The sequence below is a fragment of the Pholis gunnellus genome (assembly GCF_910591455.1).
Source record: "Pholis gunnellus genome assembly, chromosome: 14".
NCBI lineage: Eukaryota > Metazoa > Chordata > Actinopteri > Perciformes > Pholidae > Pholis > Pholis gunnellus.
The window spans coordinates 6,014,824-6,159,002 of NC_136541.1; the positions used below are offsets into that span (position 1 = coordinate 6,014,824).

General features: G+C 40.1%; 11 protein-coding genes across 11 annotated transcripts in view; 5 read left to right on the top strand and 6 right to left on the bottom strand.

Annotated features, from left to right (window-relative positions):
• Nucleotides 1-13,561: 13,561 nt before the first annotated feature.
• snap47 (synaptosome associated protein 47) lies at nt 13,562-19,643 on the bottom strand. Its single transcript, XM_079172591.1, has 5 exons — nt 19,605-19,643; nt 18,741-19,258; nt 18,069-18,577; nt 17,640-17,755; nt 13,562-15,389 (listed from the first exon to the last, which is right to left on the bottom strand). The coding sequence occupies exons 2-5, from the start codon at nt 19,235-19,237 to the stop codon at nt 15,243-15,245; spliced, it is 1,269 nt and encodes a 422-aa protein (XP_079028717.1). The 5' UTR covers nt 19,238-19,258; nt 19,605-19,643; the 3' UTR covers nt 13,562-15,242.
• Nucleotides 19,644-19,910: 267 nt separating this feature from the next.
• Nucleotides 19,911-22,127, top strand: jmjd4 (jumonji domain containing 4). Its single transcript, XM_079173334.1, has 6 exons — nt 19,911-20,399; nt 20,516-20,681; nt 20,773-20,898; nt 21,023-21,290; nt 21,424-21,570; nt 21,671-22,127. Exons 1-6 carry the CDS (start codon nt 20,147-20,149, stop codon nt 22,004-22,006), a joined length of 1,296 nt encoding a protein of 431 aa, XP_079029460.1. The 5' UTR covers nt 19,911-20,146; the 3' UTR covers nt 22,007-22,127.
• Nucleotides 22,128-22,239: 112 nt separating this feature from the next.
• iba57 (iron-sulfur cluster assembly factor IBA57) lies at nt 22,240-24,916 on the bottom strand. The gene is made up of 3 exons (XM_079172776.1): nt 24,470-24,916; nt 23,076-23,425; nt 22,240-22,925 (listed from the first exon to the last, which is right to left on the bottom strand). The coding sequence occupies exons 1-3, from the start codon at nt 24,808-24,810 to the stop codon at nt 22,534-22,536; spliced, it is 1,083 nt and encodes a 360-aa protein (XP_079028902.1). The 5' UTR covers nt 24,811-24,916; the 3' UTR covers nt 22,240-22,533.
• Nucleotides 24,917-27,810: 2,894 nt separating this feature from the next.
• Nucleotides 27,811-29,067, bottom strand: gjc2 (gap junction protein gamma 2; the record flags this gene model as incomplete). The annotated part of the gene is made up of 1 exon (XM_079172592.1): nt 27,811-29,067. One exon carries the CDS (start codon nt 29,065-29,067, stop codon nt 27,811-27,813), a length of 1,257 nt encoding a protein of 418 aa, XP_079028718.1.
• Nucleotides 29,068-41,744: 12,677 nt separating this feature from the next.
• Nucleotides 41,745-44,031, bottom strand: LOC306705814 (7-alpha-hydroxycholest-4-en-3-one 12-alpha-hydroxylase-like). The gene has a single exon (XM_079172672.1). It carries the CDS (start codon nt 44,010-44,012, stop codon nt 42,489-42,491), a length of 1,524 nt encoding a protein of 507 aa, XP_079028798.1. The 5' UTR covers nt 44,013-44,031; the 3' UTR covers nt 41,745-42,488.
• Nucleotides 44,032-48,504: 4,473 nt separating this feature from the next.
• Nucleotides 48,505-50,709, top strand: higd1a (HIG1 hypoxia inducible domain family, member 1A). The gene is made up of 4 exons (XM_079173366.1): nt 48,505-48,627; nt 49,077-49,151; nt 49,243-49,377; nt 49,631-50,709. The coding sequence occupies exons 1-4, from the start codon at nt 48,534-48,536 to the stop codon at nt 49,702-49,704; spliced, it is 378 nt and encodes a 125-aa protein (XP_079029492.1). The 5' UTR covers nt 48,505-48,533; the 3' UTR covers nt 49,705-50,709.
• Nucleotides 50,710-52,801: 2,092 nt separating this feature from the next.
• ccdc13 (coiled-coil domain containing 13) lies at nt 52,802-57,153 on the top strand (the record flags this gene model as incomplete). The annotated part of the gene is made up of 13 exons (XM_079172938.1): nt 52,802-52,983; nt 53,167-53,321; nt 53,406-53,548; nt 53,682-53,765; nt 53,861-53,977; nt 54,062-54,166; nt 54,324-54,494; nt 54,576-54,752; nt 54,932-55,135; nt 55,227-55,411; nt 55,687-55,749; nt 55,859-55,990; nt 57,042-57,153. 13 exons carry the CDS (start codon nt 52,802-52,804, stop codon nt 57,151-57,153), a joined length of 1,830 nt encoding a protein of 609 aa, XP_079029064.1.
• An 8,748-nt stretch (nt 57,154-65,901) lies between these two features.
• tmie (transmembrane inner ear) lies at nt 65,902-75,471 on the top strand (the record flags this gene model as incomplete). Its single annotated transcript, XM_079172785.1, has 4 exons — nt 65,902-66,012; nt 68,411-68,528; nt 69,321-69,470; nt 75,127-75,471. The coding sequence occupies 4 exons, from the start codon at nt 65,902-65,904 to the stop codon at nt 75,420-75,422; spliced, it is 675 nt and encodes a 224-aa protein (XP_079028911.1). The 3' UTR covers nt 75,423-75,471.
• A 2,667-nt stretch (nt 75,472-78,138) lies between these two features.
• On the bottom strand, nt 78,139-116,294 carry pth1r (parathyroid hormone 1 receptor; the record flags this gene model as incomplete). The annotated part of the gene is made up of 13 exons (XM_079173681.1): nt 78,139-78,501; nt 78,589-78,630; nt 78,928-79,069; nt 79,461-79,555; nt 79,708-79,774; nt 80,674-80,734; nt 81,145-81,298; nt 83,269-83,455; nt 85,256-85,350; nt 89,722-89,843; nt 90,087-90,197; nt 96,138-96,240; nt 116,226-116,294. The coding sequence occupies 13 exons, from the start codon at nt 116,292-116,294 to the stop codon at nt 78,139-78,141; spliced, it is 1,611 nt and encodes a 536-aa protein (XP_079029807.1).
• A 13,336-nt stretch (nt 116,295-129,630) lies between these two features.
• myl13 (myosin, light chain 13) lies at nt 129,631-132,511 on the top strand. The gene is made up of 5 exons (XM_079173052.1): nt 129,631-129,814; nt 131,168-131,195; nt 131,529-131,678; nt 131,864-132,037; nt 132,139-132,511. Exons 1-5 carry the CDS (start codon nt 129,707-129,709, stop codon nt 132,243-132,245), a joined length of 567 nt encoding a protein of 188 aa, XP_079029178.1. The 5' UTR covers nt 129,631-129,706; the 3' UTR covers nt 132,246-132,511.
• A 7,905-nt stretch (nt 132,512-140,416) lies between these two features.
• Nucleotides 140,417-144,179, bottom strand: part of LOC306706392 (corticotropin-releasing factor receptor 2) — a gene marked incomplete at its 3' end in the record, with an annotated part of 25,504 nt that continues 21,741 nt past the window's right edge. The window contains exons 8-12 of the mRNA XM_079173461.1: nt 144,039-144,111; nt 143,454-143,539; nt 142,486-142,621; nt 141,909-141,950; nt 140,417-140,557 (exon numbers count right to left, since the gene is read on the bottom strand). Of these exons, the coding sequence (XP_079029587.1) occupies nt 140,417-140,557; nt 141,909-141,950; nt 142,486-142,621; nt 143,454-143,539; nt 144,039-144,111 (478 nt within the window). The remainder of the gene's footprint in view (nt 140,558-141,908; nt 141,951-142,485; nt 142,622-143,453; nt 143,540-144,038; nt 144,112-144,179) is intronic.

Consider the following 144,179-nt stretch of genomic DNA (forward strand, 5'->3'; position numbering starts at 1 on the left):
GTAATAGACCTGCAAAAGTGAACCATGTCACCAGACTTTTCAACTGACTGACTGTAAATCTACAACTCTTTAATAAAAGGAGAATTATAGTAATTCACAAAGAACAATTAAAACAGATTAAACATAATTGCCAGGTATGTCTGCACCATAACACAGGCATCTCAGTTACACAGTGTGCTGATCGGTCACCATAGCAGCAGATGTTTTTGTGTTAACCACTGGCAACTTACAGTTTACGGCACACTTAAATCAAGGGTTTCGTTGCAAAGTGCAGTTTTGCTCTTATTACCATCTCATTTTAAAAGCGGGGTGTTGTTGACTAACCTTTCATTTTGTCTCATGGAAGGAAATATCATTTATAATTATGCAACATTATCCATGCCACGTTTTTATGAGAGACCCCTTCGAGGTGGGTGGGGATCAAAGATATTTGAGTCAACTACGCAAAAAGAAATAAATGATGTAGCTGTAACTGCTGGGAATGCATCACCCCTCAGGCAGTGCAGTCCGAGTACAGGATGATGTTCTTAATCGTTCCCCACGAACGGGAAGTCAATTTGGGTGCAGCGAATATGAAACAGTCCTGACCTTAAACACGGCCTTGTTGCAGGGATGCTACTGCGTGGCAACAGAACCGGAAGATACAGTAGCACCACCTTGTGTTGTGGCACAGTCAAAGGTTAAAAGGTCTCCCTCTTTTAATCTTCATCAAACTTAACACTTAACAGGGAAACTACACTTCAGTATAGTCGCTCGACGAGAACATTAAAGATTAAAAATACAGAATAAAGACTGGAAATATTTCACATAATCTCACGCTCACTTATTAGCATAAGGCAACTTTTCCTCTTGAGAATTTCACACACAGCCAATGACGAAGCTGGGCGGTATGAGGGCATCCCCTTGGCCTTTATGTCTTACGCACGGAGAGGAGTAGAATGGCTTGTGTTGGCTATTCCTCTAGCCAAACGCAGCCAGACGCTGAGTTGTTCTGGCATAATTAGAACCTGCTGCAGATGTCTGAGGTATTACCTCACTGCAAAGAACACGGCTTCCCCAGCTAACAGCCCCAGCTGGCTGGATCTGGACTCTGTTCCACTACTGATCAATGGGGAGCTCCCTGCACTTACAGCCACCAGTGGTGCTGTATATTGACCGAATCGAATGGGAGGAGGGGTGCTAGGGGTAGGGTTTCATCTTCCATCAAGCTGAGCCAGTTTTCCTCGTCTGCTGCATCTACAAACGCCTCACACTGATGGTCATCCACAAGAAGCAGTTTCCTCAACTCAGATATGAACATTATTCAGTGGGGGAACTGGGCGTCCCTATGATGGACATTTCTCTGCTATATCAATGTTGAAAATGTGCTCATGTAGACACCAAGGGAGCCAGTAAAGTGAGTCCCTGCCCCGTAGTTTGAGAAAAGAAAACTGTATTTTTCCACTGCCATTCAGTACAAACTCAGAATTCATTAATGAAGGAATTATTACAGCAGTTATATCATATAGGCCTTGCGCTGTCATTGCACAGGCCCTATAATGTCTATGCGCACTTCCCCAGTGGCAAAGTAAAAGCAGAGCCTCAAAGTATAAGCATATGAGGGACAGCCTGGGGATCAAGGCCGTCTCCAAGGCCTCCTAACTGCCTGAATCTAAACTTAAGGTCATTCCTCTGCACTGCTCGACCAATTACCCACGCACGCAGCTCTGCGGAGTCTCAGCCAGACGCTTTGGCTGAATTGTTCCAGGACATCCTCCTGTGGGTTTACATTGGAAATATGGGCTGCCATCAACTGACATTTTTTCATCAGCGAACCAACACACAGAGGACGCCGAGGTTGATTCTGTACATGCCAGTTGCATCGCGTCTATCGCATTGTGGCGAGAACTGTTTGTTCTGTCCTTTCTAGTCACCAAAGGGACATTCAGTAACACATCGCGTCTAAAACGCACGCTTTAATCATTTCCGTATCTCAAAGGAAATGTGTAATTATTCCCTGATATTTTCTCAGGGATGTGACTGCTTTTAGATTTTTCGAGACATAGTGTCATTGACATCAGGCACATATTTGTAGATGCCGTTTGGTGGGGTGAGTCATGTCATGACTCGTCTGTATGTGTGTTCCACAACCTCTGGTCCCTGCAGGGAATCTCATTACAAGGAAAATGGTGGTGATTGTTTTTTTGTGATGGGAGAAGGAATCTCGATATGTCAAAGCACAGACGAGCACCGTGTCGGAAGGTTTGTGGAGTGGAATTAACATAAGTGACCAGACATAACCAAAAAGACTGCTCTGTTAGTGGTGACGTCAATCGTGCTCAGCTATCAAAGGTGTGTTTCGGATTTTTCAAATCAAACCTTTAATCGGCAAGATAAACAGTAACTGACCTACACTGTCATCGTTTATATGTGAAACAAAACTTCCAATAGATCCTGAAAACATCTCAAAGCTATAATCAATGTTGTTACATTAATTAAAAATGGATCAATTGACTGTCTTGAATGTAAAAGGTGTCACTCTGGGAGACAAACCCACACAGATTACTCATCCCTTCAGAACTCTCTGTTTTAGCATCATTTTAAATTGATGTGAAATGTACCTGTTGGCTGGTGGCAGTCTGTGCATGTACTATGGTACTGTGTGTGCGTGCATGTGGACTTGCGACAGTCTGTGTATGTAATGTATGTATGCACTGTGTTATTTTGTATTTTTTTAACAGCAGACACTGTATGTTTCTAAGACAAATTTCCTTTCGGTACAATAAAGTATCTTATCCTATCCTATCTTTAGCTCATTGTTTTAATGTTTTTAAATGCACTGTTTTGGTTTCACAGCCCCTAAATGTAAACTAATGAGAGCGCTGAGAGTGAAACAAGATAGTTTTTTTGTGTTTACAGCTTGTTTTGCTGCACTTAATTGGACAAAATAAATTAATAAGTTCAGGTTTAAACAGCACTTATTATGTTAAAGATCATGGGCATGAATTATTAATTTCTAAATAGATTTTGTTATAACATCCACTTTCTAGCTCAGGAACCCCTTGTTGTTTTCTTTAGGGTACTAACATTTTCAGTTAAATATCTGACAACTATTTTGTATAAAAATAAGTACATACTATATGTACGGTATGTGTAAGGCCAAATTCACTGCAGCACAAAAAATAGTTAATTTCAGCCTCTTTTATTTTAAAAATGAACAGACTCTGTTCCTATTGAAAGCCCCCAGACAGAGCGTGTCCGTTTTGATTTATGGAGAGGAAATAGTTGCGTTCTCCTTGCGGGTGGGCCTGTAAAACCCATGCCCCCCCCCCCCTTACTCTGGTGTGGCGGCCTTGTGTAAGCTGCAGCGTAAGCCCAAATCACAAGAGGTCACCATCTCCAACAGTCAGTTGCAAGTCTTAAATTACGACTTGGTCACTTTAGAGAAATATTCCCATATGTAGCTTCAGTTTGAGGGGTGAAGCGGAGAGAAGATACTTGATCACTCCAAACACTCTACGGAGGACAGATCGCTCCTTAAGAGCGCAGAATGGAGTGAATCCCTCGATCGCTGAGAAGGAAAGAGACGTTGGCTCTGATTCAAGCAGGAACATCTATTCAAAAAGTCAATCTGATGCGCAGCATTTACTTGATAATGATGTGCAAGACAATGACACTTGTTATGAGGGAGTGATGTGTGAACTGACATATTAGCGTAATAATAAAACCAGACATGGTGTCATAGTTGAACAGTCATTTACTGCTTCTCTGGTTCTCAAAACCTTTTTAATGGACTGTAAAAAGGCAGAATTTGTCCCATGAATTCACATAATCGATGTCGGTTATAACCTCCCCAAAGACCTCAAGGAGAATGCGTCAAGAGCAGATGTGCACACATAAAAATCACAACAAAATCACAGAATATGACGTTGCAAAATAGAGAGATTGAATAACTTTATTTGACACCTGGAAAGAACAATGGTAATAGCCCTGCGCAGTGGGCATATGAAACTAAAACAATCGGCCAACAGGGGTTAATAGGGGTCTATAGCCATGAAGAGAAATATTATCACAAAGCCGTCCAAAACGGTTCAGATGTCGTGCAAGTAAGTCGTTTTCTTGAGGATCGTCAGGTCCAATTTACTGCTTACGCAAAACTGTGACGTCTATGTTGGCCCGCTCGTCGGGGACACATGATGTAATTACGATTAGGTGGTTGGTTTTGGTATCAGCTCGCTGTGATGTTCTCATGTCGTCATTGAGTAATGTGTGTCCGTGCTCCGAGGATTGTAGACCCCGATGGCCATAGCGGCTTCACTTAACTGACCTAACAAACACAAAATGTACTTTTCCGTCATGCAGCTCTCAGAGGTCCGTCATATGTCTCCGGAAAACAAATTGCGAGCACCGAACTAATAAATCCTAGCTCGAATACATCTCGAAATGTTAGACCGCTATGAATCAAGTTAAGGAACTTGACAACAATGGGTGTTAGCTAAGTTAGTGACCCACCAAAACTCTGCTGTTTCACTCAAGAATGAATAAAGCACTGAACATGAAATGCAGTTCATCTTCTGCTATGTGATGTGAACAAACTGGACTTTAAAACAGATTGTAACTTTTTTTTGGCATAATTATGATCATACTAGGATTATATACGAATATATTATTATATACTATTATACCGTTCAATGTGTTGAGTGGTCAAACTTAATACAATTGACTTACATTGAAACCACCTTGACATAATGTAAGTTCACACCCAGATGTACACTTTGAACAGATGTGTATCATCAAAGAGTTGACTAGATACCTTTATTGACATAGATAGTGATGCAGTAAGCAGGCATTGTGTTTGCTGGCTGTCCTTTACAATAATGCAGTTGCATTGCAAAAGTAATATGCTCATATCAGAGTGACCATAAGTCACTTAGCAGCTAGTACACCACGTTAACTATGTGTCAGCCAGCTGTTTTATTAAAAGCGACACTCTCATCATATGTGTTCCTGTTTGCAAATGTGAGCAATATTTAATGATCTACCCCTCTAATTTGGAGATTGAAGCTCACCACTAATGACAGAACACCACGGTAACTTATGGATCTCCCTGGAGTCTTGAAAACCACAGAGGAGAGGAGAGCGGGGAGTGACGCACTTTGTCATATATATAGACACGGTGAGTCCACCTCTCTCTCACCAGAATGGAAGGAATGTCTTGATATATCCACCCCACACATACATAAACTCGTACACACACACACATGCAGAAACGTATAGCCCCAACACTACAACCTGCAATTCACGTGCAGCCATGTGCAGCCATGTGGAAATAATGCTTATCAAATGTAATTACAGTCACAATACAGTCATTACGTACAAACAGCATGTGTACATAGTTTGATCTTGTCACTCCCTGCAAACATAAAGCAGCTTCAGCTTTGCAGAGAAAGAAATAGTGACAATAATATCATTTCTCCTTTCCATATCGCCAACAAGAAACTCGACAAAAAAGAACAAAGACATCGACTCAAAAGGCACATCTGAAAAAACTGAAAATACTGCAGTGATTCTCATCATTTGAGCAGAGCTGGACAAGATTGTCAAGATCCAAAGCTGTGACGGCTTCAAGCTTAAGGTCAACTGACATTTATTCTGGGAAATGTTCGATGAACAGAGTCTCCAAAGGCTGGCAGCAGCAGCAGCAGCAGGAAACATAGTGCAAACATGATGATTTCCTCCACAAAGCCATCCTGAAGGGACACAATTGGACCAGCAGCAGCAGCAGCAAATAGTCCACCTAATGGTGAAGGGAAGCTGCATTAAGTCAAGTATATCATGTGAGTGTAGCAGTGCAAATCACACAGCCTTCACTCCATTAACGCTATGACATAATACAGGATGTGTCAAAAAAGTTGAAGTGTGCTGCAAAAAACAATGACATAATATATGTTAATACTCAATTCTGACAGGGAATGGTTTAATCATGTACATGGCATCACCATTAACTACCAGTGTAATAACATCAATATGATCTTTTACATTTACTAAGATCGGAAGTGTCTGGAATATAAGAGTTGGGTACCAACGTTTCTTTATGCTTGTTTTTGCCATGATTTCCCGGTAAGCGAATAGTTGAATGGTTTGTAAATGGTCATGATGAGTGGCTGACCTCATTGCTCTATGATTGATTGATTGCGCTATGGAGTGCAACACTGGAAAGAATTGCAACCACTGTGTGACTGTATTGTTCCGATAATCTTACACATCAGATCCAGTCTGGAATTGTTTTGTGGATAAAGTCGGGCTCCTTCTCACAAGAAAAAAAAAAAACGCAAATATTCAATGTTTCTGACTCTCAAAACATTGGTCTACCACAGGTGCAAGTTTTCCATACCAATTAGCTAGTGCTCCACCCACAAATTTTCCATCAAAATAAACTGGGAACATATAAAAAATGCACATCAAAATGGGAGTGATTGTCTTTGATATTCAAAGCTTTAATTGGAACCAGGCAGCAGAATTACTGAGCCCTGTTTTGACGGCTCCATGGTTTCCATCAGTAAAAGGGGATTCCTGAGTGATATCCTGAGGAACACGATTTCCTTTTAGAGGCAAATCAAACAGGGTAACACGTCATTGTTTTGCACTGGCTTCATGGTCAATTGGCATTACTGTTTTTTTCTGTACCTGTAATGGACACTGGGTCAAAGGTTCACACTCCTTCTGTCTGCCACTCACACACTTTGCACACAAGTTCAGTAAGCACCTCACATATGGCAGGGCTGGGTAAACATCTGGTAATCTTTGTTTCAGCTTCTCAATCGCTCACCAGGCTATGGTCTCTCTGTGTGTACTCAATCTTCTCCAATTACATAGTTGCTGGCTGCTCCCCTGAGGTTACGTGGACAAACCATTTGGGATTGCGGAGAGAGTTTCCACAAAATAGGTGTTGTCCAAAAATTCCTTGCAGTTATGGAAATAAACCCACAAAAAGAGAAAGTGATATAGCGACGAGTGGAGAGCATGAGTTTATGGGCATGCCTTTGGGATAATTTTTCCTTTTGTTTTTAAATGTTTATCGCCAAAGTCGGCAATGAAGTGAAAGAATTTAAGTGGCAGAAATCTTTCAACAGACAGTCAAGTAAAAACAGACAAAGATTTGAGGGCGCATTGGTTTTTAGTTGCGCTGAAGAAGAGAGGCTACGTATGAATTGCTGGACAAAGAGCATTACAGGACTTTTCTTATCTATAATTTGTAAATTAAACCCACTCTTAGACCAAAGATGGTTACAATTACTTTTTCTGTTGAGGTTGTATTGACTTCAAAAGTCACAGCCCATGGTATTAGGCTGGCGGCTTCCTTTTGGAAGTTCTTCAAAGAGCATGTCACAATAATTCCAACGGTCCACACCCTCATTAAAGGCAATCTATCCTGGCATGGCTTTACCTACTCTGTCAAACATGCTCTCTGCCGTGTGATATACCCATGGCTGTCCATTCATACATTTGCATCCATAAACTGGTGCATCTGGACGCTGATTTCGCGGGTCACACTGTCAAGGCTGTTCGTACCATGCTGGCAGGGAGCCAGACGAGGCTGCTGGCCCAGGCTCCTTTTCCCAAGTTCCACCCAGACGCTGCGTGCGCCGTCATCCTGCTGAAATGTAAACCCCAGATTCAGCTGTGTTTGTTATGGTTGCGCCGGCCCTCGGTGAACACACAACGCTGTCACAACGTAGCTATAACAGCGGGGCAATATTTCAGCAACAATCTATTTGGTCAGCTGCAATTACATCACTAGGTGGTCAAACACATTAGTTTACTGGAATGATAATTAGGATTATTTCACAGGCAGTCTAAGCAAGGGTGCTAGACGCTGCTCTTATTTCCTAACACACCTCGACATTCAATGCAGAAATTAAAGTCAAGTGCTTTTAAGTGTGTTTTTACAGTGCCTGAACTTGACCCCACTGGACTGTGTTCACAGGAGCACCGTCATTACTGTTTTTTTGCTGGGGATGCTCCATTTCACAGCAGGGCCTGCTATACCCCCGTTGTCTCTTTTAATCATCCAGCTTCAGTATAAACAATAGTTTAGACTGAAGACCAGTGTTGCCCTTGAGATCACTGGCCTGTTGCACTAATGGCTATTTACTTTCAAGGGAAAATAAGTAACCAAGAAAGTCTATTTTTATCCTGAAATGACCCCAGTGTCAACCCCACGGAGGTGAGGGGGGGACACATCCTTAACTTTAATCAAATCGCCGGCAACTGCAGGCTGAACGCTAGTGCAACAACCTTTGCATGATACATTTTGTTCCTGTCCTCATGCCAGCTCATATGACCCAAGAGTCCCTGCAAAATAGCAGATTCCAAGAGGATTTAATGTAAAAATATGAAGTCTGTCTGCGAATAGCTGGGGGTCTATGCAGTGCGGCATCAGTCGGGTGGGTAATTTATTGTGGGAGCTAAGTGTTTCCATTTGCAGTAAGAGCCACTAAAAACAGACTCACTGAAGGTTTCTGGGGGGCCCGCTTGTAAAAGTACTGATGCAGCGTGAGCTGGCTCATTGCCTGACAACCTGTTTGGGGAGCTGTATAGATGAAGTTTTAATGAATACATAATCCAGTCATTACAAAATAGGACTCCTCACACGTGCCAGAGATGCAACTCTGGACTGTTGTCTTTTTATTCACCTTATGCAGAGAGGTGGGATGCATTTTTTAAAAAGAGAAATAAGAAAATAAACAAGACCTGCAAAGAAATGTCTGTTGTTGGTTACTGTTACTGTGCATATGCAAAGATTAAAATGCAGAGCAGCCATTCATTTGAACAACTTAAAAAATAAATAAAAAATAAAAAATATGACCCTGAATGCAATGAATTGGAGGGAATAAAGAAATGTATGCATATACATAGAGACGTTTGTAAGTTTGAAAACCCCTGTTTCATACCTAACCCTACCATAATACTGTCCTCACACAAAGTGCAAAAGTCATAACTCTCTACATTTTTGTAGTTGATGAATTGAAACTCACCATCAGCAACTCACTGCTGCCCTCTACTGAACCCAATAATAATTATATTAGAATAATATTTATGTCATATTTTATCCCCTCATGACTAACAGAATAGTTAAGTTTGACAAGTTACCGCTGTGTGTTGGTGGGTGGAGTGATGGGGGTTCATTAAGTTGTTACCAACAGTACAATGTTAGTATGGTTGGAATACGTATTTCTGCTGAACCGTGCCGTTCACATACCACTTAAAGTAGTGACACTGAGCAAAGTAGCAAGCAATACAGTGTGTTTAGGCTGGAACGGTAAAGTACTTCAGCAAAGTTCAGGTAGGTTGAAGTGTGGGATTTCACCTGGAGTTGATTTGAGACTGATACTACTGTATAAAACCACAGTCGAGTTTGTTTTGGCTGCCTAGCTGTTAACTCTGTCGCACAGGAATGAGAAAAGTTTGTGAAACAAAAGCCAGAAAATCGAAGTGCGCCTCAAAGACCAAGGAAAACATAACAATAAGTGCAAGAGTACATGATATCATCGTGCAGCTCAGCATCTGGGAAAGTACCATATCATCAGCCATGCATAGCACATTTGTGGTTTGACTAAACCAAAGAAAGATCCGAATCCAAACAATGTATGCGCAAAGAATGTATATTCATGAGAAATAAAGTCAAATGTACATCCATAGGGGGATATCTGTCTCTGACCAAAACAGAAGAGAAAAAGTGATCACGCTGAACAAGAAGACGATGTTGAGCGTCATATCACTTTCTGTTGCAGACTACATGTACACCCCCTGGTTGGACACCTTCCTTCCAGGAACATTTTCTTCCAGTTCTAACATTAACCAACAGGCCTTATTTCCTGAAACCAGAAACTCCCTCAAGCAAAAGGAAACCCAGCAACACCTGCAGTAGTGAGAGGCCAGCCAGGACGAGAGTCAAAAATCAGGCTTCCAGACTGAGACGTAGTCTGATAGCACACTGGACTTGGAATTTCTCTAATATCTTGTTAACATATTGCAGGTCTGCTCAACATCAACGATCACTCGTGAATTTATAAGTGTAATCCATGATAAATTGCTAAAACACCCGATCTAATTGAAAGCTCACTATTACTTATTTATTTCAACATTGCCACATAAAACAAGAAACAGCTGAAGTGAAGGGCTTTCATTTTACAAATACGTTGCAAAGAGATATTGAAAAACATATTCCTGTAAATGACGACTTCACTATTGCCGTCACACGGCTCCATATTTTGGAGCAGTGGAACCCACATGTGCCCTCGTCGCCCACAAACTCTGGCTGCATTTTTCGCCAGCAAGAGTTGATTGATTGGCCATCAATGGAGACATGCTCCTCGAGTGAATGCTCTCGCCGCAGAACTATCGAGTAAACAGTCTTGGAAGTCAAGGCCAGCAAAATCCCTTGTGTCTCCATACCATCCGTTAGGAAGGCAAAGCCGGATCTCATGTATCTGTGGTCAGACACGACCGCCACCACTTCCTCGTATTGCAAGGCTGCTTCAAAACCACGCCAGAAAGTGCTCTATTTCCTTAACCTTATTTAAGGGTTGGAATTCACGTAACCATGTGGTGTGCTTCTGGAGTTTGGGACTTCCAGAATCTCACTGTTTATCACTCAAATCGACAAAAATAAACAGTCCTCGTTGAAAACATTTTCCACCGTGCTGGAAGAACTTCTCATAATGTCATAACTAGGCATCCCTTTAGTGCAACCATGTGCTTGAGCTTTCAGTCTCACATCTTTCACGGCCGGCTTTGTTTAATAGAAGTGATAAGTTCATGCTAACTGGGACCAGACTGTTGAGTGAGGCTGTCGGTCTTCTTTCAAACCCCTTTGTGTAAGGCGTCTTTCTGATTCATAATTGAGTGCTCAACCACTTGCCAAATCAAATCTGGTCCACTGTTGACATGAAGTAGTACCCCCCCCCCCTTAGCAGAAAGCGCTCCAGCAGGGGTGGTCAGCTGATGCCAACAATCTTGGTGCCAACAGGATGTTATAATAGTAGTAGAGTGTATAAAAAGTGGCTGAAACAGTAATTAACATCCGTTTCTAGTTTGTATGTTTTGATATTCTCTGTTACAATCTGTCACATGGGAGCGACTATGAGGGGCGTTGCCTGTTTATTTTTTTGTGAAAGAATAAAGCCTGGAATTCAGAAGACTCATTTCTTCCAACAAAACTAAACCTAATTTGCTTTTCAGTTTATAAATGATGTTGATTCTTTGGCTTTAATGGTCGTTTTGTGCCAGGGTTCTATACTCAAGTGTTCTGCTGATTTCAATCAATTGGTTGAAACAAAAACCTTCAGCGCGCCCTTAAAAATATTTCCAAGGCACTCTCAAATCTCAAACTGGTGTTATAAAGGTGATACAACTTATATTACCTTGTTTGCAAGATCTAAATGCTCAGCTAGTTTGATCCACATGCTTCTCACGATCCATTCAGACCTCTTCCCTTTTCACATTTTATGTTGTAGCCTTATGCTAAAATAGGTTGAATTATTTCCCCTCATCATCTGCACAATATCCCATAATGACAAAGCAAAAACAGGATTTTAGAATGTATTAATAAGAAAAATAGCATTACATACATTCACAATTTAGATCCTTAACTTGGTACTTGTTGAAGCACCTTTGGCAGCGATTACAGCCTTAAGTCCTCTGGGGTCTGACACAACAAGCTTTGCACACATGGATGTGGGGATGTTCTGCAGATCATTTCAAGCTCTGTCAGGTTGGATCTCTCTTCAGAGATGTGTGATTGGGTTCAAATACAGGCTGTGGCTGGGCCACTGAAGGACATTCACAGAGTCACTTTGGCTGTGTGCTTTGCATTGTCCTGTTGGAAGGTGAACCTTCAACTCAGTCTGAGGTTTTCCTTAAGGATATCTCTGAACTTCGCTCCGTTTAACTTTCCTTCAACTTTGACTAGTCCCAATCCTGAGAGCGCTTTCTTACGAACTCCAAGAAGGCTTTCATGTGTCTTTCACTGAGTAGAGGCTTCCTTCTGAAAACTCTCTGGAGGGATTTCTGGAGCTCTTATCAAGGCCCGTGTCCCGTTATTGCTCAGTTTGGCCAGTCAGCCGGCTTGAGTGCTGATTGTTTCGAACGTCTTTGATTTAAGAATTATGGAGGCCACTGTGATTTCGGGAACTTTAAATGTAACAGAATATTTTTCAGCCTTTCCCAGATCTGTGCCACGACACAGTCCTGTCTCTGAGCTCAGCAGCCAGGTCCTTGGACCTCATGGCTTAGTTTTTGGTCCGATATGATTCATCCTCTGTGAGACCTTATAAAGACAGGTGTGTGCCTTTCCAAATCACCTCCCGTCAATTGAAGTTACCACAGGTGGACTCCAATCAAGGTGTAGAAACGTCTCAAAGGTGATCAGGATAAATGGGAGGCACCTGAGCTAAATGTCAAGCGTCACAGCAAAGGGTTTGAACACTTGTGTCAATTTAATATTTCTGTTTTTGCTTTCTGATGAATTGGAAAACCCTGTTTTTGCTTTGACATCATGTTGTATTGATTGTAGATTGATGAGGGGAAAAATGAATTTAAACGATTTTAGCATAAGGTTGCAACATAACAAAAGGAGATTTATAAAATGATATTGAATTGGCCTGCATTAGATCTTCAAGAATGGAGTTCCACAGTTAGCAAAGGTCCGGTCACCTTTATTGACCAGTCGTAATTTTGGAACTGTTAATAAGGCCCTGCCTGCAGCGGTCAGGCTCATAGGGAATCAGCAGAACGCAGATATAGAAAGGCTTAAAAAAACTTAAAATCTTAAAATCAACTCTAAAACACACAAGTAAGCAGTGAAGAGCAGCAAGGATTGGTGTGAGGTGGTCACTTCTCTTTGTACAAGTTAAAGGTCTGGCAGCAGCGTTCTGTATTAATTGCAGTCTTTGAATGTTTCGCCTGCTGATACCACAATAAAGAGCATTGCAGTAGTCAAGTCTGGAAGAGATAAAAGCGTGAATGACTTTCTCTAAGTCTGCAAGGGAAAAGAATGGCCTGATTTTGCTTAGCTGTCTCAATCGAGCAAAGCAGGACTGTACAACGTTGGTCACCTGAAAAAAATGTCTTCAAGATTTCTCGGAGACGCGCGGTGAGTAATTGATATAAGTGTGCCTTTAACGTTATAGTTGTTAGCTCAGTTATTTTGCCAAACGGGACTGTGCTGCCCACCGGCTGCTACGTTTTTAAGTGTTAAGGTAGCGTACGTAGATTACATGGATTCATCAAAGCGTTGCTGCTAAAACCAGCTGCAGCTAAAAATGCAGACGAAAGCGCTGCGTGAACCAAAACAATGAGCTCAAAGACGCTAAAACCCAGACCTGAGGGGAACCGTAGTCAAGCGATAAATGTGGGTTAACTTGCGACGACTGACACAAACTCATAAAAATATTGGCCTGATACACATAATCTGATCAATTGTTAACATAAAACAAATGAAATCAAACAAACCAACAATGATTTACTTATAATCTGAGAGTACTTTATTATTATGCTATTACAGACTTTCAATGGTGACGATTCATAAAAAGGAATTCATTCCAATACTTACAATGCCAGTTGTGTTGCTTGATCTATTAATTAGTTTGCAGTGAGAAAAATGCAGGTGTACTTTTGCCCTTATATTTAAAGCTAATCGTTTAGTTTTATCCGGTGTTGGGATAAGCTTAGCAAAGAGCACTTATACAGAGTCGATAGAGTAGTGGAACCTTTATCTTAAAAACATGGTACAGACATTTCAAGTTTAACTTCCAGCTAAGTTAACAGTGATAACGGGCCAATAAAATCACAGATTTACATGACATGTGTCTGTCAAGAGTTAGAATAGTATCAATCTTTAGCAAGACATATACAATAGATGTGGACCTTAATATGGAGCATTTTGTGTATAATATTTTTCTGTTTCTGTTCTGTTTTCCCAGAACTTAGTTGCACATTTACAGTCTTCTGCTATATATTGGTAATGATGGGACATTTTCACTTGATGCAATACAAGGCAGCATTATTGAGACATGCAACATTAAGCCACAGGGAAACTGTGTCCAGAGAGGACAAGTGACACCTACTGTAGGACCTGAGAAGGACATCAGCACAGTAACGGTTCTTAAAAGAAAGAATGCCAGTACGTTATCAGAAACACAGATACTTCTGTGAAACCACTGGAACACTTTATCTGCCAGTCTATTACTTGCAAATCAAGTTATTGGGAAATCTGTTAACCCAACTTACATCAAGAAAATCAAATCAGGGTAATCCTCCAGTCTTGCCATGGATCCACATGCAGTTTGTTATAAACTAATTTGTGCAGAGAGAATAAATGGGCTAGTTGTTTTCAAATGTCCATTTTGGACCCGGGGAAAGTGTAAACTGCTGTGTGTCTCTTCTGATACACACGGAGTGCAATGAGGATTCAAGCCATTCCCCCCCCAAATCCCACTCCGGTGACTCAACAACTCAGTCGGTGTCACTAGTGCGCCGATGAGGATGTGATCACTTGCTTCCCACCACGAACATGGCCTTTGGGATTCACGAGGCTAAGCCAAGCCATAAGCACCACTACCAGGCACTGAACCTAGGGCTGGGTGGGCCATCAGGGGACCCATTTTGATTATTTACCTATTGTTCATTTATTCAAAGCACACCTTTCTTGCCACGGAATCTGAGCCAAGTATGTTATTTCCATATGGCAACTCCAAAAAGTAAGAGAATTGAAAAAAAACAGTGTTTTTAAAATGAGTTGTGCAGCCAATAGCATCTAAGCCAAATGCAATGTGCTAACAACGCTAGCACAGCGGCCAAGTGCTTCAGGATGCATATTCAGAGGGCAGAGACTCTACCTTTCATAAAGATGGCTCGTTTATCACAGTCATACGTGTTTGAATTGCTTCAAATAAATGCATGAAATAAAAAATAGACACATTTATATTTTCACTAAGCGCAAAGTCTTCATTATCTGCAAATGTCAGGGATATTGGTAAACGTCTTTAGTATTCAGTACAATTTGCTGCACTTCCCAGAAATCACTGATACGATACTTGAACCCATGTGATTATAAGGAACAGAAATCCTATGAAGTATTTTTGATATGCAGGTCCATGCTGCTGTTGTACCGATCCTGTGACGGCAATGAGGAAGCTTACAGTGCAGTTCTCAAGGGGGGGGGGACATGTTGACCGCATGTGTCTGCTGGACTGTCAGAGCTACAGCAGTCTCTTCATGCGGCAGGTGTGCTTCTCTATGTGCATGGTGGCTCTGTCAGTGGAGCTGGTCAGGTCGTCCAGAACATCATCCTGCCGTTCCAGCTCGGTCTCTGCCTCCAGGGCAAGGTTCTTCAGCTGCATCAGCATCTGCACAAACACACACACACACACACACACGATCAAACAATGTACACGCTCGTGGAGACGCACGCAGTCCTTGTTTGAATTACACACTAGCCCCCAGTGAACGTGGACAACTGAGGAGCAAGACAAATAAAAGAAGATTAAATACTGAAACCTACAGAAAAAGCAGTTGCGGGGTGGAACATGTGGACCACATGTGAAGACGTGTAAAGACGGGGTCAGTCGGTTTGAAGGTGAGTGTGTTAGTGAAACAGAGAAAGAGGAGCAGGTGAGAATGAAAGACAACGGCCTGCTGCTGAATGTCTGCAGATGAGGGAACTTTACAATTTAACACAAACCGGGATGCAATAACATCTACTCACGTGGCAGATATGATATTGCTCCACATTATGCAGTATATGACGCTTGGGAAGATATTCAGAGAGAAATCTTAGCTTATCTCCCGGGACCACTGAAATCATACAATACTGTTTGTTTTCAGCGCTCAGTGGTTTTAAGGAATACTGCGACGACATCTCCACGGTCCAACAACTGTGTATGTTATGGTTGATGGAACAACTTAAATACAAGGTGATGTGCCAAGCAAAATCTAATAAACACTCCCCCCAACCCCCACCGCCATGGTTTCTAAACTAATATTATGCTATGCTACACATGCTCTCACACACCCACCGACATTATGTCAGTTTTCACCGGCCGGACGTTGGAACTGAGCACAGAAACAGTTCCAGACAGCAGTTTGGAAAACAGATAGTGTGTCAACACGCACCGAGGTACAACTGTATTTGCTCACTCAGGTCTGCGACTTTACTATGTCAGCTGGGAGAACATGACTGAAACACACATTGCAGTTAATATTTACAGTTTTAGTGTGTCATAGAAAAACACAGAAAATGAGTATTTTTAGCTGCTGCTTATACAAGGGTTCGAGGGCTTTAGTCATGTAGAAAGCCCTCAAATTAAACATTTAGGCTAGGACGGACAGAAAAACACATGAGCTAAAATGCTCGTCTTGTGCAGGACTGTGAAATTGCAGGACCGTGTGAATTATCAGAAGAAATACAGCACATGAAACCTACGAGTGAGTAAACCAGTTTGCGCTGTTAGCAAATTAGTCATTTCCATCCTCAAAGAATAACACTGGTATAAAATGTCGGGACAAAGGGGAATGTTTGCTAAAGCACTTACTGCAGGATATCAAACTGAGTGACCCTCTGTAGATTCTAATCTCGGCATGAATTACATTAAGAGTAGGGTGTGTACAGAAGCAGAGCATTAAGTCCAAATTGGCAGCCTTTGAAGTTTGAACCATTGTCAGCTGTAGACAAGACGCCATTTATGAACACAATAGACGAGCCAACCTGGCCCAATGCTGTCACCGCTGAGATAAATGTGTTTGAAAAAAAGATTATAAGACAATAAGTAACTGAATATTAGGTGTAAAGTCTTAACAAATGCCTCGTTGGAGATAAGATGTATGCGGTGGGTCTACATAATAATGCATCATGAAATAGGACTGTTAAGTAATTAAACCGCAATGAAAACACTGCAACAAAGCTGGGTCATAAAAGGCTGCAAGCAAATGCCTCACACTTGTCAACCCCAATAGTCTGTATGTACCGTACCTTGTTTATGTGTTGTGTTGTATGTATGGTACGTAAAAGTACATCGGAGAATATGTCAATGTCCTCATTCATAAGATGGTTTTGTCACTTCTGTGTTGGAAGCGTTTACATTATTTTACATATCTAGTAGGCTTTGATGTCATCTCGGCACCAGGTTGTAGAGCCTGTCTGTATGTGATGCGTATCTAAACATGATGTAACAAAAGATAAAGTAGTTTACTGAAAAGGTTTTACAATTAATGAAATGATATTCTCAGAATAGAAGCTGGAATAAAAATTGCCTTCATCATAGGCCTGGATTTGCGTCACTGTGAAGGTCTCGCCACCACAGACCATGTGTGTAACATTTCTCAGCGTTGCGACGCTCTGAATGGAAAGACGTCGTAAAGTCTGACCAAATGACTGAACAGGTTTCTTTCCTTCTCTTAAAACCAGGATGGACTTCGGTTTGTGGCCCCACTAAATAACATTTTAATCATACAGGATGAAAAATAAAAAATCACTCTGGTGAATTGTGGGCTGGAATGGAACTTTCAAAATATGTGTCACTAAAACCATAGGGTTGTTTACTATAATAAATATAATTATACAAATCTAAATGCAAGTCACATATTCACACAGGTCTCACCTGTTTGAGTTCCTGGGCCTCGGCCTGACTGACAGACGGCTGGAGGGCGTGCACCTGCAACTGGGACAGCTCTCCGGCTGGGACCTCCAGTGTCTCTTGGCACTTTTGCAGCAAACCTGACTCCATGGGTGGAGATGGTGCAAAAAAGAAAAAGAGTGCATATGTTGTTTATGAGGAAACCAGACAGTAAACTCAAAGTAACCGAGGCAATAAGGATGAAGTGACTCATCAAAACAAAATATCTGTCAGGGAGAGACACCCGTAACCGTGTCCAAAAAGCATGTGGATGAAATGTTTTTACATGTGGCTGCACACCTATAAATATACAGAGGTGGAAACATAGACCTTTACTGCCACTTGGTGGTCAATTTCATACGAGACATGGCAACAGTGAGGGAGTGCTTGATATGTATATTATCCATGCCTCACCTTGGTTCCAGTTTGGCCCCTCTGTGTCACATGGAGATGAAACCGGAGTTGCTTTGAAAGCACAGTATTCACTGGTGAGCTCCACTTTCTTTTTGTACTGCATCTCCAACACGGACATCGCCTCTGGCATCTTGGCAGACAGGAACCTGTAGCATATATCCGGCTTCCCGATAAACCGCTGTCTGACCGTGATCTCATACGGACTGTGCACCCTGATCTCATCGACCTCATTCCGTTCAAAGCGGTGAAGGAGTTGGCAGTTTGTGTCTCGCACCTCCAGCGAGGAGACCAGCACCAACAAGCATCCGGGTTTTAAGTCAGAGTTCCCGCCTTTGTTCACTACAGCCGGGATGCTTGCGATCACCTTATTTCTACCGGACCCTTTGCCGGTCGCGGAGGCTGCCGCGGCCGCAGCTCTTGAAGCGTCCTCGGCCTTGGCGTCCTGGTGAGCCTTCCAGGGGAGTTTACCAAAAGGCCACCAGGCGGGAGACTCCAGCTCCAACAGAAGTCTGCAACGGAGAAAGGAAGAAATCATGGCCGTATGACTTCACTATTATGTTGGGCCTGTTTTTGTAATGGAACTACTTAGTTATAGCAGTCAACAGCATTAGAATAAAATATGAACAAGATTTCCAAATTAATAAATAATCAGGAAAACATTCAGATAATTACTTGTCAGCCACGCCCAGATCAGAGTCAATCTTCTCCAGCCCCTGCATCACATTGTCAAACTGCTCTCCTTGGTGGCTGAGGACCATGCCGGTGTCCTCCAGTCTTCTCTGGGACTCTGCCACCAGGCTGATCAGCTCTCTGCCTTTAGAGGGTTGACCTTCGGCCCCCCGGGCCTCCGAGGTGGGCGACAGAAGGCGTTCCCTCCAGAAGTGCTCCAACACATTATAAACCACCACCCTGTTGGGCTTAAGGGAACCAAACCAGTGCTTCACGTTGCCCTCTTCAAGCACTGTGAGCGTGCTGAAGATGAAACTGGACGACTCCATCTTGATCTCCATGATCCTGGAGAGGCGGAAGCTGGCCAGGCTCTCCTTACTCTGGTTAGAGACGAAGTGCACCATGGTCCGGGTGAGGGACAGCATGCCATTTTCCCACCGCTTCTCACTGTTGATGTAATAGGAGCCAGACCAGCTGTGGATAGGAACGCCCCGACTCATTTTGGAGATACACTGAATCACCTAGAAGGACAAATAAGCATCAGTATCAGGCAATATATTATCTCCTATACAAGCTCACACACTGTTGCTGTTAAACACACAATGAGGACATTGTACTGAGTGATCTCTGTGTCCTAACAATAAATATACTTTCTTCAGAATGTAATGAGTGATCCAGGCAGCAGATGAGCTCAGCTGAGGCGTTCAGACTGCCAGCTTCAGTTTTGGAAGAGCGACCTTTTCTATCCAAAACGACCGCATTACGCATGCGTCAGTACAACGTTATAAACCCTCTTCGCGTGTATCACTTCTTCTCGGATGCAATTATATCCGCCCCACACCACTATTGATCGAAAACAACATTTACCTGGCTGGGCTGAGCATGACGTTACCCATCGGTATCGCTGATGTTTATTACGGAAGTGACGTCACGCAGGAGCACGTCTGTATTTACTGTCCGACTTGAAAATTATTATTGTCGGAGAAAAGGCTATTGCGGCGTAATTGCCGTTAGCTAGGGCGGCGGTTTTTGATTTAGCAAAAAAAAAAAAATACCTACAGTGTTCGTATTAAATACATTGAAACGGCAATATAGGAAGTAGTGACAATAAATAAACACCAACGGTATATTATATGTCCGTCGGTCAGGAACCATAACCTGCTATATCTCCTTCGGGATGGAGTCATATGCAGCGACCTGTTGTCAAAATAGAAATATAAAACACGTATTAGCATAATGTATGATTTCTAGCCTAATCTAGCCTGCGTTTGACAGCGTTAGTAAAAAGCCGTTTGCTATGTAACGTCAAACTAATCGACCTGCTAGCTTATTATTACCGTTTCTTGCTGTCCAAGCGGTGACAGCTAGCTTGGCTTGCTAACAGGCTAGCCGAGGTCTTGTTTACCATTATGGACAGGGAGGCGTACCGTAACTGCTGCAGCCTGGTCAAAATGCCAAGGCAGTCGTACGAACAGTTCTGGTCTTCACATTTTGTAGATTACATCGACAAGGAGTTGAGCTATTCTAAGTTTTTCAAGAAATACTTGCTTCCCAATCACCCGTGTATGTTTTCAAGAAGGTTTACGGAGGGCTGGAAGTGTAGAAAACAATGGGTGTCCGAGGTGGGGAAGCCCAATTTCCAACAACTGCTGCAAGAGTTCGGTAAATAGGTCTATTACTACTACGTTAACCAACTACCATGCGTCATAATGCAGCGATAGTCATTACTGGTGTCGTGTAATGCTACTGTAAGATAATGTGTTTGTTCTTCATCACAGATGAGACTCCTGTTCCTGTTGCAAACTGCAACGCAAAGGAGTACAATGCAAACCCTAAACAAGTAATGCCTTTCAAAGAATTTATACAATACTGGAAGGAATACATCCAGAATGGCCACTCGTCACCTAAAGGATGTCTTTATCTTAAAGACTGGCACATCTCAAGGTACTAATTCATATGGATTTAAGTAAACTTTGTTTCATACAGCACAGTGTGCATTATTACCCATGATGCATTTAATATTCTGGTTCTACAGGGACTTTCCAGAGCATAATGTTTACACCACACCAGTCTTCTTTTCTTCTGACTGGCTTAATGAATACTGGGATACACTTGAAGTGGATGACTACCGATTTGTCTACATGGGACCCAAGGGCTCATGGTATGAAACATTTAACATCATTTTTGCAAACATTTAGAATATAGCTTTTTTTTATTGTCAGGTTTTGTGAGGCCACACATATATACGGGACATCTATCAATCAGATGCGCTTTCTCGTCTCCAGGACCCCGTTCCACGCCGATGTGTTCCGCTCCTACAGCTGGTCTGCAAACATCTGTGGCAGGAAGAAATGGCTCCTGTATCCTCCAGGTCAGGAGGAGTTTTTACGCGACACTCACGGCAACCTCCCTTATGATGTAACGTCGGCCGAGCTTCGAGACAGAGGTCTATTTCCACACTCTGAAGAAGCCTGTCAACCTCTCGAAATTATTCAAGAGGCCGGCGAGATCATCTTCGTGCCCAGCGGCTGGCACCATCAAGTTTATAATCTGGTAAGAACTGCAAAGGCAACTAAATCCAAGCAGTTGAGTTAGTTTAAATACCTACCTAATGACATATCATACATTAAGGCCCGTTATCTAATTGTGACATGGGGATTCTCTCTCTTTGATGTTCTCGTGACAGGAAGACACCATCTCTATTAATCATAACTGGTTGAATGGCTGCAACGTAGACATCATGTGGCAGTTCCTTCAGAGCGAGCTCTCGTCTGTTCAAAAGGAGATAGACGAGTGGAGAAACACGATGGACTCGTGGCATCAGCACTGCCAGGTACTTCAGAGACAAGCCTGCATGCCTTCTATAGAAACACGCTGCTGCCGTGAATGTTTGCAATGTCACACTTAAAGTCATTGTTCGTTTTACTTTACAGGTTATTATGAAGGCCTGCTCCGGTATCAACTATGCAGAATTTGCATCGTTCCTGAAAATCATTGCCGACAACCGAATGGCTTTCCTGAATGCTCGTTCCTCTGGGGATCCCTGTGATTACCCTAGGCATCTCTCGGAGGCCCTCACCACACTTGGACCTTACCATGCTGCCTTTGACCTACAAAGAGTGGCTTATGTTATTGAATGCCTACTCTGCAATGAAGACTTCAAGCGGCTTGATCATTCAACTTTGACTTTGCAGCCAGAAACCATGTTGCAGCAAATTCGGGACACCATACAGTCCACAAGGGGGCAGCATCTCCTTTATCAGGAATAAGGTGTTCAGCTGTGTCTCCACAATGCTACCCATCGTCTGGAAATGGCTTGAATGAAAAGTGCCAATTTGTACAGTGCGAATAAGAGGATAAAGGCGATACCACACCTTTACTTTGAGATCAACGGCAATCTCAAATGTTTATTATGAATGTTTGGAATTTGTTTTGCACTGAAATATGGATAAATTAAAAAAAAAAAATACACATTGAGTTTTTGTATTGCTTTTTTGCATGTTTATTCAACAACCACCAATGCCATACCACTGTTGGTATATCCTGTATAGTGCTGAAAATAGATCTGTTAAATAATATAATTATATGGTAAATAATACATTCCAGTTTGGGAAAAATCACCTCAAAGAGTAGATTTTATATCAAACAAAACAAAAATCCTCACACAAATGGATTGGTGCCACACAGCTGTGAAGCAATGACAGCGTAACATACTGTACTTCAGGGTTCTGTCTGTAAGAAGTCTGTCAGATGGGATGCGTGTCACATTTGAGGGAACTACAAAACATCCTTCTCTTCAGTTAATAATCACGTCTTTAGGCCACCAGTCTGGCACAGAAGCCTCGAGTGTCACTGTGGTGTCATCGGAAGATTTGAGTGTCAACGCTTCGTTGGCATGAGCCAAGCGGATTAGGCTCAGGCCCAGCTCTCCGACCCCTGCTCGGTGCTTCCCAGCTGGCTTGCCTGACTGCGTTTGCAGCGCAGCTCCTTCCTCGAGGTCTTGGACCGGGGCTGACAAGCGTACTGGCATCAGGCGTTTCCGAACCACCCCAGTGTGATGAGTCCTGGCTGTGAGCTCCTGGCCAATGTAACAGCCCTTGCTGAAGCTGATACCCTCCATGTAGACAAGATTTGACTCTAGCGGTAGTGCCAGCCCAGGGGGAAGGTCTCTTACTCCCTCAGGAAGCCCTAGACAACAATGACAGTAAAGGATATAAACAAAACATGTCAAAAAAAGTGTCAAAAGCACATACAAATACAAGTGCGTACAAATCCTTACTTCATGTCCTGTTTTTCTTTTTCTCTCTAACAAACTCTACATATTCTGACTGGTCTTACCTATTGTGTAGCGATGTCTGTGATACTCTTCTGTGTCACCTTTCTGACATGACGCAATGACATCCGAGGGGTCAACTCGACTGTCCAACACCAATCTCCAGCCCATCTCCCGAGTTCGAGGATCGGTGTCCCATACCAGGGCTTTGTCTGGGGAGGAGAGCTCAGGTGTACTGGCCTCTTGACCTGCGTTGTGTTGCTTGGAAAGCACCGCCCAAACAGAGAGCTCTGGACAGGGGCTCATGTTGACCTTTCTGCGGATCTTGTACATCTTCAAATGTCTCAAGATTGAGTCCTTAATTGTGCTGTCACACTCCAGGAAAACACCCTGTCCTGCATCTGCTTCTTTCAGACTGAAAGGAAATACAGTCAATTTAGTGCCTCGTGAAACAGAACATCCACCATAAAAACTATACAATCAGGTAATTCAGTGTTACAGCAGACATTTATGGGGAAAACTTGTATTTCCTCAATCTGCTGATTAATGAGTTAAGGACTCTGTTTATTACCCAGAGAGATCTTTGTGTAGCACCTAAAGAAGTGGCAAAAAGTCTCTTGTTTTATAAAGTTCAGCAGCTGGTTAGAAATCTTAGTGTAACAAAAAAGAACAAGTGGAAAGATAAACTGAATAAAGTTAATCTGTAGCTGGATGAGAGGTCTATCTTTCCAGGCAGAGTTCACATATTTCACAACAATCACATACTAGTATCTATTGAGTTGCTACTGTACACTAGTGTCAGCTGAGACAGTCGACCAAATTTCACCGTCAGCTAAAATTCATACATGCGTCTTTCAAATGGTAAAGTAGCATTTTTTGACAGGCCGGGTTACAATAGTTCATGCTCCGTGTGTTGCCAACTATTCATCAAAATATAAGCTTATCGTACCCTTTTGTGTCTTATGACATAACGCATGAACTATCTCGATGTGATTACTTGTCATCACCAGTTATCCTGCAAATAAGAAAAGATAGATCGCCCTTACATGCCAGCGAAGTTTATTCACAAATTGCTGCACTAGCAATGTAAAACATGTGTTAAAGTCTTAATGAAATAGCATCTATACATCATCTCACTTCCTGTATTTAATGAAGGCCATTTCATATTGAAAAGTGTCTTTTTTCCCCCAGGTCCATATTGGGCAACTAAGTGTTTTTAAATTCCACTGATATCAAATTGGCAGTGACCCTATATTTGGTTCATTTAACCTTAAACACAGCACTCCGTGCCTAACGTTAGCTAATGTTTGAGCCACACTGAACACACACCACTGACTCACCAGCCCTGTTGTCTGCTACTGGGCTACCAACACGAGCGACTGCATTTTGAGATAAGTAACGTTAGCCCCACCCTGGTGTCAACTGAAAACACTAAACGGTATAATGTAGAATACTCTACCTGTACAACATGATGTCATATAGTGTTCTTCCTTGTACATTTAGCATGTGCGAGTACATAGCTGTGAGTCCAGGCTCCTCCAGCAGCCCCATGTCATTGGTTATGATCCCCTGAAGGAACGAGCTCGTGTCTTGTCCCTGGATTTTAAGTAAAGTCCTGTGAGGTAGGTGATAGCACACACACTGAACTGGGACATCTCTTCGGGCAGTGTCCTGGCTGTACCTTCTAACAAGGACACCTGCTGGCGCTGGAACACCGGAGAGAAACGATACGCACAAATATCGACCCGTGTGTTTTGTGGCGGACGTGAACGCTCCCCTGGCGAAACACAAACTCCCCATTGTTGTACGCCGCGGTAAGAGTTACTTGTCAAATTTAAATGGCTACTCCGCCTGTTAACAGCAGTGGACGGCTACATAACACAGGACATGGCGGTTGACTCCGGCAGCAAGGGCTCCATTTTGAAATCCCACAATGCATTGCTCCATAATAACATGACCTCGGATGTGTGTGACGTTTTGCTCAATGCTCGCGTGGTATATGGACAGTACGTTACTTGTTAGGAAACGTTTGTTAAATCACTATAGATGTACAGTTACACTAAACTCCTGTCGCTTTTGTTGAGTATGACATGCAACAAAAACATCCGGAGAAATTTTAGATTTGCCTGAGATTTAGGCCTGCTTGTTAAAATCTACACGTTGAAACAAATACAAATAGCCAATGCCAAATAAGACCAAAATATTCGCAGTTATATAATGTTCATGAGGAAATGTTCAGTTTAGTCTTGTTATAACAAGATATGCACACGATAAGTTGTAATGTCAATATGTCATTCACATGTTAACTAGACAGATTTAGTGCATCTATATCTGCAATGTTCTGGTAAAACTTCAAGTTCATCGCAGACACTTTTGTTCAACACAGCACATGGTGTTGTGTTAAGTATGCATATACCAATGTGATTTTTGAAATGCATTGGATTATACAGATGAAATAAACAGTGTTACCTCTCAGAGGTAGCATGATTTCTTATTGATTAACTTGACTTACCGCATGTCCACTTCATGGATTCAAGTACATTCAGCAGTTATTTTTACTGAGCATTATATTCAGGAAGTTTAAGTCAGCAGCGACACAATTTATAACTATTGTATTGCTATATAACATACCGTGACATTGAAAAAGTTACAGGCCATGTCTAAACTGAAATATTCAATCACCTATGCAATGGCTATATTAGTGTTAGGAATGAAATGTACTTGAATGCACAGCAGGCAGCCTATGTAGTTTAATGTGGCTCCCACCAAGGCTCTATAAACATTCACTGCTCAGTTAAACTTCTTAACAGATGGGAAATACAAAAAAACTGAGCACACATCTGAAGTTACCGAATAAAATGTGTAAGTCATTAGCAGGTAAATGATTTAAAACATGCAATCCTGTCTCTAACAAAAGTGATGTAAAATAGAGAATAAATGAAGTGAAGTGAAAGTGCACCAAATGGTTTCTTTCAGGATACAAATGCTTTGTAAAAGAAACCTACATTTGTAAGAAGATGTCGACTTTAGATACAGAACATTCCTAGGGCGCCGGTAACTCTCAGAATACAGTGATAATTTGTAAATGTGGAGATAATTCAGTCATGTTTAGGGTGGAGTTTTTCAGATTGTATACAATGAGCTACTGCAATGTAGGTTAGGTTTCTTTGTTTGGTCCACACCTGGTGCTACTTATCCAATATTTAATGGGTGTTTGTCTCCAGAAGTCAATCTTAACGCATACACCCTAAGTCTTGTTTTAATTATTGGCCTGTTTTATTTTTAAAATATTTTCTCATTGCTGCTGCTGATTCTGGAAAAGAGCTACTTTTCCTTTTTTATGGTATTTTCCCATACGTAAAGGCAATAAAATGCTGTGTGATTTCGTAGGTGGTAAAAAATGATATGCCCCTCCTGCACCAACGCTTTGCTACATCACCAAGTACGATTCTTCTCATTAAAGTTTACTGCCCCACACATTTCAAAATTATTCTTAAAACAAGTGCATATACTTTAAATTTGCTGTGGTCAGTAAAAGAAGAATCTCAACATCTCATTCCAAGCATGAAATAACTTTTTACAACTTCAATGATAAAAACTTTTCCCTTTGCAGTTTCAAAGACTCACCATTGCTATTAGTGTGGTGAAGCAGAGAGGCAGATGTGTATTATATAGCAAGAACTCAGAGGTTTCAAATGACTTTATTCCTTCATGGATGAAATACGAGAACAGTCTTTAAAAGTTTTAGGCACTTTGAAGTATGACAACAGTGAAGGCAGGATTAAATATTATTCAGAAACCAATTTTAGAAACATACAAATTGAAATGGTCATCTTCAAGACCTAACATGTCTAAACATAAGATAAATATAGAGCTAATTGAATAGCTAAGGATGGGTTTCTACTGTAGGCTATATGGATACTTTATGTTCCAAGTTCTAAAGCATGCATCATGGGCTTCCGTTTGTGGAAAATCAGTATTTAGTTTAGAAAAAAACTCGGATTTTCTATTCACTTACCTCTTCCCCTTGAAACGTGACACTGCAAGGCTTTGGAAAATATAGAATAGATAAAGGCTTTGCACGCAATGACTCAAGATCATCACACCGAGTAGATGTCCACCAGAAGAGCCATCCCTGTTTCATTATCTTTATCAAAATATTTCACATTTCATCTGCTTCCAGAAACACTCCTCCATACTACATCCAAAAATACATCCCAACATGTTAAACATGCATCGTTCCAACAATAATCCTCATTCTTCAGAAGTGAGTCATTGTGCATTTATACAGTGTTTTTCACTGCGTTTTTCATTTTTGGATTGAGGGTACAATCACACTTACAAAGTTAGAATTAATCCAGTTCAGCGGCAGTCAAGGGTAGATCAGATAAATAGCTCGAAGCAGTCTGTTTATACTTTGACATTTTAGCTGGAATTAGAGATGTTGAACTAAGTAAGCATATGTTAACCATGTCCAAAAGCTATGGGAAGCACAAAATGACACACTACAGTAACGATAGTAAGACGATTTGTGATACTGGATTTGATAAGTTCCACATGTGTGTTTTCTTTTAAATTCCCCAAAACTGTGTACTGCACTCCTTCAGTGGGTGATTGAAATTCTCATTTGTTATTGTCCTAAGTCGCATCTCTCTCACACACGCAGACACACATACACACACACACACACACACACACACACACACACACACACACACACACACATCCTCCAGCTGTGTCACAGTGCAGTCCTGGAGTCCTAAAAGTTTGAACTGTTAATTTACTGAATTAGAATAATCTCTAGATCCAGACAGAGGTCTTTCCATTTTTTACAATGGTAGCAGCCTTTTCTGTGGCTGATTTCGGCCTCGCTCCTTGTTTCTCTTGGACCATATTCACTCGATTTTGTTCTGCCATAGTGCCCCCAGATACAGGACTACTGGTTCTGGACGTTTGCTGGTTGGTTTTGGTTTGATATGTTTGAAAGGCCATATCGAGCTGTTCCTGGGCCACCCGTAGGTGCCGGTGTAGACTTGCCAAATCAGACGGGATGTTCTCATCTGGGCTGGTGCACTGCTGCTCCTGGGCCACGTTGGCCATGTTCTGCTCGTGGGTGATGAGGCTGTTGGGGATCCTGCTAGGTTTGTCTGTCTTCATCACAAGGTTGTAACCCGGAGGAGAGGCTGGGATGTTTCGAGAAAACGGGTAGCCGTAGGACGTCCGCACGCCCCGGTTCCTCTTCGTGCGGAGTGTGTCCCGAAAAGTGCCAATTCCCAAGTGAAGCATCTCGCACACATTTAGCACTAGACAAAGGCAGCTCACCACATACATGATGAGGAGGAAGATTGTTTTCTCTGTGGGCCTGGAGATGAAACAGTCCACTCTGTGTGGACAGGGGACTCTGTTGCATACATATGACGGACTAACTCGAAACCCATAGAGGAGATACTGTCCTACAAGGAAAGCGATTTCAAAAATAGCTCGCGACATGAGCTGTAGAACATAGATTCTCATCAGGCCTTCTTGCAATATTCTTCGGCGGCCATCGTGTTTTGGTGGGTCTTTGCCAGTGCTGGTCACTGGTTCGGGCTTGGCCTCCAGCACCTCCAGCGTATCCTCATAGATCATGGGCTCAGCATCGTCATCTTCATCCTCTTCTAGGACATCTTCCAGGTGGTGGCTTTCTCTCCATCTGGAGTGAGGAGGAGGCTTTTTGCGGAGCCTGTGGTGCTTCCTGCGCTCCACCTCTGTAGTTCGGGCTATCTTGTGGATGGCGTAACCCATGTACATGATAGAGGGAGTGGAGATCATGATGATCTGGAAGACCCAGAAGCGGACGTGCGAGAGAGGGGCAAACGCATCGTAGCAGACGTTGTCACACCCGGGCTGCTTGGTGTTGCAGGTGAACTTGGTCTGCTCGTCCGAGTAGATGGACTCACCTCCAACCGCTGTGAGCACAATGCGGAAGATGATGAGCACGGTCAGCCACACTTTCCCCACAAAGGTGGAGTGGTTGTGGATCTCTTCCAGGAGACGAGTGAGAAAGCTCCAGCTCATGTTGCTCCAACAAGCTTGTCAACTAGAATCTGTAAAGAGAGAATAAAGAATGGATTTAGTAGGGACCCATTGAAGAATGTGGTTGAGCTGAGAAAGCAATGAGTTGCAGTTGCATTCAATGTTTGAATAAATGATCATGTTGCACGAGGAATCACAGATAATATTACGTTGTTGTATTATATTGTAACGTTACAGTTGTACTCCTTATATAAAATGCCTGTGCTGTTTATGTCCAACCAAAGGAAATCCAGACTATAGGGCTCCAACTAACAGTTATTTTGTCGTCTATAAAAATGTCCCAGAGCCAACGGGACATTTTAAAATATCTTACTATATTTTACTACCAATCCCAAACCCCAAAGATATTCAATTTATTTATTATTCTTTTATCAAAAAAGTATTAAATGAGAAGTAGTTCAAAATAGTTGTAGATTTATTTTCTGTCACTCTAATCTACCATCCATTTCCAGTGTGGACCTACAGTATAACTTGGAAATGTGGACTTTGCAAATTTGTCAAACTGTAGACGGAGACTTCCTGACGTAGAGGAGACATTCGTTTTTTACTGATTCTGCAGCCAAACACAAGACAATGGCTTGTGTTGATTCATGTCAGTGAGTGGGGTGATGTCATTCAGTCAACCTATCTAAACACACATCCCGTCGTAATTCTAATATCCCCTTCTAACAGATTGAAATAGTTTATGAAAAGGTTAAGATGGCAAAGGAGAAAAACACAAACATCAGCCATGCAAAAACCCACCAGCAACAACAACCACTTTGATTATAGCTTTGACCAAAGAACACGCTGCTGAAGACACAGAACGAAACTGACAGCTCTGAATTTAAGAAAAGCTCATTCTGGTACAAGAGTGTGCTCCACTCAGAGAGCCACTTCAGAAACATACTGTACCCGGCATGGCAACACATATCATGCCAAGGGACACACACACACACACACACACACACACACACACACACACACACACACACACACAGCCTAACAGATGATATGAAACCTCACAGTGTCATACTCTGACTCTGTGAGGTGATTGAGGCCGCGACGAGGAGACAGCGTAGCGCTTCTGTCCCTTCATTCATGGAGCTGCACTGTTCATGTTGATTTCATGACTGCGGCACTGTGTTCCCTGGCGTGGGATGTGCCATCTCCCCTGCCATCTGAGTGAACAGGAGAGGCTTGTTGCTCTGCCACGAGGCCTCCCCTCCAGATCCAGCACTGCTGACGCTGGGGAGAGGTACAGCCACATGGAGACAGATGGCACCTATAGTGGGCGACTCATGTCTGCCCCAGGATGGCATGACAGGAGGGGCCGCGACACTGAGGATTCATAAGTTTAAACAAATCTGTTGTGTGTAGCGTCAACATCACATCCTAACGTTGAAGTGATGCTGAGATATCTGCCTGCTGTTGATGTGTTTTACAGCTTGTTGTGTTGATTTTTTGCTGCCTTGTCTGTGTTTAATTGTTTGTGCTGTTGCCATTTTAACCAGGTCTCCTCTGAAAATACATTTCTAACCTAAGTGGAACTGGCCTGTTTAATAAATAAAGATTCGATTTTTACTGAAGATAACACAGAAATGTAAATTCAACTAAGACCATGTTTGGGTTCATGGATTTTTGCTTAATTTGTGTCAGTTAACATGTCATACAAAGCAACTCACTCCAAGTCGTAGTCATTTTTCATTTATAATAATTTTAAAATAGGTTAAAACATACTTTTTTTAGGCAATACATGTTTCAGAAATACAGCGTATCGAATATTACCGTATTAGCTACAGAGGTATTGTAGTTACAGAAAATATAAACATTTTATGATAATTAAATTCCACAATTTAGAACCACTTTTTAAATATAAATGTGTAATAAGGGCTAATACATTAGTGAGTTTAAACAGATGCAAGCCCAATATATTTAACATTATTAAGCATCCATCATATTGTATTGAGTTGAGTGAATAGCTTTTTGCAACATTGGTTCAATTGATTTAGAAGAATATACATTTTTGATAAACTACTACACTGGCGTGAAATGATCTTTCAGCAGAATGAATTCAGACACCGGAACCCACAAACAGTCCACAGTTTCACTGTAACAAAATGGGCATTTACAATAAAATGACTCATTGAACAGAAGCTATCATATAGTTTCTTTAAGGAAAATAACTGAAACAACCCACCTTGAAAAGTTGCACATGCATTTCCCATCCTGAAGGTCTCCTGTGCCTTCTCTAGATATCCCCTGCACAGTCCTGGCCTTTTCCGTCTTATTGATAACTTCCAGAATGGCAAAAACAAAAATACAAAAAAACAATGATGGAACTTTTCAGACCAGACTTTCTATTTATTCCGTTTCCCCACTCTGTGAAGAAGTGAGGTCTTGCCGCTGTGAATGCCTCACATTCTGGCTTGTGTCTGGTTTCTATTACACCAGCCTTCTGCTCAAGAAGGAAGTATAAAAAACAGAGAGAGGCAGAAAAAAATCCTCCTCTGGCGAATGACCCTCATCCAAGGGTTCAGACTTGAGGATATCGCACTGCAGATTGAAAAGAACACCCAGCTGAGGGAGCGTGTTAATCGCAGCACAGTCAACCTCCCCCCCAACGCTCATGTGCAATGTTTGTAACACAGATGATGAAGGTCTCTCCCTCTCTCTCTCTTTCTGTCTCTTACTTTTTCTGTCCCTCTCTCTCTCTCTCTCTCTCTCTCTCTCTCTCTCTTTACATCTCCATCAATGTATCTCAGCTTCTTGCGGGATGATGTCCACATGCCCTCCAACCATTTACGCAGCAACAGCAGTGGCTCACTCAGAGAAAGAAGGTCACGTATAGAGTCGTGGCACACTTCACACACATTTGTAAAAATGCTAAAAGGTAATTCATCCACACCTCTTACTCTCTTTCTCTCTTGTCTCACACCGACACACACATATCAACCATAGCAAATGCACATAAGCAACCTCTATATTATGTGTCAATTATAACAGTTTACAGTGGGTGTCCCTTATGAGGAAACAACTCTTGGGAGACTAAGACAAGGAGTTTTAGGACAGTGTCACCGAGACATAAGCCACCTTGCCTCAGTGCAGATCCGCTAGAATGTAACCAGCAGGTACGCTCAGTCATATCAAGTGTCATAATATTTAGATCCTCCGTCCAGGCAGATGGCCAGATAACGGAGCAGTGGACAGGCCGCACTCTACACTCCTGCTACACGTCTTTTCCGACTCGATGTTTATACTTTCAAGCTTTCACCACGGCCTGCGGAGCGCAGTAGCATCGCCACACGTTGTTACTTGAGGCGTGAGATGGATTTTTTTCACACGGTGGCAAGAGCGGCTGCATGCAGGACAGAAGTCTCTCTCGCGTCTCACGCACACTCCTTACATTCTTTTTCTCAGTCGGAAATAACATGACAAAGTACAGATGAGGAGGTGATTCATGCAGGATTAAAGTCGGAAAGGAATTTCTCCATCTCTTTACTGTATGTGCCAGAACCTTGCTGCGACGTTTGGGAAGGGATCTAAAGTCAACTTCTTTTAATAAAGGCAGATAAACGGGTTAGTGTCTGGCTTGCATTAATGAAATGTGTCTGGTCATTGTCACAGTGACCATATTATTATAATGTTGCTTTCATAAGGCCCTCAATAAACCTTAATTATGACCTGTATGCAGCTATAAAGCCAAGAGTAACGCTCAACATCAGTAAGGCCGCCATTAATCAGATCACGCTTTCAACTCGGTTCCTAAGAAAAATTCTTGATTTCCTGTTTCTCAAAACATTGTGGGGATGTTAAGACAGTTATTAGTTGCAGATCAAAGACAACTGCAGTGAGACATTTAGTGAATGAGGTAGTACAAGCACATTAAGAGTCTTTGCATTTTAAATCTCATTCTGTCTGAGTAGTTTGTGGTGGAAAGAAAGCTCGGAGCGCCAGCCATCTGGGCCTGCAGGAGCCCTCCTCCCGAGGCCTCGCCTTCAGGGCCCCCCTCTCCGACTGACTGAGGAGATGTGGCGTAGCGAGCACCCCTGGTGCAGCACTGAAGATAAGAAGACAGGGGATGCTGCTAGAGCATTTGGGATTTTGGACATGTGCTATCCCTAAGGGACGGATACGCACGTGTTTTTAAGTTGCAGTGCATTCCTCTGCATCCAAAATCTTCCCGTCGTCCAAAAGACACAGATGGTCCATAAGAAGGTTGTTACGTGAACATTCAACTAAAAGTCAATTAGAGTTTATGTTCCTCAACAGTTGGTAGAACTTGGGTTTACAATACTGATACAATATAGGTCAGAAATGATGTATACATTTAAAATGTGTTTTTATTGACAGACTTGTATTTTATACAGTTAAGTTAAAGTTATATTTGATGATATATCTAAAATGTATATATTTTTTTAATTTTGATAACTCTCACTTCTAAAAATGTGACATGGCCTATAAATAACTCTTATTCTCTGTCGTTGTTGTTTCTTCTCTGTATGTACAAAAGAAACCAACATATTTGTACTTCTTACTTTATTAAAATCTATTGTTGTCCTTTGAAATCCAGGCAGTTCATTTCCCTGTTCTTTGATTAGAGCAGAATTTATGTGATAATTGAAAATACTGTAATTTTGACAAAAAGGGAATTATAAAACAATAGATTTTTAACAATGAATTAGTCTTTGAAACTGCATGAAAACATTTGAATTGCACACAGTTACTTCCAACAAAAACAAAATGTGTGTGCACAAATGCATACAGTCAAACCAATGACTGTCTAGTTTTGAATGTGTCGTCCCTTTTGTCCTCTGACAATTCAGGCTATTCTAGCTTTGGGAAACTGTAGTTCATGTTGATAAATATTGATTGGACTGCCCAGAGCTGGGAAAATATCAAAGTATTCCCCTGTTAGACATCGTTTGACATTGCTCTTGTCACAAGGTCTGGCATCATGTGACAGCCAAATGCGAATGTTTAATATTCATTAGGTTGTGGTTATAATTAGTGTTACATGTAAAATAGAGCAGATCTTTTTTTCAGTTGTGGTAGCATCTGTGAGATGTGAACAACCTTCTTTTAAAACAATCTAACATGACGGCTAACAATAAAACTTTATTTAAAGACAAAAATGATGAGAAAATAATCAGCAAAATAGCTGGTTGCTGTATTGAATCACATCATAAATTCATTGCATTTCTTAATTTCTTCATTTGAATTTTCACGGCATGATTTTGTTATTCCCCAGACAGTTTCACCTTTAAGAGGTCACTGGGAGCTGGGAGGGTTTGCAGCGTTGCCGAGTGTTGAAGTGATGCAACATGGAGGAGTGAACATCTCGACAACTCTCCTTGGCCGCCACCAATGTCATCGCAAGAGTTTTCTCCGCATGTATTTCCTGAATAAAGTTGATGCGAGCAGACTGGGGGCTGTGGAGGTCTGTGTTTATGTAACAGATCAAGCTCCACCATGTGACTTGGATGCCCCCCCCTCCCCTCAGAGAAAAGAGTGACACAAGACACCAGAGCAAAGAAACATGCAACTTGGTGCTTGGACTCCTCCTCTCCTCTTCTCCCCCATCTCTCCTACAACTATCATTAAACTGCTCTTACCAGGCTGTGGGGGGCTATCCCATAGGCAGCCTGAGAGTGGTGGCAGTCCCATCTCATTTGTTCATTTTTCTCCCAGTTTCTCAGCCGAGCCTATCCTACCCCCGGGGTGAGTGCGTCCCGTGCCAGTTTTACTAAGGCTGGACTCCACTGAAGCGACTGAGATGAAAAGCCTTGAGGTGGATGCCAACAACTTCCCTCAGCCAGGGCTCTGCGTCTCCCACATGAGCAAAGCAACTTGTGTCGAAAAACATTAGCCACAACACTACTGTACAATTATACAAACAAACAACTTGTTTGGTTAATATTTCTGATTGTGTAAAGGGAATAAAAACAAGTGTCAGATATACAGTCAGTAAAATGACAGGTGACCTCATCTCCCTTCTATACTACACATCTGGAAAACTATTTAAAGCGCTGGAGAAAATGATGATGTATAGCAATATTTGAATACAGAAGGCTAAAAAGTTGATTATGTTCCATTGGAATTGGCCTGTTTCCGGTCCCAGAAGAAGGTTCCATTCATTTTACTGCCCTGACATAGTCCAATCCTTCTGGTAGTAAAGATTTACCAGAAAGAGACCTGACATCAAGAGCTAAAATAAATCACGCCTCATTCATGTTCATATTGTAGGAAGTAATAAAGCGCTGCATCAGTGTTGCCTCACCCTTTAGACATTTCTGTAATCATTTACAATCTGATAAGAGTTTTTCCCAGTTTTGTGTAAACTGTGTGCCAGTTCCTTTCTTTCACAGAAAAGTAAGCACACCAGTGGCCACAGTACATGATCGACTTTGGGCTCCATGATACCATATCACATTTGGTTATCTTGCTGGCAAGCTATCAACTCATTGAAAACAAGTGATTTGATGGAGCAAATGTCTGAATGAAAATACTCTAGTGATAGTAGTGTTGACAAAAAATACTGTATGTGTACATGTTCCACTGATATTAAAGTAGGTCATGAGCAGAGCACACTAATTAAGACTGAAGATAATGTGTATAATTGACAAGGCTCAACACAATACAACTGAACACTCAAGTGAATCATTCAAATGTATTCAGTTCACAAGTGTATTACCTAATTGTTTTATTCCCCGTTAGTATTTTTAAACTCACTTGCTGATGAAGGTTTCCATCAGGGCAGTGAAATTCAACACACAACTACCCATCCAAACAAACAAAATAACAACGCTTTGCTTGTAGAGCTGGAGGGCGTTAATCTTTGACATTATCTTGTCTTAACTGGCCATGTCATGGGCTGATCTGGGGCAAGCCCAAAGGAGCAGCAGACCTAGTCAGGGTCATTTGGACTACCAGAGATATGCTTACTGCAACTCCTTCCTTCCAGATGCCTTCGTGCCGTTGCCCTTCTCCAATTCAGTGAACTCCTGGTAGCAACGCTGCAGGATTCCACTGATAACGGCAATATACGCTCTCTCTTGCGTACACTTAGGCAAAAAAAAAAAGCTCAGATCAAAACTAGTGAATATGTGACTTTTAAAGCTCAGCTATTAAGCCAGTGATAAGAAAAGGCAATCTGTGGATCAAAAGGCACTGTCTCACAGGTAGTACCAGATAGGGAGACATATTCACCTTCAAGGTTAATGATCATGTGTGCAGGGAATACTTTTCTGCATTCACTAAATAGAAAATGAATACCTGCATATAGATACATGTTTGGTTTGAAAGCCTTCATTTAACTTATCTACTTTTCTCTACTTTTGTCAGTGGATGCTTTTATCCACTAGATGGCAATCATGTGTTCAACTACAGCAAAGAGTCTTGGAGAATACTCAGAAACATTTTGGAGAAGTGTTCGACTTTCTAAGTCACTCCCTCATGTCAATGACCTGCACACCCTGTTTTCACTGATCAGCCGTGGATAACGATGTTGGGAGCACTGACCCGGTTGACACTTAGTAACATTAGGTGGAAAACAAACCTGTGTAAGATCCTCATGACAAACATCACAGATGATTCCTTTACACAGACATTAAGGTTGAGTTACAGGCATTTATTAATGCATCAAATCATGATAACGGAGGAGTGTAAAAATACCAACATCTGCAGCAGTTCACATGGAGGATACATCAAAACAGGAAGGGTTGTTTTATGAGGTCTCATTGTTTCAAGCTTTGGTGACTGCTTTCCTGTTAAACTGCACCTCTTAATCACTGGAATGTCTGAAGAACTGTTAGGAATACTCTGGCAATATAAAGGAATACAAAACAACACTACTGGGATAGATATGTAAAAACATCATGGTTTGTCTTACACTGGAGTTTTTCTTTTTTTGATTTGAAAGCCTAGCTTATATATATATATATATATATATAGTCATTGAGCCTAAGTAGACAGCACCATTGGTATATTTTTCTTTACAAAGCCATGGGTAGTACTCATTTCATATCTGTGTCATCTCCTATCACTCAGCAACAGCTGTATGTATTTTGGCTACACTAGTTGGCAGCTCTTTCAGGATTTAATCATAACTTAGAACATAGTATTCCTGTTTTGCATCTTGCTCATGGAACAGATCAATAATTTAGTCTCCCTGGGAAGAGTTCAACACTCTGATAGAAACTCTCCAACTGAAAAGAGGATTTGCTATGGCTAAACTGGACTTTGTAATATTCATCTGTTTTCCGTTGTCTATTTACAACATGGTCTATTTTTAATTGTCCCTTGTCTGTTTTTGACTTGCTTTGTTTTATCGTTTTGTAACCTTGTACTGGTATGCTATCTTAACCAGGTCTACCTTAGAAAATTAGATGTTGATGTCAAGGGACTTCCTGGTTAAATCAAGTTTTAAAACAAAAAACAATTTGAGCCTGTTGCTCAGATAATTTGTCAATGACAGAAGAAGTCACTAGGATTTTCAAGGAAAATATGAACACCTTACAATACAAAACACTGACACTGTGTGAGACAACAATACAGTGTGAGACAATGGCACTAAAATTCAACCTTTCAGCATGGTGTTAAGCCCCACTTGCGGTGTCTTTAACCACTCTATATTAAGATGGAATAGAGATTTCTCAGCTGATGTTGAGGCAAAAAAGGAACAAGCAAACCTACTCATTTTCTGTCACTTCGAGTTGCACAAACTTCTAGTTCTCCGGTTGAATTCAAATGGCTGGTAAAAAACATCTGTATACTATGAATAGCAAAATCCACAGCACCACAATAATAAAAATAAATAAATAATGAAGGCTGTGCCTACCTGTCCATGCGGATAAAGCAGGAGCTTATTCTATGCTTCATGGTAGGTCATCTTGGGCAGGCATCCAGAGGCATCGTTTCACAGCTCAGGCTCAGAAGCAGGATGAGAGAGACAATGGGTCATTTTTCTTCAAAACCCCTCACCACCAAGTACAGGCAGGACACTCAGGAGACCAGCATCCTGCCAAAGGCTCCATTGTTCCCCAGCCTGTCCGCCTCCATTGCCATGACCACTGACTGTTTATTTATTTAATTCAGGATGACTCCTACTAAAACCCCCATTCATTCACCCAGAAATGAAAAGTGATGTATAGCTCTGGACCTTGAAAACCTTGCTTTTCCCAATATAGCTTTTTCTGAGTGCATAAGTGTATGTGTATGTCTGCATAACATGTGAGATTACTGCCCAAGTTATCACCAATTAACCACATTATTTCCAACATATTTTTGTAGGGATTTAGTCAACCGTCAGTGCATTTCTGGGTTTTATACATTACCCACTTAAAATAAAGTGGGTAATGGATGACTGGAGTAAATGTTATTTATTATGTGAATACTACAATGAATTACGTGTCCATAACTTTTAGGTTTTTGTTTTTACACGGAGAGGCCCAGGGTGCCGCTTTGCAGATGTCTGCCACTGTCATCCCACCGAGGAGGGCCATGGATGAGGCTTGTATGATGGAGTCACAGAGCCAGTGAGAGAAACACTGTTTCGACATATCCATATTCTACGAGTGCCCTCTGTATTGAACGATCAGCTACTTTGTCCGCCTAATTTTTGCCGTGCGTACAACATTCTGAGACAAAACGTGCCGTTGATGAGACACTTCCTCTGCCTCATGGTGAGGCTGAGGGAAGAACAGCTGAAGAGAATTGATTCACGGCGAAAGGAGTTTGTTAAGACTTTCGGTGTAAATTGGGGATTTGGCAGCAAAGTTGCTGCACTTCGGTCCTCTCTAATAGAAGGGCGGCAGGACGGCGACATTTTAACTTTAGATGGAGAAAAATCTTTATCTACCAACATTTGAAGGTTGATACGAGAGGCCTGGAACATGACGCAGTCTGACATTCATAGGAAAATGCACGAAATTCAACAAAATAACTTTTTGCAAGATATCATACAAACCACTGTCTTGGGCACACCCATAGCTACACGTCTACTTCTAACATGTAATAAATAAATACAAGATCAGTGAGGCCTCTACATGTAGCTATCTTATCAGCATGGCAGCATCATTGGCTCTGATCATGGCTGCTGACATATCGGTAAACTGTGGTGGAACAAATCCCATACCAGCATAGCGTGAGTCTTTTAATGCTGAAAGAAAGAATACCGAAAACCAGAGGTTGTCTTTTAAATATTTATTCTCTGCGCCGAGAAGGTTCAATCATCACAACAGAATGCGTACAGTCTCAGTGAAATAAACAACAATGAAAAACAAACAGTCAGCAACCAAAGAAAGCGTACGGACAGCCTTGGCGCTGGAACATTGTCATACAACATAGTTTCAGTTATCTCTGCTCGCTGCCAAGAACAAATTCTTCTTTTGCACAACAACAACAAAGAATCATCTGGGCATGTACGCTAACACACTGAAGTTCAACTGAGTTCAGAGCAAACTAAGTAGGAATATATACTAAGCAAACACATTGTACCATTACAAAACCCACTTGAGGGACCGTGTGTTATATATGTACACGTAATGGTATTTCTGCCTCTATGTAAAAATGTAACACATTTTCCTTTCAAAATACATTATGCAATATATCCCAGTAATATACTGTATGTATATTATTTATTTATCTATTTAAGTATTATTACTTTGACGTATACGTTCAGTTCAACAGTTATCCAGTTTGTCCATTCAACAATATAATAATATAGCAATATAATAATACAGTCCAAACTGAGAGGCCACACCAGTGAGTTCTCTGGGCAACGACCAATAAATCCCAGTGTTACCCAATTGTTTGTTGAACATGCTACAAATCATTAAACTGGTCCAAAACATGTTTTGCCATCACATAAACAAGTCAAAAGTACAACAAAAGACGAATGGCATGTGTTTATGTAAACAAAGGTGAAACCTGAAAGTTGCTTTTAATATTTTGTCCCACTATTACTGCAAATGGAGGTATGCAAATATATGACACACATTTTAAAATAACGTACTCTAATACAAATCCACAACAACATAAGTGTTCAAAAGTGACAATAGGGCTTAAAAAACACCTCTCTGACCCCAGTCTCATGTTACACATTGTACATTTGGCAAAGGCAGTAATTATTGTAGGATTACTGCAGGCTGTAGTTACTGCAGGCTTATCACAACTTTATGGGATTTCCTGGCCACTAATTGTGTGATTCAAGAATCAGTGTTTGAGCCTGATATTGGACAGCTGTTACACGAAGCAAAGGTTGTTTTTCTAAAGTCTAAAGTTTCCTCTATGTTGAATCAGGTACTGGGGATGATGCAGAAGTCCTGCATGTGGCATGCATTAGTACCAGATGTGGAGAAGCCTTTGTTTCTCTGTGTGTGAGCCACACACACAGCAATAAACGGCAGTGAATGTTTTTTCAACATTTTTGGCATTTTTTAATTTAAGTGCATAGCGAAAGCCCTTTTAAAGCATGTACCTCTTTCAAACAATAGAGGAACATGTCGTGCAAGCTCTTCCTAATATAACAAGTGTAAATGTGAGTGTGAGAATATGGCCTCAGCGGCCGATCTAAAACAATAAATAAAGAGAGGAGGTAATTCCATATTGAATATGTTGAAGAAAAGATTCTTTCAGGTCCAAGTCTGAAGCTGGTTTTATTCACTGCTCAGTGGAGACAGAAGTTCACAACAAAGCTGTAGAATTGTCTCTGACCAGAGTGAGTTCTGGCCATGTTCATGTACAGGCTTACAGGAAATACCAGTGAAACAAAAGGTGTGGGTTGAGCTAAGCTTCTCGGGAAGGACAAGGGACCTTGACACTATCTGCACCCAACATGTGTATTCATTGTCAGTTCAGGGGGTGTGTTTGGTCTGTAGTAGTGGATTTGCATGGGTTCAATACAGGACTGTTTGACAAAGCAAAATGGGATTGATACATTGAGGTGTGACCTCTGGCCTGGGCTCTTTTCACACTACACCAAGAGTAATCACTCACAGAGGTTTGTTAATTAAAAATAGTTTCTCTCTGCACAGATTGTACCGTTACAGACAGAACTGTTAGGAACACTCTGGCAATATAAAGGAATGCAAAACAAAACTACTGGGACAGATATGTAAAAACATCATGGTTTGTCTTACATCAACTATGTTTGTTACATTACTTACATTTTTTTTAAAAAGTCAACGTTTACATTTGTTTTCACTTCCCCAACTTCCTCACTCAGACTTCTGAGGACTATGATTAGGAGGGAAAATCAGTTTTCCTCAAAATGTATTTCACAATGCGCTTTTGTTGTATGGGAGGGAACACAATAGTTTAGGAGACCATGGTTGCTGTCACAGATAACTACCAATTTGTACACAACCACATTTCTGCAATCCAATACAGCTCCACAAACAGTCCTAATATCTGACAATAAGGTTGGTGAGATGGCGCAGAAGTACAGCATATAGCATGCCAAAATGAATTTACTCCATGAAGTAGTGATCTCCACTATGACCCACCAACTCGAGTGTTTCTTTGTGTTCCCCCTTCCCTGTGTCTCTCCCCCCCTTCTCTGTTTTGTTGTAATAATGCAATTTAATTGTAAAACAATGTTATTAATAAACCCTTAAATAGACCATGTGTGTACTGGGTTTATCCAGTCAAGGAAAATGTACTTTGTTTCTACTCCAGACTCATTTGCCAAAAAAAAAAGTTTTATTTCAGCTTAACAACAATCTAAAAAACAAACAAGCATTAATCCACAATCACATTAACAAACATAGTCCTAAACCAAACCATGACCTTCTAGTGAAACCAGTCCAGTGACATTCCATGCATGCACATCCCAACAAAACAGATTGCTTACTTGAAATAAGGATACCCAACTACCATCATGATGACCATCTAACAGAAGTACATGTACAGTATTAACAAAGTAATGGCATCTCTGCTGTTTGACATTTTTAAGTTCTCACCCCTCCGGGCATACACATGCGTACACATATCTGAATTTTATTTGACTGTAATCACATTTGTATGGTCTTGCTTGAATGAATTACTAGATTTTGATAATTAACAGTGTTTCATTGGACATACAGCATAACAGAAAATTATATCATACTGGAAAACAGCTGTGCAAAGAAGCAGTCATATTCACAATATTATAACAATATACGGTATTAGTTTATACAAAGATAACTGGATTGTTCTTGATTAGATTGAACTGCTCTCTGATTTACAAGCAGAATGGAGAGATATATATATATATTCATACTAAACTGTTCAACGTATAGAAAAGAATAGTGCATTTGTACTGTGTAAGAGGGAATTGATTGTACTTCTTATTTAGAATCATTGACACTTTACTGTGGAAGCTCATGATTTCTATCTGTCTACTAAAAGCTTACAGAGAAGAGAAATCACAACGATTGATTGGTTTAATATCTGAGTCTGTATCGGAACTGAATGTCTCTCTGGGGTTGCATCGATCCAAAGCCCCATCGACTGAAGTCAATTTCAGGTATCGTGTCATCGGGATTCTTCAGCTCAAACTCAAAATAAACCAGCATGAGGAAAACAAACTGTTTCAGCTCATTGGTGGCAAAGAAACGCCCAGGGCACATGGAGACCCCAGCACCCCAGGGCATGTTGTAGTACTTCACCTTCTTCCCAGCTTTGTAAAAATCGGTTTTCTTGCTCCCGTCTGGATTGAGAAAGCGGTCATATTTGAATGACTGTGGATCAGGGTGGATCTCTGGGTCAATGTGGACGGCACTGTAAGGAAAGGCTGCCATTCTGTCACCCTTGCGTATGAAGTATTCACGCCCGTCAGCCATCTTGAGCGTCAAATCCTGAAGCACCGCTCTGGTGAGGAGAGGTGCAGCAGTGAGGCGGAGGGTCTCTTCTACAGCACTGTCCAGGATCGGCGTTTTCATCAGCATTTCACGGGTCAGGTCGACTAAAGGGCCACCGCGTTGGACTTCTTGTCCGAACTCCTTTAGAAGCTTATCGACCTCCCCCTTCACTGCTTTCATGGCCTCTGGGTGTTTCATGAGGAAGAGGAGCAGCCAGAATGAAGAAGGCCCCGTGTTGCCCTGAGAGGCCCAAAGAAGCACAAACATGTACTTGTTGATCATCGACTCCTCCATTCCCATCTCCTCTTTGGCCTGCTGGATATCCCAAACCCAGCGACTGATGTTGTCTTTGTTCTTCATCTTCTGCACTGACAGTCTGTTCCAGAAGAATTCCATTAGCCTCTCTGCTTCCAACCGTTTCTTTGGTAGCAGGACCCCATAAGCCAGGTTGGGAAAGAGTTGATCATATTTACGAAACTCGTAAAATAATGCTTCTGATTCAGCTCTGTCTTTCTCCTCACTTGCTTCTGACTTGTGTGGCTCATTGCCATACAGAGATAAGTAGCCGGCCCTAAAAACAATATTGTAGCTGTACATGAACAGTCCATCCTCAATCCACGTGCTTTGGTCCGCAGCGGTGCCGATGTTGTGCAACATGAGGTTCTGCAAATTACTCATCATTGCTTGTGTCATCACCTCCAGGCCATCCCCCTTGAGGTGCTTGTTGCTGGACATGTGGATAATAGCGTGGTCGTCCTCAACAGCTACATAACCAAACACTTTGCGCACTAAATGCATAGCGAACTTGCTGAAGTCCAGTTTTTCTCGACTCTCCTTAACAAGTGATCCAAACGACAGCGGGTCCTGAAGGAACGTAATGTAAAACCCTCCCAGCTGTATTGTGAACACATCGCCGTGCTTTTGCTTCATCCTCTCTAAGAACTTCAGTGTGTTCCTGCGAAACTCTAAGACATGACCCAGCCAAGGAATGAGCCCCTTATCCAAAGGGGGTTCTCCCGGTCGCCGCTGTCGAAACACCCCGAGAAGGTACAGTCCTCCAATCAGAGCAGCAAGAAAGCCAAGAAGGATCGGCAGCAGCAGCCCCATGTCTGAATTCTCTGACACCACACAGTGCTTTGGAGTCAAGGTTCACGTCCAGTACGGCATTTAAACAGTCTTTTGCTCCTCCCTTTGCATGTGGGCTTGGTTTCAGGCTTCCAGGAACTGATTACTCAATGCTTTTCTATCCCTGCAGAAAAGAGTGAGATGGTTTAAGAGAAGGGAAGAAACACGAGAAAACACTTTCGCTGAGTAACATCAGTCAACCAAGCGCATGGTTTTCTGCATAAACTAAATCATAGGTGTTTTACAAACAGACTACGTTATAATATATCTTGTTTTGCCTATTTTTTAGCAAAAGGTGTTGAATTAAAAAAGAAAGGTAATGTTGCAGTACACTAGACAAGAGGAATAAGCAATACAGCTTGTTTATTAGTCACAAATCTCTAAATATAGTTCTGCTCAGTCAAAACAAATACAAAATAAAAAAACTTGGCTGAGTGAAGTGAAGTCAAATGAACTGCTAATTTGAGGTCAGTTTGTTCTTTAATATAAATATATATATATAAATATATATATATATATATATATATTAGATGTCAGAGGTACTGCCTACAATCTGTGAAGGGGCCAGCATCTATTGTTTTGTCACATGTTTCTAAAATTATGAAATAATGTCACAAATTATTGGAAAGGCATACATCCAAGTTCTAGATTAAAATGGACAGTGTATAGGATTTGATGGCATCTAGCAGTGTGGTTGCAGATTGCTACCATCTGCATACCCCCCTGCGGTAATGTGAGCCGCACATTGGTTTGTCCGCTCTGGGCTACTGTAGAAGCATGGCGGTATATGAAGGGTTAATTCCAAGCTGAAGGAAACAGCCATTCTTAGTCTCAGGTGATTATACACTAATGACAACATATTTAAAAATATTATGTTCATTTCTGCTAATAGATCCCCGAAATGCTACACACTCTCCCTTTAAGAAATAGTTTAATTTCTCATACATATATTTGGATTTAGTAATATCAAATGGATCACAGCCAATTCATTGCAAGTATAACCCTGACCTTGACCACAGTTCATTGAGTTCATTAAATGTGGCAATCCCTTTTTTATCATAGCAGCTGGATACAACTTACAGATTGTGTTCATTCAGTCAAGGACAACATATTTCAATGCCATCTCATGAGGTCTTTAGACTCTGGCTTCATAAAATGTGATCAGACGGAAACGTTACTGAACTGTAATTACAGGGCTTTAAGTTATCAAAATGAATGACATCAATGATACTGATCAAATCTGACCTTTGCCTTCCAGTGACTCGCCATTGACGGATCACAAATTTCTGAGTGATTGTAAAACGGAAGCTACTAAAGATAGCACCTGCCCCGTCCGATATAGGGTTTACATAAAGGGGAACGGATTATCCACCATCATGAGGACCTTTGTTATAGAAATACATGTAAAGTATAAACGAGATAACTGCGTCATTTCTTTATTCTGCTCGTCTCCACATTACTGAAATAAAGCAATACTTACAGTACCAAATCCACCACTTTTTGAAAAGTAGAAAAATAAGCAAAACGATAACTTCACAAATTGTATTGAAACATAAATGAGTCTGAGTTGTCTGATATCCAAAGTCTGTTATGTGTTGCTCCTAGATTGTAGTGGACATGTAGCACCACCTGCTGGAATGTATATTGGAAAACATGTTGGATATAATGGGAAGAAAAAAAAAAGCTGCAACAACAGGGTGTTTGAGTCCAGACTGTGTAAAACCTACAACCTACTTTTATTCATAGAGGTATATTTAATTACTGCTTTATAATGTTGGGCGGAGGAGAGTGTAAGTTATATTGAAAGTAAAAGTATCCCTTTGTGTCGGCTGCACTGTTTGAACTAAATCATCCTTACTCAGAAATGTAATAAGATATTTCTTGTTCTACCAAATTTGATAGAACGGATCAAGTGCCGACACAGGACAGAACCGATCATAGTCATCTGTTATGTTATAGCCAAATTAATTTAAGTTCCCCTGTTTTAAAGCAACATTATGTACTTATATCATTGGTAAAGGTGGAAAAATGATTGGGTTGTTAAGTGGAGCAAAATCTCACCTTGGGCCACAAAAGGATTAGAGGTGAGAGCAAAGGTCCAACTATCTGAGATAGAACTCCCTGACTGTGTTCAGACTTGGAGTTTTAACCCACTCAGGTGTAATGATCACTTTGATCATTTTGATCATTCCAACCGTTTCTTTAAAGTTGAAAGACTCTTTCTAAATGTCTCACTGGTTGTGTTGCACAACTAGAGGTTACATTATAACATGCAATGGACATACTAAAACTATTTTTAAAAGTCTATGGATGAAAAGCTTTAATAAAAAGGACCTGAAAAGGTCTGAAACTATGACAAATCTCTAATTTATTTCATATATTTTAGGCCTTATAGCTTTTTATTTGTGGCGGTTGTAGGTTGCTTATAATGACTGGAAACCTTTATTCATCATAACATGGCTGCATAACGGCCCCTCGCAGAGATAACCTGATGAATATGCTGTAGCACTGAGACTGCCACCAAATACACCAGTTTCTAATAAAGGTCAGTAATATGAGCATAAACTTAGAAGCAGAGACGGGCATATGCAAGTATGAATATATGTGAATAAGTAAATATTTGCCTACTTAAGTGTAAAGATAATTGAGTGATTCATTCTGATACCCTCTTTTATTTTGCAGTCTACTTTGACACTTACAGTGAATTGAAAACTGAGCACTCTTACCTCACTGCTGGTTACCTAATTCACTACTGGGTGGAGATGTTTTCTTTATTTACAACATGACTGAGGCAATTTCCTTTGGAACACTTTTTTTAATTTCAGTGTCATTTACACAAGGCAAAGTGAAAAGTGTAGTTGATCATTTTTTTTAAATGCTACTTCAAGTCAGCAAAGACATATGAAACATAAGTTGGATCAGCTGAAAATACAGTATGAGATAGGACACTACAACAAAAGGGAAATAAATGTAAAATGTGTTTATTCAATTACGTTCTTAAAAGGTTGTCTGGAAGATAAGTGATGGTGATTTTCAGAAATCCCTCCTGCACATCAGTGCCTGGGACATGATCAGTGGGGCCTGATAGCCCATAACTGAATAAAGGAAATGCCACAGGCTCATTAGGACTTCAAAGCTGTTTTTGATTTCCATTCTCAAGAGGGAACACAATGCAGACACAGTCAAAATACATGGCAAGTTGCTATAATTAAAATGCTCGAGGTTTATTCTGCTGCTTTAGCTTTACAAAATTGAGATGGCCACATTGGTTTCAGTTGGCCCTGTCACCCCAGACCTGTGTGTAATTACTAGTAGGCCTAGCATCAATTTGTGCATTATGTATTATTACATAGCCAAGCAAATACTAATATGTCAATACAATTTCAAGTATTTGGTGGTTTATTGAACTATTTCCGGACAAAATTAGTTGTAATAAGTTGTGGGATTCAAGAAAGACACTCTTCGTCATTAAATAACATTCCGGCAGGATACTCCAAATGCTGAAGTTTAAATCATATACTGTTTAGTTTTTTGTAAACATACATACAGACAGACTGATGCTACCATAAGTCATACCGTCAGTGGATAATATTTCTTTGATTGTAGAAAAGTAACAACATTATTACTTTCATTTTGTTATATTTCAATACTAATAAAACATTGGTTACTAACAAGACTAGATGCCAGATGTTTTACTTAAACGTCATTTAAAAGGTTCATTTACTTAAAAACGTGGCGATCAACACAAATTATTAGAAGTAGACTAAGTGATCATCTTGTGTTACAGTGTACTGAACAGAATGCAGCACGTTGCTGATACGTGCAGCTACAAACGTATTGATGAGCACTCATGACTGTCACGTCATCCCAGAGATCAACACGTGAAGCAAGAGGACTCACTTCCACCTATCCCCACCTTCATTTAAATACCAGTAAGGCAGGGAATAGCATAAGGAGAGATCATACAAAAGCGTAAACAACGTGGTATGTTTGACACTGGCCATTGAAGAGATGTTTGTCTCTCTAGCTTCTCTGACAGTAAATTAAATCTGATATTTATACCTAGAATTGCAATAGGATGAGCTTGGCAGTGTGAGAGGCTTTTTTCGTTTCATTACGAAACAGACTACACGCCTATCGGAGCGGGAGTTACATCTCATTCGTTTTACTATCTTTGATTTTGTGAGGGGGATTGTACAACAAATGCTGCGTTCATGTCACATCGGATTTATGACAACAACGACCATGTTATGCTGCCAGAGCCAATATTATGTTATGTGATGTAAAGAAAAACTGTAATACTACGAAATCTTAGACAGAATAGTTCCTTAGAAGTTCAAGAGAGAAGGATATTTACAATTTGACAACATTTACAAGGCCGAGTATTAATTTTACTATTTTCTCCGGCGACCTGAACACAATGCACTCGCGATAACTCTAACGTTGACGTCAGACCTGCGCAGTTACATAACGAAGCCGGCTCCCTACTTCCTCCCAACTTACATGCGACAAGAGGCTCTAAAAAGACTCCCCAAAAAACCTCTCTGGGTAACTTCTCTGTTGGCGATTCAACCGGCGACACACTCCTTAAAAACAAGTACGTATTCCAGCCTACTGTGGAGGTTTAATCTGATGTTAAAGCTGTAGTCCTCGCCCACGCTTGTTGTATAATATTTGTGTGTTATTTAGCCTAATTTGATCAAGATTACACAAACAGTAACTTTAGTAACTTGCTCATTGCTCAATGGTTTATGTGCATTACAATGAGCAGAATACGTAGAGTTGTTTAAGCCTAAAATATGACGCGTCTCCCCGCTGCCCTTCATGGGTAACCTCTGAGCAGCTCATGTGGTATTTAAATCTAAATAATGAACAGTATTGTATTTTGTAGTCTAACATGTATTCACAACTGTTATTTAAATGTACAGCCAGGATTTCACAATGCTCTAATAATGTAATGAATAAGTCAGCATGCTGTGCTTTGGGAATACCATGGAAGTGACACCAGTACCTTGCCTAACTTTTCCTTTTCTTTTTCCTATTTAGTCAAGATGTCTTCCTATGAGGAGAATGATTCCAAGTTGATGCGAAAAGTAAAGGAGAATCCATTCGTCCCATTGGGTGAGTACATCTTGAGCCCTAATGGTTACATCATGATTTTGTTTTTAGTGAGTCATCCATGTAAAGTGACCCGTCTGTTTGCTCCCTGCAGGAATGGCTGGATTCTTTGCCATCGTGGGGTACAGACTGATGAAAATGAAGAGCCGGGGAGACACAAAAATGTCAGTTCACTTGATCCACATGCGTGTAGCTGCTCAGGGCTTCGTGGTTGGAGCCATCACTGTTGGTATGTAGCTTTGATTCGATTGTTTCTTATTAGATCGTAGTTGCATCGTTTCAGTTTGTGCAAAGCTGCTTTGATTTGTCGCTTTTATTTAGTGGGATACCTGGTTATTAAAAGTGTTTTGGGCTACCGTGGCCATCATTAAAAAGTATAGGTCTGGAGTTTGCCTGGTTACATTATGACCACTTTTTCTTGTCAATGATAAGTCAATAGAAGAGTCTTTGTGTAACCTATCCCTTTGTTTCTTTGTTTTTAGGGGTCCTGTATTCAATGTACAGAGATTATATCGTAAAGCCCAGAGAAGAACAGAAAGCAGCGGAACAAAAGTGAACATGGACTCTGACATTTTATGTCCCTTAATATTACCTCAGATTAAGGTGTGTAGAAAATGTATTTTTATAATTTGTTAATGCAAACACCCCTCAGCAGCTCTCCGCTACTGTAAATAGGTATAACTTATTAATTACACTTATCCTCCAGGTACTATACCAGAGGGTCAAGCTATCACTTCTGTACTAGGAGGTGTATTGATCTCACCTTTTAGTACTGGTTACAGTGTTTGATGCCTGTGTGGACAGGTGAGAATACTGATGGTTTTGTTGGTTCATATTTGAATGCTGTGTGAGTGAAATAACAAAAGCTAGACAATGTAGCAGATTATTTGAAAACAGTTTGACTTAAGTCTAGATTTGAAAATAACCACCAACAGCAGGTAGGCTGATTTTTGTTTTCTTCTTGTATTTATTTTGTTGTGTCACACCAGCGATATATCATTTTATATACTGATGTAAGGATTTTTGCCAAATGGGAAATGCTTGTACCTAAGCCCACTTTTTTTAAAGGGCATCCCAGTGTATTATGGGTATGTTATGGAAGGCTTTGACAACATGTGGTCTAGACGAGGCCTATTCTATCACATCATTTAAACAACAATACCGCAATATCAGATTATAAACAAAAATATAAAGTTATCACATGGGAATTGGAAAAGGAACACAAGTCTTGAAACAAAGCCATAAATGTATTTTCTGTAGCTACATTTGTGACTTCATTCAATAGCCAAGTCTTTTCTTCTCATATTTGTATCATTATGTTGTGATACACAGGGGTCCAATAAAACTCTTCATGAGACATAAACCCAGGTACACCTGTAGACTGTGCAGTAACCTATAATGTACAGCCTAAACCTTGTGAAATGCTTAGAAATAAGATGCCTTGTTAAGTTATTCACAAAGTACAGTTTTTAATGTGTACAAATACAGAACATGTTCATTTTGAAAGTTTCTTTGTGTTAATTATTTTTTTCTTCTGGAAATAAAAATGACGTTGAAATTCTGTCGTGTATGTTTTGAATACTCAAATTGCACTGCATGTTTTGACTGGTGTAGCTTATTTAACAACACATGTGACAGTTTATGATGTATACCTGGATCAAACTAATACAGTCTGGCAATAGTCAAGTTAGTCTGTGTTAGAAAACACCTCAGAGTTTAACACTGTGCAATTCATTGGCACCCCAAACTACAGCCTCCACAGTAACTTTAACCTTCTTTAAAACAGCTAAACATAAAATCATCATTTGATTTCGACAGTGTTTAGGTCTGTATTAGTTTAAGTTAGGTGTTCCTAGTTTACTGTCCTTTTTAGAGTTTTTCTTGTATGTTTGGTCAAACAAAAACTCCTGGAAATCCGAAACAGTTTAGTTCTCTCTTTATTGTGCACCAGTTGGTGTCTTAAATTCCAAACAATAAAACCATGACACATTTTTTTTATCTCTGCCCTATAACTTCAAATAAAACTACTGGTATTTTAGTGTTTTATGCTTTGGAATACTTTGTTGTGTATTGTCTCACCCTAAGATCCAGTTTCAACAAGAAATGCATCACATCAACTGCAGGTGGCAGGATGCTCCACAATGCTGTGTCATTGTGACTTTGGACATTCTGTGAGTGCTATTGTGCCAACTGCTATTTATCAGGTTACACTAGTGCGTTTGTGTTGTAAGCGTGACTAAGCCAATCAGCATTAATCACTCATACTGTAAACACAATCAGACCCAATCAGCATCTTTCAGGTTGGTCCTTCCCTCCAAACCAGGTTTGTGGGATGAATGGTGTACTTGAGAAGCTTCCAAAGGATTCACTATCAAAATGAGAACTAGTATTTTTACTTTTCTGTTTTTAGTGTTGACTTTAACTAAGGACATAACATGGATGGGCGGTTTAAACATTGGATCCACGATTCCATCCAGACATTATATTCCAAATTGATTCAACAAAATGAATGTACTGTAATGTGTATTTGTCATTCATGATGGAGACTGAGTAAGAACCCCCTAAAGTTAGTCTATTTACCTTTGGCAGTTTGATAAAAGCTGCTTTGTCGCCCTCTTGTTGTCATGTAGGACGCTGCCCAATAGTACAGGTTTGACTATTATGTTCCCATATGATAAATACTATTACACTCACACTTTACTAATGGATTTTGGACACTTGTTTGCCTCGAGGTATTTTTCTTTCAACAAATTTTTCCTTTGCAGAGGTTTCTGGAAAAAAACAAGACAAATTTGATTTAACTTTTGATCTGTGCTTATGATAAAGATATTCAAAACAGCAAAACCGAATGTAAGTTACCATCACATATTAAATGCTGGAAAACACTTGTGTAAGTATAGCAAGGCATGCTTCTCCAATCAGCCAACATGTATTTCCAGTTGCTGTTAATTGTTTGCTACTTAATTGTCATTTACCGTCATTTTTCTAAAACTATTATACACATAAGTTACAGTACAGTACATTCGTAAACCACTGACTGACAGCACACTCGCAGTTCTTCAATTTAAGTGACTGACTTGTAGAACAATTCGACACGTGCTGAAAAACATTGAACTCTCATTACAGACCAGTGCACTGGTCGTGACTGTGATCCCAAAGGGCTACATTCGTACTCTCGCGAGATCTTATATCAAGTCTCGGGAGTGCCGTTTCTATGGATACAGTAGCGTCGCAATCAGTGAGGAAGCTGCCGCACAGTCTCTTCTACGTTACAAAACCATGCGGTGCAAAAACAGCCTCTAATTTGTTTACGACGGTGGTACTTGGATAAATGACTTGGTGAGCTACTTCCTCTAAATACAACCTTAATTTATATGCTATTTAATAGATTATATTAGTAGTGGTGGAGCTACGATTGACACGCTGGTTAAGCTAACTTAAGGGTTATTTTCATTCAGTTAAAACAAAGAAGTGCAGAAGAAATAGTTGTCATTCAACTAAAGCAGCCTTCAAATCCAGGGGAATCTCCATGTATCCATTATCTTACTATAAATAAAATCCCCACACAATATTTAGTCACAATATTGACTTCCTGTGTCATTTTTTTACTTTCATAAGTTGATCTGTGTTCCTTATGCTACAAACCGTAGATCATGGAGCATGACGATGAACTGAGTGACTTGCGGCTTCAATTCCAAGCGCTACAAAAACAGCAGGAGAAAAGAAAACTGGATAGAAAAAAGAAGAAAGAACCAGATCGGCTTGATGTCAGTGTTGGCCAGGATGATTTGGATCTTTCTCATCAAGGTATTCAGGCAGACAATCTCGAACACAGGTGAGTCTTACAAAGGCTAACATATATATTGTTCAGCTTTAATTGTTTTTATGCTTTATTAATCAAACAAAAGATATAAATAAGCAAACATTCTCTGGAAATGTAATAATCATGTTTTGGACTTTATTGATCAATGCAAGAAATGAATCTATTTAGTGCTAATTTTGTATCACCTCCCTATAGACTTCTCCAGGATGAGAATCAAAATCAGATTTTGCTGGACCAGCTGAGGGAGCTTAAGGACGAAAATGGTCGGCTCTTCAAACTTCTGAGTGAGAAGGATTTTGAAATAAAACACCTGAAGAAGAAAAGAGAAGAAGAGCGGCTGGTTTTAGCAGGTATAAATACCACATCTCTTGCAACCACAGTAACGTTATAGCTACATCACAGCTTCCTCGTGACTTATCCACTCATCCATTTAGGCACATCGGGGTTGGCGGGTGATTACGCAGCCACCAAGATTGTTGAGCTGTCCAAGAAGAATAGAGAGCTAACTGCTGAAACTGAGCGAGAAAAGATCAAATCCAAGCAAAACATCAACAGAGTCAAAGAGCTTGAGAAAGAGGTAACAAAGTTTTGCGTTAGGTGCATCATTTAATTGGATTCGTGGATGGATGTTCATCATTTCAGCACACAGAGGTTCACGATTTGTTTTAAACTATAAACATTTGCTGAAACAAAGATGTCTTGTTCTTTAGCTGCAGGTGGCTTTGGTGCACTCTTCACCGGGGAAAACGTTTGATACAAAGTCACAGAATAAGAGGTCGTCTGAAGACTGTGAGGTAATCTATGATGTGAAAATTCTAAATTCACCTAAATTGTATTTTTATGTCTTATTAGCTTTAATGATGCCAACTCATCCATCTGTTCACAAAAGCAGGAACATCCAGCGGTGAAATCTCTGCAGGAGAAATTAGCTGCCGCCCAGCTGAAAGCGACTGAGTACCGCAACCAGGTCCAATCTGTCAAACAGGAGTTGAAAGTAGCACAGAAGGTAGAATCCTTTTTTTTCCTCCCTCCCTCAAGAATCATCACAGACATCTGTGAACCAAAATATGAACTGCTACTGTCGTTGTAGGTTTTGATCAATGAGATTGGAGAGGACGTCAGCTTTCACCAATTACTAAGCTGCCCTGGGAGTTTCAGAGGTCGCTCTCAGCAGATATTGGCTCTTCAGACGAGGGTAAGCCAAAAATTACAATTTAAGTCATGAAGCGCTCCCCAGATAAGCTGATGAAGTTCGTTAAAAAGGTGCTTAGCAAAGTAACTAAGATAAGATAGCGGACATATAAAACAAACACCTGAATACTCCATGAACAAAACTGGGTATTGTGCGACAGGTGCGGGATCTGGAGCAGCAGCTGAACCTGTCGACTCAGCGAAGACAACCTAGTGTCCTGAGTGAAGAGGAAGAGTTTCTGAGCATGGGGGTCCTTCAGAAAACCCCTCCACAAGACAAGAACCTCAGCTATATCCGCACCATCGAGAAGGAGAAGAGGGAGGCATACGAGGTGTGTATGCAGTGGTTGTAAATGAATCGGACGAAATTAATTTGCTGACGAGGCCCTGCTTTTTGCTCCACAACTGAACAGAGGATCTCAGTGGACTATGAGGCCCTCCTGAAGGACCACGAGGACGTGAAGAAAAAGCTAGACGCGTCTAAAGCCAGGAACAAATCTCTGTCTACCGAGATGAAATCTCTGAAGGGCCAGATCTCCACCCTCCTGGAGAAGGGTAAACATGATGATGAGCTTGTGGATGCTCTGCTGGTAAAGAGAAAAACACGTTATATACTTGGTGTATCTTCTTTTATGTGTACACACGGAAATTGTGTGTATGTGCATATCAATTTTACAGACGCTAGGAGTCACAGACCGCAGAAAGCAGGATCTTCTGTGCGCTCTACTACATTGCTCTCAGCACTAATCGCCTCTTGTACCTCTTGCAGAAGCAGCAGACTCAGATGCAGGAGGTGCTGAGACGGCTCGGCCAGCAGCAGAACGTGCAGAGCAAGGAGACCCAGAGGAGCCCGAGACTGCCGCTGAGCAGTGAGCCTCCGGCGCACAGCGCTCTCATCCAGGAGCTTAAGCGCACAGTTGCTGAAAGAGAGGCTAGGATCAAAGAGCTAGAGCAGGAGATCCAGCAGCTCTCTGTCAAGGTGAAAAAAAAACACACAAAAATAGGCAAAATCATTGAAATGACCTCAACAATAATAATGTTGTATTCGACTTCACAACAGTCAGATTAATGGAAAAGCTGCTTATGCTTATGTCGTTCATATTCTGTGCTTGGCTAAGCCATTAAAGGTGTGTATGCTGCTGTTGCAGGAAGAGGGAGCGGAGAGACAGTCCAGCCTCAAGACAACAATTTGCAGTTCAGGATTCACCCCTGAAGAGGGAGACATTAACAAGAGAATAACATCTTCAGGGTATGTGGGATGATTGTAATCGTGTATGAATATATATGATATTACTTCATGCAGTCAGTGACACATCTTGTCTTTACATCCTAAACTTATCTCCTCTGCCAGCTGTTACAGTAAAACTGGGTTCTAAGGCATCTTGTCCGGCAGAATTAGGGTTAAAAATCCACTCTGGCTATTGCGGGACTTTCTGTGAACGGGTTATTCAATTCGGTTGATGCCTCGCAGTTTTTGCCCGAGATGGATTTCTGTTAGCTTGACTGTCTGTCAACTTTTTTCAGTTCAATTTCTAAATTTGGTCATAAACTGGTGCTGCCTGCTGTGGGGAGCAGTATAGAATTCAAGTAAGTGCACATCAAGCGGCTCTATTTGTACATTTCCTGATGCACTGTTACACATCACTTCATGCACCGCAAAAAATATGTTCAAGTGTTGCATCATTTTGTTCCCAAGGGGCCCAAGTTCTTCAAGATGTCCACACTGTTCAGCTGATGTGAGCGCTCTGATGACCCAGTGTAATGAATATAAAGTCCTCTGCGGGGAGAACGACCGGCTCTTTGAGATGGTTCAAGTCCTACAGACAAAGTAATGTACCCTGAAAACATAGCTTTTTTTTCCTCACATTTTTTGCTCTCAATGTTAAACTGTCAGTGGTACGTGTTTGTTGAAGTACGTGTTTGTTGAAGTGCTATTGATTCTGACAAAATATCAAAACATGTTAGTGCTTCGTACCAGCAGCACATGAACAGCCCTCAAAAGTATAGGGCCCGCTTCGTTCTGCTACCTTTCTCACTGAGGATGGACATTACTGAGATAACAGCACAACATTATCATGCTGTTGTTGGCTCTTGTCTTTATCAAAGATGGTTATGTAGGACTATGTATTGTGTAAATGATCCAAAGCTAGACTCTCTATTTAAAAGACTGCTCGTGAAAGACTGCCACAACAAAAGCAGAACAGAATGCATCATAGTTCCAGAAGTGTCAGCGTCCGTGAGCTGAGAAGTTGTTTGCAGTTCTGTTTAATGATACACACAAGGAGCACTGAACCCTTGAGACGCTATTTCTTTTTCATGTGGAAATTAAAAAAATATATATTTTATGTGCGTCACAGTAATCAAAACGGCCTTTCTAATAAGGTGTTAGGGGATGCTACAATGCTGCACCACTAAAATATTCTATTCATTTGTAGTCCATTGCAAAAACTCATTTTAAGGCCACGCGCGTTTGTTATTTCTTTCTGAGCATTGCAGGGTTGTTTCCACCAGGTCTCTGGGTTCTTTTTATTCATGCATTCAGATATAATCATGGTGCACGGAAACCAAGAGTTAAGTCAGTATAAGAATTAAAATTCGAAACTAAGCGTCAGCAAAGTAGCTTTCTACCCTTTTCTTCACTACAAGCACATAACATTACAACATGTCAAATTTAATTATGTCATTAATTAATAATTGTAAAAGTTATATACTGTGAGTTACTTTATAAATTGTACTATTCAGTAAGTAAGTAAGTGAGTTTATACCTTCATTTGTCTATGTCCACCTGAAGTCTCATTAGCCCATCTGTACAGTCAGCATCAAGAGGAATAGTATAATTGTTCAACTAAATTCTAACTGTCGGAGCTTGAATTTTCCAGAAAGAAAGAGATGAACCAGAGGTTTTGGGAGGCAGAACAGAAGTACCAGGAGGGATGCCGCAGGGTAGTGACGGAGCAGCAGGTGGAGAAGACAACATTAGATCCTAAGTGAGGACTTTTGCAAGTAGCAACCGGAGATCTGCCAAGCCAAGGTCAGTGCCAGCGTGATGTGACAATGCCAAGGAAGTTTTCCAATTTCTCTTTCTTTTTGTTGCAATTTTCGGACTAAATTTCACACATCTCTGTCTCGCTTCAGGCTATCACGACTCTGTATCGGAGCATTGTCCCTCGGGGTGGAAGGAGTTGCTGAGCAACGGGAACTAAATAGACAAACTGAAAAGACTGTGCAACAAATCGGTTGTCGTTTGTAAGCATTGCAATTCTAGCTCTGACGACACTGTAGCTGTCTCACCTGAAAACACGCAAGGATTTTGATTTTCACCAGACGACAGAAATACTGATGCTTGGCAATGGTCTATTGCTCATTCCAACCCTCGTGTTTAGGCTGCACAGATATGTTTATGTTGCTCGTGTACGTTGTGTCCCGGCCGGCCACTTAGCTGGAGGAATACAGAGGTGCTGAGGGCATCGCTGAAGAGCACTCTCCACCATGTCCTGCAGCTCTGCAGTGACGTGATGAGACAAGCCAAGCATGTTTTCCTGCAGGCTCTGTGACAGCGCAGACTAGACACTAACCAGGGGAACTGTTTGGTTCCTGCTCAACCTCACGTCCAGCTGAGCCCTACCTTCTCCTGTCAGATGTGACAAACAGCAGCCTGCAGGAAACAGGCTCCCCTCCTCTGCCACACAGACATCATACGGAGAGCTCGCTCTTTTTCCCCATTTGAACCCTCAAAGACAGTTTGTGTTGGTTCCTTGGTGCGTTTCGGGCAACCTCAGTTTAACTGCTTGAGTACAGAGCTCTCCGCTTAACCCTGATGGCATCAGACAAGTGTTCCTACCGATGACAGAAATGTTTGATGCTGATTTTGTCTGCTTGCTGTTTTATAAATGTCAATGTCACATTTGGTTAAATCTATGTATGTATTTTCCTCTGCTGGTAACCTTACGTGCATTTCAGGTTAAGAGAGCAACAATGTCTGTTTTTAAAGTATTTCTTGTAAGCTAATGAAACATCCAATTCAATCAATGAAAGGGGAACCACATCTCCACCACATGTTTGGAATATGTTTACATTCATGGCTATGACCTTTTCTTAGAGTTTTGAATTTGATTTGGCTCCGGATGGCTACATAAATGTGTGACAGGCCAAGCCAAATAGTAAACACCAAAGTTAAGTTCCCAAAAAACTATAACCATCCTTTCAAATATTACTGCTAATCATTTCTGACTTGAAACCAGCTGTGTGGGAATAGTGGTTGAAAATGAATGCGGGCTCAAGCTGCACAAACTCCCACTGTAGTCCTCCACACAGTCCCCAGAGCATGTCACACGTATGTACAGGATGGAATCTTAGCTCCTTAGTCCAAAGGTTGTCTGGATATACGCAGCCTGGTCGGAGTCTCTGCATTCATACTAACATCCGAGTTATTTTCTTCCAAAGTAGCCAAAAGGATTTTGAGCAGAACCCCCCCCCCCCCCCCCCCCCTCCTCCCTCTCCTCTCCTCTCCCTCCACATCACGCTTAATTTAAAAGCATGGCTGAGTTAGTGTGCTGCTTCAAATACCGCACTATTTCTTCCAGTACCCTGTGGGAGATTGGCAGGTCCCCATTGGACCGAGCGAGAAAGTGCCACAAGACAAAAATATCAGAGTTGGGAAGTGATGAAGAAAGCCTTTATGCTCAGAGTAACAAAAAACAGCCTGTGTTGAATACCTCCTGGATAGAAGGTGAGGTACCCTTTAATGTAGTCCAGCGGGCTGTGTCATTGGAGGAACAGATGAGATATCATACGGCTACCGCACGATTACCAAATATGTATATCGAATGTAGAAATGTGCGTCAGAAAGGGTGTTGATGGAGCGAACGCATGTCATGGTCCCCAACTGCATCCAACTCCAGGGAAAATGTTTAACTTCGTGTAATGTTGTTTTGTTGTCTGCCATAACAAAACTTCACATAAAAAGTCAGTCTTTGTGGGCATGTACAATATTTTCCCAAATGTGTAATCTGAAGCTTTTTTGTGGTAGGTGTTCGGAAGGCCAATATTACAAGCCATTAGCTTTTAAATGGAGCTCGTTGCTGCATGTTCAATATTCATTTTACTGTGTCATTTCAGTGAAAAACCAATGTTGCTGTTGTTGACTTCAGTCATTAAAGAGTGTCATCACTTTCAAATAAATTACGCTTCACCAAACAATTTTAATATGGTTTTATGTAGCTGTATTACGCAGAAAGGTGTAGATTTATTCCAAAATGCCCAATAACCCACCAAACCAAACACAAACTTATGTAAACACAGCATACGTAAACAGCCTCACCTATTTGTCATTCCAGGTTTGAATGACTCCTTTCTCCATCCTTCTCCTCAGAGGTATTCCCTCGTTCTGGACCAATGCTTCCTGCAGACCATTGACTGCATCCAGAAACTAAAGTAAATAGTGGTGCTGTAAACGCAGAGGTTAAAGTTAGCCATCAGTATACGAGGGATCTGTGAACTTAACTCAGGCCAGAAAACGGTTTGTGCCTCTATGAGTCCATTCATCTCCTAGTGCCTCTCATTTACATGTAATGGAAAGAAAATAAACAGCGGTGTGCTAATGTGCTCATTTACAGTAAGTAGAAATAAAGTAATGAGCTGTTATCTTTACTGAGACAGCTGTGAAGCTTCTTTTTTTTACACAATTGAAATGTTGATCAAACTATACAACATGAGTAGAATTGTTGCCTGGTGCAGTCAGGTATCATGTCAACACTGTGTGCTTCTTTTTTTGTCTTTTTGTTCATTTCAGCAAGGTGGCATCACTAGAATGCAGTGTGGTTAGTCATGCACTGCATATCAACCACTTCTAATGTGTTTTCCTGACAGTTTCCTGACCCGTTATTGTCCCGCAATAATGTGGGTATTGTTCTGCAACAGGGTTTTAGTGTGAGCTTAATCTGTTCTATATCTATTTAATACAGTACACTTGAAATGCCGTTATGATGACCTCGTGAATAAACCAATAGAACGCAAAGAAACGTGATCTTCCTGCTTCTGAAAGTGACGAACGAAAGAGTAAATAAATACTGTAAATACAATAATGATACAGTAGCATTGTTCTTGTAGAGACTGTGTTGTCTAGTTGAATCAGACATTAGACAAAAAATACAAGAATGTATTCTGGTGGTGACGTTACTTGAATATTCTAGCTGTATTTTTTTCTCCTGAGAGACTTTGTTAGACAACAGTTCAAAGTGCATCGCTGTAGTAACAGAGCTGGGACTCTTGACTCTACAATTTAATTGCTTTCCGGAAAATCGAAAATAATCAAGTTTCTTCAGGAAATCCTCCATCTCACATCTGATGACATTTGTGGCAAAAATAATTAAATAAAAAGGCAGCTTTGTTTGAATCCAACATCTCTGTCAAAGACAACAGACATACATTGTTTACATTTTGTCGAACAGTAGTTATTTGTGGCACAACTATTCCAGAGCTTGAATCATTTGTTGTGTCATGTGTGTCCATCATCACCGGTGTTGGACATCCTTTTATGTCTCAGCAACCGTGAGTGCAAGTCCCCGGAAGAACACAGTTGTTTTATCAAGTCCCTTAACACGTGCTGACACAATGGCTTTCACGCTCACAAATATGATCACTGCCAGTGGAATCGCCTTCCTCCTGGAGATGTGTGCATGAGCACTGCTGATCACAGGCTGCTGTTTTTTTGTTTTACCTTAATTTGATAGTTCACAGTACAGAGAGACAGAAATAATTGGGAGCGACAAAAAGGAATGACATCCCACCTGAGCCACCTCGAAGCCCCAGGAGGCTGACAGAGAAATGTCTGCTCATACTTGATGAATATTAATGCGTGAACCTTTGTCTTGACACAACAATCTCATACTTAATGGGTGCTCATTTTGTCTGCACAGGCTCACATACTGTCTTCACGTAGAGCGCTAATTATGGTGATATGCAACCATATATTATCAGACCCAAACAGAAAAGTTCACTCGGTAGAGCGCAGATCTCCGTCAGGTGTGTCTGCAACGACCACTGCTGTAATGTTTGGTTGAATGAATACAAACCACAAACGTGTGGTGTCAAATGTGTTTTTCAAGCGCACGTCTTCAAGCTCTTCTCTCAATCACGAGAGGTCCTTAAGGATACGGTCATAAATGAGCACCAACATTAATAATGGGTCCTCTAGGTCGTCTCGGTCCAATAGTGTGCGAGATTGACCATGGATGGACAGATGCACGTACGCGCACACAGGATCACATCATATCCTGCAGGCTAAGCCTGGTCGGAGATAAGATGCTCAGGTATTTCAAGATGTTTTGAAGCTTTCCAGACAACCCTAAATGAGTTACATTATTATAACACAGTCCCACTCAATTTAGAAATGTACATATGGTTTGTTTATTTCTGTCAGCTGCTGCATCCTGAACACGCTGTTAGCTGTTTCTGCCTATTTATGTTATATAACTGATTCCTGACACTAAAGATAGTCTGCAATTCTGCTTAATATACCACGCATGTCCAGGCCCTAAGCTCTACCACCTTAATTGTCTTCTACCCACTGATACCAGACATTAATGGCTCCAAGTGTGTTTTTTCTATCAAACAGAATCTAGCTCATCAGACGGCCATAGGACCAACATATCAAACACTCAATGTTAGTAATACAGGGAGTCAAAAGGCATCCAGTGGTACAATCAGACAAGTGATTTCACGTTCCGTGTTTGATGCCTGAAGATGTCCTTTCTTCACCAACACATAAAGAAGAATAACAAGAGAGATAATTCTGTTTAGTTTAGATTTAAGCATGCATCCATCTTTCTAATAGAATTTATTCAAACAAAAATAGTGTAGTGTCTGCAGCATATTTCTTTTAGCTGCATGGGTTCCTTATTATCAGGCTGCTCTAATAGGTCTCTTAAATCTCTCCAGTTGATTAGAATGCTGCAGCACGTGAACTAAGAAAAACTAAGAAAAGAGATCATATTACTCCTGTATTAGCTTCTCTGCACTGGCTCCCTGTAAAATCAAGAATATCATCACGTCTCCTCACCTGTAGGAGCCATTAGTTATGTCTGTGTATTGTATCTGTTTGTATTGGGAGCCTCCCTCGGGTTGACCACGGGTGGCAGTGTGGATTAGTGTGGCAGGTGATTGGTATATGGGGCACAGGTGCAACAGACAGGCTAATGATGCATGGGTGAAGGGGAGATCACACGGTTTTTACCGCACGCAAGACACACCAGAGGGAGACCAGGAAGATAACGTAAATTCTAATTAAACGGGAACCTCACCCAAAAGTGTAAGAGCCTGGAATCTCTTTATTGAGGCGAGTAAAGAACACGATCTTCTCCCGCACACAGCCGAGTGGCTAGTTGCTGGAATTAGTCACTATATCATCTGCAAAGCCCTAATTGGTCAGGCACCATCATATCTTAAGGAGCTTATAGTACCATATTACCCTTCTAGAGAGCAGCGCTCCCTAAATTCAGGATTACTTGTGGTTCCTAGAGTCTTAAAAAGTAGGATGGGAGCCAGAGCCTTCAGTTATCAAGCTCCTCTTCTGTGGAACCAGATTCCCGTTTCAGTCCGGGGGGCAGACACACTCACCACTCTAAAGAGTAGGCTTAAGACTTTCCTTTTTGATAACGCTTATAATAGTTAACACTGGCTCAGGTTTGCCTTGGACCAGCCCCTAGATAAGCTGCTATAGGCCTAGACTGCCGGGGGACTTCCTTGGATACACTGAGCCCCTCTCTCCTCTACTCTCTCTCCTTCTGTATGAATCCATGTCCTATTAATGCACGTAACTAACTTTGCTTCTTCCCCGGAGTCTTTGTGCTTTCTCGCCTCACAAGTTTTCGTGAATCGTGGTCAAATCTGGGCTATGGTCCTGCCTCTTGCTGTGGTCCTGCCTGACACCCACTGCTACTATCATTATTAGTCATAGTCACATTGCTTGTTATTGCTGATACCATTACTGCTTTTGTTATCATTGTTATTCTACTATATCCACTTCTGCTGTTATTATTAGTCGTCGTAATTTTTCCATTATTATTCTGCTTGCTACTCTCATTATATGAATAATTTCTGTGGTATGCATTGAATGTGTTGTAACTCTGTTATGTTATTCTGTACACATGACATCTATTGCACTTCTGTCCATCCGAGAGGGATCCCTCCTCTGTTGTTCTCCCTAAGGTTTCTTCCTTTTTTTCTCCCTGTCAAAGGGTTTTTCCTGCACCGATGTGAGGGTCCCGGGACAGAAGATGTCGCATGTGTACAGATTGTAAAGCCCTCTGAGGCAAATTTGTGATTTTGGGCTATACAAAATAAATTTAATTTATTTTAATTTAAATTGTATAGTTGTAGTTCTATTTTTTTAAATTATGTTTGCAGTGTTTTTTCTGAATATTTTATTCAAAAGAATAATCTTCTTCATTGTTTCTTGTGTTTTATCTATTGTTTGTTTTTTCTTAATCGTCAGTATGCTTAACTCTCGTAGCCACTATACATTTTCCCGCACAGTAGGAATCATGAGGATAGAAAAGTGATGCACTCACTCAATAATTAAATACAGACATGTAATAATAATTATCAATGGGTGAAAAGCCAATCACTGGGAGCTGCAGTATTTACGACTATAGGGCTGAGGACAAAGGTTCTCATTACCACCAAAACCCCAGAGGATGAGGCAACATTTCATACAAATCATCATGAGGGAAGTCAGATTCAAGTATGCTACTCTTTTGGAAGTGTGTGCTCCCTGATCAATACACGACGTAAGTCATTGTGCCCCAGTTTCAATGGTGATTACTGGGCCATTCATAGCGTCTTTTAATGGAGAGCAAATGTTTGAAGAAAAGATTGGGCAAAATGGAACTATATGCTCCATTTATACCTGCAGCGACGATTATGCTTGAATCCATGTGAAAAGCATCACTCTGCAGGGTGCTTCAGTCTGTGTGTTTGCAGTCGCCTGAAACCTTTATGTAACCTCATAAAGTCAGTATAATGTTTGGCTATTATAGCAATAGGTGTGGAAATTGGACGTTCACGAGATGGGATGAGGTTGCGTAACGACGCCCAAATCCTATTCGTTGACTTCAGCTTTGCCTTAAGAAACATACAAGTATGCATATACTGTACAGATCCACCAACATCTTCTAAATCTAGCTAAATGTTTCTGTTTACTACCACTTGTACTGCTTTGATGTCCTTGTTTTAGATGTGTACTTAAACCTGGCCAATAAATATTTTTGCACTGTTTTATCTGGAGGCTGCTTTACTGGGTGGTTTATAGATTCAGATTGAACAAAACATAGTTAAATCATAGCATAGACATAGTCTAGTTTAAACCACGAACATAACTAGTTAGACCCCGCTTCATAAACTGGACCTCCTGTCTCTTGAAGATAAAGCAATAGAGTTCAGCAGACTGAGAGACAGTTTACCTTTTTTTTTCAAAATCAAGCATAGTCTAATGCTTTTTCCTTAAGGTTAAAGAAGAGCTAGTAATGAAGCACTATGGCTTCTTAGGTTGAAATAATACTGTTCCCATCTCTGGAAACATCAACGGTTAAAGCTAGAATGGGTATTGTAATTCAGAAACCTTTTTGTTATGTTTGTTGAAATTATCTTTACATCCCTGGAAATGAGTCAATCAAATGTTTTGACAAAAAGAAAGAAGGTATTTGTGCCTGAGCCCACTCGGCCCATGCACTCATTGCATATCACAGGAATCTTCCACAAACTGCTTGCTGGACAGCTTGGAGTACTAACAATGTCTGTGTTTGTTGTTACCTTCATAATGATGATTTTAGGGGAGTGGCTTTGTAGGGAGGCCTGAAGGGAAGGGCTGTCAGTTTTGCCTACCTGCCAACTTTTTTGCTAGATTTAGCAACCTCTGGAGCTATGCGCTGCGATCTACTTTCACTCCGAAATAACACTAGGCTTGGTTTAATCCTTTTTTTTTAATCTGACTTGCTTTTGCCGTTTTTTCCAATGTTACCTGCCCGAGCTGAAGTGAGCGGCCTCATACCATGCACACCAAAAAACAACACACAAAAATGTGATTTCTGAGTTAAATTCAAATGACTGCAACCAAAGCAGTTTGACTCCTAACGCGTTTGCTCTTTCCTCAGGTGGGTGCATATTAGAAACACTGACTCCACAGCACCGTTGGCTCTTCACATTCTGCCACACCGAAGTGACGAGGCTGTGAGCATTTTCACACTCCAGATTCTGAGGCAATAAACTTGATGACGCTCACAGCCATTTGCTTCACAGTCCTGCGCAGGCCAACCTCATGGCTAACTGTACTGCCCATCCCCCCACACTGTGTTAACTGCCTGTCCCCAGCAGGATGAGCTGGCTGTAAACCACACCAGGTCTATTGATTAATTAATGCACCCTAACTGCAGGGTTGGCTCCCTGCACTGTAGTTTTTGGGCTGCCTGCAGTGGTGACTGCCGGTGTGTCTTTGGTGGTTCTACAGTGTTGTGGGAGAAAGGCAAGCGATAGCAAAGCAGAGCAGCAGACAACTGAATATGAGAGGAAGCCGACAGCACCATAGTCACCATTAATCACCCAGGGCCATTGTGGTCCTGTCCTCTATACGGCGCCAGCGCGGGCAGGCAGGCAGGCAGACAGAGAGAAAGAAGGAGAGAGGAAGAGGCAGAGGAAGAGGGAGATAGGGGGCAGGGTGGCTGCAGGGAGAAAGAGTGGGAGAGAATGGTTGGGGATCAGCCTGTATGTCCACCTCAGCTCCTGCTGCAGGGCTGGGGAGCGGTGCTGCTGTCTCAGTGCTTGTCCTCCGTGTTCTCCCAGGTCCCGGATCCCGAGGTAAGAGCCCGACACACCACCATGTCCTCCACAAGTTCCCCTCATGAATATCCTGAGGGTTTCTCTGTGACGGGTGCAGGTGTTCTGCCGGTTAAAAGGTAGCTTTATGTGATTCATACTTGTTGTTTGGTCGCCAGAGTTGTTTCTTGCGTTACTTAATGAGGAGTGAGAGAACATTATGTATGGACCGGATACATTATGTCTTGCACGAATAGCTGAGCCACATGTGTTTATACCGGTGCAAACAGGAGGATGATGACGTCCTGGTACGCCAAGTTGTTTTTGTGCTTTTGGGCTGAAGAGAAGGGGGTCATGTTGCAGAGAATACGACTACTATATCGGACTACAAAAAAAGCAGCTGATATCTTTTCTATTAAAATATTTACTTTCTTACTTTCTTCACAGTACACTGTGTAGAACAGCATTGAAAGGACACAATATCAAAACGTTCCTTTGTTAAAAGAATCAGTAGTTGTGGTTGTATATTACAGAATAAATAGAATAGAAACTAATTTAAGAAATATAATTTAAATACTAGACATGGTGTACAATTGCCTATATCCTTTTTACATGATATCCTTTGGTGAGTCAATGTAATTGCTATTGGTCCTTTGCTAATACATGTGGCATAACTAAACCTGCATCCAATGGTTAAAAATCTTCTTAGAAAAACAGAAACTTACTTGAGGAAGAATATTCAACCATGCTGTTGAATATCAAACCAACCAACCAACAAACTAAAATATGTCATACATTTGGGTACATGATGATTAACATGAGGTAACTTGAGGTCAGTAATCTTCTGATTTTGTGTTGTTTGTTCCACCAAAAGAAAACTTGAGGCTTATAGCCACTAATCCTGCCCCATGAAATTGCCCTGGATGAAAGGACTTAGCATTGTATAATCGCTCTTGAAGCAAAAGAATTCTTTAAGAGCAGTGCTAAATATCCCCATCATTGCTAATCCTTCTGTGGGAGTTGCACAACACACAAGTGTAAACTCACTCAGACCATTTCTCCTCACAGCTTCTTTGTTCAAGTTCTCAGCCCTTCGTGTCCTTCTCAGCAGACAAACAGTATAGAGGCCCTGAAGACAGCTTGTACTGTCACATGTCGCACGTTGGCTCGCTGATGCATATCGGGTCTGACAAACAGCTGAACAGCAGGTCTGTTTGTCCTGGTGCTGAGAGTCTCACATGGCACAACAGAGAAAGCATGGAGATGTTGGAAAAGGCGCAAATTCGAAGCTTATCATAACATCTGCTGATTCTTTTTGACTTTCGCATGAACTCAAAGAAATGTTGTCCTGAATGACACTGAAATACTTCAAGGTGCATGCATCTAAATAGTCTTCTATCCTTCTGAAAATTGTTTTAAGTATTTTAGTTCATTTCTACCAAAGCAAAAACGGTTCACTTACATTTCTTTATCTCCTCCAGAGCCTCAGTCCTGCACCGTTTACATCAGCTTATTCTTGGAAAATTGTTCAATTACACCACGTAATGGTGTTATAAATAAAGGCAGCAAATGTAATAAGAGTCCATTTTCTGATCCATCACTTGTTGGTTTATGGACGAAAGTATAGAGTTTCCAAAACAACCATGTATCAACCAATCAAGTAATCAATATAGAGTAGAAAGGGAGAAATCCCTCGATCTGATGGATGGAAAATGCAGGAACAGTTTTGGAATCAGCCTACTCCGTCTGCACGGCTTCATGTTTATAGATCCATGCACTTGTTTGTGTCGAGTAAGGGGAGATTCAGGTGGAGAGAGCCACAAAAAAAAAAAAAAAACACAGATTATGTGGATGTTGTTGTTTTCTTGGTGGAAGAAATAAGAAAAAAACTTTTCAACCGGAGCTTTTGTTTTTTATTAACATTTTGCCAATGCCTTGGAAAAAAACAACACACTTATAGTATTTCTGTTAGGAAGTGTGTCAGTTCAGTTAAATGTCATACATCTAAATACATAGATAGATAGTAAATGAAATGAATACGTTAACCATACCAATAAAGTAAGATGATAAAGTATCATGGAATTGAGCTAAAAGAAGAAGAACTTATTAGCTATGTGACACAACTAGTAATTGGGAATTATTGCTCTTTTAGATGACTTGAAATGCTTATTTTATACATGAATTGTTTTATATGACTCTGATATGAATACCAGATTCATTAATTAATTTTTTCTTAAAGTCAGAAAGATAGAGAAGTGACAGAAAGTATCTTCCACAAATTCTGACACATTGAATTGCCTGAGGATGATGCAGAAGATGTGAAGCTTGAGTTGCTCCTTGAGATTTGCTCTCTGGTGTAAAACCTGTTTGTGAAGGATGGTCTGTTTGTGATGTGCAGGTACTGAAACAATCAACGTTGTCTCTTTTTTTCCCACCACAGCTTTTGCCCACAGATCCCCCAAAGAAGCCGGACCCCATCACCTCAGAGTCTGTTGTTTTCTGGGGGCTGCGGTTATGGCAGGTCATCGCCATCTTTTCGATTTTTGTTTTAGCAATTGGTCAGTATGAAATCGCTTCGTTGACACCTTCACACACCGTTCTTCAAATAGACTTTAAATCCTGAGAAATTACTGGAGGCCAAAGATGTCGATGCATGCAATTATGCGTCCACGGTGTGATTATCCAGCACAGTGTGATTAGCAATAATGACACAAAGGCGGAGATCACTTCTGTGTTTCACACAAACAGCAATTGTAAAACGAGGGAAGACAAACTCGTACTCAGTACAAATGGTGTATCTGACACACTTTCTGCTTTGTTACGAATTTATGAGGAACTCTGGCCTTATCTTTTCTTAAAGGGCCAGTTTATTCAGTTCTTGACACATACTCTACATCTGTTGAGTTTTCTGGTTCGACACCAATACATGCATTTTAACCAGACTTCAGCCATGCTAGCAGCTCCGTGCGTCTGTACTCAGGCACAACGGTGCCTTAAGATAAATGCTAACATCAGCATGCTAACATGCTTGGATGCTGACCATGCTAGCATGCTGATGTTTAGCATGTTCACTATCCTGTTTGCAGGCTTGATAATTAGTGTGCAAAGGATGAAAAGAATTTGCTGGTCTCAAATTGGACAAATTAAACATTTGACCTCATTCTCTTGGAACCATGAATGTCTCTATTTAACTTGACTGATAAGTGAAAACGTAAGTTATACTGTATATATAATTTGGGTAAGTGATGATTAAACCCATCCTAATTGTGTAGGCCTATACCATGTTGCAATTACATGTGCTATTTCAAATAAGCCATCTGTGTCCCTTCCTCCCCTTCCTTCTTCTTCAGTCATCACCCTATGTTGTATATTCAAATGTCGAATCCCGAGAACCAAAAAGGAAATAGAGGCACGGCACGCGCAAAGACTGGCCGCCAAAAAATACGCCAACACATTAGAGACAGTGCCACCTCTGAACGAGCTGACTGAGATCCCAGGATGTAAGTACCTCTCTCTAATGTATTTATTAATATGACTATATTCATTTAGTAATAGGTTGAGATATAATATTATAGAAGTTGAGATATACAAGCTCTTTGTTGGAAATGTTTATCTTGTTATACTGTTTTTTTTACCTGCCGCACACAGCAACTTCAAATGCTGGTAGCTCCAAATGAGAAAATGTGAGATGAATGTTTGAAAATGGGAAACCACATAGAATATAATATTCCCCCTGAGACCAATCTGTGATTGCTTTACACAAAAGCACACACTAGAGATCTGAAAAGCAGGAGCAACACAGCTTTATCTGACCGGGTCTTACAAGACACTCTGCTGTACTCCCACTATATGATCAAGGCTATCAGCAGGGCTGGACCCGGGGCCCAGTTAGTCTTTCCCAGTCCGGCAAACCACAATCTATCACACACACCACGCATCTTAGCGCTCCCCTACCAATCATGTTACGACGACGGTTAGTGTAAATAAAGTTAATTATTTAATTATTCATAAAGCCCATAATAAACTGTGTGGCGTATATGGAAAATGCAGCACTTTCAGTGGTCTTTTTAATGCTTACTGTGCAATGGTCAGGTCGCTGCCACCATGCAATTCTTACTGTGTCTTGTCAACAATCATTTTGCTAATATTTGTCAAACACTGAAGACGAGTCTTCACTCTCTACTCAGCAGGACTCAACCTCTCAGCTGCGTGAGAACACATATTCATAGAGCATGTGGGGGCCGGGACTAATGCAGACAGCTAGAGAAACGTTCCTATCATCCTCTCTAGCCCAGTGTCGAAAACAATAGGCCGATCTACCTGTTTTATGGGCCAGTCAGACAAAAAAAAAAAAAAGACAGTTGTGTCGGCCCAAAAGGCATGTCGGCCCAATGGGAAAGTGCCCGGTCTACCAGGTGGTCAGTCAGCCCTGGTTGCGAGGACAGCTGTCTTTTACATAACGTCTTTCCTAGGGCAGTTTAACGTCTTAATTTTTTACTGTCTCCTCTTTTCACCTCACAAAACTTGCTGCACTTGGTTCAATTCTTCTGCTCTGTTTTATGCTCTGTTGTAGTAAATTTCCTCTTCTCTTCTCTTCTCTTCTCTTCTCTTCTCTTCCTCACTGTTTTTCTTCCAGCCGCCCCAGGTGCCTCTGCAGTAGAGACAGTCTCTGAGCAGGTCCAAACTCAAAGTGCTAACAGCCAGCCCTCAGCAGTTAGGGTCAGCGAGGAGCAACCCAGCTCCCTCTCCTTGCCAGAGACAGGCTGATTCCTTCCCCTCCTTTTCTTCTGCTCCTTATCTTCTTTGAGACTCTCCACCTGGCTAAGTGACTTTAGAATACACAGTGTACACACTGGTGGCCACCCTTAAGCTCCTCTTCCTGCACCAGCCATATCTATCTGGTCTTCCTTATTTCTATCGCAAGAGAAATTCCAGCAAATACGAAAGCATCTCTCATTAACTGCTCACCGCATCACTTGTGAAGTTTATTAGCACAATTTGAACTGTTCAAAGGTTGTTTTGTGGCGCAGTAGTGCAGCAGTAACTATGTACAGTAGAAAATGAGACTTTCAATGTGGCTTCAAAATCAGATTGTGATGCTTTTGCATATTTAATTACTTTTGTGCAGCTGGCCTTTTGTAGTTTACACTTTTGTAATTTTTGAGATGCTCTGCTTTCTTAAGATGTTTTAAATATGATATAATTATTTGCTTCATGCATAGTTGCATGAAAACGTCAAGAGCGTATGACTTTGATAAAAATTATGAGAAATAATGAGACAGACAAAATGCTAATACTGCAAGCAGGGGATATTGTAACGCATGCAGCATGCTGTTTGTGCTCTGTGATGGTCTGTTTCTACCTGCCTGTTTGCTCTCCTAAGGTTAGCTTTGAATGAAGCAAATCATTCACACTATCTCCCGTTAGTGTAAAATGAATATGATTATTGATGTCAAGAACACTGATCTCATCTGTAATTAAATATTCTGGTCTCTCTCTCTCGCTCTCTCTCTCTGTCTTGCTATCCCTCGGGAATTTGGTGTGTTGCCTTATGTGTATATCTCAGCCATTTTAGCTGTGAAATGTGACAAATAGGAACTGACATCGGTCTTCTTAGAGCTACCGTGAGAGCATCCATAACCCTTCAGTCTCCAGTTTAGTCTAAAGAGTTGATGTTAACCCGCTCTCATTAACATATGATTAATCAACTGCTCTGGGAGAGGGGCTCAAGTGGAGGTACACTGACTGCAGCCATAATAAAGAGTGAGGATTGACATATTCATCAGTTGCTCTCACATGAACTATGAATAGTGTCAAAATGCAATATAAATGTAAAGCCAATATGCAAATTTCTGCTTTCCCCAGTGATTACTTCATGCTTAGGTGACACTGAAATGAAATATGCAATAATATCTGACAAACCAAATGACCACATACAGAGAAGCGGCGTCAATGAATGTCGTAACAAATTTTTAACATAAATTCCTAATAGAAACCGTTGATTATGCAAAGCAAGAAAACACTTGGGGATTCAAAGCAATCAGTTGGAGCATCACAAAATATAACTTAGCAGGTAATTTACATGTTACAAATGAGGATCAAGAAATGCCAACTTGTATCTTTGTGATGTGTGCAGGAATACATTTTTCACGTTGCAGCATCTTGTAAAATCTGTTTAAGTTTTTGCAGAATCTCTCCAATTCCCCAATGAGAGCTTCTCTGCCCCATTCTTATCGAGCTGTTGAAAGCATCTGGGACGTAAAACAAAAAGGGGAAAGAAAAGCTTTGCAGTTTCAAAAACCAATATCTGCTGCAAATTACACACTGCAAAGAGAGAGAAGGAAGAAACACAGGCTTCGTCTCTACCTTTCATCTCTCTGTCTTCAGCTCCCTCACAAGCACTCACACAAACATTTCATTAAATGCAAAGTCTGAAAAGACAGATCTGTGGATCAATCCCTCCTAATGTGCTATCGACTCTTGCCAGACCTGCTGCTTCCACATCAATGATACTAACGAAGTTGTCAGTGTCACCAAACAGCTGCAGTTGTTGTTAACAACTCAAACACATTTTCACACACATCTGTCCACTACAGCTCTGAATGGGCAGCGAGGAAAAGGTCGTTTGAGGTTCACAGCACGCCGACTGATGAGTGACGGACTTGCGAAAAGGAATTTGGTCCGGTTACAAGTCCCGCTTTGTTCCTCAGGAGGGAAAACTTACTTGAATAAAGCTGCCAATATTTGTGATATCAGTTTGTTGCTAGCAGAAACATCACTACTGAGGTTACATTTACAAGTTGAACTGTGATTTCTTTGGAAATGTCACAATGCCATGTTTGATCAAAAATTCTACCGATTGCATCTGAGCTGAACTTTTGACATTTAGCGGAAGTGTGAAGGCCGAATCCTTTTGTAGAGGGCAATGTTAACCTTTCATTTTTTATCACTATCATGCACAGTGTGGAAACAACAGCACTCCAAAATTGGAACAATGTGGAACATGTCTGGGTTTTTAAATTTAATTTAATTCCAGAAATAAACAAGAAGAAAAAGATGCAACGTAAAGGAGCTGATGAGTAGAAGAGAAATGCATGACTATGAAAGCACAAGACACAAAGAAATCTATTCACAAACATTCTGATGGTTGGTTGATTATTTGAAGTCAGCTGGATTCACCCGACACAGTAAAACACAGGGCTGAAATTATTTCAGGTTCACTCTGACCCCCTCTGGCAACTTTTGACATGTGATGTTTGTTTGTCATTTGGTTCCTTGGCCTGCGTTTGTGTTTCCAGTGTCTCTGTAGCAATAGAGCTCATCGGGAAAATGTTTGCTTTGCTACTGGAGAAACAACAACAAAGCTCCTTCGGCCCCAATTGAGCCTGTCCTGCATTTTATTTTTACAGTTTTAACATAGTTGCGGAAGTGTAAAATCACACCCATGTTTCTTGTTGATCTATATCAGAAGTAATGGGTTAACTCTTGCCAGAGTGAGTTACATTAGGGGGTCTGTTGTTTTAGAGTCTGATTTATTTTTGAGGGTGCATCTTTCATGTGGAAAAATGGTTTAAATGCTGCAAAAATGCATTGAAAATGCTCTGAGGTTTTACTTTTCAGCAAACTTAAGGTAACATTGGAAACCTTTGTTTTTATTCTCAAAGACAACTTATTTTTCATAAATAAAACCAAAAAAAAAAAAACAGACAAACAAAAAAAGAAACGAAATGAGACATACTTAGATAAATAAAAAGAAGAAGCTGCAGGTTCTTGACAGCTTTTGAACATGTATCTCCACATGCAGGCAACCTGTTTCAACATTATCTTTAGGTCACATACTGTATATATTCGCATTGTCTGAAAGGTTTTGGGATCATTGGAGAATTTTAGGCAAGAGTTTGATATTTTGGGAATACGCTTGATGGCTTTTCTTCCTAAAATTTTGATGTAAAAAAAAAAAAATCAATGCTATTCTCATATGTATGTGTGTTAAATGTGTAACTACAGACAGACTTAGCTTAGCTTAGCACAAAGACTGGAAACAGGACTGGAACCAGCATATTAAAAGCTCACTTACATGTTGTGGCTCGTTCATGTAAAAAAGAACAAAAAAACAAAGTGTAAAAACCACCAATTGCAGTTTTACAGGAAGTTATGTGCTGCGCTATAATTCCCTTGATACTGCGGCTCGTCATCTTGACACTTTTCTACCAAATAATCAAATAGGATGTAACATGTGAATAGGCTTTTGAGGCATTGTTAGGCTGATTTTGGACAAAGCTAAAGTTGCTGTTTTCCCATTTAAAGTCTTTAGGCTAAGCTCTGCTAAGCCAACTGTCTGCTAGAGGTAGCTTCATATACAGGACTGTCTCAGAAAATTAGAATATTGTGATAAAGTTCTTTATTTTGTGTAATGCAATTAAAAAAACAAAAATGTCATGCATTCTGGATTCATTACAAATCAACTGAAATATTGCAAGCCTTTTATTCTTTTAATATTGCTGATTATGGCTTACAGCTTAAGAAAACTCAAATATCCTATCTCTAAATATTAGAATATCATGAAAAAGTATACTAGTAGGGTATTCAACTAATCACTTGAATCGTCTAATTAACTCGAAACACCTGCAAGGGTTTCCTGAGCCTTGAAAAACACTCAGCTTGGTTCAGTAAACTAAATCACACGTATGGGGATTATCACAATATTCTAATTTTCTGAGACAGTCCTGTATACCGACATGAAAGTAATAACTCTTCTCATCTTACTCTCAATAAGAAAACAACTTAATGTCAAACTACTTCTTTAAGTTTAAGGAGTCTATTGTTAATATTAATTTAGTTTTTTTTAAATGTACCTTTCCAATCTCAATCTTGTCACTTTCAGATAGTCATCCTTTGTTAGTTGGGTACATCCTTCTGATCTCTAATTCTCACCCAGAAAGCACATCAAACAATCACATTAAAAACATGAATAGACCATGCCTATTAGTACGGATAGAGGCAGATGTGCCTTTATCATTACATGCAACCTACTTAGCCCGCCATTCTTCTGGATTAAATGCTCTCTTCCAATTAGCACATGAGGACCTTGATGATACATGGTGCTGCCATGAAGCCTTTGTCTTAAAACATTTTTTATTTCTTGTTTTCCTGCAGCTGCAAAGGCAGAAGTGAAAGAAGAGGTGACAACAGTCTCTGGTAAAGTGGACGCTGATAAAGGAGAGAAGAAGACCAAGGAGGGCAAGAAAGAGGGCAAGGGTGCCAAACAAGGGAAAGGAGATGAAAAGGATGCACCGACAAAGAAGGGTGAAAAAGGAGCATCCAATAAAGAAGCTGGTGAAGGGAAAGGGAAGAAATCTGGAGAGAAAGGTGACAAAGGGGACAAAGGGGACAAAGGAGATAAAGGAGGCAAAGCAGGGGCTAAAGGGGGAGCCAAGAAAGCTCAAAAGTGAACTCTGCCTTCCACGGACAAACATCGAAAAGGATTCATTCGTATTTTTCACTTCAAGCATTTTGCACACCTTTTTTTCTAAAATGAAATTTGTATATTATATTTGAAATAAACAAAGTGCATGTATTTATGAAAATGTGTAATTTGTCTACTTAAGAATCATGAAAGTTGCAAGAGTATCAGAGTACAGTAAAATGACAGATTTATTCACAATTCACTGATGAACATTAGAGACCAGAAAACATATTCTTATTTTATTCCAAGTTTACACGTATATATCTACAACGTACCTAAATCACTATAGAGTGATGAGAATCTTAGCAAACACTGCTCACACACTATGAAGCATGAAGACCAATGCTGACTCCACTGAGTACATTTCAAGATAAATAAAAGACAACCACACACATTTATACTTCCATGAGAGGTATTTAAAAACAACAAATTACAACATTAGCTCTATGATTATTGGCCTTATTGTACACTTAATTCTAAAACAATCATTTTACATGATACAATCAGAAAGAATACTGTATTATAGGGTAATAAAGTGCTCAAATATAATTTTTTATGTTTTTTTTTAATGGAATATTTTCATGCTCTGACACCAGCCGCCTTTTTAATAATATCTTTCTCAAACAAAAGGAACATGATGTTTACTTACCAAGGGGCAATTAGTGGAAAGCCAGATTGAATTAAACAGATTTGTGAGAGATGCAATAAATGGCGGCTATGAAAAAAATTGGGAGCTTGATTCCGTCAGTGTGAAGTCACCAAAAGATCACAACAGCAGCAGGGATAAGAAATAAGAACGCTTACCATCTAACGGTGCAACGTAAAGGAATTCTTCGTATAAGAGCAAATATTGGCTTTGGTCACATGTTGATATTAATGTGAGACATCAGACATATTAGTCCAAGTAGAACAACAAAACGGCTTTTAATATAAATGATTTCGGTCAATTGTTACTAAGCTACTAAGCTGTTGTGAAGGGTTTCTCATCTGCCCCAATGTTGAAACTGAGTATTTATAAAAAAAGAAAACCCTTCTGCCCTGCTCTATTTCAACACTGTTATCTTGACATTTTCCTACACTTACTACCAGTAGCAATTTTTTTTTGGGGGGGGGGGGGGGGTGAATTTACGGCTTCCAAGACTTTTTGACAAGTTTGTGTATGAAAATATAAAGAAATGCTGCAAAATATCCCCTGCTCTGGCAGCGTATCATGCCGTTTCTCTTTGGTATCAGATAAAAGATTGTGTCATCAAACAAGATACAGAGTTTAAAATATATTGAGGAATGATTCATTAAATGCCAGTTTGAATGCCCTCCATCTGTAAATATATTTACCTGTTTTCTTTTGGACTATATACACATAACCAAATATTGCAAACATTCCGTAAACAAACATGTGAAAAAAAACAAAAAACATTGAAACATAGTTTAACATATTCATACACATAAACACTATTAGCTCACAATTAGAATGTATTTCTGATCTTTGTAAACATTGTGACTTGTATATACACATAAAAAAGCAGCATAACACTGAACCATCTGTAAAAATGACTTATTCATTTCTGGGGTTTCCTTCATTAACACAAACGTCACTCTTTGAATTCCAGCCGAATATGAGATTTTTGAGGAATACTCATTTCATTGACATTCCCCTGGAATACATGACTGTTTCTTGCACCTTGTGTGTTTCTAAATGGGGTCTCGTCCTTTGAAAACTGCGTGGGAATGTATGTTACCATCTCTGTCATATTTCCATTCAGTTCTTCTTTACCTCAACTAACGCTGAACCCAAAGAGACACAATCTTCAAAGAAATATTCCAGCTTTGACATCACGCTCTACAGAAAATTTGAATATGAAACATTCGTTTGAACTCATCGAAATCTGTTGTAATTAAGAGCGATGAATACTGGGTTTTTCTAAACAGCAGAAACTGTACAACATTTTGAAAAAAAAAAAAAAACAGCCTTATTACATAGCAACACGAAATGTTGACCGCGCTAAAACTACTTTGAAAGTATAAAAATAGGTGTGCAACAACAGAGGACTTCAATTACCTGAGTACCTTCCCTTCTACACTGAAGTGGATTTAAGTCAATGCAGAACAAATGAGATACCATGCCAGAAAGCATGAACAGATGCCTCAAAAAAAATGTTTAAGCTAAACCTACACTTAGCCTACCCACGTTGACTTTAACCCATAACTTGCTGATACAACTGCCCACCCATGTGTCACTAAGAGCACTCAAAATCCACCTGGCTTTACACAGGTGGTTAAGGCTGTTTCTGGCAACTACTGTAACTAACCCCCAGTTTGATTTATGCACAAAAGTTGAGCACAAGACATTTCCCCCCCCAAAAAAGTCAACAGAAAACAAGATAACAACAGTTACGGCAGTGGAAAAGAAATAAGAAACGGCAGTCTGTTTTCATCCTTTTACACATTCACTGTGGCAGGTGGTTGGTGAACGAGTTGAGTGTTTTTGCTACGACAGCGAGGGTCATCATCCTTCAGGGAAAGATGGCCCAGCTCACGAAAGTGATACACCCTTTTTGCCTGGAGTCTCATCTGTTGGTAATGTTCTGGCTTGATTCACAGGAGAATAAACTGGCAGTGTTGATGCATGCAGCCATCCTCTCCAGACCATCCCGAGGCTGTTTCATGATCAGTTTTCATCCCTATACACGGCGGCCTGGAGGTCACATGACTGTCTCCCTCTCCTCCTCCACCACAGGCGAGGGTTTCTCGTTCTCGCAGGGCCGTGTGTGAGCCGGATGCTCCTCATCAGGATTGTGTAGCTCCTGTCCTGACGAGGGCATTGAGTTCTCAGAGACGGAGCCGTTCTTTACGTAACCGGGGAGGTTCCTGTGCCCGTTCACAGGCACCGGTCCCAGCCTCGTGGTGAGGTGGAGGGCCAGTGGTCCTCTGGCAGTGACGTTGGTGACACTGGTGTGCGATACCATAGGTCCATAGCTGTAAGTGTTGCTGCCGCTCCGAGCTTTTCTTTTGAAATCCAGGGCCAGAGTCCTCCTGCTCCAGGACTTTTTGATCTCAGCTTGCACCTGGGAATGAAAATAACGTATTTAGCCATGTAAGAGCTTACGTATCATGCAGGAGTTTTGGTGTAAAATGCAAAACTGAGTTCTTACCTCCCCATTGCAGAAGCAGTATATAATTGCAACTAAGAATCCCTGAAAAAAAAGAGTAGAGAAAGATTTGTCATTAATGTGTACTTTACATGACATTTTAGCTGCATAATTTAATATTTAGTATGGTATATTAAATCATAAGCTATCCCTTTATTCCTCTTTATCTTCATTAAGAACTAACAACAATTACATATTTCCACAACTATCAACTATTGGACATAACTGATCCCCTCCAGTGTTTCCCTGAGACGTTGCAAGTCTTTTCTGTGATTAAGACACATGTATTGGGACCCTGAGCTAAATTCGCATTTCTGGCGTTTCTGCCCACAGCAGATTTACCTGGAAGGAGTTGAACAGCATCTCATAGTGCATCTGTATCAGCCAGGGAACTCCAGACACCTCTGTATACGGCATGGCGTGGAATATGATGTAGTGGACCCCAAAGAGCGGCATCAGCACCAACGTGGACTTCAACAGTTTTCTGTGACAGTGACATTTCATCATCTTAACAAAAAAAACGTACGCAGCAGTTTGCCAAACAGAGCTTAAAACAACAGCTTTCAGTCGAGTGTTGAGACAAAAACAATCTGAAGACGTAACCTCTGAAATTGTGATGGTCATTTTTCACCAGCTTGCAACATTTTATCGACTAAACTGTTCGATAAAAATATCTTACTGACTAATTGGTAGTGATAATAGTTAAAGTGACTCGTCTCATGATGCAAATGAAATCAGAGTACATACATTCATGGTTTTATCACGTTCCAGTGATAAAGTACAAATACTTCATATGATGACTGAAGAGGAGCAGCTTGTCTTGCGAGGTTCAGAAACAAAAACAAGACATTTGCACAATGCGTTTGACTCAGTACCTGTACTGCTGTCTTGTGTCACACCTTCCAGCATTTGTTTCTCGCAGTTTAGTTGCCAAGACTCTGATGATGTTCAGAAATAGCATAAAATTCACCTGAAGACACAAATAGAAACATAATGATATCAGTGAGTGCATGTGCAACCATAATAAGGTGTTATCCAGCTACTGTAATGCCACAGGTGCAGTGAAACACTGTTATTTCACACTCAGCAGGGAAAAAGTGCAAGCAGTCAGCATGTACTTACCACTATAGCCGCTAGGATAGGCACTTGATATATCCATTTCAAATTGCCTGCACTTAAGTCCCAACACCTGCAGCAGATAAACAACAACATAATGGGGATAAGTACGAGTTAAGTAAGGATCGAGTCTTTAGATGCGATGCTCCAGGATCCCTCAGTTCAACACCGGTGTCTCGAGTGATCACTGCCATCGATGCACGAAATGAAAGGTGGTTTAAGATGGTGTTAAAACACACTCTGCCTAAACTCTTACATGTCATCAACTAGGGCTGTAGCAACAAGGACTTCCATCTCATCTGTGCTTTTTTTCATATTTTTTTGGCCTTCAGCTGTGAATTCACAGATCTTTGGGCAATAAGTGTAGATAGTGGGTCAGTATTAAGCAATGTGGCATCTGTTGATTAATTTGACTTTTAGCCAAAGCCTACCAATACTTCTTACTGCTGAATGTACATGCGGGGAGCTGTGGTTACTATCATGCTTGGTTTGTTTTTACTGCCCGAAAATAAGGTAGAATGGAGCTGCTCTCCACTGGACCGGTTCTGGATAGCAGCTTAGTCGTAAGCTCTCAGCTCTAGGGTCTTCGTCGTTCGACTGTGGTGCAGGACCAATGTGGAGACTACAGATAGAGCCAGTAAGAAGGGGTTGAAGATCTGCCAAGTTGGTTAGAGGCAGTTTTCTTTGAAGGTGAATCCACTTGAATTATTCTGAGCTTTCATACCTGCCTACAAGCTTTGCTACAGCTCTTTGAACAAAGTTCCTGGCTTGTTTGGTAATCAGCAATTGTGAAGGAAGCTGATATTTTCAGGCTGTACGTACAGCACGTGATGTGTGAAATGCATATTTGTTGAAGGAGATTTGCTACAGATAAGATATAACTGATAATATATGTAATCTACTTTGAATGTACTTTATCTCTATTTAAGTTTACCAAGAATAATGTTTGTATTATCCATGCAGATCACTTACTCTGTGTCTGCAAATGTGGCTCTCATAGTTGCCCAAACTGTCACAACCATAGCTGGCACTCCTGTAAAAGAGAAAAAAAAACATATTCAAGTTATAGCCATCTCGATTAGAAAATACTGTAAATGACTCCATAGTTTGCTCATACGAGTAGAGCCTGGGTAGCACAGCATCCACATTGTATGCGCTGTGCTTACATAACTTATACGCACAGTGTGTACAATGCAGGAACTGTAAAGCCCATATTCATGCAGTGTTTTTACACACGAGTCATTTTCCATTGTCCTCACCTACATATTAATACAATATCAAGGACATAAGCTGCTCCCATGTTTTCTCTTTTTTTTTATTTTTTTGAAAATGACTAATTAAGATGAAGCACCGTACACATTTTAATGATTTCATTTGCATGGTGATTCCTCTAATCATAATGTAATCATGTTCAAGCTAGAATGCACATGAAGCAGAACTCACCCCATCCAATCAGAGTAAATCCCCACAGATACTTTCTGTCTGAGAAGAAGGTCATGAAGATGAGGCTGTGAAGGTACAGACCCTCCACCAGGATCCAGTAGTAGTTGGTCGCCAGAAAGTACAAGAACAAGGTCACGACCACCTTGCAGCCGATCTATACACGGACAACAGACGAGGAGACCAGATTTATTCAAGTCACATGTTGACTTCTCAAATACATTTATAAATAGAATACAGTCTGTCACATCAGCCGGCTGCAGCTGACTCAGAACACCAAAGACCAACAACGTGGATCCCTCAAGTTTCCTGCTCTTTGCACTAGCGTCCTGCGTGTCAAAGAATGTATTTTAAAACACTATTGAGAGAAAGAGGAAATCTTCAGATTGAAAGTGATGACTGAAGAGGATCTACAGGAACGTCATCCTCCCCACTAGTTCTGCCTGATTTTTGTTTGCTAGAGGATGTCGGCACAAAATCACCACATGAGAGAAACCGCACTTTAATTAGAAATAGCATTGCTACAAAGTTCGAACAGAGCCTGTGTAAGGACTATTATTGTACTGACATGCATGCCATATTAATTTGCAATATCTATCTATCTATCTATCTATCTAGAGAGAGAGAGAGAAAATTTATTTAATATTTTTCAATAAAAAAATATGATGTGCCTGCTCTCCTTTTTAATGAATCCATACATTTGTAACACAACCATTAAAAGTAATTGTGAAGACTTTTTCTTCTTCAAAATAATTAATTGAAGTAATCAAGAGCTAGATTAAGGATGTGTTTAAGGGAGCTGTGAATCAATAATATTAGCATAACAAAGCAGCAGATGCCGAAGGGAGGGGGTTTCTTGCATTCCTAGCAGCGTGCCAATGAAGGGCCGACTCCGAGAACCGGTAAAGACATGCCATACTGCTTAATCATGCAATAAACCTATTGGCATATTGGAGTCACACAGGTGAATATTTCTCGCTTGCTAGAGAGGTTGAGAATCAAAAGATAAGGGAAAGAAATTTGTATTTTAAATGCATTGTCGCAGATATACCACACACACAAAGCCAGCACATAAAGTAAATGGACATAATGTATTTATTTTGAGAATTAATATTTTAAATGGCATTGATGTTCGTTTCTCTAAACACAGTGTCTTGAATCATTATCTACACATTTCTAAGTCCAAACTTTATTCCGAGCTTCTTTATTTGAAAGTAACATTGCTGTCATTTTGACACATGTGAAATTAAAAGTAATCGCACTTTTTAATGTACAACATGCAGTTTGTTCTTCCATATATGAGCAAAAGAGTCTTCAGCTGCCAGTTTGTGTGTTTGAAACACTAGAAAAAAAAAGTTAATAATTGGATGTTTTGTCCCAGCTGACTGGCTTTGTTTATTCTTAAAAGTGAGATGACATGAAAGCGTCAACTATTAACATGAGAAAGAGATAATAATCGTCAAGAAAATAAATACAACCATCACAATATTTAATGAAATGAGTTTTGCTAATGAAACGTAATTCAAAATCTAATTTTAGCACCAAAAACTGTTAATATTTTCACATCAATTTACAGAGGCTTTGTTCTATTTTAATTAGCGTCTGGGGCGTATGTGCTACATACCCGTTTTAATCCAGTAACTCAATTTGGAAAGCCACAGGATCAGTGTCCACTACAGAAATTGCGCAAATTGTTTATTTGCATTTTAAAGCAAGCATGAAAAGTAGCCCGTCTTTCCCCATTTTTTTAAACTTCACTCTGAAAGGGAGCGCCAAGCACTGACCCAGTAAAAGCTTGGCATTTGCTCCAGCTCGGGAAAAGCAGGAGAGACTTTACAAAAATACCACTTCCTCTTTGGAAGCAAACATTTTAACTCCAAACTAATCAAATTATCTGTGCATGTAATGCAATCTGACAATGATTATTCCTGTTATGACTGAACATATTTTATTAGCTATATACAATAATCCTACCATAATACTGTATGTTACATAAAATGTCTTTTTTTTATATGTGTCTTGTTGCTTGTTATAGCGTACAAAACCTCTTTGACTCCAAGTTCAGTGGGTGTTTTTCTTCTCTTTTTATTTCTTCAAGGACAGAGTGCGCTGTGTTTGTGTACTTACGAACTGTGTTTTGTTGGATGGCGGAGCCTCAGTGATGGACTTGAGGTCTTCCACTGTGACTCTCTCCATGTTTTCCAAGGCCGATCCAGAGTAGAGCACAACATCTTTCACAAAAATACTGATAGCTCTTAGCATGTACGACACAAAGAGGTGCATGTGGATGTAGTTCCTGGTGCAGTGCAAACGCCTGGGGAGAAGACCAACAAGAGCGGAAAGGTCAAAACATAGATCCGTTGAGAATTGTGTGTGTGTGTGTGTGTGTGTGTGTGTGTGTGTGTGTGTGTGTGTGTGTGTGTGTGGGCTGGCATACCTTAATGTAAGTGTGTAAGTTATTTCACACTTACACACACACACACACACACATACACACACACACAAACAAAACTCATCTTAATTAGAGCCAGCTGACTAACACATTCTTCAGATTACGAGGCTTGAAAAGCACAAATATTGGATTGCTCGGCTCCAAGTGAGCTGTAAAAACAAAATTGCAAGCATGTGTTGAGAAAAGCATGCAAATTTACTTCCAGACAAGCACAAGTTTATCTGTCAAAAGCTCTTCCAAAACATCCTGTCTGAGTGTTTACTGAGTGGGCCTTTGAGGTGGTGCTCCAGTACTGGAATTAGGTTGCTGGATAAATGGCCGCCAAATGAAAAAAAAAAAGTCATTGAATATTAATACTGGAAATTCATAAAACATTAATACATTCCAAAAGTCAACTTGTGTAAATGTAAAAAAGTCTGATATTTTTATAATTATTTCTCTGTTCAGTATTACCGATTTATTTTCAAGCCTCTTTAATGCGCTGAATAATTGAAAAGCAACCCGTGGAGAACTATTGATTTAAAAAGGGAAAACTAATCCAGCGTACATTTCCCTGGTGAAGCATTCTGAACACAACTGCTAATGTGAAATATCCCTTTTCTCTCCCTGGAAAACATTTTACGAGCTCTCATGTCTAAAAGCTGACATGTTGAAGGGGAGACATGGCTGGAGTGCTCTGGAGCACAGAGCCAGAATGTCAGATGGGCCCCTGGGATAACTTATTAAACTCATTTGGCCCATAGATTTTTCTGGTGCCAGTTGGGAGCGTTCCTAAAGCTGTCTGACTGCCTGCCTGCCTGTTTGGCAAATCAGGTTTCTGGGAACATTGGTAAACAGTGCCTACACATCGATTCCTGATACTCTGCATGCTCAACAAAATAAGCAAAGAATGACAAATGTGCCAAGCATTAATCAGCTGTGAAAAAAAAATGAAGTCGACATTGTTAAGGTGTTTTCTTTGGGGGGGGGGGACACTGCTGCCACTAAGGTAAGAGGTAACCTATCGGCTGATGAAGCATCTGTGGTAAATCCCTTAATCATCAACATTCCTGCAGTAGGAGAAGCAAAGCTGTTCTTAATTCTCCACATATTTTTAAAAACGTCTTTTATCTTGTTTCACTGGGAAACTTTAATCTTTGTGAGCTTGGTAGAATAACAAAATCAATATCCAAGCTTTGGTTGTTTGTCATCGGAACCTGAAATCAGCATGAAAACAGCAAAGAATCTAAATGTCAGACAACGGAGCATGCATTACTGCAAGCCTGGAGGCAGACTCCTTCTCAAAAGGTGGACATATCATATCTTAGTCTGTTAAAAGTCAAAGCCAAAGGTTATGTTTGATAGAGTTTGCATGCTTCATTTTGTTGCCGTGACAGATAATATACTGCATTGCATGCTTATACAGCTACTGAGAATTGGTTTCATGATGAAAAGGCACTTAAGACATTAAATTGCATTCTGCTACACAGTATGTTTGCAACTGATAGCATGATAAGAATTTGGTTTACTGTGCCAACATGTCAGTAAACCTTTACACTCCGTTGTAGTCTCTGCTGTAATTGCTCTAACCTTTATTTTCCGACTCTGTATCTAAATCCCTCTCTTGAGAGCATCTGTGGTTGAAAGGATTGATAGGAAAAATTCAAAAGACAACAGACTCACCGGAAATATCCCAAGATGACGACAGCCACCATGAGGGATCCCAGAGAGATGGAGTAACCGACTGTGTAGATGAGATACAGGCGGTGAAAGACATCCTGTTGGTAGAGGGCAATGTGTTAGAATAGCAACATGAATACAGGTTTCCATATTTATGAGAAGAAATGGTTAGTGATGTTATACAATAGGATAGCTGTCAGCATCAAACAGTGGAAAAACACATAACCTATATTTGTAGGCTCATGAACTATAAAAAGGTTCAAGAGGCCTCAGTCACACCAATGAAATGTCAACATTGAGTCAGTACACACTATATCATCTTTTCTTAAAAAAAACCCAAATGTATATTTATCTCCCACTGTTGGAAAGTTACATTTATACCAGGTTTTTATTGACAATTTGGAAAACTAACATTGGTTTACATAGTTTTTATATGATGTTACACGACTTGATTAAACACACGTAAGCTTCAGTCTTTTTCTTGATGCTTAATATTACAGCGAGTTCAACATTTTAGTGACCGCATTACTTTCAGGCAAGTGATTTTAATACAAAGAGCGTGTTTTCACAACTTTCCCACTATATCGAAAAAAACTGAACTTCAAAATGTGTTAACTTCAGCACGTTTCAAAATGCATTGCCACCTGGCGACAGAAACGTCTCAAGCACCCAGAAGTGACTGATGGAAACAGTTTTTGACATGGGTGGCGGAGCTGAGAGCTGGGTGGGGCATGTTTGATCTTCCAGCAGTGAGCTGGCAGCCAGGAGACACTGTAAGAGAGCCACTAACCAGACCTTCTGTGCGTCAACATGCTGGAAGGGGCCAAGAGGCCCTTGTGATGTAACCAGATACTCCACTGCTGTTATCATTTAGCATCAGGACGCTGTGCCAGAACACGGGTGTCTAAGTTGTGGTGGTGGTCTGCGGTATGGCAGTTGTGCTGTATGGGGCTTTCATTCGTGCATATGCATTTGTCATCAACTGCTGCAACCGCTCCCTCGGGAGTCCATCAACATAAACATCTGCAGCCAGAAAGAAACTTCAGGGCGCCATGATGAGGTTATGCCCACATCCTCTGCACCACATTCAAGAGAGGAAAATGTATGCGGGCCAACTAATGTTTGTATCGTTTCATAGAAAACAATAGTAAAAATCAGACCGTAATTAAAAAAAATATATACCATAAAAATTCCTTAAAAAGCCATGTCAGCATCATTACTGAGCAATTTTATAGAAAATTTCACACGAGTATATACACATTAATGGCGAGGTGCTATTTTTTCCCCTTGCTAGTCGTTTTTCACCTTTCTTAAAATACCCACTGCAAGTTTTAGATTCTGACATTCAACCCTCATGCAGTGATATAGCAAGAAACAGGAGGAGCAGCTGCAATCAAGGTCTCAGCTTGAGTTCCCATGAAGCTGATGGTTGTAAAAGATTGCCATACGTGGTTTACAATCCATTTTCTCGACTGTGGTGTGATGGTGATATCAGTGCTTATGGCATTCATGATTGTAGGTTTGACGCTGAGATTTTAATGGTATAGATGATTAAAAATAAATCTCCATATGACAATTAGAGCATTATTAAAGCAGCAAAAAACTATTTGCTAAATGTAGAAAGTAATGTCTACCTGAGCAGAGCATGAAGTTGCTCTCTCTCTCTCTCTCTCTCTCTGTATTGTAATCCCAGATTCTCTGTGCTTTGTTTACATAGCCGAGCCGGCTGTGTGTGCGCCTTTTAGTACATTTTTGCACATGTGAGCGTTCCCCACTGGCTAGTTCTGCACTGCGCTTATACGGCGCCACAGGCCAATAACGCCATCTCCAGCTACAGCATTGTCGCAGGAGTGTAGCACCCCCTGGTTCCCCCTCAGGTAAACACTGTTAAAAACAGAGCTCTGTTAGCTCTGCTGCAGTTTTTTCCCTGTTAGCGCCATTACTCCAGTTAGTGGCTCTTTGCCGGCTCACCTGTCACCATGTTGAGGCAATCGAAATGCTCCGATTTAGCTTAGCTCAATTAGCTTAGAAAAGTGTTCAAAGTCAGTGGATTTTCAGCAAGATACCTGAAATAACGTCCGTCATTAACACAATCTTCAGAGTTTTGAAGGAGCATATTTTACCCTTTAAATTATTTTTGACCAAACCTGCTGATTCACCGAACAAGATGTGTTTAGTAAGTTTTATTTTTTTCCCAGTTTCAAGAAAGTGTTTTATGAAGAGTTAACAAGACAATGACGCTTGTCTTAGTTCAGTGTAAGAGTGAAATTGAATTCAGAAGGTGTACGGTTGTATTTTTCAGATTAGCTGATAGTATATTACTATAATCCTGCTACAATCCAGCTATCTGTCAATATAGTGCACACTGCGGGATGTATTTCTTTAGTGTCTTATGAGACATTTTCTTCTTTGAAAACACTTTCAGGTTTTTTTTTTAATCTTTGCTTCAACTTGCCACAGAGCTCACTTTCTGCAATAATACACTTCTAAAATCCTGTTGGCTTTCTGTTGAGGGAACCAGTGTGATGCTAACTTCCAGGGTTGGCCTACAAAAACACGTCATCCCTGCAGCACTCTATATGCTGCTGCTGTATTTATGTTGGGTTGAAGTTGTGTGTGAAGCAGATTTCTGCTTGTGTGGAATGTACAAACATCAGTTTGTTATTATTGCATAATCAATGGTTACTGATGGGACGGGTACAAAAACAAAAATCATCCCCATATTAGCTCCGCTACTGAAATAATGCAACAACTGTTTTCTTTAATCACAACAGCAAATGACAATAACAGTAATACAATCAACTCGATTTTTTACACAGCTAGCCTCGGACTATTCAAGAATGTAGCCGGAAATACAAATGCACCGTACAGCCGAAAGTATGTGCTTGTGCCTATTCTGCAGCCATTTTCTTTATTGTTTGGCTCTGGTGAAAAAAAAAACTCCTGAATAATAATAAATATTGGAAAAAGTATCTTCAATTATAAGATGGCTCCTCAATAATAAGGCTTCAATGAAAATACCTGCGGGCATCATTAGGTTACCATTAGGTAAGCACAAACTCCTGCCCAGATATCACTAAGATCTGCCCTGAAGCAGGTAACCTGGTTGAACGTTTTTTTTTAATTTTAATTCCAGCCAGGTTTCACAATGCTCAAAATCATCCTCAATCGCAAAAGGTAAGAGGGCAAAGAAGTCTCAAAAGGTTAGTGCCCAGATTTTCTGTCCGGCACTATGTGCTGAAATGAGGTTTGCGTTACATCAAGGAAGGATCCGAATGCCCTAGGTGTGCGGTTCATCACTTCTCTTAAGCCCTACAGAAAAGCGCTGTCACACTCTGATTGGCCAAGAGGGGAAATGCACCAAGCTGCTCTCAATTCGTAATTAGGGGACCTGCACCACAGGTGATCTGAATAACCCTCCAATCAACCTTGGGAAATTGTGACAGCAATAACCAAAGAATGTCGGTCTGCTACAAAAGTGCACTTTCATTTTTGTAGCCTTTGTGGAAGGCTTTTCCAGTTTCAATATGAAAATGTGGTCAAAGTGAGGTCCTTAAAGAAATGGCTGCCGGAGCTTGGTGTAAATGAACCAGATTGGTCTGCACAGAATGCTGACCTCTCACAATCAAACACCTTGAGGACATCTGGGATGAGTTGGACCGCCAGCTGTGAGCTGATCATCAAAGTGATACTTTGATTTTGAAACCTGGCTGAAAGGATTTTCTCTCATTCAGCCAGGTTTCAAAATCAGCAACATATACTGCATGGGTGTAATGTTCAGCAGTCATTATCCTTTTACAATATCGTGCATAAAAATCTATCACATTTACAAGATTTTAGATGATTAAAGAATAAAAGAAAAAAAACACAGAAATATAAAGAAAATGTACATTTAAAGGTGTGCTACATAGCTTAGCATACTGGTAGCCTCAAATAGCAATGATATACACTAATTACCGCTTTTGATTTCATCGTCACCAGGAAAGCAACATGACATAAGTACGTGGAGACCAATTTCTTTTTATAACTTTCTGGTTGCTGCGAAGTAATGATCGCTTAGTTCTTGGATTATCCTGAATGGGATGCTTTCTGGGAAGTTTTTGCAATTTTCAATCACGAGTAATGTGACACTGCTTTCATTGTATATTTCAACATACATTTAGCGAATTGCACCCTCATATTACCACAGAGCAATCACATTGCCATGCTGTCATTATCTCGCTGTCATGATCTCGACATTTCATTAAATATGATTACATTTTATTAGCAGTGTGCACTACGGAGAAGGCATGTCGACAGCGTGTTGTACATTTAAAAAGGATTGTAAGTGCAAAATGGTGCAACAGTTGCCTAAAAGGCTGCAATATCTAGAACATGACAATTCACTGATGTGTTCACAAAGGCTATTGTGGAGGAATGCACTGTGACTGTGACAGTGAGCATGTACATGGCGAAGAGACGGATCTCACCTTTTCATGGCTGTGGTTGTAATGGTAGAGGAATTTTGCACATTCATTATAATTGGCCCATGTCTTGTTGGCTGTAACCAGCTCCCAAGTTCCATTGTTGTCACACCGACGGTATGCTAGTCCTAGACATCAAACAGAAAACGTTACTTTTAATTACAGGATTTTGCCAGTTGTTTCCCCAACACAGTCAATTACTCATCCCCAGCTTGCTTCTTAATAACAGGACCTGCATAATTGTAGAAATGCAAAAGAGGCCAAGTTAAGCTTGTACAGCACACAGTAGCCCCCGAGGCCTGGTGTTCTTTCCCCAGCTGAAGATGAGCTTCAGGGCTTCCATTGCCGTCTGTCTTCAGGGCCAGTCTTACCTTTATGGTTGAAGTCATGGATGTACTCTGGACAGGCCGTTGATACGAGCTTTCCCGGAGGCCCTTCAGGCCAACAAACAATGCCATCCCATTCTGGTGAGCAGAAACCATCTGCGGACACAAACGCAGTGCTGACTTTTAAAAATAGAGCCACAGAGTGCTGTTCTCCCTCGGCTCTATTATTACATGGCTGTAGGCTTTTACAAGATCAGTACTGTTGTATTCTTTCAAGGATTCTGTTGTTACACAGTATGTACATCGGCACTGTAGAACAGCCTTGTAATTTGTGCTAACTCTGACTCTAAATGAGACTTTTTTTTTGTTGTGTTAAAGGAAAACATGGTTTCACCCAGAGAACAAACACCCCATCTATTGCCATCTAATTGCAGTCATGGAATTCCCTGCATGCAGATAACAAGTTGTACATTGAATCTAGTGTGTTCATTATACCTAGTCTGTTAGCTGCAGCAGATTTCCATAATTGCCACATTGCTGATGGCATCATATTGTTTTTATGCTGTATGGAAATGGTTTCTGTTTGGATCTCATTAAAAAAGATTCACTGCAACACTGGCTGCATTGTAGCATCCTTAGTATCCTATTATGGCAAAATACAAGCTCTTCGTTAACTAATGTATGTTCCTCTCTGTTTCCTAAGTTCGTTTTCGACCTGCATTAGTTGGGAATGCAGGTATAAAATATTGATTTCATTATAGTTTTTCCATAATTAATTGGTTGATTGTTGTAGTGTAAACCATGTCAAAGACAATTATGAAAATGCACATTTTACACAATTCTGTAATGTTTTGTTTTGCCTGACCTAGATCCCAAACCCCTTCAGTATTCCATTTTGAAATAGTATAAAACCCATAAAAACAGCAAATCTTCACATTTGAGACGCTGGAAAGAAAACACGTTTTCCATTTTTGCTTGGTTAAACAACTGCAACCTTTGATCAATGTTCAACATTATCGGATAACAATAACATCTGACAAGGAAAAACTCCCTCCCCCCCCAAAAGAAAGGAAGAAATCTCAGGGAGAGGAGGGATCACTCTCCCAGGATGTCCAGCAATGCAATAAATGTCATGTGTAGAGTGGTGATCGGGCTAATTTTCTGTCATCTCTCTACTGTCACTATCTAATAATGACATAATATGGCTGTAATAATAATAACAATTAAATATAATTATTACATGTCTTGTAGAAGATCTCATCGCTTGTCATCTTTGCGTTTCTTAATGCATTTGCAGGCAAAACAATTTAAAAGAAATGAACCATCATTACAACCCATAATTACACTTCACACAGTTCTGTTGTAATTGCAGGACTGGCTGATCTAATGAGATTCACATATTTGAGAACTGGTGAGGAACATTTATACATTTGGCATTCAAAGGAATCTTCTCAGTATTTTCTCATTTTCATAGACAATGCACAACATGAGACTTTGCAGTACTATAAATTAGTTCATACAAAAAGCTGCAGGTTCAGAGGGGGGAAAAACCATTTCCAAGCATATAGCCCCATAATTATCAGTCAAATCGTGGACTTTAGCCCTCTGGTAGTGGGAGCAAAGTCCCTTTCCCCACAAATTCCTGGCAAAAGCCTCCCTTATGGCTTGGCATTTATGTTGTATTATTGAAAACATCTGCCCCACTTTCACCACTAATAAGTAGCTATGGATAAAACTAAAACTATCCTCTCTTTGCAGTAGAGCCATTATTTTCTCATTCCTGTAATCACACTTACAGAGAAACATCTGAAGCAATGACGACATGCTTTTTATTTGCCTGTCACTTGGAGCGCAAAATTAAAGAGCAGACTGAGTGGAGCTGACTGATTCATACAGCTCTCTGGTTGGCGTTTAGTTTTGAAAATCACACTGACCACACATACTGGGAGTAAAAGTAGAATTGCTGTTCATTTCTGCCATAGGTTTTATTACCATAGGACCACCTACTAACAGGCTTGAATTAAACACAGCACACACACACACACACACACACACACACATATATAATTTCCCGTAAATTTCGTGACCACGATTTAAATATAAATGTGACCATGGGAGGACTTTGGTATTAGTGATGTCACTGGGGTTTTTCGTACGGTTTTCTTTCCCCCCAACTCATTTGACTCTGACCTGCAGATGTCAAAAAACATATTGCACTTTCTCCTGATACATGCAACCTTTTATAATGATTGCTGGTGTTATTCTTCACCCAGACCACAAGTTTGAAGGCTGAGCTATTTTCACACACTGCAAGGTCTGGGGCATTGAACCCACATCCCTCCACTGTCCTCTCCAGGCAAACCTCAGTGTTTCCCTCAATGAAAACCTTGTCTCAGCCACGTAATGGAGACTTTTGTGTATTTAAAGCACAAATGAGGACTAAAAAGAAATATATAAAATATTGAAATACATTAAAAACTGCTCACAGAGAATCTAATCCTTTCTCTATGAATTTGGAATTGCACGATCAAGTCACTCCTCAACGTCAATCCTACATTTCATACTAGCGTTTTAAAATAGTCATTACTCCACAGCTCCTATAATAGTTCAGAAAACCACAAGTTTACACTGCCGGAAAAAAAAAATTAAGAAACTCTGGGGGTGGTCAGGCAGGACACAGGTAAGACAAATACAGATGTAAAAGCCAAAAAGTCAGAAAAATGCAGACTAGCTGCTATTCTCTGAGTTCCCCTCAAACCACAGATTCAAGGTCACACCACAATACAAGAAGAAGAAGGAAAAAAAGAATGTTTTAAAAAAATCACAGGAAGGAATTCTGTCCAAGTCCTCATGACCACTTCAAGGAAAAGGCTTACATAGGTCACTAGCAAGCACAAGTAATGCTTTCCTTGAACTTTATCTCAAATCTTGAAAGCCTCCTGAATTTCAATCAGCATCTCAGACAAGCCACTAGCCAGATTTAAAATGATTTCCACATTACATAATTAGAAACAAAGAACCAGATGAGACACTCAAGTTCAAATCACGGTCAAATGAACTGAAGTCAAAGTAATTCACGTGTCATTAAGTAAAAGAAAAAAACTCAAATCAAGCATGTTTAATGAGCACATATGTGCTTATCCAGGCATACGACAACCACATAGGGGACTCTTTTTTTCTTTATTAAGGTAATATGTTTATCTTAATTCCTTCAACTGTTATGTGATTGAACACACATGTGCAACCTTCCAAAAGAGGTCAGAAAACTGCCCCCACATACAGGATGAGTCACGTTCTGTTGTGTGCCAGCAGCATCCGGTATGCAGGTCAGCTCTGATATGCTAATGTATCAGACAAGAATATTCCGAAAGTTACAGAAAGTACCTTTTAATATAAAAAGTAAAAAAAGGAGTAAAAAATCTTTAATTTTGTCGATTTAATTTTTGAAATACAGAGATAAAAATTGATAATAATCTTGATGAAATACAATTAATCAATCACTATAATTGTCCTTGACTAATAAATGTATTAATGATTATACTGATTAATTGACTACACTGCATGGAAGAATGGCAGCATTTACAATTAAAGAAATGGAATGTTATTTTGGGAAATACACTTATTCACTTTGTTGCCAACAGTTTGATAAGTCTCATTCAAGAGTTGGAAATATTATCCGATAACAAGATCGATACCACTCACGTGTCTTTGCAGTAAATATGACACTACAGGGGAAAACAGCTAGCCAGAAAGTTCCAGCCAAGAATAATTCCAGCACATAGCCCCTCTTAAGTCCACAATGTGTTGTTTCTAAAGATTAAACAAACAACGTAATATATTAATAAGTGAGCTTCAGCTGTACTTTCATAGTTAGATTAATACATGAGAGTGGTAATCTTCTCATCCATTCTCTCAACAAGAAAGCAAATAGCCACAAAACCTAAAATGCTCAAATATTATTAAGTAATTCGGACATTTGACACATGTGCCACTCATATCTTAGTCTCGTCAAGATTGCGTGACATTTCTATAATATGGTTCAAATTCAATCTACAAACATTATGTAAATGAAAAGACAGCTGCACATGTGCTTGGAGGTTGTTTGTGAAGTGTGACACCAGGCTTGCCACTTGTCACTTCGACATGTCAGGATGGATTAAGCGTGATGGTGGTCAGATGGGCAGCAGACTCTCATCCGAGAGAGGCCTGATGTTTGACTGACTGCTCTGCTTTGCATTAGCATCCGTGGCCATCTTATTACAGATGCTTTGAGAGAAAGCCCAGCGTTGTTATATAAGCCCATGACATCTTACACAAGCGGCTGTACGGCGCCTGCAGATCTCAATGGCAGCAATTCTGTCAGATTTTTCTAAATCCAATTTGGGATTTGTGGACATTATCAAAACCATGAAAAGTTTAAAATACCACGCGGGGCAATGTACTGTAACTAGTGGGAACCGTCAACAAAAGCTTTTGTGTTCTCAGCCTGGAATAAAACATTTGTAATTATGTGTTTCATTTACGAGTGGGTATGGTTTGGAGGGTCGAAGAATTCAATGCGACCACAATGCACTGGGGTTAAAGAGAAAATAATATGATTGGTTCGGCTGTGGAATCCAAAATCCTCCTCTGGACAATCAACTGGGAAACTGACAGTAACCACAACGAGATACAGTAGATGCTGGGGTCTGCTGGGAAATAGTGCTTTCAACACACAAATACACCCCGAGGGTCAGCTATGACTTCACTCTCCGCCTCCGGAAAACCCCAAGGAGGGCAAAGGAAACAGAAAAGCATTTTATAATGTAACCACCAACTTACAGACAACATTCAACTGAAAGGCCACTGCTCCAAAGAAAAGGCTTTTGAGTAAAGAAGTAGACAATAAGCATCAAGGTGGCGCACGTCATCCGCTGATTAGTACGAGCTCTTATCGTCAACAAATACATTCAATAAAATCAACAATCACATCCAATCAAGACAAGGTCGTCTTTGCCGTTTCTCTCTCGCTCAAACTCTTCACGACCATCGTGGTTCTGCTGCTGGTTTGCGCTGTTTACTCCCACAGCTCCGGGCAGACTTTACCTTTTGTGTTGATTGATTTCTTCCTCCATTACTCCAGCTTTTTCCTGGTACTCCTCTTACATCTTATTGGCCTGCCCTGCCTTGTGCATTGTGTGTATTTCAAATCTGTGGCCATGGGGTTCTGCTCTGTTTAGCCCCTGGGGGATTTATTGCGCTCGCCATTGAACCTCTCGCTGCCGCTGGAATTCATTGGGAAGCTCCCTCAACAGCTGAGCCTATTTTGACAAAGAAAGCTATTAATGGCCAGGTCTCCCTTGGCATTTTCTGACTCTGATATAGTAGCTAGTGGAAAATCAAACTATTGGAGATCTAATCAGGATAATGAAGTGGGACCCTGCCACCATATGAACCTCTCAAATGATCTTACTTCCTACACAATTAACTTCTTTCAGTGTCGCTAAGCAAGGCATTTTGGTCGATATATGCAAACAATGAACAGGTTTATGGATTTTGATCTGTTATCGTTCCAAAAATCAATCAACACCGTAACCCCTTTGCCGTTTTACTGTGGCATGACATAAATCACAGTTAGGTTAATAAAGGAGCAAATGATGGACCAAAAGATGTCCTTGCAAAATAAAGTACAAATCTGACCAGCAGTAAAAGGAAAAGAAGATATTCTACAATAGGATTAAGGATCTGCGATCATTTTATTCTTTAATCATGCAAGCAGCGTGGCTGTAGTTGGTACAATACTTTGGTGCAGACTGAAATATCTTAATAATAACTATCTTAGTTATGATATGTTGACTTTTACTCTGGCGCCATTATGAAGTTGACCTTTGTGATTTATTGACTGGATTGTTGTAAAGTGGGGTACAGACATTTAAGTCCCCCTAAAGATGAATTTCAAAACGAATGAAATTCATATGAACTTTGGGTTTTGGGCTAATGAGCAGTATGCTTACATGCTTAACTAAGATGGTGAACAAGGTTAACATTATAACTGCTAAATCGGCATGTTAGCATTGTGTCACCACTTTGACATTAGCATGTTGTTTCTCTACTCACCAGGAAACTTGTGCTTTGACTTGATGTTCCCCTCACACTTCCGTCTGGCTCTGAACAGCAGACCTATCTGCTCGTCTTTCGTCAGAACATCATCTCCATAAGCCTGCAAGTTAGAAAATGGAGTTAATAAAGGGAAATATTGGCAGTTATGTACAAGGTGCATGATGTAAATGCCAAGCTGCATCAATAAACAACACCTTTAAGTCAATATATGATCCACGCTATTTTTAGAAGACAGGGTGTTTTCGTAATTTAACATTTTCGGTCCCATATGGATCTGACTCAAAGTTTCTGACCTATCTCTTGGAGTGAAAAGGAGCATGACATGCATCAGCTGGCTCCCAAACAGCACTCACAGAGGACACGCAATTAATACGGTTCATCCATTGTCTACAAGGGTAACCCTGGGATTGAATTTTAGTGGATTTTGAATTACTAAAACAATGTTACACTACAGTAATTAACTACAAGAAACCAGACGTTTTCATGACATTTTCTTTATTTATACATGATAGTGTTGTCTATATGTAACATCAAAGTACACTGGTTATGGATAAGATTATATATATATATATATATATATATGTATGTATCAGCATCACCATTCAGAAACCTACATCAGTTGAACATGTTTTTAGAAGGGGTTGATATTATTTTTTTACACAAAAACATACATATTTTGACAAAATGTTTGGATTTGATACATTTCATACACACCATTTGGAAATGTGTTGTAAAGAATGATGTGAAAAAAAATAGATAGTGAATAAATAAAAAATGGACTCGCCCTTCAAATTACATTTTTCAACCTTTCGGACCATAACTCAGTGTCGTATTAACAACTTTTGCTATCTCCAGACAGGATTTCCTCTTCACAGCTGCTTCACAACCCTCTAACCACTTCTTTTTGCTTCCCTGGTCATAGCGCTGCGGGCAGCACGTTCTAAATACACTTTCCATCTGTGAAATCTTCCTTAACATGTACACTGCTGACATTTTCTCAAACGGAATATGACGGAAAGCAACAGAGTGACCTGGATGATAGGCGGCCCGGTCTGTGTCTCGATGGATTGGATTGTACTTTGACCGCAACAGTCCACCCATGAACGTGTTCATGAAAAAAGTGGTATTTATTTATGCCTCAACTGTCATGAAGCAACAAAAAAAGAAAGCATTTAAAAGACTGAGTGTTTTTACTTGAATAAACAGTCTCCGTTTCACTTGTTGGTTATAGTCCCAGCTGCTGTGCCCAGTACATCTACTGAGAGGTGACTGAGCGGACGTGACATAATGATAACAAGGATGTTCTTACACCCGATATGTTCTCAGCTTTTGAAGATTGTGTTTGAGAGTAAAGTGGTACCTCAGGTGTAGTTTTCCAGCAATTGAAACATTATCCATTCTAGGTCATACTGACTGGCTCGCTGTTTGCTCAAGGATCAATTTGGGTTAATGGCGAATGTGACTGTATTGAAAATGATCACATTCATTTCTAACAGAGCGTGACCTGAAAAGTGGAAATGACAACAGAGGAATTCAAACCCAGTGCTGAAGAGCAAATCAGGGAGCAGATCATGAGGATTTTTTACACTGTCATATAGAGGTTTTTTTCAAGTTGCTTTGAGCCAATACGGCAGCAAAATACAATATGTATCCGCACAATGAAACACAAACTAACGTGTATGCTACAGTGAGCCTGGAGGTACAGCTAAAAAAACTCCCAGTCCTATTTATTTGGTTCAATGATGCGGAGCAAACAGTACAAATTAAAGACAGACGAATGCAACTGCAGCCGGGGAGTCAGCTGCAGACACAAATTACATGTCTGGATATAAAAACATCTAATTCTGCTGTCAGGTTTACGTATTGAAAATTGAAAATGTATAAAATCCATTTTATGTGTAACACAGAGAGTGTGGAGATGCTCTTGTGCTGTCTGTAACTACAGTCGATGGTGCCACAGGATTTGTTTGTTTGTCAGATGTTGTTTACAAGAGACAAACTAGTATTTCTGAGTGACGGTAAACAAAACAAACACTTTTGAAAGTGGAAGATTGAACACTAATATTTGTGTTTAGGCATCCAACAAGCTTTAGTTGTTAAAGCCTCATTTTTTATACAGACATTAACTGTATGTTGCTTTGTGTTTCTCACGACGAAGAATGCAGAGGTGCATGAAGTATTCTGATCTTTCACTCACGTAAAAGTAGTCATGCAACAATGTAAGAGAGTACATTTATTAAGTATTACCAACACAATGTACTTGTATAGAATGGCCCTTGTTGAAGTGATATTATTACACGTTATATTATTGAATTGTTAGTTAATGTGTTAATCAGCATTTGAATTACTGTCTGGTCGAGGTGAAGCTGTTGGATACATTTAGTGAAGTAAAAACTGCAATATGTCCCACTAAAGTGCAGTGAAGTAGTATTATGTGGAAACATTAAAAGAAATACAAGTATCTTTAATTTACACTTACAGTGAGCACAGAACTTGAGTAAATGTACTCAGTTAATGTTCCGCCACTGGAATAGGTAGTTACTGTAGTAGAAGTACTGTACACAAAGCAGTTTTCTGCAGTTGCTGCTACAAAAGGAGAAACATCTATTGCTGCAAAGTTAAGTTTTTCTATCATCTGGAGTTTTTCAGCCCTTTCTGGGGCATCTTTATAATCTAAAATAAGCAGCTAAAATACTTCTAAATCTGAGCCACTTGGGAACAAAGATGTGTATAAATTGTCTCTGATGCAAGTGCGTAATTTCCTGATTTTAAAATTAAACTGTAAATACCGAGACGTCTTGGATTTGCCTCACACAAAACCATAATACCTCAATCCATCAATATTTTCATTACTTGCAGTCCTGAAATAAGGATGTCCAGTCTGAGAGCTGAAGAAGTTTCCAGAATGAAGACGTTTATGGCTTTGCACAGTAAACAACCACAGATGGAACAACATTTGACCACAGGCGAACAAGGATAGATACTACCTGTTTACTGTACTAACTATGCCAATATAGAATATTCCACTGAACGCTGCCGAGACATTTATACTATTTTCATCTGAATAACCGGCTGGTGTTACTTTAGGTGAAAGCCGAACCAACAGAAACAGTGAATCTGGATGGTGGCTGCTCTGAAAGGGCAAGTGTAATTATCATCAATGCATAGTGAAGTAGTACCGGCGGTTCGGCAGTTCTGTGAATTTTCACAGTTTGAACGGAAATTAAAAAGCACTTAACAATATATGTCATGGATTTTTCGTCATTATGGTCATTATCACTTCAGTCGAACGCTTCAAAATGGAGCGAAATGTCCTTTATTATACTTTAGTTACAATTAGCTTCTTTTTTTTTCTCAGTGCTGGCTTTTTTCTACAAACCTGGTAAGTGAAGCTGCCTTTCCAACACATTAAGAATAAATATCTTAACCTTTGGTGCTCAGTTTGAGCCCCTGTGAAACACTAAACTAAAATGAGGTAGGGAGTTTGCTACGAGTATTTTCTTTCTCAAAAACTGGGGAAATTTCTTCCTTCATCTGCAGACGCTAGGAAGCAGGGACATAGGAGAGTATCATGTACCATTTTAAGAAGAGAATCCTGGGTAATAAGTGTGCCCACTGATTATTTCTGAAAACTTTTCCTCCTCCACTGGCCAGAGTCCAAACCTCCAAAGTAAACACAACTCTTACAGGGAGAAACATGGACATTCTTATTTACTGCGTTTCATTCAAAACACAGTAATCTTTTTGTTAAATGCTTTTTGCGCGTGTGCCAAAATGCAAATTAGAAAAATACACACCGTATATATGTGTGTGTGTGTTTTCATCACTGGTCGCTAGAATACAAACTCCACTTGAATAAACCACAAGTTTCTATTTGTCTTCGCAAACTGCGGCTTGATGACTTGAACTGCAGCTCTCTGCAAGGATATAAGACCAATATTGAGAGAACCGTTTTTAGGCCGGTGTGTCAAGACAGTGTTGAACCACTACGACTAAATACTGACATATGTGAATAAAGGTACATTTACAGTTTTAGTTCTAATTCCAGCATCTGGTTTCTATATTATTTTAGTAACTTAAATCTTAGTTATATTTAGTTATAAAGGTTTAGCTTGGCTTGTACCACAGATGTCTTAACTCTGCATTTGTTGATCTTCAAATATTTTGTAGAATCTTTTTTTTTAAATACATAAATAGAGCCATGTGGATAGATGGCATGCATACGTAGAGTGTAGACACTGGTTTTCCGTTACATTACCAACAGTCTTGATTGTGGGCAGCCTTTTTTTTTCTTCTTTTTTTTGAGAAAGTTGTGGTTGACCAAAGTCATTTCCTGAAGTGCCCTACAGTGAATAAGAGAGTGAAATGCTGGAGCTTGTGGAGGTACACTTTCATTAGAAAGCACAAAACAAAAAAAGTGGAGTGTCCAAAAAGTTTAAATGGTACATCAACAATGGATTGCAAGTCAAAGTACAGCCCAATGATCTCATCAGCAGTATCTCAGACCATGACAAATGAGTCTAAATACAAAACAACTGAGCAAAACTCCCAAGTCCGAAGAACAAGACTCACTTTCAACCAGACATTGGAACAACAATGAAAGCAGAGTATTCCTGCAAAAAAGGCCTGCTGCTTCAGATGGTTGTGACCTTTGCACTGATTCCGTAAAAGTCAAGTTGAAATTTGAAATTTCTCTACAAGTATTAAGAAGTTATTGTGGAGCTGCATATCTTTAAAATCTCCACAGAGAGAAAATGCATCCTGCTCAACACATACCAGTAGATTGCCTTAAAATATATTTAAATAACTAAAAAGCTAAATAAATTGATGTAAGGACTGGGGAAATGTAGGACTGTTTTCTTTTTTACCAGTACATGACACCATTATCAAAGCACAATATTGTAACGCAAGTGATTGATTCACAACAATGCGGTAAGTTAAATACTTTCTTCAGTATTTCCAAATGATTATCGCTCTTACTGAAGGCTCCATAGAGCATGAATTATAGGAGGAAGTAAGCTATAAAGTATGCAAAACAAGTATGAACATAAAGGTTAAACTGTGGTCATTTGGGGGCAAGATCACAGCAAGTAGTAGACTGGTCAAAACCGGCTCATTTAGACTGGTTTCTAAGGGTTTTAATGGTGGCACTAGAAATGAGGATTTAAAAAAATATTTTAAAAAGGTTCCTTGTGTTGGAAACGTGGGAACAGAAGATAAGTTCATTTAAAAACTGAAAGGCAAGCTTGATGGTGGCACTAGAGGACCACTAAATGTCCAAAAGCTGGCTCTGCTCAGTCAGTCACTGGCTGAGAGCCAAAACAACAGTTGGGATTTAGACAGCCTCTTCATCTTCATCGCCAACATGAACGAACGCAGTCTCAAGCTCGCGCAGGCACACTACTCGTCCGTGTGACTCTGGACAAAATCCAAAGTGTTTTAAATAGTAAAGTTTTGTAAACAGATGCTTGGATATAGTTTTGCTGTTGTAAAATTTGGCTCTCAAATACTTTTGTCGATAAACATATTGTCATTTTGTGGGTGAATATTCCTTTAAAAACTGTTTAGACAGCTGTCGACACACACCCCTGTTACAGCAGTGTTTTGATTGTCAATATGAAATCTCTGATTACAACTCTGTTACTATTTTATCTGGAAACACAAACCTATTCATTTTCACCCAATAAGGCCTCTCTCTGTTAGCTGATCCGTCAGTAAGGATGAGATTTTTAGGTAAACGGTCGTATAAAGTGAGACTTTCCTTTGCAGATCACACTTCGTCACATGGATGATAAATAATATACAGATAATATTTACTCTGGTCACTGTGAAGCGCCTCTATTATGGGAATACAGTTGAATGTTTGTTTTATGTACTTGTTTTGGTCATTTGCCATTCTTTACACCATAGGCTAACATTCACTTCCTTGTTGTTGGCATATATTCAAAATTTGATCCCAAGGGCTTTTGGACTTTCCTGTATGTTTTTTTTTTTTCTCCACGGAATATAGGGGGTTCTAGAAAATTATAACTCTGCTGAATCTTGTTTTTAATGGCCTGTCCACTATCTGGAAAAAACACGAATATGTTACTTTTGACATATTGCACCGCATGAATGTTTTAGCGGATGAGGTTCCTGGATATTCTAAACTCTATGAGTCAGTGCCACTCCTTTTCAACTGTGCAATTTGCATTTGATGATAAAAACCACAAACCACAAGACTGGTTGTCCTGTGGAAATGCTTGCAGACCACATTCTGAGTTAAAGCAGCATTTAGTTCCTAATTATACCCTGCTCTGGTCGTAAGCTTGAAGAACAGCACTTTTGTCCTTGATGGAAACATTGTGTGTGCTCTGAGCGGCAGCATACATCTCCTGGAACCCAGGCAGCTGTGATCGTGTTGTTCTCCTAAATTGAAAAGGACAATTTTTGCGTTACATAAGTGATTTAATATGTATTAGTATGAGCCGTTCCTCCAATACAGCAATGCAAATGAAGCATTTTAATTTTCATCAGAAGCTTAAAAACTACTAATGCTTATGCAGCAATAAAATGTACAGGACATATAATATCTTAATGGATGTCACAAAAGTGTCAACTAATATATTTGTGACAGACTACTGGACAATAAGTTACATAAATGTAAATCTAGTCATTTTTTATATATAGATTGAGGATCATAGGTTAAAAATATATTTTTCTAAAGTAGATTTATAATCCATAAGAGCTTTTTTTTCTCTAATGTAACAGACTGCGCAGTTTCACTGCACAAGCTGTAGCATTAATGGCATGCGATACCCTCTCAGTCACAGCTTGGCAACCTCAGGAGTAATCCTCTAAATCATATGAAACGAGATGATGTGTTTATTCAGAAGCATCATTCATTCATGTTGATTTTCATCATGAGAGGAAATGGACCCAAACAAAAAAAAAAAACTGACCATTACATTTTGCAACCTTAGAAACGAATTCTAACGTTATATGTCATGAAAGAGACATTCAAATTTGATTATTAAGCTGCGACGCTGGCGTTTTATTCATCTTGTGAGTCTGTGTGTGTGTCATTATGGCAAAATATGGTCCCTGAGACACCTGCTGTAGCACCACCTGTCGTACCACAGAGGCGGTTTTGAGTACGACTGAAGTGGACGTTGTCGCCGTGACATCACCCATTGGTTTATGGGCTTCGAAGCCTCAAATTCAGCGCTTGGGCCATCGCCAATTTGTTTTATTGCAACCAGAAGTGACACAAGAGTGTGGGAGCTAAGTACAACCGAATGCTGAATAAGACATTTTTAGGCGAAGACACAATTAACCTCCATGAACAGAAAACACACTGCGAAAGGATTAAAGTTAGGATGTAAACCTGGCAACTTCCAGACCAGACAACGCCGTGGTAACGACCTGTTAATCACAAAGTGTCCAGACACTAAAGATACCACGCATTGGCTTCACTATTCATCAACAACGCCTCTGTCTGCGCTCAGCGTCTCCTCTCCTCATCCCTCTGTGTGTGTGTGCATGGGTTGATGATTTGTTGTTCCGGCTGGTGCGATAGCATCGCAAAATGGTGTCTAGTTTAGGTTTCCTATTTGTTAGCATCAGCTGTAATAATGAATTAAGTGTCAAGTTTGTTGGTTGAGCTAATTACATACCTACAAATCACCTTGACCCAGATTACTTGTGAAGATGAAATAGGTGAGGTTGCAGAAAGTAGGGCTATACAAAATGTATCAGGGTTGACAGCAGGTACTTTCTAATGGACTCATCCATTTTTAAATGAGACGTTCACCAAAATACACACTGATGCAAGAAAAACAGTGGATAAGCCTTAGAATGTCTGAAAGCTTCCCAAAGGTAATTTATTTTTACACAACAGCTTTCATAAATGAATGATGACAGGGAGTTGACTGCCGGGCCAGGTGGACTTGGTGGTTCAGGAGGTGTTTCCAGTCTGCAAAGGTTTGTCTCTGTTCATTCTCATCAGCGTCTTCACGGCTGCCAACAATGTTTTTCTGCCTTTTTAATTAGCCGCAAATCCGCTTCAATTGCACAGCCTTGTTTCAGTATTGGAACACTCGATCTCACTGTGAATTAGATGCCCGCAGGGAGTTTTGCAATTGATATTCCACTTTACCAAGTCAACCACCATCAGTAGTTTCGGTGGGCAGATCCCTCTACTTGCTCAAGCTTGCTACCATATGCCCTGTAGACTGGGTCGTCAGCAGACACAGTGTAAACAATATTTGACTCTTATTTTCACATGTAGAGGATAAAAATAACAATATAATTCTGATCAAGTCAGTTATGCCGATGGCAAAACATTCATTGGTTTCATGTTCATAAATGTGCAGATTTGCTGTTTTGTCTCACGTGATAGTAAGCTGAATATTTCAAAAAACATTTGAAGATGTTCAATTATGAGAAGTGTGACGGACATGTTTCCCAACTTTTACATTTAATGAACTAAATGATGAACTGATAGTTCAGAAAATAATACGCAGATTCAACAATAGTGAAAAAGTAGTCATTAGTCGTGGCCCTACAGCTATCAGAGCTAGTCATTGTGGTTGATCTTGTGCTTTTAAGTCAGGTGCCTGATAGATCAGGGTAAAACTTAAGTCAATCAACCAGAAAACTATGTGGAACTGTATGTCCAAGGGTCAACACCGGAGCACAGACAGTCGGCTGCACGGAGGGGGTTCACGTGCAAAGAATTTGTCGAGTTGGACCAGCAAGACTGAGCTCAATTAGGCACGTGTTAAAGTCAGAACCCAATGTGCCAACACTTATCCTTCTGACCTCAGGAAAACTGATGAAAATAATTTCTGCAGCAAGCATGTTGTGCCATTACCAGCAAGAGCACAAACAGCAATCAGTGCTGTGGACGTGGTTTAACATTTGAGTGAAGAAGGAGCTGAGCACAAAAAGGTGACACGTTTAGAGGGCAATGCTCCAAGCAATCAGCCTTATCCTCTTTTAACCGGAGGGGCACCAAGCTGCCTGCTGCCTGCTAAGACCTAGGACAAGGACACTGTTTTTATAAGACCTCTAATTGTGACTGCCTTCTTAATAAAAGCCTCTAAATTGCAGACAAATTAGGCACTGTTTAATCACCTCAAGGTGTCTCTCATTGTTCTCTAATACTCCACCCTATTGAAGAGGCTGCTCTGAGTGAACCTGTGCAGTTACGTCACCTTGATTGAGGTGCTTTTCAGAGTAGCTTCAAGCACAAAGACTATTCAAAATCATCAAGCAAGGTCAAAATCATCTCTCTAAATGATTAGAACAGCAAAGAAAATGATTTACATGTTAATAAACTGACAACCATTATTTGTATTAAGAATCATTAGTGAAGTTTGTCAAATTAATTAAATGTATTACAATTCATTTTTAGCGCAGGGTTAATATTTTTACTCATCAACATATTTTTCTGATGGCTACAAATGAATAAAACATGATAGTAACCACGTTACTGTGACCTTCAAAGTGGTATTTACAACTTGCATGTTGCGTCTTTCCCTAAAGCAATGCTGTAAGGGTTAACATAAATAACACGCGCCATCATTTCCAGCGTGACTTCAAGGAAAAAGCATTCACACGACATTCAGTAAGTAACATTCTGAAAGACAAGCTATTAAGCATTGAGGACATTGTTGTGCATTGTACAACAAATAAATAAATAAAGGGAACCATGTACTTATTGTCTATATTGTCCTGTTTTAATATTACTTGTAGAATGCTGCTCACAGGCCTGCTGACTATAGAAAGCTGTTCTTCCATAAATGCTTCTATAAAGACACTACATAATGATGTGCTGAGCCATTAATGGATTAACTACAAAGATAAAAATAAACATCATATAATGACTGCGTTGAAAGGATTCAATACATATTCAAGACACAACTGTTAATGCACACATGGGGGGATGATCAGGATGTTCATGGCGTGCTCCTACTGAAAGGCCTGCAACTGGCCTGTCAGCATGAGCTTTCCACTCTCCACTTACTACAAGGTCGCTGGTGCTGAGGGCTTTGAACCATGTTTTTATTTGACTGAAAATGGCTTGAACTGGGTAAAAGGCAGAGTCTGTAGTGAAAGGCAAACAGTGTGCACAGATTAACAACATTGAAAGTCGATATCACACATTCAGCTCACTGTAAACACAACAGTAACGCAGTATAAGTGAATCCACATTGAACATCAGCCACTAAAAAGGAGCACTAAAACAAAAAACATCTGAATGCACTAAATGATAAAAATGTTTTTGTTTTATGCCAGATATGAAGCTGATTGTTTGCACTGTTGCCTATTGACAAGAAGTTCCTCGGTTTAATCTACTGTGAACGGTTTAAAACAGTGGTGAACTGACAAACTGATTCTTGACACATCAAAGAATCATAAAGTATCAGAGTTTCTGAGCTTTTCACCATGCGTGCTTGTTTGCAATCCCTTTCAAATTCACAGCAGAGAACACAACATCTGTCTTGTCACACAAAATGAGCTTCATTACCCCAACATTTAAATTCTGTCGAAATCAGAGCAGCACAACCAGATGTATCCTCTTTGATTCTCTACATTCTTCTTCCTTGTCAAAACCTGGCGCCTGCATTACCCACAATGCAACTCAACCGGTGACAGTTTGGTTTGAGATAGCTAGCTCCATATTCATGTCAATTCTTTGTCACGACTCGCTGTGCAAAGGCCTTAACAAGTAATAGCTGGAATATGTTCCCATCTTAATCAGGGCCATAACTACGGCCTTGTTGCTGCTGTACTGACTGATGAGTCGCCAACTTAATTTCATTGTATGTTTTTACGATGACAATAAACATCCTTATCCTTAAAAACATGGTGAATGTGGTTTTAAAGGACATTTAGACACATGCAGTAAACAGTACAAGGGAGTAAAGTGCCTCAGTATCCCAACTAATATTGGCAATCTATGATATGTCTAAATATGTATGAGATGTCTATATATTTGAACCAGTAGAATGTGGATGTGACACTGTAAAACTTTGTGGGAATAAAAAGAATGGCAATCCTCCAAGCCGATGTAGTAGCCTTCAATATTTATAACAGTACGTGCTGAATGTAGATTTAGGCTTTTATGGTTCTCTACTGAAGCTCTCATGATGCCAATTATCCATGAAAAAACATCATCAATAATATAACATGAAATAAACGTATTCCACACAAAGCTCGGGTTCTTCCAAAAACTACCACGCCACATCAGCAATAACAATCATTGAAGAAATAAGCCACAAGCTTTAACGAATGTTCCAGCTTGAGAGTCAAATAGGTCATTTTGATAAATTGTGAAATTCAATATTAAAACAAAAATAACACAACCAATTTTATACAGAAATCTCAATTATAATCAAGCAAAAATGTTGTGTTAATAATTTGTTCATTAACTTATTCACTCACCTACGGATTCTTCAATTTCTTACTACTGAACAGGGCCACAGGGTTGGCTGGAGCCTGTCCCAACACACATGTCACCAGTCTATCAGGGACAGACATGGTGAACTTTGACTGATGATGATCTTCTAATGTTGGAGGAAGAACTCATGCAAAAATATTTGCGATAACACTTGGGATTAACAATTTACCTGACCGTAATACACAATTAGCATTACACTAAATGTCAGTCCTAAACATGAATAAAAAATCCTAGTAAGTTCATATGCAGCACTTTAACTAAAGATCTGCAATGACAACTCTAACTTTGCAACCACGTTCAGAGTTTGTGCTCTCATTGTCTAGTGTTTTAAATGCCATGGAGCTAATGCAGGAAAGTCCAGCTAAATGTCGCACTTTCCTTGTACTGCAGTGTGAGGATTTCTTACTTATTGCTGGAAACATTGGAGCTGTGAAGTGCATACTTACAAACCCATAAGCCCCACAGTTTTGCAATGAAACTAATAAAGATCCTTTTTCAGAAATTTGGCCTCCTTTCAACCATAAGCCATGTGCCGGGGGAGTATTCCTGCCCAAGATTTGAGCTGCTTCCAAATTGCATAAAAACAACTGGATCAGATGTGTGAAATCCTACTCTCCCTGCTCCCGATCATTTCGGGAATTGACTCGGGATTGAATAAAAACTCAATCTGTGTTGCATTTAAGTGACTAGTAATGAGTCCAAGAGCTTCTGTATATTTGAAACTCAATCCCTTCACCAACAGTGGGGGTAGGGCTGAGCTTGACCATGGGTCAACAGCAAAGGCATCTACATAGCTGAGAATTTTCACATGTCAACTCCACTGAGGTACTCTGAGATTCCAAGCATATTGCCTGCAAGGAAGTCTGCACCACAATATTGATACAGCAGGTAACTGATGAAATAGGACCACATAGGACGCAAACTTATCACACCGCTGGCAATCAATCAGTTGGGCCATGACTTTTTGATTTGTTGAGTGATGATATACTGCTATTTCAAGAGTACCTTGGTGCAATGCTTGAGTGAAAATAATGTTGAAATTGGACATGCTCAGCAAGAAGGTGGAAGTCAGGACATCTTATCAACGACTGACAAGACGAGAGGCAGCCTGACACTCTGAAATGTGTCAAATGTTTGACACGTGGACGGGGCTTCAACTTCTCCGTGATAAGCATCACCACGTACAGCATGTCTGGAGTATTCAGCTGAATCTTGGAACCTGTCTGTCTTCATAAAAAAACTAATTTCACTCATGACATGTCCACAATGAGAAAAATAAAGTAAGGTTTGCGAGAGAAAGTGTCGGATGTAGTCTACCAAAGCATCCATGGCCTCATTAAATAAAGCCTCCTTTGCTTTCACAGATTTTTGTCAAACCGATGCTTGATGCTTGTTTTCAAGATGAATCATTCACAGGATCACCGGGTGCTAACAAGCCGATTCAAAGGCATCATTAAAGCTCTATTCTCACAGGACTAGTCTTACCGAGCGAAGCTGAAATGTCTTGTGCGTCTTGTTTTGGGTTTTTTTTTGGGGGTGGGGGGGTTCTCTTTGAGTTTTTTCAGACTCCTTCCTGGTAGAGAATTATGAAGGCTGCGTTGAAAGTTTTGACAGCATCGTGGGTGCAAATTCAGGAGGCTCATCTCGCTACACAGCATTGAGACCCACTCGCACCAGAGCAAGAGGTCGTTGTAAGTATTATATAAACATAAAGGCCTGTGTCATATAATAATATCTATAAAATCAATATTAATATCATATTGTATAGTATTTTTTTATAAGCTGATGTTACACAGAGCCTTGACATTCCCATTCGCAATAGGAAAAGCGAATGCACCACACAAAAAATAGGCATGGGGGTGGGGGGGCAATTTCTAAATCCATGAAGTCTGCTGATGATACTTGTCCTGTGCTCAAGTTCTCAAGGTTAAGAAAAAAAAATAGCTTGATGTTGCCACCAGCTCAAACTCGTACCCAGCCAAACAGCAGATCTTTATGAAATGCTGAGGTTCATAGGGGGAGGCATGCCATTAAATATCTGTAAGAAGTGTAACTTTTTCAGCGAGGTGTGAAAGTGGCATTGAGTTACACATACTCTACCGTTTTTCAAGTGGAAAAGCTAAGAAGGAGAAAAAAAAGCAAAGGTCACGGTAAGTCAAGAAAACAAGCCCTTTCCTGAGTCAAACACAGCCATGGTATAACCTTACCATGCTGGTGAAACTGAAGACTCTCCTATTAACACACACGTTATGAGTCTGACTCACAGGCCCTCTAAAAACTGAGCAATGTGTCAGTCAATAAAGAAAAAGAAGATAACCGTGGCACAAGATGTGTGCGTTTTTAAGAGATATTAGATTATTCTGCAGTTATCTCAGGAATCCTCTCAGCTACTGTAACGCTCTGCAGTGAAATACAGTGCATAATGATATGTGTGTGAAGGGTATTTTCCACTACAAGTTGCCTCTGTGAGCTGAATCCTATGCTGATCCCAGGAAAATTTGGGCAAACATGTTAACGCACCAGTGACGACAGCGGGTGACTCACAATCTACAGCAACAAGCAATGTACAGCTGCTGATACAGGGTTTACACCTCCGTGCTGCTTAAATCCACAGTATACAGGCTGTAAAACTACATAGCAAAACAGGCAGTCTGCCAACCACATAATCTCATTTGGATGGAGAAATTACATTTGAACCAAGGTGGGTATGAATACCATCTGTGCACCAGAATACTCCCTCTCAAAACCTTCAGCTTAATATACTACTGCTGATTTCTATTTCTCCATAGTCCAACAAATACATGGTACTCCCAAAGCTGAGAGTGTAAACATGTTATTTTTGGTGTGTTATAGTGACTCGATGATGTGACATTTCACTCGAGAAGTAAGTGCAAGTGTCTCCCCAGAGCTGTTAGCTTCAAGTGGTTTAAAGCAATATCCATAATTATACCTCAAACACAACTTTAAAAGCTTTCCTGACCTGCTGTGACCCCTTATACATAGAACCGTTAACTCCCATCCAGCCTGTGGATGTGATACATGTATATTGTTTCTGGGTACATTTTATACACCGAGTATGACAGAAAAAACCTTTAATCATATAGACCACAAACCCAAGACCAGTAGGATAAATCATTTCATCACAAGTAGCGCGTTTTAGGAGTTCAAACACATGCGTCGGCCTACAGGAAGTAATGTAATGATGTGTAATTTTAGCTTCTTTTTAGCAACTTGTTATGAAACTGATCGTAAAGTTGGGAAGAGCAAGATGAGCCGCAGTGTTCCCACCCTCACCTATGGTCATGAGCTTTGGGTGAATAAGATTGCGGATACAAGTGGCCGAAATGAGCTTCCATAGTAGGATGACTGGGCTCAGCCTTAGCGATAGGGTCAGATGCTCAGCTATCCGGAGGGAGCTCGTAGAGCCGGTGCTCCTTCACATCGAAAGGGCCCAGCTGAGGTGGTTCGGACATCTAATCAGGATGCCTTCTGGACGCCTCCTTTTAGAGGTTTTCCAGAAGATGTCCAACTGGTAAGAGGCCCCGGGGTAGACCCAGAACACGCTGGAGGATTATATATCCTGTCTGGCCTGGGAACGCCTCCCCAGGAAGAGCTCAAAATCATTGCCCCATGACCCGTCCCCAAACAAGAGGATAGTAAATAGATGGAAGGATGGTAAAATTCTGCAATCTGATTGCCACTATTTAATATAACAATGAGCTGGTCTTTTTTTAAACACTTCAAACAGTAACAACAGGGCCCAAAAGATGACAGCTGGTAGGAGTGACATCATACAATCGTCTCATCCAGTTTAGCGGCGCAATAACGTGAACCCACTGTCCAAACTGGGATTAGCACAAGTAACTGGTGTGGAAAATGTCACTGTTTTTATTGGTTCAGTCTCACTGCTCATACACTTTGAAAACTTTGCTCAAGACAACAGAAATTTGCAGAATGTCATCGGCTAGATCGATTAAACAGTTATATGGATTTATTGCCAAGCCCGACTCGCTAGCTGTATTATATCATATTGCTTTACGGGCAGCGGCTAAAATAGTAGCTTCATCATTCAACTGGTGGTTCATAGCACTTTGGGCTCTGTTTTTTTAAATCAGGGAGGTGTGAGCATACTTTTAATTCTGTGACAAAGAACAGTCTAATATGATGATATAAATATATGAGAGATCCACCAACTTTTATTCTATTTAACCTTCATTTCGCCAGAGTAATAACTATGAGACGTTTTGAGTGAGCTCAGGCATTGAAGCGTACACAATAAACTCACAAATGCATCAAACAACCAGATACTATCAGCATAGAAAGCTGCACTTTGGAAAGACAGTGGGAGTTCATTACCTCTACGCCTAATTAAAGCAAGAATTGAAAAAATGCTTCATCCTGTCCCTCAGGCGGGACCTGAAAGATTTGTATCAGAGTCAAATGTCACAACTATCTTGGGGCCAGTTTCAAGCCCACTGCCTGTTTTGTCTGTGACGCTGACCAGTGTCACAGCTATCAAACCAAAGTAATGTTAAGCAATAGGCAAGAATTACAGTACAAGCAATGAGGCAAAGCTGATCACAATATATAGTCACTGTACAAATACCAAAAGGTACCGGAATGTCACAAAAGAATTCAGTTCATAATGATTTATTTACTTGATCCCCTTTGGACACGGATACATTCATCTTTCCAAAATATGGCATCGTTGGCTTTAAAATGCATTCCTGATGCTGATTGTGAGCCCACATGCTAGATTGATTGTCATGAGTATTTTTACCGTCTGTCTGTTTGTTTTATGGTGTGGAGATGTGCAGATGGCCAGTCCTTTCTTGGCCTAAACTGCAGCTTTCTGCCATGCGAGGGCTCAAATTTGCTCAAGCTAATCAACAAAAAGCATTCCCCTCCATGGATCCTCAGCTGCTTTACTTGAACTAAAAGGATAAAGTAAGAAAATATACTGTGTTAAGACTTGTTTCATTATTTACATGAGCAGTGGGCTCTGATTGGTAAATGAACAGGCAACTTGCAAAAGGGACGACGGTCAATACGGTAAAAGCTTTTCTGACGCTCACAGATCAATGGAGATTGGTTAAGCCAAGCGTAAAAGCCCAGCTCAAATGGATTTCTTTAAAATAAGCCTTAGTTGAAGCCTGATCTATTCATTGTGTGGGAGAGGAGAAAAGAAAAGAACACAAAAAAGGTGATTTGTATCTTGTGCTTTTGAAAGGTTAAAGGAACGCAACACATCCTGGTAATTCTGGCCCTTTGATACCAAACCACTGCTGACGCACCTCCTAATGCTTCTCTTCTCCCACTTAGGAACAGTAAAGGTCACCATATAAAGCCTGGCCATGCATCAAACAATGAGAACACAAACTAATCATAATCAAAGAGTAACCCTTAGAATGCGGAAAACACCAATTGTGGAGGTCTATCTGGTGGAGGGGAAGAAATGATACCCAGTTGACAGAAATACACATTAAGGTGAGCCAATTGATCCTGGCAGGGCTTTGTTGTCCGTCTATGTCCTAATGGGGTGTGATCAAAGGGGGAATCAAAATCAAGGCCACAACCAAACAGTTTGAAGTCCCTGAGTAAATGAAAACATCAAAGGTCAATTAGCTGGAGTCAGACAGGGTTTTGCGATCGAAAAAGTCTAAGCATCAAGCATTTCCTTTTAAAACCCTGTATGAGATTAAAAACAGCCGTAGGAAAATTGTATTGGAACTAAGAATGATTCACCTCATATGCCCTATTGAGTCAAATGATTTTGTATAGAATCTTATAATAAAAACAAATCTTTGAGGTATTTGAGTCTCTGAAATGTGTTAAATTAATATGAGCATTTTGATGCAATATGTTTACATAGAGAGAAAATAAAGAATAATACTGATACTATAACTATGACTATAATTATCACTCAGCCTTACAGAGTAGAGTCAACTGCATCATCTCCTATTAGGGCATGTTTATGGCAAATAAGTCTGTATGACGCTGCAGAGTAAGTCTAATTCAAAGAGAATAAGGAGATGCTTCATTTCTTGCTCCTTCAGATACACTCATATAAACTTGGATAAAAGCGGGAAAAAAAATATTATATGTCATACTAGAGATCAGTTAACAGGACATGCAAAAAATAATTTTAATATTAAAGCCTGTTTCACAAATGCACCAGCAGTTCACATGAATTAGTGAGAAGTAATCTGCTGCCCCTAATTACCAGAGACAGAGATCAGATTATCCCGCACTCTAATCTCAGTTATGAAATTCCATTCAGGGAAATTTGAGATGGATAGCACTGCTCTGAAACTTTATTCCAAGGGTGTTTCTTGTGTTTTTTTCAGACACATCAACTGAAAAGGCTTTTAATGATGAACTCGAGGTAGAAGTGAGTTACAATAAAAAAATGATTTCATGTTACATTTTGATGAAACTGTAGACTACAATCGTCATCTTGTGGTTTTAAGTATTCAGGTCCAACACAACAGAGATTAAACTACTTAATCTAGACGTTTCAACCACACTGAGAAGCCGCTGTTTCGCGGCAAAAAAAAAAGTTCTGGATAAAGTCAACAAATATTTTCCACGTCTCGTAAAACTAGACTAAACTGACTCGTGCGTTACAAAACATAACAGGCTTCCCAGTGCAGACATAATGCTTGGATATTGGACAGACACAGATACAGCTCTAGTCCATCCAGTGAGAACCCAGACACATGCAAGTCATCACGGAGAAAAACACAGTCATGAGGGAGAAATGAAATGCTCACAAAGGTTCCTGAAAGCAGTGCTTCCGCTTACTAATGTAATAACTGAGTAAGTGAGGTAGCCATTCATTCACACTGAGCGAAGGCTCTGTGAGGTAGTGCTTTGTCTGCATGGTGTCACAATGGAGAGATTCTCTATTTGTTCTTGTATCGTTCAGATAAAAAATGTTGGATACCACGTATGGATCCACCCACCTCAACTTGTTGGTGAATATTTGCAGGGATGCAATGATACAGATATCAGATACGGACTCTATTAAATTCAATTCTATGTTCATATGCTATCGACATTATGTACTGAATTTTTAATTCCTGTTTAAGTTTTGACCAAATTGTTGCCACATTAAAAAGGGTTACAATTGTTTTACCAAGTTGCTGATGCACGATTTATTGTTTTAATAATAAATAACTATTCAGTACATTTATATATGTATTTATTTGTTCTTATTAATTTAACACTTGTATCAGATCGGTGCCCTTAATCGGCCGATACCCAAAGCCCAGTTATCGGGACTAAAAAAGTTGGATCGTGCATCCCTAAATATTTGTATCTACGATACCTTTGATATCATCATTTTCATGCAGAGTCTCTGGAAAATGTCAGAGTCCTGTAGTTTGACAACTCAATTTAAAATGTATTATTGCTTTAAACAGAGACACACACTTTCCACTGTCAGCTTTGGCTTTCAGTGAAATCTAAGGTTTGGTCACAGTTTGGAAAAAAAATTTACTTTTTTTGTGGAGAAGAAGACTAAACAAACACCAAAATTAAAAAAAAACGGGTAAACACCATGCACAGACAGAACCTTTTAACGACTGAATGTTGAATTAGCTATAAATACACAGCAATGTTATAATTGTTTTCCTCTGCCATCTGAACCAATGAGCCTCGAGGTCCACTGCGGTACAGTGATGGACCACATCACTGGGAAAATGCACTGTACCTCAGAGCCTGGGCGAACTGCCTGTTGAATGCACAACAGCCTCAGCCAAAACACACAGAACCAACTTGGTGTGCTGCTCTGCCCGTACAGTGTGTATGTGTGTATGTGTGTATGTGTGTGTGGGCAGCAGTCCCTCTGGATACAGCTATGGCAATATTTGAGAGCGCAATTATAAATCACAATGTCGGGCAAAAGTGATGTGAATCAGTGAGGTGAAATTGTTCAGGCGCTATGAGTTCTGAATTAATTATTTACACCCATTCTGACTGCAAGAATTGCTTGGGTTCAGTCAGGTGAGACCTTGAAACCCGTAGTAAACACAATGCCTTGCCTATTACAGGAACTAGGTTACCGGGAGCTGCTTCACACAAACACTGTGTTGTTGTAACTGCGAGAAGATGCATTCAATGGAACAAAAGCGTAATCACCAATCACAGCAGCTTGAGGACAACCCTGTGCACCCAGTCCAATATGTCAATACGAGTGTCGATACAAGACAATTAGGCCTGTATTCACTGGCTTCAATTCCACAAGAAGTGTGATGTGCAGCACAGAGAGGGTGTGAATGTGATGTGTGAGTTCAGAGCTTTTGATTTCTGTCAGTCTTTTATTCTGGAGGTCAACAGCTTCCCTTTAACTCAAACACCTTACCTTAATCTTTTCCAAGAGATGCAAAAATGTTATAAATGTAAAAGCTGAGAGTGATTTTTTTTAGATATGACCAACATGCACGTTTTGTCTGATTTAAAAAGTATCCCCAACATCTCCTTATGTGAAACACTTATGAACAGTTGCAGTAACAGCTGCTCTCGGACAAGCTGTCAGTGATGTGTGCACAGAGAAGGCTCCACTGGTTCACAGATCACAAATGCAACATTAAAATAACATGTCGGTTATTACATGGATGAACAAAAAAAAGACTTACCAGAAATAAACCACTCAGGAGTGAGATGAGAAGAAAGTCCAGATTGTGGAGGAGCAGAGCGGATCCCATAATTGACCTGAGGCAACTTTGCCTTCAAGGGTCCTTGCGGGGCTCAAACAGACACTGATGATGCTCGGATGAAATTGTTTAATCTATTTAACTCTCTTCAAAGTGGAGCAAATTGTGTTTTTTCACTCCATCTGGCTGCTCTGTGTTTGTGGCTGCTTGTGAAATCATAACTCTGTAATGGCCTCGCTCTGCCCTCGATTTAATTTCCTATAATCTATATGCTCAGGCTCAGCCCGCTCTCTTTATTTCTCTGCATCTGTCTTTTTTCCTCTTCTGAAATTACATCCACATGTCAGAACTATTTATGTCGCTCTCGCTCTGCGGTGGGAAGTTCAAATGAGTCTTTGTAGGGAAGAAACCAACGCTGTATTTTTAGGTCTTTTAAATTTCCCCTCAGACTAACTTAAACACTTCAGTATGGAGCCGTGCGCTTTATGGCTTATTCCAGTCCTCTCTTCCAAAATGTTAGATCAGCGTTGGACACAAATAAGCCCGAATTGTATCACTCCATCATCGGGCGCTGTTGAATTTCACACTTTGATTCCGCCTGACTCATGTCAGCATCAACGCACTCATGTTCTATATCGTAAAGCAGCGTTTAATTCTAGCATTTAATAATACAACAAAATAATCTTGTGACAGAGCAAATTACTAACTTTTCATAGATTTCTTGGCTTGATTTGCGTAAATCAACTCATTTAACGCACCGCTGCGCTGCGCTTCCCTTTCCTTGTTTTTTACTCATGAAAACACAACATTGAAATGTGTCATGTTATTTCCAGAAACCGCGTTCAACTATAACACTAGCGTGGCAGTTACACAGCAAACTGAATGTATGAAACTCCCAAACGGGCTCTGTTTACCAATGGTGATGTAAAAAAAAAAAAAAAGAGGAAAATAAACGCACAGAGTAAATGAGAAACGCCAACTTGGCTGAAAGAATGTCTACTTACTATCACGACAAAAGCAAAATTCACCCTGACGGATTGACAGTTCGCAAACGCCTGATTGTTTCTGCGCAGAATAAACGCAAAAGTTGAAGTTTCTCGTGTCGGGAAGCGTCTCCAGATGTGGCAAGCGGCAGGTCGCGTTCAGTAGTGAGTATGTGGATGGAAAGGGGGGGGGGCGGAAAGGAGGCAGGTAGGGTGGAGCGTAACAGACTCTCATTGGTTCGCACTCTCTTACGTTGGAATAAACCACGACTCCGAAATGACATATTTTCTCACCCCTCAAACAAACTCTACATTCAACAGATCGCAGGGCATTTGCCAAACCACTTTTTCCCCCTGCAGTCTCTCAAAAGTTGCATCTAGTAGGATTGCATTACCGAGACATAATGCAGAAGATTTATCACAGGCAACAACTGCTGCTTTACTGTAATTTACATTAAGGCTCCAAGAGTAACACATTTCTCAAGTTTTTAAATTAACCAGTGGATTGTTTGGCATACAGTGTCGAAGTGTGTGAACAGTCTCATGGCAGTAAAGAATCTACATTTCTCATATTTACATATATTTCTGATAGTGACCTCTTAGTTTACATTGGCTTTACTTCCTTATCTTTACTGAGGTGCCACTGACCTCGCTCTTTATGGGTAATAATCATGTATTGTTGTTCATTCATGAATACATGTGTAGTTGTGTGTTTGCCAAAGTCAATCACAGACAAAGGAGTGTTTTCATGCACCTGTGTGGGGAATCACACAAAGGTGTGCAAGTGTGTGTGTACTTGTACAGCTATCTTTGTGAGGATCAATCACAGTTTTAGACCTTCAAAGTGAGGACATTTTGGAAAGTGAGGACATTGGGACAGACCTTCAAAGGACTATTTTAGGATTCAGACTAGGCAGCAACCTCCAAGTCTGCAAAGTGAAGCCAATGCAAGAAGTGTCTTATTCTTTCTAACAGCCAGCAGGGGGCGACTCATCTGGTTGTAAAAAGGAGTCACATTGGAGAATAAGACCCTACTTCTCACTTGATTTAGTAAACATTGTAAACATGAGTTTTTGGTCTCAGTCGCTAGTTCTAGTCTTCTTCAAAACAGCATGATGTTCATTTAGTAAATGATGATCCTGTTTAGAGCAGAATAGATGATAAAGCAGGGTAGGATTTAGGGCGTGGCTACCTTGTGATTGACAGGTCACAACTACGGTTGTTGTCCGTGTTTTTGTCTTAGAACTTTAAGCTTTTCACAGTGTGTTTTCTCCATGTGAAAGTTAACTGTTTATTAAATGAAAGTACCTTATATGCAGTCACTAAAACAAGCTAGGGAAGTAACGCGACGGTTCCCTCCGAGCCTACGTCAGCAAAATCAGCATGGAACACTGAACAGAACCACACAAATCTGTGTGGATATATGTCAAACTGTCGCAGTGTTTTACCTGGAAAGTAAATTCCCCTTTGAATGACAAGTTGTGTTTATTTTTCCATGTCATAGTCATGATCATTTGACAGATTATTTCGTACTTTAATACATCCTGAATTTCAGTATTTCAGCAAGTCACCTTTAAGTTTCAGGATTCATTGTCCGTCTAACGAAAATAACAGATGTTTCATTGGTCCCCCTGCAGTAATAACACACTAATAGGGTCACACTGTGTATGTTATAGCATTTATTAAAAAAATGTGTATGCTATATTTCAACAGAACATTTGAACAGAAATTGACTGGGGAAGTATGGGTGCTGTGTTTCTTTTATCCGCACTCTTTCCATGAGGCGTGTACTTAGGGAACAGAGCACTAGATCTGTGATCATTTAAATGAGAATACAAAAAAAAGATGTGTTATCAGTAAAAAGGAATACAAAACCACACCTGCACTGATAAAACACATGTGAGTTCTTGATCACAATGAAAATTCATTTCTGCCTGTAACATTATCTTTTAAAATGATCTCTACAATATCTAATAATATCTGAAAGGTGTTAGTTTCATTTTAGCTCAATGTGATAATATGACAGTCACAACTTACTGCAGAACCAATACTTTTACTTTTTGATATTTTGTAGATAATGTTAATGTACTTTTGCTTCAGCAGGAATTTAAATTCAGGACTTTTACTTGTAATGCTGTATCATAACATTGATACTTTTATTTTTATTGTTAAAGGCTCTGAATATTTCTTCCACCGCTAACTACAGCATAACAAGTACTGTCAATGGCAATCACAGATATAGAGCATGTGAAGTCAATAAAACAATAGTAAATGTTTTTTTGAGTTGTTAAAGATCAGACTGTTTGAATATAAAACACAACCCCGAAACAAGCGCTTCAATAATTCTGCAGAGATTGACGAAACAATGTTAAAATAGCATTGTGCAAAACCAGTGTTTAATCTAGCTCTATTTTACTCTAACAGCTGAAGATACAATGCAGTTGTATGCATGTGTGGTCTCAGTAGTGAAGGAGCAATTATCTGTGGAAAACAGTGAAACATTCCATCTATTAAACCATGCAGGGCCGCAGCTATGATAGCAGTATAATTGCGTAATTCAGTAATCGCCTCACAGGCTCTGCTGTTTGTAGCACAGCACACACCGAGCAGCCAACAAAGACACTAAAAAAGAGCTGTGGTGTGAAAGCTTTCACCGTTGACACGCAGTGACGGAGGGCCGTTGTGGACATAATGCATTATCAAACGGAGAAAATCATGTTTCAGCAGCTGAGTCATTCAATGCCATATGTTGCTGCCACACAGAGAGCCCAGATTTGGCACACAGCAACTGTAAAAGTGTAATTTATCCTCATGTGGAATCTCATGCTGTTGACAGTGTCGTCATATGATAAGACACCAAATACATTTTTTATTCGCTTGCACTTATTACATGTGCAGCTGTGCAGCCCTATGTTCACCCAATGTGCCCTTAATTGTTAATAGTATCCCTATTTAGCAAGCATAAGCAGTATGTGAACATGTGATAAATGTTTAATAGCACTATAATGTAGTTGTAAGCAGGTAATGGTGTCTATCAATGTTGTTGCCAACAACTATAACTCCTGTGGATGCCCACTCAAGAACCACTTTCCACATTTTTTCCTCATGGTCTTCTTCAGTGGACAAACTCCATGTGCATTGGGAAGAACATGAGATGTAGTTAAAAGCTGTGGAAACAAATCTAATAACTTGATCTTTGATGTACATGTCCTTGTCAAACTACAGTTTGTTCTACAGTGACTCAGTCAATGATTTTCCAGCCTGAAGACTACATGTGGCACTCTAATTAAGTGCATTGATTTGGTTGATGATATTGTATGAACCGTCAAGGATTATTATAAATTGAAATAACTGGGACCACCGAGGTCCTTGGCCCTGGAATTAAAATGTAGTTTTAGCTTTATATTACTAAATACATTTGTGTTTGAAAAGAGAAACTTTAAAATGGGATAAATCAGGGATCCACAGCTCCTTAATGTGCGCTTGATGTCAATCTGATGCTGTGTTTGTTTGCTCAGTAAATCAAAAAATATTCAATGCCCACCTCACAAACTTGTGCATGGACATTTGTTTGTACAGTACTCAGAATATACATATATTTTCCTTTATTCCACTTCCCTTTCTTCCTTCCTTTTTTCAACTCTGTGCATGCATCTTTCCGAGGTAATGTTATTAATGTAACAATATCATCATTATCATCATTAACCTTAATTAGCCCAGGCCTCTTTCTCATCAGGATTAGGTTATTCCTGGGGTGAGAGGCAATGAACAATATTAAAATCTGTCTTAAACCTGTGACCATATATTTCCTCATCAGCCATGCAGAAAGATTGCACCCTAGTGCTTCTCCATGGGGGCAACTCAAAATACTGTAAACAGCAAAGGATTAACAGAGGACGCCGTGTTCATGACATGTGCATAATCTCCGCTGCACTTCCAATCTGTTAGGGTCTATCAAATAAAATTAATAACTAATTAAAAATTTGTTTTGAAATGTTCTCTCTGAAAGGGTCAATGTCCCTTTTTAAGCCGGTAACTGTATCTCCATGACGCTATCCATGGTTGGGGTTCTTTTCTCAGGTTATGGAAATGTTCACGTTTCACCTTGTGACCCCCTCCTACAGCAATACTCCATCGTATTTATCATCATAATCTTGCCATCCATCTGGCATTAATAATATCCAAACTGCTTGCCAGATGCCATCGATTGAAGGCAGCAAAACAGATGAGAGATTAATAACAAAGGACACATTCTAAGCATCTTCAGGGGTTTAAGAGGTGTTCATTTAATGAGCCATTTGTGGCAGCCAAGGCTAATTAAATGATGGTGTAATTTACTTAGAAAGCGCTGGATAGCTGCCATCACAGCCTGAGTCCCATTCTATAGTACGTTGATATGTAGATGCTTCGTTTGATGCATTAATATTAGTTGAATGATCAGATGTCAATGTGTTCTCAGGGAAATGAGAAATTGACAGTCATCCAGGAAGTTGCACACAGGTTTGTTTCTTGAATGTCACTGTATCGAATATTATGCTGACAGAAAATTAGGTTCTTTATCTTATCGTTGCACTTGTTCATATTTTTTTGCTGTAGATTTGTTCCTGAACCATCAACTGACTTGTCACTGGCTGTTACTGTCCATCTCTGCCAATGGGCTTTCTCTGGTGCATCTCTGTTTGTTTTTTTAACATTAAGATTAGCCAGCAAACACACAATACATTTATGTTTGCTTGACATATTAACTTGCAAAGAATGAAGCAATACAATGTACCATATATATCTACAATAACGTAGGAATGGGGTACGCTGAAACCCTATATCTGCGTGACGCATTTCCTAAATGTCAAGTAAAAACCCACATATAAATTCAAAGCACATGTACAGTATGTTTTGGAAACATGATGGTTTTCAGCTTTGAACCTTTTTTGTACTATACTTATGGTTTAATATGCATACAGATTTCTATTCATACTTATATTTAGATTTCCGTATGAACATTTATTTAACTTTTCCACTCACATGTTCCCCTTTTCACAAGCCTGACAAAGACACATTTAATTTGTATGTGAGAGCTCTACATGCCATTTACTCTAGTCGTGGTTTGAAGACAATGAACGTCACATTAAATACAACCCAATTCTCTTCCATTTTTTAAAAAAACAATTGGTGAAATCCTCCAGAGGAAGCTATTTCCAGTTGGATTTGGGTCAGCTCATTTTCTCTGAAGCAACTCTTATTGTTTTGACAGCTTTACCACTCAGGTTTACCAAAGGTTTACCACAGAAATAGAGTAAAGGAACAAAGAAAAATCCGTCCTTGACACCCTGAACACGAGTTACACATACAAGCCACCAAGGTCGACATCTTTATCATGACAGACTTCATTATGTTAGGCCTCCATGTCTGTAGCTATTCAGACAACTTTGATCAAACATATGGCTCAGAAAGATAAATCATCTTGTGGTAACTAATTTATGACTGACCTTTACAAGTGTCTGACACATTTTACTGTGACCTGGAATTGAGACAAACACTAATAGTGGTTGTTTTTACACGAGGGGTTTTAAAGCCAGACATTTTTTCCACCCGGGGAAGTTTACATTTAGTCACTAAATGTCACATTTTGTTTGCATCAACTTAAAAAAAAAAAAAAAAAACCTTTACGCAAGATTTACTGTGGACCTTGACATTTTTTTTCTGAAATTCACAATTACAGTTAAACAGAAATACAGTAAATGCGAAAACATGCAGCAGTCGCAAACACGTCAAGTGCAAAATGTGTTGTAATGTTTGACTGACTAACAATTTTCAACGGTGACAACAAATTTCTAATTAACCAAAGTGTTTTGCAATAAGATAGCAGTGGTAGAAAGAAATGCGCTCAACCAAACACAAAAACATAACTGGGGGAGTGTAATGTCAGAGTCCAGCATGTCGGAAAAGAGTTCTTACAGGATTCTATAGTCGACAAAACAATCTCACCACAAGGTCCATGAGTTTCCGTTCTGGAATTTTTGAGCTTCAGAAGTCCTTAAATTTCCAAGAATATCATATAAAAAACTTCAAAACAGCCTCTAAATAGAGATTATTTTGTCAACTATTGTTTTCTGATTAAGAATGAACTGTGGGGGGAATTTGTATATGTACTGTGGCCACTGCAAAGAATTGTGACCATTGTAGCGGCCTAGCTTTCATATAAACCGTCTTGCATATTCAGAAGCGTCCGCTAATTTGTAAATAATAATCATAATCCATAATTAAATGCCGGTACTCTATTAATTATGGAGCTGTGCAAGTCATTGCATATTCCACCACACTGTCCTGTAAATATTTCCGGACAAAAGCCATGTGTTACCCAATGAAGAAAGAGGGCTTTTATTTTGAAATGGACGTTTTAAGTTAAAAATAACTATTACCCTTTCTTCGTGACGTGACACGATCAACAGATATAAAATTGAAACTGTAGTAATGCTGCTGGTATGGTGATATGATATGATATGTAAGGCGTCGTATGAGACGTTTCATACAATCTTTGCCAAAACCAAAATTAAACTCACCGAGCTGCATGCTCGCTGGCTGACTTGCAGCGAGGTACAGCAGTGTATACTGGTAGGTCCGTTAGCTGTTAGAAGATCAGCCAATTACACTGTCCAAAGCACTGAGAGTGAGCAAACGTTTTTTTTCCCCCACTGTCTCGCTGGGGGTCGGTGATGCACTCAGCTGTGTTAACAATAGCGGCCGGCCGGGGGCAGGTTGAGAGTAGTGAGTCAACAGGCAGTCAAAGGCAGTACAGACAGGCTATAAAAGGTGTTTTGAGAAAGTGTGAGTGACCGCAACCATGAGAGGTCCTAGAGCATGCAATCATAACTGGGTATAATGCAGTTTGTGGCAGCAGAATGGGATATTAGCCTTGGTCAGACACAAAGGCGCACACTCACTCATTCACGGACACACACACAAACAAGACCGATTACATGATCCTCCTGGCGGAGATAACAATACTGAAACAACATCAGCCGGTTATCAAAGAAAACCACAATGCATGCAAAAAAATGATCTTGAAACAATGGATGTAGAAAATGATACTGAACAGAGATTTCAATGGCCAAACTTAGACATTTAAAGTTCTAGGTAACGTCACCATCACAATCATTACATTTCACAGCCAAATGCAAATGATGACACCAAAGGGGCACATGTGGCTATAGTAGAGACTCGTAGACAAATATAATGTGGACCGAGAACAATAGGTCAATGAATTGATCAATAACAATATCAAGAACAGCAGCATTGGGGTTGAGGAACAGCTGCGATGAGGGGCTCATTTGTAGCTTTAATGGCGCTGCGGTGTGCAAAGCTCATAACAGAAAATACAATGTTATGTGATCGAGCACTTATCCCAGTCAGTTGGCGCAGTCGCCTAGCAGCAAGGGCATCCTGCCGTGTGGTGGGCACTGTGTGCTGGAGAGAAGCTGCCCAATGAAGACTTCAGATGAAGGTCCCCACGAGGATTGTTCCACGTCAATACATCTCTTTTTCATCCATCTGCTCATGACTGCTCAGGGGGGGACTGGGTAGATACTGGCAGGTGATAACACAGAGAACAGGGAGTGGGGTTTTAATGTCATCTACTTAACGGGAGGATACTTCTACACAAGGTTATTTTATTTTAGGAATGTCAGGATGATTCAGTGATGCTACTCAGCATCCAATTGTACAAAAAGACCCCATTGTTTGTGTGTGCAAACTCATAATTGAGGTAAAACATCCAGAATGAAAAGATGAGATGAGGAAAACAATAACCTATGAAATTGAGGATGTAAAAGGTTTACTTTTGATAGCGATATAGCTAGTTACCCTGTGACCAACGGAGGGTGCTGTGGTTCAGCTGCTGGCATAGATGTTGACAATTTATAACTTAGGCCTTCAGACTGACATCCTGCCCCTGAATAAACCACACTTCTTCCAAATTACCTTTCAGAGTTTCACCTTTCATGCATGAACTCTCCGCTTGGGAACACTGAGGATACATGCTGATGTTAGACATGTTTGTTTGATGAAAGAATGGAGCAAGAATAGTTCAAACTTCATTAAATTGTTTGATGTATCTTTGCAACACACACATTCAGAAACACAAACACACACACACACATACACAAGAACAGCATAAATGTTGTTTATTAAGGCTAAAATGTTTGAAGTGAAACATGTTTTAACGGAAATCCAGCTGCGGGTCGCAAAAAACAGTATGTATCTTTACTAAATAAGAAATTCTGCCAAACAACATGGCAACAGAGTCAATGTTGGAGTGAAGCCTGTAGAGGCTGGCACTGCACACTTAACTGGATACCTCATCGGATCCTAGCTGGACAGGGGACAGTTTAATTAAATGCTTGCTCACTTCACTGACTGCCTTGTGGAGTTGATAATGAACACGTCACATCTACCAGGAACACAGCTGGTGTATTAACCACCTTATTAGTTTTAGCATTGGCTTGGACACACTATATCCTGAGTGCTGGTAAATGATGATGTGGAACAGTGTTGCCACAGCTCCTCAGAGAGGTAATACAGAGCCCTAAGGGAGTTTGAGTTTGAGTGTCAATGTAAACTACAGACCCCTGCACAACTTAATACTGCAGTTTAAAGCAAACAAAATGTAAATAGAAGGGTTGCCACAAGATTGAAACCTACCGCCTATATTTTGATATTGACTAACTGAGAAACACACAAAATGCTGAGTTTGGATCCCTAACCTAAACATAACCCAACACACACAAAAAGCATTGCAAGATATAAATAAAATATCGGAATGGCATTCAACTGATGAATGCTATATCTTAACTTTGTTTACATCGATAGTAATGTACATAGTGTGACAGTTGATACATTCTAATGAATAAAACTAGGAGCAGGGTGAGTCCCACACTGCATGACACACTTCAGATGTGGAACATGCAGACCATAGGCACTCCTCAAATTGATCTGAAGGTTTCACATTCCCATGAAAACACCTACAGAAAACAAACGACGTGTCCCTATTCACCCCTTTCGTTGCATGCATACTGTATATGTCTGTGTGTCAAGTGTACTTAAAGAAATGTTTTGATAAAATAATCAAAAGGTATTGCAGAGTTTGATCCATCCCGTCGGCTCCGCTCCTCTGATGCCAACCTCCTGTCCCTTCCACTCAGGACCAAGCACCGGACACGGGGCGACAGAGCCTTCTCCGTAGCTGCCCCCCCCCTCTGGAACTCCCTCGCCAAACACACAGACTGTACTGACCTTTCCATATTCAAATCCCAAATCAAAACCCACCTTTTCAAAACTGCTTTTAGTGTGTGACCATTTGTGTGTGTTTTTATGGTTTTAGTGTCTTTTAATGTGCACTGTCCCTGGTAAATAAATCAATATATGAATAAATAACAGTATCCTCGGCCAAGATACTGAACCCCAAATTGATGCTAGTGTGCGTGCGAATGCCTTTTGGTCCCGGTGAGCAGGTATAACTTGTGTGAATGGGTGAATGATGGCGTGTGTTGTAAAGCGCTTTGAGTGGTTGCTTGTACCAGAAATGTAAATGCAGTCCATGTACCACCCCTATAGATTGGGTTCACCTAAATTCAGTAGTAGTAACATACATTTTATCACTGCTATATGAATAAATACAATTTCCTCTCTCTGGGGATACATGTGGGGCAGTACATGTATGAAAATATCTGTCACCCACCCCTAGAACCACTCTTATTTTGTCTTTTAAGTGACATATCTGAATTGCACGACCACCTTTCCGGGGTAATTATATCCAGGCTGTTGATTGATTGAACCACAAAGGCTACAGCTGCACTGAAGGTCACCTGATGGGTCCATGTAACAATTGGCATTGTACACAGAATGGAGCCTTTCCAGTGTACATATCTGTCCGATTAACAGACTCAACTCCAAAATAGCAAATTGGACATGTCTTGGATGTTTTAAGAGCTTGACTGTGTGCGGTTGGTCACGTCGTGAATTGTTGCCGCAGCCTGTCAATGGCAATCACCTGGTGTGATCTGAAATGGGGGGGGGGTTGCCGCTGAGCTATGTAGGGCTGGATCCATTTATAAATCGCCCTGACAAACACAGTTTCCGTCTGTGTTTCTCCATAGGTTAGCTCCAGCCAGACACTGACCACTCCAGTCATGTGCTATTTGAAAATAATGAGGAACAAACTGCAGCCATGACTTATTATTTCTCCAGCACGCACTGATCTGGGGATTGTTTTACGCTCCGATGGCCCAACTCTTTCACGGCGGACCAGGCCACAGTGAGCGAGAGCAAGAGAGGCAGCCTGATTATTTTATGAGTGTGATTCTCTAGTTATATTAATTTAAAGGACCTCACATTATGGTTTAGTGTATTTGCAGTGAGCAACATTAACCTGCAATATATCAAAAAGCCTCTCTGTCGGCAACAATCCTAATGCACAATAGCAGCTGACGGGTGATGTGTGTTACCTTCTTGGGCCAAAGCCGTTAGTATCTCTGACATCATATCACATCAGATAACATATTTTATTTAATTCATTCTCCTCCAGTTAGTTCATAAAAATGTGTTTGATTGAAGTTTGTAGATTGTGTTTAAATCATACACAACAACTGGATTATCATCACCACAGGGAAATTACTCTGTTCAGGTTCCCACTATATTGTTTTTTTTTTCTACCTCTCGTTGCAGAGCAAAGGCGATCTCACAGCTTATTAAAAATTAATATTGACTTATATGTCCTCGCTTTTCTTTATGAACAGGAGATGTCAGAAGTCATTAAGATCGTTGTAGTGCAAAGACAAAGGGATGTAATGAAGTGTGATTATAGATAAGCCTGTAGAGGGGGGAAAACTTGTTCTATAAATAAATTAAAAAACATATTTGTGTAAAAAAGCCTTTGAAGTTACAGGAGAAAAAGTTTTCTCTTCTTTTCCTCGTTTACTTATGGATAGGTCATATCTCATTCTCCATTATGTCAATAGATACACAATCAAAATAGATAGGAGCAACGGCTCACAGTTAAAAACGTCCTTTTCACCAGTAGAGAACAGCTGAATACTGAATAACTGAGAGACTTTAGCTAGAGTAAACAATATTTTAATGAGTAAACCTCACAAAATGAATCAGCCCTCATAATTATGGTAATTATGTTTTTTTATGGTTATTTAAGGGTATTTATGACTTCAGTGCTGTTGTGATGAAAGTTGAATGAGCTGACCAATGTTATTCTCACATGCTCGGACTTTCTTGAGGGGATTTTAATTTGCAAAAATATTGAGTTCATGTTTTCTTGTGAAGCACACAGAAGCAGCTAATGATGCAGACAACACACATAAATGCACACCGCTGAAACGAAAATGTATTAAAATGATTCCAAAAGAAGGCACATAGGTGCAAACCCAGAATCAGCAGGACAGCTGTCCCATATTTTTTTTCTATTGTCCCGTGACCGGAGAAATCTGCTGCTGGAGGCATGTGAGATGCAAATAGTGTTCATATAGTAGTTCTATGGATACACAGGTTACAATGTGGACGTAGTGTAGCAAATGTCAATGGGAAGAGAAGGTTTTTAAGAAGGCCTTTGAATGAACATTTAATGCAAACATCAAATACTCCACCCTTGCTGACATTTTGTCTACAAAGCTTGTCTCTATTCAAGTGTGTATGGCAGCTTCTCAAAGTGGCACTTAATGTCATTCTACATTACTTTCTTGACTTCTATGCTGTTGGCACTCTGCTTTAAGAGAGGCTTGCTCACATAACGGTAACGACACTCGAAAAGTCCAAGATCAGACGGTGGCAACGTTCTGTGAATCCTATTTTGGGGCCGGCAGATTTGAGTTTAAAGCTCCGCAAATCCCTCTGATCAGACCAGATAAATCATCACCGTAAACACGTGTCCACAGTATGTGCACAGTGAACACTGCTGTGTCATTGACTGCAATTTTCAATAATAATCAAGGATAATTGCTGGGAATTACAGCTCCCACTTCCCATCAGACAGCATTGTGGCTTTGCAATTTAAACAACTTCACTCCCATCTTGTCCAGTAATGATTGTCTTCGTCCCCTTCGCGCTAATAACCGCCACTCTCCACTGAGCACGTTCAACAGTCCAAGATAAGAGAGGTTACACAAAGGGTCACTCGTATTGATAGAAATAGCCTGATTAACACCAGGTCCCAGGCGTGGGATTTCAGCTGATATAGTTTTACAGCATCTGTATGCTGATGATGGACACCCACAACAACAACCTTTGTCTTAAATAGAAGCACAAATGCATATCCTTTTATAGTCCTCCCCCTATTGTTGGCACTGTGGTTGGGTATTGTACTGTAGGGGGGGTGGAGGACATGACACCTGTGGACAGGGGATAAAGGGATCTGACCGCAGTGTGCTGGATCCCTCTGCTGTGTCGGTCCTCCACGTTGTCTCCTGAGAGCTTTTTACGATGGCCCCAAAGAAGAAGGAAGAGCCGAAACCTGCCGCACCAGCACCTCCCAAACCCCAAGAGCCAGAGCGCCCTAAGACCCCGGAGTTTGACCCTGCAACAGTGACGGTAAAACAAAAGAAAAACAGCAATATTATGCAATGCAGAGAAACTGTAGACTATTTTAATCTTTTAAATGGCCAATGATTACTCACACTGGAAAAGAAACTTAAAATGTAAATGTTTTTTATTGTTATAGTATTTATGATTTATCTATTTTAAGATAATTACTAATAAAGAGACAGGCAAAGAAATTGGTCACTGATTTTTCCACTGGAGTTTAAAGAGCACCAGAGACCCCATGTGACCCAGTATTGGCAGTGCAAGCAAACCAAGACTGCACAGCCATTTGAATGGGCTATGATTATGCTGGCAATTTAATATTTATAATTATTTCCTGTCTTTTTCAAACGTGCATAGTAAATTGTGTTTTAGAGTTAAAGAAGCTGTGACTTCTTGTTAGGGGGAGGATCAGAGGCAAACGCTCCGATACCAGACATCATGGAAAGATCTTCTGCTGACACGGCCCCTTCTCAAAGGATAAATGTTTTCCTGGATGAGGGAGCCCCACCATGTTACAATGAGGAGGCGCGGTTAAAACCACAAAATATGATTTTCATTATGTCTGTGAATAGCGGACCACCCGCACCATTCCTCTGAGGGCAAAGGGGTGGAAAAACCGGGAGGAAGAAAAATATAGATAATTACATCCATCACCGTCTGTCTTTAAACTTGCTTAGATAAGTGCTCGGATAACATTTTTACAAAGCCTCATGGATGTTGTCAGATATCCCAACATCAGACAGAAACTATACGGTGGGAGGCCAGAATATACAATATAAATAGTCATCATTTGTCATGGGTGTTCAGAACAGGGAGTTATTTTTAAGACTCATCGCTGAATTGTCATACAGACAGTTGTTTTTTCTCTGCTGTTAAAGACTGTATTACAAACTAAATTGTACAATAGACGCTACATTATGACGCTACATCCCATTGCTCTAAAGAAGCGTCTGTTACACCATGAAAATAAAGTTTTAGTTCAAGTTTTGAACCACCTTCATGTTGCTAACGACAAGTGGTTGATGAATCAGCATCACGTGTAGTTCAGATCCCCTTTATGTTTACAGTATCAAACAATCCCTGCCCCATATTGCGGGTAAAAATAAACCTCAAATGAGGCTGACAGTAGCAGACAGGCTGTGGGGAGGGGTTGTCCGACGCAAGGTCACTGATAAACAATGCACTATGACCAGAACTGTAACTCGATCTGTTGGATTAGCATGATAACGGTGGAGGCAAGGCTACGGGCAACGCTTAACAGTTTGTTCTCCGGTTTTTAATTCATTTGCCTTGTGAACTGCACTAATTCCTGAATGACCAGCAGGATCTCACCGCTTTATCTGCTTGGTCTCTTTTCAGCTGGAATTCACCCCGGAGCAAATTGAGGGTAAGGATGGACTTTCAGCTATTTATAGACGGATTGTGGTTTGTGGGATCAAGCTGTGTGTAACATGCTCAGCAACAGCTGACGAGGGGGATTATTTTAAAGTAAACATTTCCAAGTTGATCCATTTGAAATGAGATGAAGGCACATGTGAATCAAGGTAGAGTAGTTGACCATTACCGGCTTCGTCTTCAGCAGAGGAGCCTTTTATCTGAGGGATGCTTTCTTACATCACTTTGAAGCATCTTCAAGGCCTCTCCTCAAAGATTCTGCATGCACTCTTGGATCACAATGAACAGAATAACATGTTTCTTTATTATTTAATTTTTTTCACAGACTTCAAAGATGCTTTTCAGCTGTTTGACAGGACACCAGCCAATGAAATGAAAATCACTTATGCCCAGTGTGGTGATCTGATCAGGGCTTTGGGCCAGAATCCTACCAACACAGAGATTATGTATGTCCTTGGAAAGCCCAAGCCTGAAGGTGGGTTGTATGCACCATCGGCATGCTGCGTGATCTCCCTGTTGTCTACAGTCAGATTGGTGTGTACTCTGGTTTCACAGGCAGCATCTGGGGGATACAGAGAAAGGTTCAGCATTGGTCCTGCATGACTGAAGCCTGTGCAGTTTTTCTTTTCTTTGGTAAAAACACTTTTTTTTCCCCCACAGACATGCAGACCAAGATGCTTGACTTTGACCAGTTTCTGCCTTTGCACCAACACATTTGCAAAGCCAAGGGCCGTGGAACATATGAGGACTATGTGGAGGGTCTGAGGGTATTTGACAAGGAGGGGAACGGCACAGTCATGGGTGCTGAGCTCAGGCACGTTCTGGCGACGCTGGGTGAGTCGAACGGTTTTACTGCAAACCGATTTTATAAAGCCGTCATTGTAAGGGTGCGAACTCAGCTGACGGTCCTCTTGTTTCCTCTTTATGAACTACAGGTGAGAAGTTAAGGGAGGACGAAGTGGATCAGCTGATGCAAAACCAGGAGGATGCTAATGGATGCATACATTACGAAGCTTTTGTGAAACATATTATGGCATCTTGAAAAGGGTTCAAGCGTATTTCAACCTCATTGTCATTCTAGTGCTGCATCCCTCTCCGTGAAATCAATGTGAGTGAGTAATGAGTTTGTTTCTCCGTGACCACAGAAGATCTTGTTTCTTGTATATTTCCATGCATCACAGATGGATCTATAGCTCATCAATACTTCACCTTGTTTTTCTAAGGCTGTCCTATGTTGATGCTGTGCACATATTGCACCTTACCCCTGTTCATATTGTCGATCATGGTAAATAAATGAATTCATTATGATGGTGTTCTCTTTTTCAAAACTACAATTCAAAACTGCTCCGCAAAGAGAGAGTTGTATGCAGGTTATTTCACTTGGGACTCCAGTGCGCTGTCAGTACTGAGTTCATTCGAAAAACATCCATCCATCCTTTGTCAGGCATAGCAGACATTTTGACTAGTCGTTATAAGAAAAGCACAGGTGTTACTTATAACACTAAAATTGGCTCTGCTCTATTCAGGTGTATCGGGGAGAGTGACATGAGCCAACATGCACAAAAGACCTTTTTCACGACAGACAGAAGCACATAATAGCTCTGGTATTGTGCATGCTGGCTCGCTGGAAATGCTTCTAGGGCACTTTATGGGAATGAGGCTGAGCCACCATTTATGTTGTCAATTTCACCTGTGCCTTTCCTACTAAAGTATGATAAGTCAAAAGGTCTGCTGTAAAAAAATGGCTATTGGTGCTGAAAAACTCTGGCAGCTGCACAAACTAAAACTTTTTCTTTTGCATGATTTTATTTTCTCACTTATCTTTCCAACAATAGACAACAATTATTTTCATGTCACTGAAAAAAAAGAAATGAAAAGAAATGGGCAAAATAAAGAGTTTGCCTAATTAAAGATTCAATTAAAGGAGGAAACGAGGAAAAAAAAAGATCTCTGTGGTTATCCCACAGAGATTATTTTCTTTAGACACTACTTTGATCAGGAAAGAGGTAAATTGCAGTAACACACACACACACACACACACACACACACACACAGACACACACGTGAATATATATTTCTGTTACAAGAAATAACAAATAGGCTTCTGTCCACAGGAGTCTTCAAGTGACGATGATGTTCTCATGTAACTCTTAAAGTCAAAAATTTGGTATTGAATTAGGATCTCAAATGTCTAACTTTGTGTATTCAATGTATAAACTCCCACCCACAGTTCACATATTTTTGTAATGAAGACAGATCAAGATTCCAAGATCGAGGACCAGGGTAGAATATGGCAAAACATAAAATATTGGTGAGTAAAAAACACCCAGAGTAAAAAGATAAAACAATATTTGTGTATATTCGTATAGAGATTGAATAAATGGAACCATCTAAAGGCAACATGTAGTGGTAATTCATTTATTTAGCCAGCAGGGGGAACTATTGTTACAATTATTTCTTCCTCTTTCTAATTATAGGGATTTAGCAGACATTGTGGGGAAAAAAACAACGTGCCGTTCCTTTGCTAAATGAACCCCGAAAGCTTGAGTGTTGTTTTCGACTCCTTCAGTACCGATATAAAGCTCCATTCCTGTTTTCACCATACAAATAAAAGCGTCTTTTACAACCCAACCATCCCACTGTGCCCCAAAATGGAACATCATTTATATTAAAATTTGATTCAATCAATGCCACAGTTACATTCATTGATGACCACATATCAAATGAAGACTCATAATTAACTAAACTGACAGATGCTCTTCCTCTCAAAAAATGCAAAACGCACATTCACTGACTTCTGGTGGTTGAGTAACCCTTCTTTATTTCTGTCCTTTCAAACCCACATGTTTAATTAAAGTGAAATAACATAACCTTCTCACCGAACTAATGATTCATTGTCTGCTGTTACACTGCTGCTTAAACCTTTTTACCACAGTAGTTTGGTCTTTCATGCACGATTTGTATCATGAAACATCAGTTTCTTTGCGATAGGCTGGTCTGGTAGTTGGGTTGGAAAGAGTACTAGAATATTATACTCAAGTAAAAGTCATTTTTATGGGGTAGAGGGAGGGTAAAGAAAATTATATGATTATGATGTTCTTTAGTGTAACCTCATTAGAAATAACCAGAGAAAAAAAGTCAGACACGAGCACAGAATCAAAGCCGAAGGCTCTGCAGTCACAGCATGACACAGATTAGTCACAAACAGCAGTAGGTCTCACACACCTAACTGAAGTTAAAAGTTCCACAGTGAACGCAGAAGTCCCACCCCCTGACACTCAGTCAGTGGACATTTAAATCCTGTATGATTTCCAGAGTGTCAGCTGAGTGTCCAGCCTGGAATCACGCCATTCTTTTTTGCTTTCTGTGTGTCAATTTACGTTGCGACAATCAAGGCCATATGTACCGAGTACGGGCCCATTGTTCAAGGCCTTCCCTTCCCTCACTCCTCAAAGCACAATCACGACTCACTCCACATTTGCCCTGTCCAACCTGCACAAACATCAGCCAAGCATAATTTGCATGCAAATAGCCATCAACAATCACTCCTGACTGCAGTTTAATTTTATGACTACAAGTCATACTAGATGGGATCACACCAGCCGCCAGGCCACAACAGGCCAGGGCATAAAATGGGGGGGGGGGGCAACACAATGTGTGAGAGAGACGGATATTCTGTGTTTGATTCATACAAATGTTAGTTAATAAACCACTAATGTTCCTCACAGATTGAAGCTGTCATTTTTCTCATTTAGACAATCTAACCGCTGACAACACGTAAGATAAGGTTGTCAAGACTGCGGCTGTTGGAAGTTGAGTGCTAACGTCAGATGTTACTTGTTGCCGCGGTAAATAATCACGTATTCTGCAGCCCGATGGGGAGAAGTTAGACATGAGTGTCACTGAGGCCAGGCAGCTAAATTACGAATCCTGATATGGCGAAGGCATGACCCGCCCTACTCTGCCTCTGATACGAGAAATTGTTACCATAATTGGTTACGTTTAGGCTTAAACTTAAGCAATCTAAATATAAGGAGTAAGATTGAATAGGGTAAGCCAATCAGAGGCATGGAGGGTCATGCCTTTGCTATAGTAGCATTTGTAGTATCGGGGGCATGTAGCCTCCTTTTGTTGCTGAGCACTTGGGGTTTGCTTCGAGCCAGACCCTACAGCATCAAACTCAGCCATATACTGTATCTGCTCTTTTCCCGACTAGCTTTCAACAACTAAGACTCTGGATCGATGACGACACTGAGATATCAAATGATACCGTCAACGTTGTGCTCAAAAGCATTGTTAGAAGTGGCAACTAAACGTCAGATATCTTTCACAGAGATAAACAAAACATTTATTTTGTATCTGTCAACAATTTTTAAATGATTAGTTCACAATCAGTTGTTTTTTTTAGGAAAAGCAACACTTTTATTCGACACATTTCGAAGAGCAGTATTATTTTTAAAAACTATTTGTTTACATTAAAAAAAAGGTGTTAATAACACCTTTAAATTACACCTGAAAAGTGGTATGCTATTTATACGCCGTACGCCTCCTATTAAAATGTCTCCTCTGGACGGTTCGTATGATATCGTGGAAGTTATTTTGTTATGTTTTCCAGCCAATGTCCAGCAACACGATAGATCCCTGTACATGAAAAACCCTGTGGTATTTTGGCAACAAAACGGCTTTGATAGGTTTAGAAAAGATTATGGTTTGGGATAAAATAACAATAAATGTCTGCACGTAGTATTTAAGGTCTTGTAATGACTAGCCCAATAGATGAACAAATTTGTAAACAAATCCACCCAAACCATTCTTAACAACTTTGCAAGCACTTCACATAATCTTTGTCAACTTTCCTCTACCAGCCTGAGCGTCAGGCTATACATTTAGCAATTATTTGTGCATAGCAAATTTCCCACTGGACCTCCAGGATAGCACCAGTTTAAATTTGCTGGGGAGTTTCATCTCAACTGCACAGCCTGAGTAATTCAGTAAACCGGTGGTATCGTAATGGAATCACTTCTCTCATGTGAGTAATTTTGTTCTTGTTAAAGTGCTCTTTTTCTTTGCTCAACTTCTGCCCCCCAAAGCGGCAATATAATGTTCTCATTTAACAACCTTGTTTAATGTGAATAAATTAGACGGATATATTCAGTATCCATTATGCGTTTTATAAGCCAAATGTTAGAACTATATAGTATGTTATTCTCTTGGCATTTCTCTGAAATTCAGCTTCAGTGTAATAGCCATAAAACAAGCCATAATGATTTAGTCCATTTAGTTATGTTTCCCATTAGTGAATGATTGGTTGGCAACAGGTGCTTCTTAGTTGCTTTGATGTAACCAATGGGTCTTGGTCTTTTGTTCCAATAATGTTATCGTCAAAAGAATGTCCTATAAAATGTTGTAGTGACTGCTTTGTCATTATGGGGTTATTGAGTGACAAACAAAAGCGATTTTAGCATTTACATTTTAATTTGCAACATACAACATGAAATAAAAACTAAGGGGTTTCATAATTTGTGATATATATATCAGACAAAGCTCCTCAAGAGCCACAGAAGACATTATGCAGCTATCTTCACAGGCTGAGCGATACCGGCAATGACAGAAAAAGTGACCTTTTTATTTCTTAAATTGACAGGGTGCTTTAAAAAAATATCTGTATTCTGGAAGAGATCGTCCTTTCTTAAAGCAACAATTCCTAAAGTTTACACCTAATCAATCTTAACTTCGTTGTGTTTCAGGGGGTTTTCAAAATGAATGTATAGTGTCATGGAAACACCTCATCATAGCATAATAAATGAAGCATTTCCAAGACTGTAGTGGTGGCTTCAGTAATGTATTTTTAGCCGAGGTAATGACTGGTGAAATGCAGTTTAGTATCCACACAAAGGAGCTCGGGGCAGACGATCCATAAATGCAGTGCATATGTGCTGCTTGCCTTTGGCGCTGGTTCCCTCTACAACATCATATCCACTGTGCGCCTTTCATGCCTTTGTCGACCATCAAAAGCATTAATTGTCACAACAAGCCTTTATTAGGCTGCATCAGAGTCTGCAAATTGTTTGGGGATGTATAACTCATAAAGTCCTTAGGGTTTCAGGGCACAGGCTGTAGTTTCTGCTCCGCTGCAACTGCATTTACATTCATATTATATAATTTAGAAGGCCCTCCCAGGACACTTTAATCACTGAGAACTATATTTACAAGTAAGACCATTACTTGCCACAGTGCCAGTGAAGCTGCAGTAGTCTACTCTATACTAAGAATAATTATGTGGTTGAGTCGTCACAAGACGGCTGCATTCATTTTATACAGTGCTTGGAGATATGGAGGATGAAAAGCAAATGAATCAACCAAACAGATCCCATTAGTGCAATCTGCAACTAATGCCAGATTGCCCAGCGTAACTGAATGCATCATATACTAATGTAATGCATCATATACTCTGCCAACACATGATTCACCGTTGTTTTTCAAGCTCCCTTGAAAATAGAAGACCTTTTTAACATGAAAAGCCAAAGAGTAAAATGAAGAGTATGGTTTTAATTCAAATCAATATTTTCACTTTTCACATGTGCATGTACAAATGTAACAGTAACACGATGATACGTGAGCGACACGTACAGATATGTACAGAGACACTAGCTTCCTTTTCACACACACAAAAAAAGCATTTTCTTTTGTTTGTGTAAGGCAACATGGGTGGTTCAACAAATAGTTTTCCATAAAATCCGTAAGTCCAATGTGTTCATGTACAGTAATAAGTTAACAAATCTGACATCACACTGCATTGAATGCATTTCATCATGTACATTGAAATGGTGTACGAAATAAAAAGTCAACACGATTTGGTCCACAAAGTGCAATGGCAACAGTAGAAATATGTAGACAATAAAAAACCTGGATGCTGGTAAACATGGTCTGTCTCTTTGGCGAGTTTAAATAAAAGATTTGTTTTCTTTCTTCTGTATGAAAATATTAGATAAAGTCCTTTTTTTATAGTTACATAACATGACGAGGTCGTGGAGAGGTGGGCAGTGTCACGGTTCCACGAGTTGTGATGCTGGAAACAGAAATTCAGGTAAATGTCATAATAATATATTTATATCAAAATCGCTGGATTTGATGTCAGTCCATTCGAGCAGCATACAGTATCAGCAACAACAAAAAAAAGCCAGCTTTAATGTAACAAAAACATACAAAATGCAAATATGAAAATGTACATTTTACTACACGGAGCGCTGAAATATTTAATGTATTACACAACACCCTCACCCTCAACCAAATTTGATCATATTTTCCATATCTATTTCAAATCCAAAGTCCACAGTAGAACTAGTAGATGTTATCCTGATGAAATTACAGAAATAAACAAACAAATACATACAAACCCAAACTGATATAAAACAAGATTACTCATTGTGAAATTTGTTATATATATTTGGGGAAATACATTTGCTTTCTCTTTTAAGAGTTACATGAGAAGATCATCTTCACTTGAAGACTCCTGTGGACAGAGCCCAGCTATCATAATGCTAAGCTAGCTGGCAGATATGGGAAAGATACGAGAGGGGTTTCAATCCGAACTCTCAGTTTACAAAAAATGACAAACTATTCCTTTTTAAACATTCTTAATTGTACCAGACAGAAATACTCTGCTGATGTTATGTAGTAAATAGCAGGGACACACAAAGGAACATCTGCATCAAAACTTAAGCTTGCAACATAACTCAATCCATTTCAAAGTGAACACTACCTCTCCCCTCTTCATCCTTTTTGCAGAAAACAAAGTGTGTTTTGAGTTCGACATTGAGGATAGATGGTGGTTCCCATTATTGTGTGAGCGGCCTGAGCAGATGTAAGAGTTAGCATTACAGGCAAAGGTTTGGTGCTCATTTCATCAAAATGTCCCTCTCTTAAACCTGCAGCTTAGTCGTGACACTGATTACTGGAAAGCTACACGGATTTCATAAAGCCAGAAGAATTTAATCTGCTTCTACTGTGACTGCGTGAAAAATCCACGCATGACACTTAACATACACATAAATTACATAAATGACTCGCTTTCCCAACTATATATGATAGATAACCTTATCTTTACTCATTTGGAAGCAATTTCATTTCATACCGCTCGTCCATCAGCCTCAGCGAGTTCAAACACATGACACGTTATATTGCTCGTTGTGTTCACATCCTCCCTCTCTGAGAAAAGTCGATAAAGTTGCAAGCGAAACAATAGAAGGGACAACAAACGAGAAGAAGCTGAAGTATTTTCACAATGTTTACAATAGTACAGCACGAGACAAAAGAAATTCAACACGGTATAAAATAATACAGACTTAAAGGAGAAGGCTCAGAAGACACATTATAAAGGCTCCATTACAATGGCTTGTTTGTATAAAATCAGCTCACATTGACCAGAAGGTTATTACCACTCGTTGAGATTGTTTTGGGGTGAAAACCAAGTGTTCAAATTATCTTTTCGAGAAAGAGAGAGCAGTGCCTCTTGTGAATGGTTTGCCTTTTTATACAATAAAGTTTTCGATATTCAATTCAGGTGATCCCTTTTCTTCCCCGATGCCTCTTTCCCAGCTGTGAAAGGCAGCTGTTGATGCCAAAGAGCGATTGACTCAAAGAGCTAACTCTTGTCGTTTTGCTATTCATCGCACCAAATTCAAATCAAGCAACATTTTTGAGTGCACCTCGATCAATGTATCTAATTAAGTATGCCGCGTCGCCCTACCACTGAGTAACAATGGGAGCAGATGTCTATAAGTGCGTGAGCTGTTGAAGTTTCCTGCTGCAAATCCTGGAGGATTATCTCACTGCACTAACAACCACTAAGCAGTAAGACGACGGCGATAAGAACGCTGTAAGATAAAACTTGTTGTGATGTGATAGTTGGCGACGCCATTTTTATCTTTTTTTAAATACAAACCCAGTACCTCATGTATAATATGTTACGGGAGATAACTCTTCCAAGAATCTTGAGAGTCCATTTTACTTCATGTGTTGTCAAAGTATACGTTGGGACGCAATAAATATTTACCACCAGACAAGAGAAACTGCCTGGCTCGTCAGTGAACACTGAAGACATTGCGGCCTTGTTAAGAGGAATCAGTCTGCTCCGTACATCACTTCCTTGTTTGCACTGGAGAAAAAGCTTTAGTCTGTTCCCTTGATGTTGTCGTGTAGATCATTTGCTGGTCACATAGCTGTGGTCTGTTTGATGCTGTGGAAGCTGATCCTGGTTGGAGACGTGGGGATGGACATGGCTCGTGCCACTCTCACTCGAAGGGCGTGGTTGTCCTGCCAGCGGTGCCACCTTTTCCTTACTGCAGAACGTACCTGAAATGTTGGGGATGAATATGATATTATTGTCATTATTATGGATGATTTGTATATGCAAAGAAGAGTGAATGTTATAACTCAAAACTGGGATGTCTTTTTTGTCAAAGGGATAATTTGGAGTTTTGGGAAATGCCTATATTTGCTAAATGCGAAGATAAATATCCCACTTATGTTTTTATTAAATATGAATCTACAGCCAGGTAACAGTTGGGTTAGCTTAGCATAAACACTGGATAGAGCTTGTTTTGTTCTTTCCAAAGGTAAAAAAAAAACTACAGCACCTCTAAATCTCACTAATAAACATGTTATATCTCCTTTGTTTAATCCACACAAAAACCAAAGTGTAAAAACAAATTGTGACAGAGCTAGGCTAACTGTTTCCCCTGTTTCCAGTCTTTATGCTAAGCTAACCAAACTGTCTTCTGTCTCGAGCTTCATACTGAACAAACACGTTGTATTTGTTTCAATGTCAAACTATTCTGTTAGCGTTGCATCCTACAGAGAATTCAGACAGAATACATGATATAAACTATTTGATTATTAAAGAGCAATATGTAGGTTGAAATGCTTACAGAAATGTAGTTTAGGTTAATGGAAATAATCATGTTAAATGGATTAAAAGGAAAGTTAATGTGTCTGCACTAAAAATAGTAAATATTGTTGATTCAAAATGTATATGAGGAGAAAATAGGCATGCTCTCCCCCGAACAAAATCATCTTCCTCTCTTGTCTCCCTTTTCAAATCAGTGCAGGACAAGAAGACAATTTACTGCAAACAAGAGAACTCATGTATGCACTGAGCACCACAATCTAAATGTCCGGATCTCAAAGCTATCCCTTAATGCCACACCATTGCTGTTGCCACAGACAATTTTGAACTTGTATTAAATGAAAAACCAAAACGTGTGACTCACATTGTTCACACTTCCTCATTAAATTAGCCACATCTCCACCACTGATTTTAATCATGCTTCACAATTACTGACAAATGTGTAATTCTTGTAATGGCATTAATGACTTCAAACTGCTGGAAGTCCAGCAATTAGCTTTCATCGTAATTAGATGAAGATGACAAAGGATTTATTTGCATATCTAATCAACATGCTACAATTTCAATGCTGAGAGATCTTCTCAGTATTGTTTTCGCTTATGAAAACAACCTGACCGTGCCCCTTGCTTGAACTTAGCAAAAATAAATATAACTGGAGGGTAGTTAGTAAAAAAAACACGACTAAACAAATCAAGGAAATCCATGTAGGGCTCTATTACGATCATATATCAAGAAACACACTGACAACTTAATTAAATTCATAAATACTGAGTCTTTTGCAAAACTCCAGTGACTCACCTCTCCATTTAGGAAGCAGTAAAACACTGACACAAAGAACCCCTGTAGAGTACAAAGACAAGATTACTTTTAAAAGAGGTAAATGCAGCTTCATCAGAGAATTCAGATGGTGCATTCATGGGAAGAAAAAGAAAAATGAGGTGTTCAATTTCGAGAGCGAATTGAGTCATGCCAAATATAATTATTGACTATTAAGAAGCTCTGTATAAAAACCCATTTTCCACCCACTCTGTCTCAAAGTTAAGCACAGAAGATGGAAAGATTTTAAAAAAAAAATGTCCACAGAGCAGTAATCATGCCCACATGGCCCTGTTAATCCTGTCATCGGAGAGCACTGAACAGGAGGCAGGGGGGCCACATTGTGTGCAGGCAAAGCCAGGATGCTACTTCAAATCATCTTCCCACAAGAAGGCTCAATTAGAGGCAAAAGAAGTGACACAGCACTGCTGTAAAACACATTGAGAAATCTGTATGACTCGCACTGTTCACTTTGTGCACTGTGTGCACTGTGTGCACTGTGTGCGTGGGTTCTCGAGCGCTGACCTATGTCACACAACATCAGTATCCTTAGTCTCACCTGAAAAGACTGCAAAAAGGAGTTGAAATAGATGAAAACGATTTGTGAGATGTCGTCCTCCCCCGGATTCACAAAGAAGAGTATGTAAGTGATGCCCAGCAGAGGCAACAAGACCAGTGTTGCTTTCACTGCTTTCCTGTAAAGACAGGGATGGAAAATCAGCAGCTTTATTTGTGAAATGTCTCAAATAAGAACTTGGATTTCATCCAAATTCATTTGGATTTTGAGGTTCTGCAGCTCCATAATCATGACCAGCTGTGCAAAGCAAGAGATTTACACATCACAGAAAATCCCATTGTTTCCCTTGTCATATTTACCGCACTGTTTATAATGTTCTTGTAATTCTGGTGAAAACGACAGCATTTTGAAAGAGCCATCCTATTTCCTATATCAACAATTTATTCCTCCACTCATTTAAATCTGCATGGCTCACGTCATCATATCTGTCCCACCAAGTGATTGTGAATCCAACTGCAGCCTGTAAAGCCTAAATTGAAGTTGTCTGAGCTGTGACTCCACAAACTCACTCAAAATAATCCCCCAGGGAGAAAAATACACTTGAAAAAGTAATCAGAGGTGAGAAAGCAAACTCATGCACAGAGGTTTGCCACCTCCAAAGATGACTGCTGGGGCCAAATGAAATAGACTCTTGCACAAAATACTGCAGAATAAATAATGACATTGTGCTGACTCAAGTCAATTTGTTTCTGCAGACTTTAGAAGCAGAAGCCATTAGGAAGATAATTGATCAGCTCTGGCAGTGATTTCACTTTGTTGTCATGAACATTGGAACCTTTGATCCACAAATATCTTCTCTCTTGAGAGGATTTGTTTGAAATTAAGTCAGAATTTAAACGGTGACAGTAATTATAAAGGTTAATATTAATTTGCTCTCTAAATCAGTTGCTGTGATGCCAAAAACAGAAGGAGAAAGTGTCATTTCTACATTTCTGCAATCATTAACTCACCTGTACTGTATTGTTTCAGACGTGGTTGAAGCTCTTAGTTTGGTCATGAGAATTCTTACAATGTTGAAGAGGAAAACAAAGTTTATCTAGAAGAAAAAACACACAAAATAATTCGTTTTGACCCCAGTGCTAATGGCTTACTTTGCAATATACCAAGAGCAATTTTCTGCAGCCAACATACTCCGCTCATCAAATATACGGAGGAGGAGGAATAGAGGGCAGACACAAGTCAAAGCCCCCTCCTCAACAAGAACTGGTCGCCGGCGCCGCACTGCTACATGCCGGTAACAGCTAGTACCAAACCATTAGCGGATACTTTCCCATGAATACAATTCCCTATTTTTAGAAGTTTTATGCGTGGAAATGCCTGAACCCATCAGCAACATTAATTCCACCTTTCCAGAAAGCTAGAAGCGCGATGGAAATGGCTTTCACTATAAAAGCATTTTCATTTAAGATCATATTTTTCCATCAGTTCAAGCAGGCGTAAGGGACAGATCTTAGTGTAAATTGTGAATGAATGGTTCCAACAAATAATGTGGAAAATAACAGCAGTGGATGTTCAGTTTCTGTGTTACCACTCACCAGAAGCACAAGAATAACTGGTCCCTGGTAAATGTAGTCCATATATTTTCCAGGTTCTTTACCAAACCAACATCTGTTGACAGCGGAAAAGAAATAATCAATACCGGAAAAATATTAGTGTGGAAAAAAGTAATTGTTTGG

Coding starts and splice junctions, on each gene's coding strand:
- snap47 (XM_079172591.1), bottom strand. CDS start 19,237: ATGAGTCGGGGCGTTCCTATCCACAGCTGGTCTGGCTCCTATTACATC. Junction 17,756..18,068: donor GGGGCCAAACTGGAACCAAG/GTGAGGCATGGA, acceptor CCATGGAGTCAG/GTTTGCTGCAAAAGTGCCAA. Junction 15,390..17,639: donor AGGCCCAGGAACTCAAACAG/GTGAGACCTGTG, acceptor GTGTTTGTGCAG/ATGCTGATGCAGCTGAAGAA.
- jmjd4 (XM_079173334.1), top strand. CDS start 20,147: ATGGACAGGGAGGCGTACCGTAACTGCTGCAGCCTGGTCAAAATGCCA. Junction 20,899..21,022: donor ATGGGACCCAAGGGCTCATG/GTATGAAACATT, acceptor TCTCGTCTCCAG/GACCCCGTTCCACGCCGATG. Junction 21,571..21,670: donor CGTGGCATCAGCACTGCCAG/GTACTTCAGAGA, acceptor TTTACTTTACAG/GTTATTATGAAGGCCTGCTC.
- iba57 (XM_079172776.1), bottom strand. CDS start 24,810: ATGGGGAGTTTGTGTTTCGCCAGGGGAGCGTTCACGTCCGCCACAAAA. Junction 23,426..24,469: donor TATGACATCATGTTGTACAG/GTAGAGTATTCT, acceptor ATTTCCTTTCAG/TCTGAAAGAAGCAGATGCAG. Junction 22,926..23,075: donor CAGACATCGCTACACAATAG/GTAAGACCAGTC, acceptor ATTGTTGTCTAG/GGCTTCCTGAGGGAGTAAGA.
- LOC306705814 (XM_079172672.1), bottom strand. CDS start 44,012: ATGGGGCTGCTGCTGCCGATCCTTCTTGGCTTTCTTGCTGCTCTGATT.
- higd1a (XM_079173366.1), top strand. CDS start 48,534: ATGCGACAAGAGGCTCTAAAAAGACTCCCCAAAAAACCTCTCTGGGTA. Junction 48,628..49,076: donor GACACACTCCTTAAAAACAA/GTACGTATTCCA, acceptor TTTCCTATTTAG/TCAAGATGTCTTCCTATGAG. Junction 49,152..49,242: donor GAATCCATTCGTCCCATTGG/GTGAGTACATCT, acceptor TGCTCCCTGCAG/GAATGGCTGGATTCTTTGCC.
- myl13 (XM_079173052.1), top strand. CDS start 129,707: ATGGCCCCAAAGAAGAAGGAAGAGCCGAAACCTGCCGCACCAGCACCT. Junction 131,679..131,863: donor TGGAAAGCCCAAGCCTGAAG/GTGGGTTGTATG, acceptor TTTCCCCCACAG/ACATGCAGACCAAGATGCTT. Junction 132,038..132,138: donor GCACGTTCTGGCGACGCTGG/GTGAGTCGAACG, acceptor TATGAACTACAG/GTGAGAAGTTAAGGGAGGAC.